Source organism: Lepisosteus oculatus, chromosome 23 (assembly GCF_040954835.1).
Source record: "Lepisosteus oculatus isolate fLepOcu1 chromosome 23, fLepOcu1.hap2, whole genome shotgun sequence".
Taxonomy (NCBI): Eukaryota; Metazoa; Chordata; class Actinopteri; order Semionotiformes; family Lepisosteidae; genus Lepisosteus; species Lepisosteus oculatus.
The window spans coordinates 10,425,491-10,569,669 of record NC_090718.1 but is presented as its reverse complement, the minus strand read 5'-3'; the positions used below and the strand labels follow the sequence as shown (position 1 = coordinate 10,569,669).

General features: G+C 37.6%; 4 protein-coding genes and 1 long non-coding RNA gene across 6 annotated transcripts; 4 read left to right on the top strand and 1 right to left on the bottom strand.

Annotated features, from left to right (window-relative positions):
• Nucleotides 1-28,358: 28,358 nt before the first annotated feature.
• Nucleotides 28,359-76,562, bottom strand: snx19b (sorting nexin 19b). Of its 2 annotated transcripts, XM_015337765.2 has the most exons (13): nucleotides 76,470-76,562; nucleotides 76,265-76,348; nucleotides 72,867-74,616; nucleotides 71,798-71,936; nucleotides 71,015-71,115; nucleotides 70,708-70,827; nucleotides 70,430-70,557; nucleotides 69,768-69,861; nucleotides 68,488-68,662; nucleotides 64,108-64,237; nucleotides 35,057-35,241; nucleotides 33,739-33,814; nucleotides 28,359-30,825 (listed from the first exon to the last, which is right to left on the bottom strand). In XM_015337765.2, the coding sequence occupies exons 3-13, from the start codon at nucleotides 74,592-74,594 to the stop codon at nucleotides 30,702-30,704; spliced, it is 3,000 nt and encodes a 999-aa protein (XP_015193251.2). In that variant the 5' UTR covers nucleotides 74,595-74,616; nucleotides 76,265-76,348; nucleotides 76,470-76,562; the 3' UTR covers nucleotides 28,359-30,701. The 2 variants fall into 2 exon arrangements, with proteins under 2 accessions (XP_015193251.2, XP_015193252.2); XM_015337766.2 differs by having other exon boundaries at nucleotides 75,961-76,538.
• A 7,620-nt stretch (nucleotides 76,563-84,182) lies between these two features.
• Nucleotides 84,183-86,548, top strand: LOC107075698 (uncharacterized). Its single transcript, XR_001477207.2, has 2 exons — nucleotides 84,183-84,509; nucleotides 85,917-86,548. It is a non-coding gene; the product is annotated as an uncharacterized lncRNA (long non-coding RNA).
• A 9,457-nt stretch (nucleotides 86,549-96,005) lies between these two features.
• Nucleotides 96,006-98,844, top strand: LOC107075663 (uncharacterized). Its single transcript, XM_015337635.1, has 6 exons — nucleotides 96,006-96,116; nucleotides 96,422-96,604; nucleotides 97,084-97,754; nucleotides 97,859-98,176; nucleotides 98,351-98,435; nucleotides 98,688-98,844. The coding sequence occupies exons 1-6, from the start codon at nucleotides 96,066-96,068 to the stop codon at nucleotides 98,814-98,816; spliced, it is 1,437 nt and encodes a 478-aa protein (XP_015193121.1). The 5' UTR covers nucleotides 96,006-96,065; the 3' UTR covers nucleotides 98,817-98,844.
• Nucleotides 98,845-100,064: 1,220 nt separating this feature from the next.
• Nucleotides 100,065-101,771, top strand: zgc:64002 (nicotinamide N-methyltransferase). The gene is made up of 3 exons (XM_006642282.3): nucleotides 100,065-100,367; nucleotides 100,541-100,748; nucleotides 101,089-101,771. The coding sequence occupies exons 1-3, from the start codon at nucleotides 100,190-100,192 to the stop codon at nucleotides 101,522-101,524; spliced, it is 822 nt and encodes a 273-aa protein (XP_006642345.2). The 5' UTR covers nucleotides 100,065-100,189; the 3' UTR covers nucleotides 101,525-101,771.
• A 6,459-nt stretch (nucleotides 101,772-108,230) lies between these two features.
• Nucleotides 108,231-131,310, top strand: ttc12 (tetratricopeptide repeat domain 12). Its single transcript, XM_006642283.3, has 21 exons — nucleotides 108,231-108,427; nucleotides 109,272-109,450; nucleotides 110,302-110,332; nucleotides 110,849-110,926; nucleotides 111,325-111,446; nucleotides 112,049-112,108; nucleotides 113,395-113,466; nucleotides 114,095-114,155; nucleotides 116,989-117,177; nucleotides 118,650-118,719; nucleotides 120,019-120,107; nucleotides 120,294-120,456; nucleotides 122,724-122,816; nucleotides 125,123-125,186; nucleotides 125,985-126,119; nucleotides 126,277-126,387; nucleotides 126,670-126,738; nucleotides 127,452-127,553; nucleotides 128,514-128,613; nucleotides 129,860-130,085; nucleotides 130,789-131,310. Exons 1-21 carry the CDS (start codon nucleotides 108,373-108,375, stop codon nucleotides 130,856-130,858), a joined length of 2,139 nt encoding a protein of 712 aa, XP_006642346.3. The 5' UTR covers nucleotides 108,231-108,372; the 3' UTR covers nucleotides 130,859-131,310.
• The last annotated feature ends 12,869 nt before the right edge of the window (nucleotides 131,311-144,179 follow it).

Sequence of the window (144,179 nt, the reverse complement as noted above, 5' to 3'; positions counted from 1 at the left end):
GGGGTGTAACAAGAAAGGAGAAAATGAGGGAATAAAAACAGTTTTTTTAACAGGAGCACATCTCTAAGTTCCGGTGCAGGAGAAAGGTTAAGAATTGTATTTAGCTTTTGGATTTATATTTATATTAAACACTTGCACACCACTGGTTAAACAAATCGGTGAAAACCACACACCTGTCAATGTTTTACATTACATTACAGTAGCACTGTAAAAAACCCTTTACAATTGTAACCAATTTAAATCCAATGTAAACACTCCATAAACAAGATTTCAAGGACGTGCACGTGATAGTTTCCTTTCCCATGATATCATGCTCCAATACTGGCTAAAGCACAGTTTCCCTCCAAGGGATCTTCAGAGATTTAAAGTTAGTTCTAGTCAATTTACCAAACACCTGTTGCACTGAAGACAGCTCTACTTTAAAATGTTTTGGTCACAATCCATGGCAGGAACAGTGATAAAAAAACAGAGGAAACCATCTGCCTGCATTTTGTGATGATACAACAGTGAAAACAAGTGTCTTGTAATATCATAAACAGCTGATAAAGTAATTGAAAGAGTACATTGAATTGGAATAATACAGTATGTCAAGCAAACATATAGGAGACAACTTGTGGAAAAAGTGCAATTTTAAAGAGCTCCATTGAGCAATGCCCATCGTTAGGTGGTGATGCTGTATTATCGGGCCAAAACTGGTGAATCGGAAATTCATAAAAGGAGTTTACTCTAAGATTGTTTGTCTGCTCATTTGCATGTCTTATGAACAGATAAGGTGATAGCTGGCATTTGTGATTTATTGACTGAAAAAGCAAATATTATTTAGACTGCGAAATGCATGCATAAATCTTCCCAATGTTACATTTGGAAGCAGAAGGAGAACTTCATGCACTTTAAGTTCCATTACACGAGAGCCATGGCAAGCAACAAGTTCAGATCCTATTTATTCAGGCATCCATCACATAACATGCCTGAACTAAAACACCAGGGGGTAATGACAACATCGTGGGGTAGATTGACATTATATCTGAAGTGATGGTGATGTGGTTGGTAACTCAGTTTATTTTGGAAACTGAGATGTGCACATTTCGAGTGGCAGCAGAGTTTATAAATTATCCATACATTCTAAAAGCTGACACAGAAGTAAGATCTAATTTGAGTAAGATATAATAAGTCCAAAATAATTTGAGGTGTTCTGAAGGAGAGGAAAATATGTAAGGATATCATTTTAAAAAATCATTAACTTAATAGATGTCTAGAATGACAGAGACCTAATCAAATCAGCCTACTGATAATGATGTCAGTCACCTCGATTTCTTTTTATTCTGAAATGGCATTTCAAAATAAGCAATGACAGGGCAGGGGTACAGTGAAAATCCCCCAAATCACAGAACTCTTTTCAATCCAGGTAAGGCCTTGCTTTAAGACTGCTTGGACCAAATCCCTTAAGTATTCCCCCCCCCAAAAAAAAAAAACAAAAACATCCCTTAAAAATTTATCTCAAAACTAATTCCCCCAATCTAGCAACAGGTTTAGGAGAATTCAATACCCTAGAAGATGGCTGACAGGAGAAAGAATGAATATTATGCATGTTCACAATTCAATTACACGGGAACACACCATGACAAAAAGCCACACAACTGAGAACACATATTTGGCAACATGGGTCTGTAATGCATCACAGATCCAGCATGAAGGCCCTGAGAAAAATAATATATTTTTTTTACAATGTCAAAAATTAAGCTTTCAAAAAATGTCTAAATGGATTTAGCTTAAAAGAAAGTAGAGTAAAAGTTCCATGACGTGCTCACAGATATACACAGCGCTCAAATCTATAGCACATGTCTGCAAAAACCTGTAAATAGCACACAAATACTGTATACTGCATGTCTGCAAATGAAATGACAGGTCATTGAACATGCTTGCAGCTCATCTCACTACCACTCATCTATTTCCCCAGACCGTTTTCCTGAAATATTGCAGCCGAATATTAAATGGAATTTCTACTTCTCGTGAATTGCCATCAAATACATTCACATACATGTACACACAAACACATAATGTAAACGAATAGTGAATTCTATTTAATTACAATGACATAAACACAAATTAACTGATAACTACTGCCAGAAACATCTACATTTCACTGCCACTCTCGTGGCTGCAGCTGAGGTTTTTGAAAAATGTATAAACTTCAGCTGTAGAAAGTAGTGATGAGTCCTCATGTAACTGTTGATTTGAAAACGCTAATATATCATTAAGTGCAGAGAAATACATGTCCGTAACATTGGTCTTAATACTATTTTATCATAAATACAAGTTTGGGGCGGGTGATACAGTGGCACAGTGGTTCTTAATGTTCAAAAGATTAAGGTTAAGCTTAGAATTATTTTTTTTGGTCACAAGAATATGAATTAACCTCCCCTCCTACAAAGCAGGAGAAAAGCACTATATCAGAGAAAAGCACTATATCAACAATACGACAGCTGCAATTCTAGATTTCCTTTTTACCAATTACTTTAATTTTTTTAAAGTGGAAAAGATTTTTACAGTTATTTTCCTGATTGAATGCTTGGTATTTAATTCACTATGTGAAAAACACTTAATATCCTCAATAATATACGACACTCTATGCTATATATTGTTACACTCATTAATAATTTATAGTTAAGTATAGATAGTATAGGGTGGCATAATTGCACAGTGGTTAGCATTGCTGCAGGGACTCCACCATCCAAAAACATATTGGTAGGTTGATTGGCTTCTGGATAAACTGTCTCTGATGTGTGTGTGTCTGTATCTCTGATGTGTGGCGTCCTGCCCAGAGTGTAACCTGCCTTGTACAGTATCTGTTCCTTGCTGAGAAAGGCTCCAGCTCCCCCCTGACCCAAACAGAAGCAGTTAGAAAATGGATATTTAAAATACCTCAGTTCTCTTATTCCACAGCACATTTTTTGTTTATTTGTGTGTCCCTGATAAGCGATTTGCACATTTTCCCACAAAAGGCGCAAACACTATCCCAGTGTTGTAATTTCATTGCCTCACTGTCCTAAAATGTGGAGCCAGGAGCCACTGTTCTTTGCTTGCAGGAGGTTGCTTCATCCCAGGCAGGAAAGACTGTGAAAGCTGAGGGCCAGCTGTCACCCTGGCTGCAGTACCACCAGTCAGGGAAAGAAGAGAGGAAACAGAGCTGGACTCCTACCTCCCCACTGTAAAGAGAAACACATCCCCTCTGACAGCTGGACTTCAAAACTATGTGCCAACAGAAAACCAGGAGGAGTAATCCAGGCAGCCACAGAGGCTCCACTGCCCAGAGAAGAAGCCGTGATATTGAACTGTATTTTTATTAGACACAAAGACAAAAGTGCAATGGAATGTTAATAAAAGTAAAAAATACTGTACAATAAAAAAATGCAACCTGAATAGGATAGTCAGAGAATGAATTATTGCAGATGGCTGGCTTCTGTAAGGTACTGAAATTGGCATATGTGCTGTATATCAAAAACAATTGGTTGATAAGGGAATAGGGCCACATGGCATGACAGCCAGATCTCATTTTCTTGTTTTTTCTCCCAAACACAAGAGATTTGTATACTGACCCTCAAAAATCTGCTCTCGTTGGTCAAATCCCTCAGGAATCACAAGGGTGCTACTGTCAGCCCAAGAATATTTCTTTTCCTCTGCCTCAATAAATCCGATCTACCAACTAAGAAAGCTAAGAGCGAGTGCCTTGTTTCATTAAAAAGGGGAACAAACAAGCCAAATTAAGGCAAGTAAAACCTGTTTTTTTTCCCCTTCATATCTTGTGGAAAAAACATGTTTCTCTAAACCCTCCAGCCCCGGCTCTGTAATTCAAGGAATAGATGATTCATGCAGTTGCTGTTCAGTTTGTTGTGTTTAGGAAACAGAACATTTGCTGACTGAGCATAAAAAGGCTGAGAAAAGCCTTGTTTGCTGCCTTCTGTCTAAATCACATATATTAGAGACAGAAGGAGGAGGGAAGAACTAGGGGAAACTCAAGACAAGCTTTTCATGGTCCCAGAGGTACTGTTACAAGGCCTTGAGACCTGATGGGACTGAAGCACAGAATGTCACAGAACTACATGTAATGTAAGTTACACTGTTCACATGCTCTTATGCTGTCACTGTTACAGTAACTTCTTACAATCAGATCATTTGATTACACCAAGGCACTCTGGCCTGATATTCACCCCTGAGAAAACAAACACAAAGAGAAAGGCATTTTAGTAGGTGGTACATGTTAAATCAGAATCCAATAAACACATATCAGTTTCTCCAGATACACGGTTTACCAGATTTCTTCATTTGCACTCCTGTATATGATGTGAATGTCTGAAATCACTCTTTGAGGAATGCTAGATAAAACAAAATTGATTCAAAAAACTTTGCCTGGCATCAAAAACCTCTTCCCAGAACTAAGTGCCAGAGGATTAAAGAGTTTCAGTGCAATCAAAACCAGGGGATATGAAAAGTTCCTCCAATTCCCAGTTATTTGTTTTTATTAATTTTAAAAAAATCGAACAGTGTAAACCATTAAAGTTTCATTCCATCGCAAAATTGCTGCTGCCAAAAAATCACGAATTTAACTTAACCTAAAATGGATTTTTATTTAATCCAGCACTCTCAAAGCAATGAGAATTTCAGTTTAATCACGCAACTGCAAGTCATCAGCACCAACAGGCTATTCTGCTCAAAGCCTCATTTCTTGTATTAGTAAGAGTAGGTCAATAGCCTAATATATACATATGGTGTGCAGATGATTCCTGTAATGGACAAAATTCAACAACTAATATTGCAATTAATTTTTTACATTAAGTATGATCTCAAAGTGCTCTCCATACAGACTTGCGACTTGCATGGAACTGAACTGAGTTTGATCACAGATACAAGTATTTTTAGGTCAAGTTCTTTCTTGAAGCCATATTAACACATATCAGAACATAATGTATTCAGAAGCAGCAACAGATGAAAATTAAGTCCTTTTTATCACTTGGCTTTGTTTCAATCTAGGGAACATATCAAAATATTGCTTGCATTTCTCTTCGCTGGCAGGTTATTTAGTAGATGCATCAGGAAAGCAGTTCCAGAATGAATATTTTGTAATCACATGATGATCTACATTTTAATATTAGTTCCGCTTAAAATAAATATCCCACAGTAATTTAGTCTGAGAAAATGGGTAATGTATTAAGTGCCTAACTTAAAGCAAAATCAAATTAAATCTATTTTGGCTCCCTTAATTATTAATACATTTCTGTTGACTCTGCAGTGTAATAAGGCACTCTTTCCAAAGCTTCACCAGTTCTATGGATGTCATTACACCACATCTGCTCCAAATGCAATGTAATGACCACTGGATGTTGATGGCGAGATGTCAAAGCAATCTGAAGAGGGTATCTAAAAAACATGAGCATGACAGCAACTGCTCACAAATTCGCAAACATCACCTACCAAATCACCAGCAACATTTGCCTCTTTCCAGACACAGAATTTTAAAGCCAATCACGCAGCTTCACTAGATTGAGTCTTTATCCAATTAGAGGGTAGAACAAACCCTGCAAAGGCAACATAGGTAGTGCTGCTGCTCCACCTCTAGAGTTTGATTTCCACCTTGAGTCTCTGTCCACCCTCACCGTGTTCATATGCATCTTCTCCTGGAACTGGACTCTGGTTTCCTCCCACCATTCAAAGACATGCTGGCAAGGTTTGACTTGTGACAACTGTTTGCTTGAATGACCCTGGAACATCCCAACCTCAGAATCTTTCTGAGATACGGACAGATGTTATTACAACATTGTTTTTTTTTCTAATTCCATCTGCTTTTACTAATTGTTTCCCTTTACTAATTGTACTAACTCCCTTTACTAATTGTTTATATCTCTTCGATCATCACTGAGCTTGTTAATTAAATAGGAATTAAAGGAAATACAGCACTTCTGTAATTTCCAATAAAAAAATTGTCCTACTGTTTCCTGATTCATGATTTAGCTCATTCTCACTGGCTGTCAGATTTTATTAGAAAATGTTGTCCCTTTGAAAACCTCCTCAGAATACAACAATGGACAAACCTGAAAACAATAAATCATTGAACATTTTCTATGACTCTGGAAAGCAGAACATGGTACAACAAGCACTCCTTTAATAAAGTTTAACTCATCACTGTATGATGCACTTGATGCATGAGGTACTTAAGTTCAATGGAAGTACAAATGACAGCTGTTTCACTGTTCTTAGTTTCTGAAGTTAAAATAATGAGGTGGCACAGAAAAACGAGAATAAAACTAGAGGGTTTGTTTCTTGTTACTATTGAAAATTATTAGCACAGAAGACAGTCAAATCTTTGAAGTGAATAAAGGATGAATGTTTGTTTCCAGAATGACAAAACAAACTTAATATTACGATACCCAAATACTAAAATTAAACTGAATACAATATCGACAACACCTCCTCAAACAATATGTTCTTTCTTCCCTTTTTTTTTTACTACAAAGCACGGAATTAACCTTTGCGTGTTCTTTTTCAGCTCACACACTGACATACTGTAGCTCCATGCCTTAAACTCTTCATATTATAAGATGGTGAACACAACGAGACTGTTTCAGTGGAAATGCTGTAGTGAGAATACCAGGTTTTTCTGCCATGTGGTGTTCAGTGCTGTGAACATATCCAATTATAATAACAGACCAAAGTTAAATTGTACTATATCACTGTTTGAGGGTTTTATCTTGAGGACTGGCTTTTCAGCATCAAAATGCTGTAGTGGCACGTTCAAGCACGGATTGGACTCCTATCCTCTTTTATCCTGACCTCTCTTATTCATTCCCTTCTTTATTAATGGAATTGCATAAGGAAAAAGGCTGCCACATCTCAGAAGGCCAGTGACAGATGCCAGGGCTGACCAAGTGCCTACGGTGTTGATGTTGAGATGCCTCCTCTGGAAATGATCCTAGCACAGTTCCACGCCTGAAACTGTCAACTTTGTCAGGAGCTGTGAAAGCCCTTTGGAAGACTCACAGTCGCCACAAACCCACTTTGCTTTCTACCCTGCAGAGGAGCTCCTTCAGCATTTCAAATGTAGCATTCTGAATAAAAAAGGCTGCATTTCCAAAATAAGTTATTTTCCATTATTATTATTATTATTTCCAATGTTTCTGTTATTTTGTCCATTTCCATATGTAAAAGCACTGGGTGATGTTTTGATGGAACAGATGAAATGTAATTTGCATTTGCATTGACAGAACAAGGTATTTGGTGAAGGTGATAATTAGTACCTCGCAGTTCATGTGCATTTTTGTAAGGTTTACACAAGCCCTCCCTCCCTACCAAAAACATAAGTAGATACGGTAGGCAGGTAATCGTTTTGGAAATAATTCTGCTTGACTTCTTTAACAAGTCATACGATAATACCATCTAAAGATTATAACGTATATAATTATGATTTAGTATTAATCCCCTAACCTCTTTGGCTTTGGAGTTCAAAACAATCCATTTTCAGTTTCATGTTGGTCTTTAAAACTTAAACTTAAACAAAAAATATAAACTCTTACATCAACAGAGTAATAACTAAAAACCTGTGTAGTTTTACACACACCATAGGCATCATATTCTAACCCAGAATGTCTTTTTAATGCCGTTATTAATGACACTTAATTTTCGTTTCATGTTCTTCAGCAGGAATATCTGCTTAAACAGATTCAAATGTTACTAATGCTATTAATACTTATACTGATAACTGTGTTACTTCTTCAGATACTTTGAAAACAAGTAATTAAAGACAGTTTAAACAAATCCATGAACTACTAACTAATCATTTTTTCCAAAACAGTCAAATGCTAAAATTTACAGACAGAAGTAAATACCAAACCCAATTCCAGTACCAAAAATAAAACATTTTCCAGTCATGGGACAAATCTGTATTTTGGCAATTTCTTCAGACATTTTGATGCACTCTTCTTAAAAGGGCTTTTCAGAGCCCATATTGTCCTGTGTAAAACATGTTTTTAGAACATAAGGGAATTTAGAAAAAGAAGCAAACTGCATGTATGTTATAACTTGATCAAACTGTTTGTATTATGTACAGCATTAGATGAATTACCAAACCTACAGTATTTATATATCTGAATGCCTGTGACATATTCAAATATATCACTATATCCTTGGTCTTGAGACATTTAGTAACATTTCCATTAGTAACAGTTAAATAAAGAGATTTTTTTTCAAACCATATGTGATTCACATGCAAATATCACTTTACAAATTATCACACAATTTTGCTGTTTTGAGTTAATACAGATGTGCAGGCAACTGCAACAGTATTAAAATACGTAACAAAACAGCAACACCTTGTCAGTCATCACTATAGTTCAGATGCTCTGAAATACCTTTTTTATCTAGATTCCTCTCTAATGATTTATCAATCGGCAAATGGGAATACACACTTCATAGGCAAAGACATATTATGATCTTCCTCTGGTTTTCCATTACTCTTCTTGCAGAAGGAAATTAAATTCTGACTTGTCCTGTGTAATTTATTACAAGGGTAAACACCTTTTGTCATCACAGTTTTATTTATTTAAACAGAAACTGAAGAGCTCATTGCAAGACAAGGCAGACAGAGAAGGTCACACCTGATATTTATTTGCTCGATATCTAAGGATCCAACGTACAAAGGGTGGTTTGTGCCAAATTGTAATTGACTGTATAGGACATAAACGCAAAAAGAACTTTCACCCACAGCGAGTGACAGAAAATTGGCTAACACACTTACCAAACCAACACCTTGTAGTAACTGTTGCTGTCAGATTTCTTAAGCTCTATAAAGACACAAAACTCTGCAGCAGAGATAATTGCAACATCTAAAATCTAATTCATGTGACAAGTTGTGTACAAGGCTGATTTCAAGATGAACTAAATAAACGGGCCAAATGGTAGCAGATCCATTTTTTTGTGGTTATTTCCTCTAAGATCCACCTATTAAACATGAAAGTGACATTGACCTATCAGTAGCAGTTTAGAAGACAGTTAAGTTCCATTCAATGGCTGTTCCCAGACATGAGTCATCACAGCAGAAGAGCAGGGAAGACAAACGGAAAATCCGTGACCACAAACCATAGAGGAAGCAACCAAGGAAAAATAAGACTGGGCATCAGACTGGGGAAATAACAAGTGCTGACATATTTCACCCACATTGACCATTGCCTTAATCCTGCTGCAAATCCAAATTCAATACAGCCTGGCCAGTTTCAATTATGAGGTGCTTTCCTTCTAACGAAAGAAATACTGTATTACACATGCAAAAACATCCTTTTTTTGGTACTCGATACAACAATGTGGTGTAAGAGGAGCCAATAATCCATCACAATACCCTCTTCAGAATGATTCAAGAGGTACAAAATGCCAGAGGCATGCTACAATACTGCCACATTACCTGAGACATCCTTATTCAAGATTGACAGCTAGAAAATGATAATTCAAATTCATTGCAGGCTCAAAGGCCAGGACATTTCATCCAGGTGGGGCTGCACATTTGTGGTGGTGAAGTCCCCGTTACCTGTAAAGCGATTTGAGTGGAGTGTCCAGAAAAGCCCTATATAAGTGTAAGGAATTATTATTATTATTTCATAGATGTACATGTTTTTTTCTTTTTTTTCCATTTTATTGAGCCCGGTACATAATCCCATTAAATAATCTCAGAGGAACATCTAAAGCTACTGGAAACTTCATTGTGAAACACAAAAGCTCACTTCATGAGACTTTAAAAAAAATTGTTGGCATCTTGATTTATTTAAGGACATCTCATGCACCGATTTGGATGGCCTCTGGTTTTTATCATTGAGTCCTAAAAAAGAAAAGAAAAATCAGACCTGCTTAGCTTCTTCGATGAGCCATAAATTAACCTCTGAAAGCGAGATGCAAGTTCTAAAAACAGAAAGTTCCAGGGCGTCGACAGTTGCCTGTAAACACAGGACAGTTATCAAGAAACCAGAATCCTTTGTCAAGACACCGTCTTGCACAAAAGTTTTCCCGCTTCATAACACACATTCATACAAATAAAAATGTTTGAGCAGAAACAGATCTGCCACAAAATGTAAGTGGCATGCCACTTAAATTTGTGTTTTTCAAGATATTGTATACTGGAAAGAAATCACATCATCAACCCAAGCCATAATGCATAATGTCATATAAAGGATTCCTTTATGAGGACTTTGTGTGTAGTATTTTTCTTCTTTTCTCTAGAGCTGGGAAGTTGTTCTTTTTTATCTTTAAACAGACCCATTATGCATCTGACTCACAGTGAGCTCTTTATGTGTTCACGCAAAGATCTCACAAGTTGACTTATGGAATGCCAGTGCTTCGTACAAGGCACACTGCTAGGACACAATCAAATGTCACAAATGACAGCAACAAATAAATGACCATAATTAAGAACACCCACACAGCGCTGTCCAGAAATATGAAATGCCTGGCTTGTTTGTCCTTTTCTGTAGGACACCCATTTGTATGCTTGGCGATGGTACTGCATCGCCTTGTGGAATGTCCCGAAATTAGAAATCCAATCTATCAGAATGTCTTGGCAGTGATGGCACGGTCACTGGTGTGAGCTTTGAAGCCGCCACACAAATCAACTGCCAAGCTATTGTAGAGCGAAACAAAAGGGCCAGATTGCTGGAATCATTCTTTGCTCATCCAGCAGGGCTGAACCCTTGCACATCCACCGATGCTACCGCAAGTTCATAATGCCAGAATGTGCAAATGGGGCGAATAGCATGAATATGATATATTAAGGACAAAGTATGAATGCTTCCCTGCAAAACCAAAAAAAGTAGTTGAATTAAATTAAGTGCTGCTCTCAAACATTCCCCTAAACTGATTTTCCCATGCCATCTTGAAATAAAAGGCCTTGATCGGAAACAAATGCAACAGTGAAATAGTTAGCTTAAAGCCTTGATCGGACACAAATGCAACAGTGAAACAGTTAGCTTTAAGCTTTCTTTATGTGTTGTTTTGTAAGAGAATTAAAAGGCAACCCACTGAAAGTCTTTCTGGTAAAGTGGTTATAGAAATCTTTGCTTCCATTAACACATTAAATGTGTCGCTATTGCACACTGTCCTCATTTGATTGTCTGGCAGTAACCATTTCTCTTCAACGTGTCTTTATTATAAAGATGTGTAGCACAATGTGGCTACCTGTGTACCCATCCACAAGGGAAAATACTGTACAATGGTATTTACTGTATAAAATGAATATCACAGCAACAATTACCAGTTAATGTTTTAGATTGAAACAAACTTGCTCAAGGTCAGTAAGGAGTCTTGGCCTAAAGGAAAAAAAAAAGGAACACATTTCAGATAAAGAATAAATGTCTTGTGAGTGTACCTTCTCTCGTATAATGGATTCTTTAATTTTTATAATATATAATATAATAATGTTTAATAAAATATCCAAATGTTTTATGCTCTCACTACCAAAACAGATCTGTCATCAAATAGTTTCAGAACTGCCTTAAAGATAGCAAAAGGCCTTGGACCAACAGAGGGAAAAGTGATTCACTTGATCAACCCGCTTCCTAAGGCTGAGCTCACATAAGGTGATATCCTGACATATAATTTGACTAAGAAATACAAGTCCAGAGAACCCCACCAAAAGCACACTATAACTCCATTGTTGGGCGGAGCGGTGGCACTATGGCTAAAGATACTGTGGCCTGAAGGTTGCTGGCAGGCAGCAGGCAGAGGAATCCTACTCCGTTGGGCCCCTGAGCAAGGCCTTTAACCCCAACTGCTCCGGGGGTGCTGTACAATGGCTGATTCCTGCGCTCTGACCCCAAGCTTCTCTCCCTGTGTGTGTGTCTCATGGAGAGCAAGTTGGGGCATGTTAAAAGACAAATTCCTAATGCAAGAAATTATATATGGCTAATAAAGTGATCTTAATCTCTTATAATCCCTGTCATTAAAAAGATACCAGTCAGTTACCTGTAATGCTGGTTTGTTCCACTGACCTCTAGTGGTCAGTGGACACTCTTCCTGGTCCTTGCTTTCCCATGAGTTAACCATCAATGGAGAACTGCGAGACACTGGTGCATTTTAATTCAGTGGTTCTTCATTTGTTTGTGCCACTGTAAACACCAGTGATTTAAATCCAGCACTAGTATGGTAGTAATTTCAATAATATTAATGACTCTGGTATAATTAAATTTGCAATAAATAGCTAAATGGCAGCTGAACAACTACATCTGAGCTTACACTGCCACACTCTGGGACATTCTCAAACTTCTTCGCTTGGAAACAATATTGCAAAATAAGGTGAGAGCTCCCCCTGCAGATTTAACTACACTTAGAAAAGCCAGGATAACTGAAATCATCCCCGACAAAGAGCTTAAACTGGGGGGAGAGAATCTATTTCCAAACAAAGGAACCAAGTTAAGAGATTTTTTTAATATTTCTGCTTAAACGCTATTTTACATGAGGCAGATCATTAATGATTCAATAAAGATCACTGCTTCTTGATGGGCAGGAATTATCGGAACCATAAACAGTGATTCCCAAGTCACAAAGCATGGCTGGAAAATACCCACAATGGGAACACAGTGTTTGATACAGTTTGGCCACTACAGGATGATTCCACTGTTTTGTCGTGTACTTACAACAGAATACCATTAAACAAGAAAAGGAACACACTAGTAGGAATTAAACTACAGCATGAGAAGTGCCCCAAATTACCATATACTTCTTTTTTATAAGTGTGCACTTCATAATGCTATTGCACCAAATTGAGCCAATTAACCAGTTTTTCCTACAGAAAAAAAGACATTAAAGAATGTAAATTGCAAAGAAATCTACACTATGCCTACCTACTCCCCACAGTAGTAGGTCATCTATAGGTTTATATGAGACATCCCAGCAATATATTGCTTACTCAGGCTGTGATATCTCATATATACCTATAGAAGACCTACTGCTGAAGTCAGACAAGCACATTCACTGTAAATATGGATCAATGGATGCATTCTAGTTCGGATGCCATACCTTCAAATAATAATCACTGCTCCAGTCTCTTAAGATGTGACAAACCCAAATGACCCAGTCTCTTCAGATGTGACAAACCCAAATGACCCCTTAAACAGCAGGAAAACGCTTCATTTCAGCATACAATTCTCTGGTTTAGCAAAATATGAAGTCCATGTGCTATAAAAACATGGTCATCTCTACCACGGCCTTTACTATTACAGATAGTAAGGCACACATCCTGTATAGATTGATTGATAGGGGGAATGTTAAAAACAGATCATGACTTAGATTTGTTATTACTTGGTTTTGGAAAGCTTTAAAAGAGTTTATTCACATCTACTGGATGAAATAAATCACAGGAGCATGCCGAAAATGAATGAATGGCCAGCAAAAAAAGGTACAGTACAACCATCTGTTTACAGTTCTCCTTCATCATCTTAAATTGAAAAGAAATAAACTGTGAAGCTTTTCACAGCAGTCCCCTTAGATTTGTGCGCTGAGGGTTTGATTTCCAGCCAGAACATAGCTGGGCTGTAAATTTCCAAAGACAGACAATTCTATTGCTTGCCTGGAATATACAGTCTTTTTGCACAGGCATGTTTTACACCAAAATCAAATAATGTTGAAAAGCAAGCAAATGGTTCGTTGGTCATGTATCGCAGATGAAGGGATTTTGGAACTCGGAAGCAATGAGAGTTTTCTTTACAAATTATACTGCGCTGACGTCACCGTTTGCTAAAGAAATTAAGACGTATAGGCAGATCATATTACATTTACATGACTCAGTTCAACAGATGTTAAACAGTTGTCCACTTATGCAATAAAAGAAGAAGAGGAGGAGGACATGTTTGCACCAGGATGTTTGAATGATTCAAGTTTTTGGAAATTACTGCACGACCACTCCAAAATGTTCGGGTACCTAGGGTAAACCTCGAAAGTGTGCAAACCAGGAAAAGAGGAAGGAAAAAGAGGTGAAGCAAAAGGTTTAGATTTAGGGTTGAAGTTTATTGGCTTGTAAAGGAGTGTACATGCCAGTCATTAGAAAAAGCAAAGGGAAGAAGATAAAAAGAAGAGGAAAGCTTTCCATTTCTCTTGCATTTGGGTAGTTAAGTACATGAAACTGCTCTTTAATTGAACCGCATAATTGCTGTACAATAGCTGCACAGCCTAGAGAGCTGCCAATCACTGCACATTCCCAGCAATTTGTACTTGGGCCTGTTAGCACACCAAACACAGCTGTCTTGGCCACATTAAAGCACAGAGGGAGGGCCAGCAGAAGCCACATAGGGCACGGTTTCTACCGCAGCCCGGCTCGAGACTAATTACTACAGTCTGACCGCAGGCCAGGAACCAGGACATCCGCTAAACTGCACTGTAGCGATCGCTGAGCAGGTTCGGAATGCCTCAGGAAAGGGGTTGCAAACTCGACCTATATCACGCTGCATAGTGTGGCAGAGATGCTCCAAACATCCATGACAAGAATTTGAAATAAAACTTCAAAAAAAGGAAGGTTTTCTCACAGAAAGACAAGCAAATTACAAATGCATGGACATCGGCACAGTGGGTCTTTTTCAAATCATGGGTAGCTGGCACATGACCTCCTGCGTTTATTTTCACTGCTTATCTGATAGGAGAGTTCTTTACTCTCACAGTTACAAACTGTTGATACTTATTACATGTATATAATGTTAACGCATGATTGTATCCAATCTCTAAGAGATTTGCACAGCAGTGTTTGCTTCTGGGTGTCCCGGTGCTCTTCTGAAAATACATTTTAGGTACAATGCAAGGCAGAGATTTCTAATTATGAGAGAAGACTGAACTCTGTTTATCAGCTTAAACATCTGCCACCCACAGCAAAACCCACAGCAAATGAGCACGGTCAAAGAAAGAGTCTTTGAGCTCGGAATGTTTTCCTAAACTGATAAAGAAGCCAAAAAAGACCAATTCACAGCATAATAAAAAAAACTATGCGACACTTTGGAGCCAATTAAGAAATTAATTGAAACTTAAAAATACTATAATAGGCTGCTTTTTTACTGTACAGAAATAAAGAGAAGGTGGTTAGCCTTTTTGTGATCAAAAACAAACTTGAAAGAAATCTTGCCAGAGATGCTATAAAAAAAGAACAAAAAGATTTAAACTCGTCTATATAACATTTAAACCTATCGTAGCACATTAATAACCCAATTAATTAAATTTAACTTCAGTTAAAACATAGTACCCCATTTTCACATATATTTAGATGCCTTGGCTGTTTTTGAAAGATGACGTTTTGAAGATGGACAAAAACCTGGAAAAATAATAAGCGGACTGCAGCTATGCCAATGTAAGTTTTATTTTTTCCCCAAAAAAAGTCACCTTAATATATCCATGTCATAAACTTGAGAATAATGTAATACCAATGGTAATGTAAAGCTTGAAGCTGTATTTAATATTTCTGTAAATGGCAAATAAGCAACAGATCATTTCCCTTCCTCTCGGAATACAGCATTTGTATCTGACACGTGTATTACTGTCCTAAAATAAAAACGTGTTTCTCAAGTCTGCCAAAAAACCAAAGTGCGTCTAATGGCTTTAGAGGATCATAGTTTAACGAGTGGTTAACATTGATTGTATAACCGCAGTGGGAACATGTGTTTTCGATGTAAATGAAGACACGAAAGCTTAGGTTCACTGCAAACTGGAACAATACTTTATTACTCTCCTTATCAGTACAGACTCTTTCCTCGCTCATACTAGCTAACACAAATCAGGGAAATACCGTACTATAGAATGATAACTTGTCCAATATATACACATTAGACTTTGATTTATGGCACTACAATGGCATTTCAATCTTGCTCATAACATACAAAGTCAATTCTACAGTATAAAGTCAGAAATAGACTAAACTGTTGCCTACTAAACTTGCTTGATTTTATTAGTACAAAGAGAAAGGTATACAAAACCAAGAACAAATAGCCATATTACAGAAAAACACAAAGGTTTAATCTACTCAAATATAATCCATTACAAACAAACCTAAAACTACTTATCTGTTGGACACTCTATGTTCCTTACATTTTATCAACAGCACTAACAGAGAATAGACATCTATCAGGAGACTTTCATCGATCAGAACAGAGACTTCTGGACCATGTCCAGTCCAGTAGTCCCATGGATACTTTAATCAGAGATTTTGAAAGACACATTTGAGAGATTTTGTCCATTTTAGATATTGACAAAGGGTATTGTTGAAGCGGATTTCATTCTGAAGAGTACTCAGAAAAGCAAAGACAGAAGATAACTTGTACCTTGCCTCATGTTCTAAAACATACGGAAATATGAAAATACACAGATGCGCATATTGCTATAAAGTAATTTTTTGTCATCTCAATATTCCCTGAAGTATTCAGGGAATTCCCATAATTTATGAAAGCAAAGGGATGAAATTAGCACAGATGAGGTAAGAAACAAAGCTAGAGAGAAAATGGTTTACCAGACACAAAGAAGACTTGTCAGATATATCTGCATGCACATTACTGACAACTATCATTATAAAGAAATTATATGACATCACCTTATGCAATAGGTCAATGTAAATTTCATGGTAATTAAAATAGCTTCAGATCCATACAGATTATATTCATTGCTTGTCTAAACAATTATGTGCTGCTGAACAATTCCACTGAGTTGAATTAACGATAAAAAAAAGAATTGTTCATGAAAAACAGAGATGGCACTATTGGAGACCTAATAACTAACATTCTTTCAATGCTCTGAGAGATTTGTAAAGAGGGGCATTTTTATGAAGCTGCTGGCCGAAACTAACTGCAATGATTTTTATTATGGGAACTTCTTTTTCATCTTTATTTTGCTTTCTGGGCCATGCGGTTTAGCTGTTCTTCAAATTTCCCTTCTCTGGTCTTGACGTTGGTCAAACGGTTTAATATCACGCAGTTCCCAGGAAGCTGACGTTTCTCATCCTCACAGTGCCGAACTAGTCGCCGTGCGTTTTTTTTTTCCCCCACCCATTATTACACCTTCCACTCCATCTTTGAAGAGCGGGAATAAAGACCCCCCCCCCCCTTTAACCAGGAGTAACTCTGTCCTGAAGCCATTCCCCTCCCTCTCTCCGTCTCTCACCCTCTCCCAACTTCATCTGCCTCACTCTCCTTCCCTGTGGAGTTAAAAAGGCCTTTTCGCCCCAGCAACCAAAAGGTTCACGCTGGATATGTGCGCGCTAGATGGTCTTGGCTGCGAGCTGACGTCCTGGGGGGCTAGTTTTCAGTGACATTTTACCTCAGATTAGACATTCAGCTTCAGACAACATAGAGCGGAGACCTCCGCCGTTGCCAAGGTAACCCACTCTTCATAGTCTGCAAGCCTGAGGAGAAGGCTGCCATATCCATGAAACTGACTTTCACTGGGGCTTGAATCGCCACCCAGAGAACACTGACTTCTCTTTTCAGAACGAGGTTAATAATATTCTACATACTGTGTACGGGGGGGAAACCTTGAGGCGAAAGCAATGCTAATGCCCCCTTTCCTTCATTTGTTTGCTGCCTAATCCTAGTTATTTCATTCAACAAACCACAAATATCCTATTATGGGGTGGACATGGTCAGTACAAAAGACCTTAACGTTCTGTAGCAAAGAACAAAGAACAGCCCCTGTGCTGGAGATGGGGAGTCAGAAACAGAAGTATGAATGCAGCACAACAGACCTACAAGGTGAAACTTGTGGGTATGGTCCTGAAAGCAAATCCACCACAGCACTTTTGATGGGGCAGGCGAGTCACACAACTCAATGTGCCCGCAACAAAGGTGGAATAAAGGGTATAATTCACAGCTGCTGATGGCATAGCAATCGCTGCATAGAAGTGGTTAGTTTTCACTGCTCAGTCTCTAGACACATATTGTAGCCATCCATATGCAATAAAAGATTGTGAAAGACAGTTGGTTGTCTGTTTCACAGAAAACAGTTTTCATACGGAGAACAAAAGCAAAGACTGTCCCCTCAGCCGAGTTTCAGAGTCTTGAAAGCATGTGGTAGCAGTGTGGAGTAGTAGTCGGGGATCATGGACTCGTAACTAGAAAGCTGCACATTCAAAGCCCAAGAGGGGATACGGCTGTCAAACCCATGAACAAGGTATTTTATATACATAACGCATATAATGAGCTTGGAATTTTACTATGCCCAGTTCAGATGCCAGTATTTTTTTATTTCAGAATCACGCAGTGTTCTCAGTCTTATGCATGAATCCTGATTTGTTAACAACATTACCAGCTCCACATTTGTCGGAGCACTTTGCTGCTGATCGGCAGAGAGTGTCTGTAGAGTAGCATTCAGTAACACACACACACACACACACACACACACACACACACACACACACACACACACAGCTGTGTGACAACCCTTATGTGGTTAGATATCCAAGCAGACATCTCCTGGCAATCACTCACTTTTTCATTAACACTTTCACAGACCTCCCTCTACGAGATTAGATGTGCTGGTCCTTCTTAGAAAGTTTACCAGGCTAATCATACACAATGATTTGATACCAGAGACATAAAACTCCAAAATAAATTCTCTAATGTCTGGGATTATCCAACTTAATGAAACACTCCAATGGAATGTATACCGATATTCAAATTTTGTCCATAGAAAGGGACATTTAACGAGATTTTTTTATAACTACAGTATAATGCATCACATACAACTGTAATAAGTACTGTATGAGAAACCCACCTTATTTGAGGACCTCAACTTAGTGTTTATACCACATATTCGGGTATATGAGTATAATTAAAAACATGGAATAGCTTTTACTGATTTAAGCCTTTTTAAAGTATTCTATGTCCCACATTTAGTGTTCAATTCGATTTATGTACACAGAACATTACAATCAATGACACTCAAACTGCATTTGCCTGAAATATACATGCCAGAGCTATTTCTGAGCAATCTGTAGTTTAAAAAAGCAAACATTGAAACACTTTAATTGAATAAACTTCTCTCCATCCCAACCTAAAAATAATGTCTGCTCTGAAATGCATTCAAGACACAAACAGCAAGTTCAGGATACTATTGGCTCCATCCCAATGTTAATCTGTTCATTAAAAACCCAAGTTGTTTGGCTTCTTTAGAGCAGACAGGCCAGAGCCTAACTGCACCAGATCATAAGTACACAACAGAAATCTTGAAGTGCCTGCTATGTTTGAAGGAGACAAAGATTAATTCTGTACGTCTGGCCCGTTGTAAAAACCCTGCCAATGATAACACTGTCTGCTGAGCAAATAATTAATAATTACTTGTATTTCTATAGTGCTTTTCATCCCAAAGCACTTCACTAATAAGAGGGGGCCTACTTCATCCCCCACACACCTGGGACACACATGGCAGAGATCATGCGCTAACGGCACCTCTCTACACAGCATGTCAGGCAGAGAAGAGAGAGAAATTATTTCAACTCAATTAAAAGGGAAAATTCAGGATGGCCAGACTAAACAAGCCCAAAAAGGAATGTAGCCATGGGACAGCCTTCCTCTTAACAAACACTCCTACGATGTTGTGCCGATTCTTATTATTATAAAACAACAACACATCATGCTTTCAGCATAGTACCACTGGTGCCGTAGTACCCCTTGTTTGCAGTGTTAGAGAGGAACTGGCAAAAGGCCTCTTAACAAAATCAAAGTCCAAGTCTTTCTATTCCTAACTTGTCTGTGTGCACTCAGTTTGGACATTGACTGCTTACTTTCTATTCATAGTATTTACACCAGTCAGCAATGGCAATATATTTTTCTACAATTCATAGCCTGTCGCAGTAAAATGGCGGGTTAATAGGAACAGTGGAAAGCTCAATGACGCTGCTGGGGGACACCTGCCAAGAGTTAATGGTTCAGAAAACTGGCTTTGAAACAACGAGCTCAAAACAGCACAGTCGGGCTAATTTACTTTTTCTTCTACACCTCACACAGCCATTAAGTTACCATTTATTTAAATCAAAGCAGTAGGAGTCAAAGGGCACAAAAAAAAACAATGGAAACTACATGGAGATGTATTGACATGAAATCTGATACTTCATGGAAACACTGACCAAAAGCTCAGCATAAAAGTTGCTGTGAGACCGAGACATGCAGGAAGAACTATAATGCTGTATGTCTGAACGCTTCTAGAAATGTTTTAATCAAGGTAATGAATGGCAATGTCCAGGTATTAATAATCATGTGAAAGTCAATGGACTGGATTTCCCTTACCTACTACAAAGGAAGGCATAATAGTACATCATATTATGACTTCAATTATTGTCCACACATGAAGAGCCTCAATCTGCTACACACTGGGCCATCACACATGCAGAAGAATTATAATAGCTCCATAATTACAGGACTGTAGGTGCTCCAATTTGTTATGATGATTAGCCACCTAGTCTATTACAGGCATAAGAATGCATTTTGTATCAATGTGGAATTTTTCCTTCATATACCTTTTTTCATGCTCATTTTAATTGTATATTATGCAGAGCATAGATCTTGACAATTACTGGTGAATATATTTAGAATCACTTGGAACTCCTTTTCATGTTCTCGTAGCTATACAAATAACACAAAAGATTTGCAACTTTTTGTGAAACATTGTTTGGAATTCAGGCCAATGTTTGTGCAGATTTCTTTCTAGCTGTGCGTATTGAGTGCATCTTAAAGGCCTTAAATTATTTCTTGAAATTAGGCTGACAGTAACCTACTTCTCAGGCTTGTGGGTGCATACGTGTGCATCTGTGCATAAGCCCGAATTATGCTCCAAGCAGGCACTTGTTCGTTTAAAGGTCAAGCCAGCAAGTTAACAAACACCCAGAGTGGTGCTCTCGCTGCCGGCACCTCACAAAGTCACTGAGAAAGGCCAGTGTTAGACAGAACCGCATTAAGCTGCGGCTTAAAAGGATTAAGTTTTAGTTCTCACAAGAAAATAGAAGAAGGAAGGTAAAAGACAAAAAAGTTAAGAAAACACTAAACATCATCAAGAACTCCGGGTCTATTATGAAGACGGAGCGGCAAAGGCATGAGGTTCTGGAGATGGCCAGGCCTTTCAGTCCGGAGTACACTCTCCATCCACTTTTAAATCCTTATTCCTGGTGTAAGGAAAAGCCCATTGTTTTCCTTTTCTGAAAGCCTCCTGAATCTAGCCAGCCTGCTTCTCTCCCTGATAATTGGGAGGCTCTTCTTTCTGATTTATGGTCTCAACTCCATTGAGTTGAAAGTGTCTTCCCTTGAAAGCCTCATTGAGTATTTTCAAGCATCGCATGACATCATGATGGGAACCACACCGAGGCCCTGGGAAATTATGTATAATTGATGGAGATGAATCAGCAAGCAATACATAGCAGTGAAAAAGTAATGGGGTGCACAGAGCTTTCAGAAATAATGGGACTTACTAGGCCTGCTTCTACTAAACCTCCTAGTATTAGAACAGAGTTTGTAAACAAGTAGATACTAAGATTAAAAATATATGGTTCTATTCCTTCAATAAACTTCTTCACTGTCTAGATATTAGTATACTAGCGTAGCAATTTTTTTTTTCCTTCAGAAATGAGCTTTGTCTAAGACAAAACATTATTCTTTATTGAGTTCAATTTCAACACTTCAGGCTTGGTCTCTGTAAATACTGTCAATATCTTGCTAAAGTTTTTTTAAAGTTATATCGATTGCCATTTGTGTGCTCTGCGTTCAAAAAATGATTGATTCAGAATATGGCGTTTTAAGATTAGTGTTAAGACTATCATAATCAAGATGCAACAAGTTGTCTCAATAAGGGAATTCGTGTAACTCTCACAATAATTGGTGTTCACAACACTGCGTGTGAAAGTGGTACAACTTAGTCCCTATGAAGGCATGTTTATTAAGGAATTTGAAGTGAGAATCACTTGCAAGGCTGTAAAGCAGAAGTAACATCCTTTCACAAAAGTGATAAGGACAAGGGTTGTCTGTAGTATGTAGTCAAGCTACTAAACAGCTTGGAAGGAAAATCAAACAATGGTATAATCATCCTTAAAATACTGAAGTTGTCCCAGTGTGAGGCAATTGACTGCAAAATGCCCCAGTTTGAGACCCATTCCCACATTCCTGTGTTTATCAAAATAACTGATTTTAAAGTACACACCCTAACTTAAAACCACCCATGTGGGACCTGGGTTCTACCTTCTGCACTTAGATTTCATGTCAATTTCAAAATGGTTGTGGCAGGAAGTACAGTCTGAGCTGCTGTTTGTTTGCAATAATAACTTCCATATCAGGGTCACAGAGTTATATCCCTCAGCTTTTCAAAAAATAAAGCCACAGGTCTTTCTTAGGATTTGGTGGGAAAGCTTTGAAAAACAAATGTACAGCATCAGTATAATCACTGCAGACAAACCTGCAGACAATGTACTGGGTACGAGTTTATTAACATACAATAGACAACTCACACACAAAACATAGAAAGGTGTTTATTCTACTATAGTACAATCAGAAATTACTTTTCAGTCAAATTTACCAATTTCATATGTACCAAGTGAGATTGCAAATCTTACCGACGTGACTTTTGTGGATAGCTTTGGTGTTCTTTTATCGCCCTTACATTATTCTTCAAGCAAGCAGTCATTCAGCCAAATCCCCCCCCCCCCCCCCACCTTCTCTTTCGTCATACAAACACAAAGAGATTGGACCCAGATTTTGTCTGATGTTAATTATCAGAGGTCTTATAAAAGACATTTCCGTCATTTTGTTGATATTGGATGGGGCCTGTATTTTTTTGGCTCAGAGCTATATGTGGCACTTTTTTTAACAAATGATCCATATGTTACAGAACACTGAGTGTTTTAGATCACAGTTGCTTACCGTTGCTCACCTTACTGCAGAAAAATCTCAATTTTCAATCTCAAATCTCACTCTCAACAAAGGACAAAATAGAATTGAAAAAACAATACAGACTGATAAAAAGCATATGTAAACAATTAAGTGGAACTGCAAACAAAAATCAATCAATGATAATGAATTATAATACTTTTATTAAAATGATAAAAGCATCACAATTTCTTCCCGTAAAGATACTATAGTTAGATGGAAGGCAACCTTCTTCTGCTGATGGATATGTAAATCATGAGTAAAAACACTTGGGATTAAAGAACATCAAGATTCGGGAAAATCCTGATAATGGAAACTACGTCTAATGCCTAGGACACAAATCCAAATTTTGAACAAAGTGCTCGAAAATGAGCCAATTAAGATGTACTTGATTTAGTCCTTTGTCTAATCACATCTGTTTGGCGACTTCACAACAGAAACACGCTCGCTTGCACGGAGATGAGTCAAGGAGCTGCAGGAAGGAGTATTAAAAACTAATAAAACAAAGCCGGTGTTGCATTAATCATCACCCTCAGCGAGGTACTGCACCAAATCCACTCCCTAATAAAATCTAATACACACAAACAAATGCTTTTTCTTTTGGTAGGATGCAATGAGAAGCAAATATAGAACCTAAATTTAGTTCCGATTTCTATGCGTCTGTTGATATTTTATCACACATCTTGGCAAGAACCGAATAGAATGGATTTTTTTCACATCATTATAAATACATAATTATGTAATAAGTATTAATTTGTTGCTTCTTGCTTGTAATACACCTCCTTTGCACTTGAACTCAATATAAAAAAAATTAAGCTGTAAATCATCCTGGATATTGGTTAATGTAGAATCCTGGATATGTAGTCAATGGTAGAATCAGAAACTAAAGATAGAAAATTACACTACAGTATAAGACAAGTTTAGTGCAAAAAAGAACAGACATTTTCCTGGACAGACATGACTCCTGCAGACACAATAACAGAGTTAAGGATAATATAAAGTAGTAGCATCATCCACCCTCCAGGAGAGACACGGCAATGTTGTTCTGTTGGGCACCCACAGTGACCAGAGGAAAAAAAAATGAATATCCAAATGCCTCTGAACCCAACACTTTCATGTGGGAAGGCTGAAGCCGAAAAGCACACAAATGGCCAACTTCTCCTAATCCCAGTGTTATCAAGTGGCCAAAATAATCAAATCCCCTGATGTCAGTACCATTCAGATCAAATCAATGTGTTTGGCTGAAAAGACAGTAAAACAATTTTTCTTGTTTTTTTTTCCTACGGTACAGCCAGATTGAGGTGCTGCCCATTAATTGATCATTCCCATGCAAAAATAAAAACATCTTAAATAGGGTGTCAAGGTAGCTACAATTTTTTCTTTATTCCTAACCTTAACCAATGAACCAGGAGCAATAAAGCAAAATCTCAGCAGGAAACCATTCAAATGTATCAGAGTAAGTTGAGGACAACAATAACTTTATGAAGGAAATGTAAAATGTATCAGGCTGTTTTAACCTTATTAACTTTTTTTGCTTTGCAATAGACTCGTCTTTGCATTTTGTTAACACAATGCTTATATCAATGCAGGTTATGTTTTTACTTTTACATATTTTAAATAAATAAAAGGAATGTAACCTAAAATGACTTGGGGTAAAGATGTTTTATCAAAAACCGGTAGCTTAAAAACAAGGAAAGGGAGGATATGTGATACTATTTAATGTACTGTATCTACATGCTCCAACTATTTGATATGTGATACTATTTAATGTACTGTATCTAATAGTCCCCAACTTCTGTACCTTTTTTTTTTAAACTTTCCCAACATTACACAGGAGGAACACAATTGTATGATTAACACATAAAATAGAACTTTGACCCAAATTCCACAACCTGCACTACGAGCAAAGCAGGGATACAGTCATTAAGCTAGGCACACCCCTCAGTATTCTTTCCCAGGAGCTTAAATTAACTCTAAGCGAGCAATGTTCATATACAGCATTTTCATGACAAGCACAAGGCATTTATGATAGAAAATCCTGACAATCGGCCAAAGATCTGATGACATCGTCATCAGTGTGCAATTTCAAGTGTTAACATTAACCAAGATAAGTTAAAACAAGGTGCGACAAATCCAAACGTACTAGGGCAGCCTCCAGGTCTGCACACACTCGTCTCACAATGGCAACAAGAAGAGGAAAGTTTCATTTTTTACCTTTTTAGGCCAAAACCAGCAAACAAAAAGTCAGCACAAGGCAAACAGACCCTGTTTTTGAGCAAACATGAACTTAATTACATCCATGTGAATATGTGCATTCCTAAACCCTTTACCAGCTATCTAATAATTACTTAATTAATCCCCACTGTGGGTATTTAAAAGGAGTTTAGAGGCTATGTAGTAGCCTTTACTAGTAGGTAAGTGGTAATTACTACAACTTTACCACAATTGGCCAGCCACACAAGGTTATAGGGCATTTGACATGAAAGAGTCATATCATTTATATATTTGTAAATACTGAAGCTGATTGCACAGACAAAGCAATCTTGGCTAACAGCACCCAGTACAAAACACTGAGTGGTGTTCTTCTGCACTTTGTTTATCAAAGTCGCCCCATCATTTACAGCTGTGTTGTTTTTTTCCAAAGAGGCAGGAAATACAGGCCATTTTAAACTATTTAACTAAAGCACGAGACTTTATTGTGATGGTCTTAACTTGGAAGTACAGTAGTTATGAAATGTGAAAAAAATGAGGTGAGATTGGTTGCTATTAGTTGACAAGATGAATTCCTTATGTTAATATATGTCACTCTTGTTCTACTGGGCTGGCTCAGTTATGTAGATATGGAGAATGGTACACAAAAACGTACAGGAATTTCAAAAGAAAACATGCAAATCTAGGCCAGTTCTGAGTTTTATATAAACTTAAATAGATATTTAATACTTAAATAAATATTTATATAAAGCCTTAAATAAAAAATAAACTATTAAAATGAGAATGAAAATTTAACAATAACATTTAGAAAAATAGTACCCCCATGACATGAATCATGTTGTTTCTGAAAGTAGGCTATTACAATTCAAATTTCCTCCTTTCAGTGAACAGTTTGAAGATGTGTTTCCAAACCCCAAGGCACAGTTTCTATTGCCTGTCAATTCAGAAACACCAAAATGTTTTTAACAGCAATACAATTAAATGTCTAAAACATTCTCTATTACTCTGAAAAGTTTTTGCCAAGACCGTTATGTTCTTCATTGTGGTACTGTATGTAATAATTATAGTTTATAGCAAGTAAAGGTTTATCCCATGTTGAAAAGAGAAGAAAAGAAACAAAGTATTGGCAGACACACGGAGGAGTCTCCACACTGAAACACTGTGTTTTTCTTCTCTTTTCAGCATGGAATAAACCTTTACTTGTTCCTTTGCAGCCTACTTACACTGACGCAGCTCCCTACTTGAAATAATTACAATTAACAGCATTTGGATATAGTTATTCATCCTAAAGCATCCCAAAGCACTTTTACTATATGAAAGAAACCACTTTACCCACCACTGAAGTGCAGTCTTACCCACATACTTGGTAATTCCAGGGTATTCCAATCGCCTGCAGCCACACTACACAAAACTACTATGCAGTTTAAATTAAGGAGATTGTTCAAGGAGAGTGTAATTTAGCCAAGACACAGGGGATAACAGCCTTACCCTTGAAATGCCATGGGATTAATTAATCACAGTTGTGAGAAAAATGCTATTAATTTGTGTAAACCTGTCCAACAACCATGAAGAATTTAAGCATCACAAGAAAGGTTTTACAAAGGGCAAAATAAATATTACATTTCTGTACCATAAATCTCTTACATTACAAAATCCTTTCCAAATCAAACAGTAATAATAACAAGTTTAATTATTTTGCAATGCCTCACACATTGAAACACAGTACATATTCTAGGACATTGAGACAAAAAGAAGCCATTGCAAACTTACAAATCTTACCAGAATTGTGAAATGGTTAATAGCAGCTTACCAATGGTTACAATTTCAGCAACATTGCTTCCTGCAAATCCAGATTTTTTTTATACGTACATTTACTTTAAGTACTCTATGTTATGGAAAAAGGCCAATGCAGTCTGAAAACAGTTGTAGATGTTGCTATATGACTCACCTTTTCAGCATATTTTACATGGACAAATCTTTTAACTCTTAAAACATTCTGGCAAAACCCATATACTATAATAATTCTAAAGATGTCAAACAGAGCATAAACATATTTCGCTCTGCATTCACATATATACAACAGAAAATAATATATGGGTCAAAAGAAAAACAATAATAAGGGTTATACAGAGAGAACAAAGACAACTTGTAAAAACAGTATTTATCAGCTGGTGGAAAGGTTTTTTTTTTCTCTTTTGAGAACTACAGGAGTGTTAAGCAGATGTTTAGGAAAAAAGCCTTCAACTTGTCAAAAACATATTCACAGCATCTCAGATCACACCACTCTATCCAGAGGTGATGACAGTTTTATACTACTAATATTGCCGAAGCAGAAATAGCGCCAGTGGCTAATACCATATTGGAATATATCTAGGATGAAATTACCTTTGTCTTATACATAAAAAACATTTTTGTCAATGTCGTATGAAATGAAATCTCAAAAACCTACAGTTTGGTTAGGATGCAAATTTAGGTAGCGCATTAGCTTTTGCCCAAAATCAATATGTAACATTTTAACTTTGTGCAGTAGGGCAGTTTTTATTTACAGTTGAGGATTTTGAACAATCACTTTATTATCATTTTATTAGACCATGTGACATACACCTGTCTTATTAGGGCACCGTGTCTCTTCTGCATAAATGCTTACATTTCTTCCACTATTCATTAATCTGGGCAAGTTACCTGCTTCAAGGAGTATCACCTCATCATTTCATTGCTCTTGACTTAAGATGAACATGACATCACCTCAAATCTAAGCACTTATTTCACAAGACATTACCAATTCCAAGTAAACCTGATTGCAAAATTTCAGTTGCAATGTAACCAAGGTTTTGCTTTGTGAAAACTAAATGTAAATAAAAAGCAGTATGCACTTCCACTCATGCTTGAGGCTATAATGGTGTAGTCCGGGCTTCCTTCACTCTGTAATTATCACACCGTTGTTGTTGGACTGCTGCGGCACCTGTAAGGCAATGGCATGCAAGCTGCTTTTCCCCTTTAATCTTTAAAATGAGAAGCTTTGGGCCTAATGCAGCCAGAGTGTTTGGCTCCTCTAAAATTGAAAGATATTGTCAATTTAAAAAGGAAAGGCCCAATTATACAAAGGCAATGGAAAAACAGCTTCATACCTGTAACATACAGTAAAAGGTGACAGAGAAATGTAGATTGAGGTCACAGATAGCAAAAGCTGCTAATACTCTCCCTCACACACACACAGCCAGAACTTAATTCAACAAATGAAGAGTAGGTGCCTTTAACAGAATGTTCTTTATTGTTAGCAAACATTTTGACCACTGCAGGTCTTTATTCTATCTAGATCATGTTACTTCACAAGTCAATTTGGATGGAATGGATTGTTTCAGAGACTCCGAGCACAACCTAACCTGCACAATGAAACATGCATGCATTTTATTAATGTAATATTAAAGACACTTCATTGCGGGAGCAAAACTTCCAATTACAGAAGAGAAGAAACTTCACAAATGGAAAACACACAACGTTACAGAATGCACGATAATAAAGTGAAAGAATTTGAATGCGTACACAGCTAAGACTTAAAGTGACATACCCGAAGTACCTAAATTAACTGTACTGGAGATACACTTCAATTGCACCGGCTCACACTTTCTTAAAAGGGTTGGCTATGTTAATAATTATCAAGGGACAAAAAAGCAGGAGAAGGTCTGGTTCTGTATAAGTTAACTTTTTTAAGTCTAACAATGTTGTTATCCTGTCCATTATCCTGACTTATGCACTAATACCACTGCTACTGTAAGTACTACTACTACTACAAATGGCAGAAAAGTCATGGGCAGCGTTAACATTAAACACCATTCAAGCCTGGGAATGTAGTTACACCAACTAAATACAAGACCACAAAACCAGCAATCCAGAAGAAAAAAAATCAGATTCACATTTGATAACCACAATAGTCATATTCCTGTTCCTATGGAGATGCAGTAGAAGGTTTCACATTTTTTGTGACAAGGAATGGACAGAGGTCATATTGGAGTTTCAGTGTAATACATTGTATCTACAAATTAATATATATATTTATGTTGTAAACTCCCTTACAGTATCATTATTTTTAAATAAAAAACATTTATAAATCACGTACATATGTATAAAGAAACTAATAAATAAAAATGTACACAACATTACAATACACAAAACTCTTACTCCATCATATACATAATTCCATCAATCAATACTGTAGGAAATTAGAGGCTCACTATCCACTGTGTTTGTACTATTAAGATGTCTGGCCATTTTTAGATAAGGTAAATACACTGCTTATTGTAAGTATATTACTAGAATATTTGATCTTTTAGCTTTTCTTTTTTTCTTAGTCAATACAGTCTTTCAAAATGCATTTTGCCATTTGTTTTTCTTGCATTCTCTTCTCTTCACTCTTTGAGAGTGAATGTCCGATATATTTTGAAGAATTCTCTCTGATGACGGCAACAAATTCTTTATATGTCTGGAACGCAATGTATCACATATAACAGAACCAAGGATTCCAAAATGACATGTAGCAAAAGAAACATGCACTTATTACCACACTGATCAAGAACACAGATCATTTCCTCTACATTGCAAAAAGAAATCCCAAAAGCTCAAAGGACGTGTTTTTTCAGACAGAGAGACAAGATAGGAGAAATACAATATTGGCAGTCTACAAACACTGGACTGTACTTAAAATGCAGTCAAACAGTGGCAGTGAGATTATTAAAGTGCAGTATTTGTCTTTTCAGAAACATGGTGTACCATTTAAGCCACAGGTCCTCAAAACAATTAGCAAATATATAAATATATGAAATTCTGCACATTTGTTCTATTGCACATAGTGGCAAAACTTTGGTACAACTGGTAAAAGCTGAGCTCAATCTAAAACATGATCATGTTACACTGTCATAAACCGCAGCTTAAACTAGAAGGGTACGCTAAAGCAGCAAGATGCAAAGGCAAGAAAGCACAAAACATGCACACACATTGATAAGTGTGGCAAAGCAGTGACAGGAAAGCATGTTTACAAAAGCTGAAAAAAAGCAGATTCACAGATCAAGCATGGGGTGATGAACAGTGCAAAAACACACTGCAAACTTCCGTGAGACTTACAAACACCAGCTCTCTGTTAGTTCACAGCCAGGCCTTATCAGCATTGCAGACTTCAGTAAATTCTACTATTTCCACAAATGAGGAAATAAAAAAAACAGAAGGGATTATAATTGTGTCATATACATCTGAAAGTAGTTTGACTTAAGTTAGAGAGCAGGATAGGGGTGCTTTTCACAAAATCAGATCCGGTACATAGAGAACTTTAGAATCCAAGAGGTATTCAACAAAACACGAAACAGGTGGCTTTGTAATCAAAGCTCATAAGGACATGTGTATGTGTTGGAAACTGAACACACTAATCTAAATTCAATCCAGATCCAAATTACTTCAGACTGACAGCTCCAGAGGGGTCTTGTGCAACAACAATGAGACACCAGAACTTTAATCCAAACGCAGAAGGTGAAGGTGGGGACATGATTGTAAACACCACGCTGGTAAACACAGTTCCTGCATTGTTTTACTAGTGTTTGAATATTCTCACACTGCCGATTTGTCCATGTTCCTAGAAAGGTGGCTGAGGAGACATTTCTGAAAGTCCTGATCTGACGCCTCTGGAACCAGAAACTCCAGCAGGAGATCCCAGACACAGTAAACCAGATGCCTGCACAGAAATAGAAGATATGTCAATCAATACGCCCATGGCTAAGGACCATCGCACAAACACTTCCAACTTCAAAGGCACTTCTGTACACTGAAGGACAGCAATTGCTCAAGTTACACAATAAACCCATCTTCCCCAGAAGTTACAGGATCTATTAAAATTCACTTCTGGCAAACCTCTGAGTTCAAATGTGTTGACTGTGCTTGCCATTCTCTAATACTGCACGTACAAACACCAAGTTACTGCTTTAAAGCGCAATGTATAAAAAGGCAAAACCTCTATTTTTTATCGGAGCGGAGCGGTTGCACAGTGGCTAAGGATCTGCGCCTGTGGCTGGAAGGTTAGGGGTTCAAATCCCGCAGCCGGCAGAGGAATCCTACTCCGTTGGGCCCCTGAGCAAGGCCCTTAAGTCCAACTGCTCCAGGGGCGCTGTACGAGGGCTGACCCTGCGCTCTGACCCCAAACTTCTCTCCCTGTCTGTGTGTCTCATGGAGAGCAAGCTGGGGTATGAGAAAAGATGAATTCCTAATGCAAGAAATTGTATATGGCCAATAAAGTGATCTTATCTCATCTCTTATTATCTTATCTGTGTGTCAATACTTTAAAAAAGAAATGAGAATGTAATATGTTCCCAAAAATATTAAATAAACCAGAAATGCAATATGATAACATCTTTTCCTTAAATTATTCACTTTAAGCAAATGAGCTTGCCAATGTAGTCCAGAGCCAAATGTGGCAAATAGAAACAAACAAATAACAACAATAATTTATATTGTTTTTTTTCTTAGGGCAACAGCTGGAACAAACAGGATGTGACAAGGACTGATTTTCAAAGAACATACAAACCAAAGGCCACACAACGTGGTCAGACAAGAGATTCGATCTTTCATCAATCAGGAACCTCTGTGTGTGTGACACACGCAGCCCACACAGGCAGCATGCAAGGTCACTGTACCAAGAGCCTGGGATCCCACTGCGTGAGACTTAGGAAGCAACACCACCAACAAGATAAACGGACAGAACCTTTCCTATGTGCTTATATATGTCTTGATAATAGTCTCATTTTACAATCATTTGTCAAAGACTCAAGTGTGATTACATTATGATGTCAATGCTTTACCAGTTCAAGCACAAATATATTCAGCAATTCTGAACATTCCTCCTTCAGGTCAGACCTGATGTCCTTGTCTTTGTTTCAAAAAGAAACAACTGCCCCATATGGGGTTCTCAGTTTTGAAATGTTTTCCAAGGTAAGCAGTAAAGGCAATTTGTATGTAATGTTAAGATTGCTCTTGAATTGTAACATAATGTCAGGATTATATGAAATCAAGTGTATTCTTGCTTTCTGATAAGTAAAAATTAACACATGGGTATATTTTGAGCATAGTACGGAAACATCTGAGAACAGAACAATGTGCTGTGCACTTTCCTCATAGCACTTATGGTTATTTTCGTGAATTAACACTAATCACATTCCAGTTGAAACCTGTTCATAGAGGATCACTTTGGGTTCTCAGCATAAAAACCTTTTAGCTTTTAACAAAAGAAGAATGATGACCATAGATGTGAAATTCAACCCCTTTGGTGAATCACACATTTTAAATTGTTTCTCAGTTCCTGTTTGTCACAAATTATAAGTTTGTGTGAGATCTGCATAAACAATTTTATGTTTTTGATGCTTTAGACCTATGACAGAGTTAATTTGCCCAGGTGAAAACAACATGTAGAATTAAAATTGTCTAGCTATTTCAAACGTGCCCATTTTCCATCACCCAACAGAAACATGAACTATGAACAGGTCAAAGACAAGAATTCAATAGAACTAATCTCGGTAAGAGAATTCTCATAAGCAGACTGGTGTTTAACATACAGCTGGGTGACAAAAAATGGGAACATCTGGCTAATAAAGGACACTAATACTGAAAACAAAGGCTTCCACAGATGTGGGGTTCATGCGTTAATTAAGCAAACAACATCCCAGTATGCTTAGTGTATGGAGAACTGTATGGAGAGACTCCAGGGACTTTGAAAATGGGGTGATGGTTGAGTTGCGTTTGGCAGGAGTTTCAGTGATCAGGAAATGTTAGCTGGGTAGGTGAATCATCTTTCATCACAGTCTTGACAAACAGATGAGTACGTGTGTGGTACCTGCCTAAAGAACCTGACATCCTCGAGTGCGCTGATTGTTTCTGTGGGGCACATATTCCTAGTGTGGTTTAAGTGCGCTTATTTCCATAGAAAGCAAGGTCAGTGCTAATCACCGCTTCATGGTCCTGAGTGATTATCTTCACCCCACATTGCAGCATTTCTTTCCTGCTTTGAGTGGTGTCTCCAAGGATGACAATGGCAACATCCCCCAAGAATGTGTGGGAACCCCGTGGTTTGATGAGAGTGACAGTAATGTCATCCTTATGTCGTGGTCTTCCCAGTCACCAGGTCTGGAGGCAACCGAGCATTTATGGGATATTCTGGAACAACACCCGAGAAAGCTTCTCCCATCTCCATTAGCCTGAGTTTTTGGCTTTCCTCATGAAAAAAGTGTGCCATAACCCTCCTACAATGCCAGACACTGGTACACTATACAGTACGTCACAGTGCATACTGGCCATACTGGCCTTACGTGATGGCCCAACTCCCCATTAAATGACTTTAATTCCATCTTTTAGTCCACTACTTGCAAATCTTTGCTAGCAGCAGGGAATCATAGGCAGTGCAGCGAATATTATACTACCACCCATTAACTAACAATTAAATATTTTGCAACACCTTATTAATCACTTCATCAGTACAGCTGGAGTAAAAAAAACACAACAAAAATAAAATAATAAAAGGTTTTTTGGGCTTGGAATAGTCGTTGACTAAGTGGTGTAGTGTGGGTATGTGTGGCAGGCGTCTGGAAAATGTGTCTCCCACCTGTTAATGTAGGGATCCTGCAGCGACTCCAAAACCACTTTCCAGCTCAGTTTGTATTTCTCAGAACCCAGCATATCTGCAGACAAGACAGAGAGCAGCATGAGCAACTGGACACCTTATCCACTCTACGTGCCCTCATTAAATGTTGTAATTTTCCATTAGGGCCCCGGTTATGAACTCTACTTACAGTAGCTGCATTTAATTGTAACACAACAAAAATTTGCAGGATACCTTATTGCAAAGATTTACACCCACCCTACAAAGAAGAAAAGAAGAAACACAACATATCAGCTGTGGAGCCTGAGCCCCTAACACCTGAAGGCGGCTCAAGATCCGATACAAATTGTTGTGTTTTGTTCTTCTACTTCTCAGTAGATGTAACGTGACTTCTTCCTTTGCAGCCAACACGTCCTGATGGGGTCTCCTATCATACCATTTTGCAAGGGTGGAATAAACAATAAAAATGACTGCAAAACCTGCAGACTGACATAGTGATATCATATGGGATGTGTGTATCAGGGAGTCAGTTGCTCCAAGGTTCCTACAGCTGTGGTTGCTGAGCAACAGATATCTCTCAGCAACACGAGCTCCGCCCCCCCGACAAACACACCCCATATTATATCTCAATATTATGTCAAAATAAGCATTAAAGTAGACCTCCTAATGATCACCATGTAAGGAATTTCTTTAGTATTTTCCAGTGAGCATCATAAAATACTCAACACATCTTTGCAGACTTCATCAATATAATGTCCAGTGTACAAATCAACCGCATCTGTATATTCTACATTTGTTTTAAAAGAAAGAATGGAGGCAAAAGTTAACTCAAAACCTTTCTGTTTCCCTTTTGCGTCCACTTTGAATCTGATGCATTATTTAGGTGAACATTTCAGTCTGGACTCATTTCAGACCTCCCTCTGTTGTTTCTGAATCTATCAGAAGCTCCAATTTGACTGACCTATTGATCTCTTTACATGACAGTAATGCTATGCAATACACTGAATGGGCAAAGCAGTTTAAGATAGCCATGTGGGTGGCCATTGGAGATAAATGAACCTGGATGAACCAAATGACATCGAACACCTCACTTTCAACATATGCAACAAAGCAGTGGGAAATTCTAGCAGCTTTTAAACGGAAAAATGCTAGCCTGACATTTTTCTACATCTAGTCGAGAGATTCTACACAATTTAAGGAAAGACACAAAACAGTAGCCTAAGACAAATTCCACCGTAAGAATAAAACAAAAGATTGGCCTGACAAACCAAACTGAGCTTGAACAGGAAAATAAGCACACTCCCCAGATGAATGCACTCACCAGGCAGGAGACTCATGAGGCACTGAAGAGACTCCTTCTTCGCCTCCTCCTTCTGCTCTGCGGTGCGGACAGGTCTGGGCCTGACTGGCAGGCAGCCCCCAGGCCAGATAGCTTCCTGCAGAAGTCGGAGGTAGATCACCCAGTACTGGGTGCAGGTGAAGTTGGTGAAATGTACATCCAGCCACCTAAAGACCGCATCAAACAAACAGAAGATGAGAAAAATGAAAGGGCAAATTTATTTCCCCCAGAAATAAAAAAAAGTTTACTAATATTAATATCAAAAGTCATTCACACAATTGTTACACCTTAGCTGTTCCATAAATGCCAGTTAGAAAGAATGCACATCGACAATAAAGAACTGTGAGAATATGTTTATGTATTACACTTGTTTTATTACTGGTATTGATATTATTCCTTACATTACTTCACAGGGAAGATATGTAACAGTTTGCTTATAAAATGGTAAATTTGACTTCAGATTATAGACAGTTCGGAATACTTTTAAACCACTTTGAGGTGATTACCAAGAAGTTCTCTAAAAGTTAAAAGAAAAGGTACAGGCTTTCCTTTCAAGAAAATTGTGAAATGTTCCAAAGACATAATTTAAAATAAGGATTGGAGAAGTCAAAGTGAAATACTGCTTGTTTGCGCAGTACCTAACAACTTCAAAATTCAGAAAAAATGAATTATAAAGTGCACCTAGTGAAAACAAAGTGACACTGAACGTTGACATATAACGTTAAGTGGCACTAGAAATGCTCAGTTTCTGATCTGATACCTCACAACCTTGGGGAATGTCTGATTTGATCCCTGACAGTTTCCTAATTTAACAGAGGTTATGCATTGGAATCTGAAGGCTGTCAAAACGAGCGTCACAAAACAGCTCTGCAGGATATTCCTGCCGTTCCAGGGTACCCTGTCTGCTTTTAACATTTCAAGCTGTGCCAAGAACATTAAAGCCTCTAAATGGAAGAAAGCATGCACTTATCATCACATGTCAAAATCCATCCCAGAGATCCAAAAACATGTCTGAAAAATAATTTAGAACAGGGAAATAAACCATTGAAAATGTTAATTAAATGTTGATCTTGGATTATAATCTACTATACAGGCATTTGGTGAGCTATTTGTCAACTGTAGCATTACATCTTCAAAGATTTTTGGAAAGCATAAGCACACAGTTTCTTGTTCCTTACTTGCTGCTGCACTAAAGCCAATTCATAGCTATTGCAAATTCAAAAGTCCAATTTCTAACTTGAAATTCACAAATTCAAGTAGACAAGGCATTATTATTGGTTCCTGTTATTGCTTGCTTCAATGTCGAATTTAACCAAAAGCTGACTTTTAAAAAAAAATTATCCTCGCAAAAGTACATTCCTGTATAAATTCACACACAGATTGCGGTGACTATTTAAAGCATGATGGGAAAGCTTTGGAATTCTCCTGCTAGACCACTACTGGAACTGCACAGCTACATCAGGTTTCCAGTAAGTACGTGGGGAACTTTCACTGGGCTGCACTGTTCTGGATTACACTGAAACGGTTGTGACAGGAGAGTGTGAACTCCTGTGGATGTCACAAAGATATCAACAGGAGGTGTTAATGGTGCCCTCATATGCACTCAGTGTGTGTGTGTGCGTGCGTGCGTAACTGCACAGTATAGAGGCATTTAAGCACAGCCTGCATGTGAGATGGACAAGAGATGATCAACACCACTGACAACTGTGAATCTGCTGAATGCAACCGTCCTGTAAACTATATTAAGAGCAAATGTTTCAAATATGACCCACACAGAGCCTCTAAAATCCAATGTCACCATCATGACACAGATCTTTCTTTAGAACAGCAAAGATCTAGCTGGCTTGCAACTCTTTCTTTAGGACAGCGAATAATGGCTAATATACCGTAAAACAGAGTTGTAACATTAACATCATATTTTTGGATTAAGTGTTGCATATTCCATTTTTAAAACTGGCATTACCGTATTTAGAGCAATATCAGAATATAAATAAGCTGGTTAAAACAATGCTGTTCAGCAGCATTGCCACCTTGTACCCTTATTAGATCTTGGAAGCTAAAGAAGGCCAGGCCCTGTTCAATACTGAGAAGGGAGACTTCCAAGGAAAATCATGTTACAGGTGGCGCTGGTGGACCAGCAGGCGGCGCTCTTCCCTTCATACTTGTTTTAGGTCCCTTTTCAGGCCATCAAGGCTCATGGGGGAACTCCACTGAGGTGGAGGTGATGTGGTCAGCATCACACTCCGGCCGACCTATTACCCCTAGAAGGATTAACCCCCGGTACTCACTTGGAAAGCAGGCTGAGTGGACCTGGGAGCCGCCTGGAAGGAATTAAAGGAAGCTACATCGCTTGTCCCTACCCGGGATTGAACCCGGGATCTTTCAGTCAGGAGCTAGATGCCCCTGCCATCTGAGCTACCACAGCTCCCTTCCCTTCAGACTAGAATTTCTCAAAAAGATGTCCAAGTATAGTGACTGGAGACAGGGCACTGTAGATGTTACTGACGTCCTGACTGAAGATAAAACATTTCAAAGCTTTAGGGGTTTTATCTTTGAAGTTCGACCACGATTTCCACTCTGCAATCGAGTCCCCCGTTAATTCAGTGGTTGAAGAAATGTATCACTTCTATCGACCTGATCTACAGTGTTGAAGAGCTGCTGGTAAGCAATGGCTCCACCCAAGTGGATGGGTCCACCACCCATTTAAAGCTATTATTGTTAACTATTGGCAGTTTTTAATTATTTTAACTTTGAGGTAAAAAAATGCTAAATATTCAAGAAGTTATTACTTTATTAGTTATTAAAATTAAAGACTTAAGAAAGTAAAGTTCCTTCTCAAGCCTTGAGGCTCACCCAGTCAGAGCTTTCTTTGTTCCAAGATTCTGTGGTGCTAAGCAGACCAAACGTATGATTTGTGCAAAACCTTATTATGCCATAACAAGGATATACGTCATTCTGTTAGTCAGCTTTACTTAGGAGAGCAGTCACAAAGAATACACAATGTTCAACAAAGATAAAGTAGGATAACCGTACATTTTGAGATATTACAGGAAGCTTCATTAACAGTTTTTATCAGTCTTTGATTTCTTTTGAAATGAACAGCCCAGAGATGTTCTTCAAAGGAAAATAATCCACATTTGTAATGTAACCACATTATTATTAAGTAACCACATTATTATAAGTACATCCAATTTGCACAAAAAAATTGTAACTGGTGTTGTAATCTCAATCTCAGAGTTAAAAAAAGAGTAACTGGTGTTGTAATCTCAATCTCAGAGTTAAAAAAAGAGTATTTATATGCCAACTATATTTCTGTTAACTATTGACGTCTTTTGGTGTTAAATGTAGCTGCTTGAGGGTTTTTTCTCTATTATTTTTAACCAGTACTATATTTACATTATATATACTTGCATAAGCAAGATTACATAGGATTTTAGATTCCAAACATGTCATATTTGATAGAAGCTAGACAAAACCTAACAACATGAAAATAACATATTGCAGATGTCGCTACACAATCCCTAAATTCCACAAAAATGATTTAAGAGAAAACACGTATTCTTCAAACACATTTCCTGATTGTTCTGCCCATTTTGGATTATCTAATCAAATTAGATAGTTCGCTTGTTTTGTCTTCTTGTTCAATGAGATCAACTTTGAGGTTAGTGCATGTGGTGTAATGTCTGCCATGTAACTTTTGTTTTTTCTTAAAATCTTTCATAAAACCATTTTCCAAAAAACAAAAGACAAAGCCAGTCATTGGCATTCCCTTGTCTGTATTTACCAACAGTCTGGAAGTGAAAAATGAGCGCATAATTACAATAGGAAAGGAATCTCCTCTGCAGAGTTTGCATGTTTTTAGAGAAATTGCTAAATAAAAGTAAACTTACAGTACATTAACAAAGTAATAGAAAAGGATTTACATGATACAACTTGTGCTTTGTATAGTATATACCATATTATTTAATATGTTAACAAACTGTTTTTTTACATTAATAAGGTGGGGTATAGGTACCCTCTACATTTTACAATAAATCTATCAGTAGTCAGGAGATTAAAACAATAATCACATGGTCTTAGATCTCAAAAGTACCTACACAAAGTACTGATGGTTTTACATTGTGTGGTTAACAGGCTACAAATATCAGAAAAAACAATTTGGAATCTTGATCCGTAAGAAATACACCTGTTTTGATGGTTATTCCTACCTACGCAACAGAAATGAGCTATGACCCATTCAAGCTTTGTTGGTCTTTTTTTGGAATTGAGAGTTTTTTTTAGCCACTGCTCAGAACTGTTAAACCACTCAGAGTATGTACTGTGATGTGTGCCCATTCATCACTGTGTTTGAGCAGGAGAGAACTGTTTAAATCACTATAATGCAATACTGCTCACACATGGGACACAAATCGGGTCCCCTCATGCCCACCCCCCAAACGTCTAATACATAAGATATTCTGAGCATTTTGTCTGATTTTACATCCTTGTGTCATGTGTTCTATGTCTACAGAGAAGTAGTGCTTCTCTTAGTGAACTTCTAAGTGCAACTTGCTACACTGCATAGGTTAAGAGCTATGGGCTGGACCGGAAACAATTTGTCATCCTTAGTCCAACCTATAGCAATCCCTTGCAACAGCAACTATCTTTTCTTTATTACATATAAAAGGGTTCAGATCAACACAGAATAATTTAGGGTTCAAATCATAGGTTTATTCCAGGCTGAAAAGCAAAGAAAGAAAACACGTTTTGGCTATGGAGCCTTCTTCGGGTGTCAGGATTTTACATCTTCCACAGCTGAAACGTTGCTGTCTTCTCTTTTCAGCATGGAATAAACCTATGACTTGCTCCTTTGCAGCCTACGCATGCTGACACAGCTCCCCACCTGAACTACGTCAACAAAATTTAGGGTTCTTTTCAGATATGAGCAGTGCATTCAGTTTCAGGGGTTTGAAAATAAACATGGATATCTCTTACTAGTAAATCATCTTCAAAAACCTTACAATACAGTTCTTTTTCACTTTCTACACTGGGGTGTAATGGGCAAAATTCTGATATTTGTATGACGATGTGTTGTGATCTTTGTAATATGATTACTGGCTGTTTTCCTTCGCATATAAGAGTATGAAAAATATTCACACTATTTTCTGAATGCCATTGCTAATACCTAGACATAGTTTTCTATGGAGCATATGGTTTCTATGCACTAACCATAGCAGAATCAAGGTGTAACTGTAACTACGTGCAAGTTTTATTATTTTCTTTATTTTTACTGATGCAAATATACATTATAGGTCTTTACACATTGTATCAGATATTGAAAATATCAACATTTTAACAGAAAGATGTATTTTTAATACGAAATTCCAGACTGTTTTGCTATAAAAGCAGGTAGCAAAATCCTCCAGAATATAAATTGTTAGGATACTAACCACAATCATTAATAATGATACAAATTCTGTGTATTGTTGTATCTATTGTTTTAGTGTAACACCATAATACATGGGTCAGCCTTAATAACTGCCATCATGATCATTTCATTTTTAATTTGGTAACTTATATTTGATTTCACATGCATTCTGTTTTCCACTTGGAAAAGAATGAACAGGACCTTTAAAGGGCTCACGAGGGAAAACAGGAACTGTGCCAAAAACACAAGAGAGAAATTTTTAAAAATCTGTGTAGCTTTATGTCTACCTCTGTACTTCTAGGACTCCACAACTGAAGAAGCAGACTACACACAGAGGCTCTAGAAAAGGAAACAGCACTATATAGGAACAGGAAACAAAGTTTAAAAACTGTAGCATAGTTTAAAAATATGTTGACAAGAAATGTCTGATTTTCAGAACTGGAATTTATCTCATTACTACATTTTTGCACCTTGGCCATTTCAAAAAACCTGGATGGCTTTCCTGAAAGCATAAACTGCTTGAAAAGCTTACCTTTTGTAATTCTATTCATTCTTACAGAATTATTTCTTGTTATTCTGTTTATTGAATCCACATGTTCCCTTTGAGTTGCTTGATATCAGCTGCCAGGTTACCATGTGTTTGAATAATCTGTGCATAAACTGTGAGGTTTAAGGATGTCCAGTTCTAGACATTCCCAGTTACATTTGCTTGGTCCATTCCAAGAACCCTACTGTCCAGTTCCAACTTCTATCCCGTAATCATGCCAACTCAAGGGGTTAAAAACCAAAATGAAAAAAGAGGCCTCTCCATACTCACAACATGTGACCAATATTGTGCAACAAAGAGCAAACTTTATGGAAAAAAAATTGAGAGTAATTGCAGATCTCCGAGAGACATGAATGTTTTAAATGCTTGGCAGTAAAACACTTCAGTTTACCGTCAGCCGGTAAGGATCAAAACCCGGTACCACAATTAACAGATACAAAGCAGCACTGTCATACACATGAGAAGTTACTGTGATGTGAATCTGCAATTCTCCATTAATGCCTGCTGCCAGGCAAAAACCGACTCATGGGCGGAGCGGTGGCTCTGTGGCTAAGGATCTACGCCTGTGGCTGGAAATTTGCTGGTTCAAATCCCGCAGCCAGCAGAGGAATCCTACTCCGTTGGGCCCCAGAGCAAGGCCCTTAACCCCAACTGCTCCGGGGGTGCTGTAAAATGGCTGACCCTGCGCTCTGACCCCAAGCTTCTCTCTCCCTGTCTGTGTGTCTGTGTCTCATGGAGAGCAAGCTGGGGTATGCACAAAGACAAATTCCTAATGCAAAAAATTATATAGGGCTAATAAAGTGATGTTATGTTATGTTATATTGCCTGAACTTACATTTAGGATCCCTAAATGTGCCACTGTGTAGCCTTTTCATCATTTATGAGATACAACAAACATTTCAGAACTTCAAATCCAAAGGGAGAAATAATAAATGAGAACAATGAACTAGCACCAAGCAACTGTATTCATCATGCTATGTTTTACTTACAGTATCTAAGTAAATCAACTTCAACAACTTGCTTAAAAATGTTCCACACACCTCAGACCCTCTGGAGTAATAAAGTGCCTCCTTTCTAGTGTCTTAAGGAGACTCACATTCTGCTTTTTCTCACAACAATTCAAATTCTACTTTTTCCAGTCCTAGTTTCTGCATTGGTCTTAAAGAAGCATTGGATTATGATTAATAAAGGAAAGTACGTGCCAGAGAGTTCTTTTCTTGTGTTTGTTTCAAATGTCATACTTCTTGGTTCTAAATAGGATGTAACAGTCAAAATTCTTTCACACCAGGTTCTGAATTATTTACAGTATTATTACATATGTTTAAATATATGTAAATACATAGATGATGGGTGCTTGTTTGTCACATTTTATTTACAAGAATAAAGTAAAGGTACCTTAAATTTTATATTCTCCAGATCAAAAGCCTCTGGAAATAGTGTTCTTGACTGTCTTTTTTATATTTTTAGACCTTTATACAAATATGATACGGTATATTGTAATAGTTCTACTTTAAATAGATGAAGACGTTTTTGCTGGTTCAAACCATTTAAATTATCTATTTAAGTAAAAAACTAAGTTTAATAATTGTATAACATCAAATATGGGCATTTAATACGCATATTGCTCAAGACTAGTGGTGCAATATTAAAATGTTTTTACTCTAACGATTTCACCTTCATCAAACGTAGCATAAAGTTTAATAAATTCTAACACAACCCAAGTAAACACAGCTACAGAGTACAGCTAATGCACGATGATGGAAAAACAACATGTAAATCAACAGTCGTACATTTTATTCCTCTGCTGGCGTTGACACAAATTATAAAGCTTAGCACATGCAGACTGGCATGAATTCTGACAGGGATACAGTGCATTTACAGGGAATACAGTTTTCAATATTTTAAGGATGGAAATAAAAGGTGTTACTATGTGTTATTTAAAGCCAGCAAAGCTTAAACAGCCATTTTCAGCTGTGAAAAGAAGCTATGATTTTTCTGACTTCAAAAAATATAAACATGATAACTATATTCCATTTGGATTAAATCCTAATTGGCATCTGAAATTTACTTGGAAAATATTATGTTGCCAAAAGAATGAAGTAGGAGAGGCAGGAGGGACCCTACACAACTTCAGACACGAAGAGGCTGCCAAAGAATTCTCTCTCGAATACTGCAGAGAAAACACATTTCTAGGTATGAGAGCGACAGATAATAACATTACAAATCATCAGTAAAGAAAACCTACTTAGGTCCCACTGCCAGTTTATTTGTTCCTTTCATTTTAATCTTGTTTAGCAGTCAGGACCTGGATAGTCCGAAAAAAATAAATTCTTCCAATGAGAAAATACACAGCATCAATCAAAGCTATTTTAAGCCATTCTAATTGTTAATATTACTAATTGTTAAAAAATACTTTTTTTATGATGATCAGATTTTACATGAAATATATCCTCACAATAAAGATTTCCACTCCTACATTATTTTAAATATCAAAATACTTTTATGAGTGACTTATTGTGAGACTAAGAAACAACATATTTTATACCATCATCTCAAACCACTTACAAATGTACATGTGAGGGGAATAATGATGTCCACATAAGAGAAAATCAAGCTGAAGGTGCTTTGGTAGCTCAGATAATCAGTAATCAACATGTACATACTGTAGGTCTTGACAGTTCATGTTTTACCAATCTTTACTGGTTATGACTGAAGCATTATCACTGAGCCAACAAGGACTTAGAACTTATAAGCTTTTTCTTGAAAACAAGCTGACTACTTCCTTTACATGGTTGTTGATGAAAATGCAAGTCAAAGGAAAGAAATATTTTTTAGACAAAAGATTTAAACATAAGATATTTTCAAATATTCAAGTAAGAAGAGCTTAAAATCTGTAGAGAAAATAAAAAAACCCTTACCAAGGGCAACCAAACCTTCTTAAAATTTAATTACACATACAATGTTTCAAAACATAAAGCAGGCAAACCCAAAGAAAATGAAAAATATATGAACACTTCTATTCTATTTCACTATATGATGTTTTCAACATGCCTCTTCAAGAATATGGCACTCAAAATAAATTTGGAGATCTAAAATTCTGGAATAATCGGAATGGATGTCCTATGTATAATCTATAAGGATCTATAAAATGCTTTTACGAACATGGACGTTTTCCAATGTGATATAGTCAACAAGCCATCATACTGCCAGTGCAACATTCACCTAAAGTTCAGGTATGCAACTGAAAGTAAGTTATGTGGGAAATGTAGCAAACACTACTTTGCATGAACTGGTATATGACATCTTCAAAATGTTGACCAAAGGTGTATCTGTAACTAACATTTTAGTTAAAATGTGCTGTTCTAAAGGTATTCAGAGAATTACACATGCTTACAATAAATCAAATGAGCTTTTTCTTTACATGTTTTCTTCTAGCAACATGTCTAATGATCCAAAAGGCTTTTAAGAATCCTGCAGACAAACAGATGAGGCAAGCAATCAAGGAGGACACTAGGAAGAAAAACTAAAATAGGTCTAATAATATTCCTCTTAGAAGGATGGGTGCCTCCTTCAATAACTCAAACCGTATCCCCAAACTGTCTCCAGATGCCTTTGCAGCCAGTGGCTGATTAATTTAATCCATATAATTAATTGTAATGGTTTTATGATACAAAACAGGAATGTGTGTGTGGGGGGGGGTTTCAGCTGGAAGTCATTTCTACTAAGGGGAATCATCCTGGCAGCATCACAAAGCTTTCTACAACAAGCATGCTATCCTCCAGTCCTATCTTTCACGCCAGCCAGTTTCTAATTACAGTGATCTTGTCCTGGACTCCGTTGGAACATTATTCATGGAGGAAAGTCATGAAGTGATTCTGCAATGACCTTTAAAACTCCCCCACGCCAGGCAAATGGCTATACTGACATACTAGAGTCCCATCCGGGAGTTTTTTCCTAAAGGTGGCTTCAGTGGTATGGCTTCCTGGCTTCTTCCAGACTCCCACAACCTTTTGGTTGGATTCAGCTTTTAAACGCCCACCCTCAGTCTCAATTTTGCCACATCAGACTCTGGTTTAGTATTTCACTGTTGCTTCTAAAAACATCCCCCAAATTGACTTTGTCGAGGTCTTTTTGTATTTTTAAGACTTGGTCTTCCAGTCTCACAGTTTTCTCTGTTCAGAACTGAGAAGAGAAGATGTATTGGGTTGCTCTTCTGTAGAATAACAGAGAATTATCATCACAGCAATACCTTTTTGAAACTGTGCAACAGAAATGGTGCTCAATATTTTAAATGAGAATGCATTGCACAATTTTAGCATTGCATCCCGATTTAAATTGTGGACCTTTAATTGTATATCCTAACACTCTGTTACAACCTGCACCCCTTGGGCTCTCAAAATATTTTATTGCTTATCATACATCTTAGGTCGGTTCTTTCTATATGTGTGGAACAGGTAAAGGTTTATTGCAAGCTGAAAGGAAAAGAAAAAGGTGTCAGACCTGAAGGATACACAGATGAAACATGTTGTCTTTTACCATAAAATGTCTAGGTGTGATGAAAGTAGCCACACTTGTCTGTGCTTAATTTGTGTTTTCAGTGATTGACCTAAAATACTCAGGCCTGTCTCAAACCTTTGACAGGGCATCACACAGACGCGTAACCCCCCAGAGAAGATGAACAAGTCAGCATAAACACAAATTATTTGTTATAAGTAACTATTTCAGTTCAGTGTTTCCCATCTTACATATACTGTTTGTTATACTAAAAGTCAATTTCCAAGTGCTGTTCCAGTCTTGGATTCTATCTAAATAAATCTCTCTGAATTTCCTTTGCAGTTTCCACAGTGTTGGCTGATCCCCCCTTTTCCAAAAACTAGTTTACGAGCTAATCCATAGTCTAGATCATTGATATAAATTTGAAAAAGTGAGGTCTTAATCCAGACCCCTGAGTTATATAATCCAAATATGAACATTAAAAAAATAATTTGGCACATCATTCATACTGAACTATTTAAGCTTTAAATTCCACATATAAAGAGTTTTTTTTATTCAAACCATAGCTCCCCTGGATACTTCTTTTGAAGAAATGCCTATAATTATTAAAAATCTCACAAAATAATATACTATATTTAAAATATTCCAATTTCTATTTGATATGATGTTTTCATTCCTACCTATGCAATAAACTAGAAACAGCTGGGAGAGATTCTCCAGTGCACTGGCTACCAAGTAAGCCAAGTAAGACACATGTGACATATGGCCAATTCTCATTTGTAAACTTTCTCTAAAGAGTTCCACAGATCTATGAACTGTACAAAATGTATGACTGGCATCAGTAGTCTGTCTCATATGCTTACACCCCTGGATGACATTAAGAAAAAAGAAATGCCACAAATGGAAAAAAAAGCCATATCGAGCTCATTTGGTTTAATTTGTCTTCACTTTTGGCAGTATTAGGAGCCCCCTCCGCAAAAATGAGTGCCCATTTAACCCACACACCTCCACCATGATGGGATGATTTAAAATAACTTTTCAAATCTATTAAGCATATCTCTAGGAGGTAAGCCAAATACCCGCTAAAAAGCCCACTCATACACAGGAGGAAAATCTCACACAGAAATCTAACCACAGCTGAACTCCAACAGTTCCAAGTCAGTGGAGCTATAAAGCAGTTGTTCGGTTAGCTGCATCACTAAAAGAACAGATGATGAACAGTGTAGGGAAGTGGACAGGATAGCACAAGGTGTTGCATGTGGTCTTCAAGCACTACTATAAATGTGCTTGCTGTCCAGCAAAATAATAAGCACCTCATCTGGACATCTGGCATCAAACATAGAGCGCATGGCTGAGGAATTAAGTGCTGTGCATGACAGGGCTAGCCAGTCTATCAGATTAAAACCTATGAAATAGCAAATACTCGCTGCAGAAAAGTATTAAGAAGAGGATGTGGGTTCAGACAAACTGCTGATCCGTGTGATGCATGTCTCTTAGCAAATGTGTTTTTAATGTCTTGAGTAGTGAATTTGCAATTACTTTCTTCTCAAAGCATGAAAAAAAACATGATAAAATTAATTTAATGGGAAGATTATTTAAAATATGTAGTTGAGAGCTCATAAAATGCTGCATGCTGCTTTGAAGGCGCCATGTATACTATGGATCTTCGACAATGAAAGTTGAAAAATTGAAGTGGTTTGAAAAAATTAAACTACATCTTCTGCAAAGCCTTAAAGAAATCACTCTCTCAACATTTGTATATATGGCTTATTCAGAGCTATACATTCATAGTGCATTAAAGATATATATATATTTTAAACACCAAATTGACAATGTTTTTAAATCTGGGTTAGTCCTAAAAGCAGCATTTTCCATCCAATGCGTTCTTTTAAGAATTTAAGAAATCCTACAACTTTTCGTTACTAAGAAAATAATTAAGTGAAATGTTTAGCCGACTACTGAAATTGGAACAAAAGCCAGTTTTTGTTTGGATTTTCAGAAGTCAAGCTTGCAACCCCCGGTTTAGAGCTATCCAATTACTAATTTCTTGGGAATTAATAAGATGGAGTTCTTAAACGAAGGTTTGAAAACAAAGAAAATGGGAAAAGGTAAGATGCACATGTGAGCTGTTCAAAACTCTGCAGTGGAGTTAGCCTGACAGTGCTCCAGGTCTCGAACGATCTTTATCTCCAGCTGTCATCATCGCAAATTAAAGATAAAAGCCCTTTATATTCAGACTCAAGCCGAAGAAAAACAAACACGAAACTGGTGACAAACCCAAACCGAAGAGCTTTTGAGGAGACTTCCTCTTGGTGCTCCTCTTTTCTGTCTGTGTGAAAATGTGAAAAGTCACTTTCACACTCATTGGAAGCCTCCTTTTCCTGGGTCTTTTCCCAACCTGATTTTGGCAAGTCATAATTAAACCTCAGTGAATGCCCAGTCAGAAATTAATATCCGATAGCAGGTGAATAATGGAGTGGTGGAGTTCTGACAATTAAACAGAAGCCTAAGGCACCAGGGGTCTATTGTTGCATGTGACTTTACCTCAGTGGGGCGCACAGCGCGAAGGCATTGGCGACACACTGGGCCGAGCGTTCAATTACAAAGAGTTTGTTGGGAAACATTATGAGTCTCCTCAGGTTCTGACCTCGCCTTGAGACGAGATTCATTCAATTTGCAAGACAAGAGACCGGGGAGCAGCCAAAGAGAGAGAAAAGAAAAAGGTTTTGAAAAAAAAACTTACGTGTGTGGCGGGTAAGCATTTGGGGGTAAGCACACAGATTAACGGAGCACACAGTAGGGAAAAATCAACAAGAATGATTAATTGGATTTTTCTAAAACAAAAGCAAATCTTTTTCCATTTTACTAAAGCCATTGAGAACCACTGTATTTACTTGTATGCACCAGCCGATCCAAAAATCAGCCAACATCTGGGTGAATTATGAAAATGGGTATATTTAGAACTGGTATATATACTTATTTTCTATGATCTATGATCTATACTACCTGTCTATGATCTATAAATTCCATTGACATTGATTTAAAAAATAAAATGGATTAAATTCTAAGACTAGGGTCCATTATAAGAGGTCTTTTAAGACATCAGACAACAGAAATATTAGCTCACATTACAGTCTTATTAACAATATTAACAGACAGTACAAAACAAATTACAATTTACAACAAATTTCAGCTCTTGTTGTGAGCATATTTAGGAAGAAATACACATTGCTCATTAATTCAGAATGAACAGTGGAAACTAAACAAAAGGGCACAAGAGGAAGCTGAGAACAGAAGGCACCTCTTTACTCAGTGGGTTGTGGGAGAATGGAACAAGCTACGCAGCCAAGACGATGAGGCCAATACCCTGGTTTCTTTCAAAATACTTAGATCAATTAACTACAAAGTACCAAACTGGCTAGGTGGGCCATAAGGACTCCTCTTGTTAGTCAGATTGTGCTGACAAAAACCTGTGCCAAGAAAAATAATTACAACTAGCAAAGAAAGGATAAATATTTTTACTGGAATTAATTGTTTCTACTGCCAGTGCTGCTACTGTACATGAGCAATCTTACTTCTACTATTATTTGTGCTGTAACCTACTACAACTATGATGAATAATATCAGCAATAAGTTCATGTAAGTTCAAATAAATCACATTAAAGTCAATAAAAAGTACACTTTAGGTAAAAAGTAACATATAAATGTGTATATATATATAGACGTGCTCTTTATTCCTAAATATGTTTCCAGCAAGCTGGTGTGAAAGCAATATTATTAGCTCTGCAAAGGGCAAGCTCGCCCTCTGGTGTCTGACATTGATCAACTTGTTGATATTGCTACTTATTCTTCATTTTCTTTTTCCTGCCATCCTCACTTTGGTGTTCCTCTGTTTTTTTATATAATGTAGTTACACCCTCTCAGGCCCAGGCTTGTATTTGTTTTTGTATTTAGCATGAACACATCAAGGTAAACGCGTAAATGACACGCATTCCCATCCAAACCCTTATCTATATTTACTTGAAGTTATAATTAAAACAACGCCAGACGGGACTGACTGCATTTACCGGAACAGTTTCGAGAAGGACGGGAAAGGTGAGGACCCTTCATGCTCTCACCGAAAAAAAACACCCGCCACTTGTACAGGGCGCTAATCCCCCTAATCCACTTCCACTGGCACGGGACAGGTTCCTGGTACTGCAAATGTGCCGCACTGCAAAAACGTACTTCCACTCAAAGATCCTTCCCCTCACATGAAACCTACTAAGATTACGGGATTGCACGTAGGAGAGGAAACAAACAGGTCTGGCAAAATGAACAGTCTTCATGTCAATCGTATCTTATTTTGAAGTGGCATTTGTAAATAAGTACCTATTTTGTTTAACAAAATCAGTGTTATTTGTCTGTTCTTTCCACAGACTACAAACTGTTCAGTTATAATCCCTGCCATAAATGTCAATATACTGGAATTTAAAATGTTGTCTGTTACAATCAGAGTTTGGAAATAATTATAATCTTATTTATTTATTTACTATTTATTTATCAAGTATGATATTGACACCAGTTTTGCAAGAATTTTAGATTTCTGTTCTTGCTGCATGCACCATGCAGGAGACATATCAGATGCACCCTAGAGATAAAACGCAATCTGTGTGTGCAGGTATATTTGATAATCCCCTGAAACCCCATGCTCATACCACGAGATCAATCTGCTCTTATCAATTTTCAAAACAAATGGGAATAATGCCTTCTGCTTTTAGAGAAGCTCAACACTACCTGCAGTAGGGGAACAAACGGCTTTCATTGAAAAGTCTAAGCTGAAATGCGTATGCCCTGTAAAGACAAAATTGATTACACTTAAATCATATTATTGATTAAATAAATGAAAAAAACAATCACATATATATATATAGAAATCCAATCTTTTTTTCTGAAATGAAACATTTTAGAACAAAAAATACAAGTAGTACCAGTTTATGAAATACATTCTTACTCAAATCTAACTTAGGAAAGATGTGTTTGCCTAGTATGGCAATGTTGCTTTTGACAAACTGCCCCCCATCCCACAAAGTAAACGCAAACAAACAGCAGCGTTTGCGAAGTAATGCCCAAGTTCACTCCTCAGTCTGGATATTTTCTTTCTCTGCAAAGTGCTGTATTTGCCACGGTGCGTTCCAGAGCTCCAGCGCCACACCAGGCCCCGCCGCCACCCCCTGACTCAGTGTGTGGTGGTTAAATTAGACGGTACCTTCAGGGACTGGAGCAGAACCCGCTTCTAAATAAAGAATGTGTATCCTGGCACAGGGACAGTACATTTCCTCCATGCTGGCTCTCTGAAGGGTGGGTTAGTCTACCTCAAACTCAGGCCAAAAGCTCTCTATGTTCATTTTTATTTATTTTACGAGAAATGAACCTGTTTCTTGCTGCTAGTGGCTATTAGCTAGGCTCTAAACTTTGTCACTCCGGGTATTAAATGAAGTGTTTATTTAAAACTCCTCAGAGGGTAGGATTCTGAGCACACTCTGCTGCTTAAAGCTGATGCCTGCTCTCCATTCTAGGTAGTGGAAACATATTGCTCTTACTTCACCAGGTAAGCTGTGCAGCTGGATCCTGAAAATATTTTATTGTAAGAATGGCCTATTGAAAAGACCAAGTAACTATTTTTTGGTTGCATTTTTCTTTTAAATAAAGACCTCTCTAAGGTGGGGTTAAATGAAACCCTGAGACTTTTTAGGAACCAGAAAATAGAAAGCATAGCTCAAATTGCAGTCTAACTGGCAGTCAGATTACTTTGGCAAGATGAAACAAGATGTAGTACCTTTTTTAATGTCCCTAAAGGCCACAGAATTCTCTTTACTCGAGGGTACAGTAACCCATACTGATTGGTGCAATTCACTTCAAGAGGTGCTAGAAACATGCACAAAATAGAACAATCTAATAAGATAGTAATGTGGTTCTTTTGTCCGTTCTTATAAATACATTAGAAATGTTGGCATACATAATTAATTACAGAAAAATGAAACGTCTAAAAATGCAGCCATCTATGTCACAGATGACAGTGACTTGCTGTTGCTTCTCTCGAACCACACACAATGGTGAGTCTGGGTGTGGAAAAAAGGAAAACTCTAAGCCAACAAGTGACAGTAGGTATCCTTAAGGGATGAGACAACAGCACAAGCAGGACTTTTCTTCAGCTTTTATTGCACTTGACAGAAAAATAGTGTGGGTGCCAGATCCAGCAAGAATGTTAACCGAAACTAGGAAAAAGGCATGCTTTTAAAGTAAGGGGTAGACCACAAGTCTAATGATGTTAAAAATACTTTCTCTCATCTGCCGATGGAGTTGTCCAAAGCTACTGAAATGTCCAGTCTAATAAAGCCTAGTGCAGATATCAATCAGGCTATATGACAGCTTTAAAGCTACCATTAAGCTGTCAACCTAAATGATAAATGACTTTGTAATTATCAAAATAACTGACATTGGTAGTACTACCGATATTTTTATACCCTCCCCCCACAACATCACCACCACACACACTTTTTTTTTTCTTTCCCCCTGCCTGACTTCTCCCAGATGCTCTGTGGCCATAAACCTCTTACCATAAACATACAATGACATCGCCACTCTAAGAGCATGAAATCAAGAATATAGTCAAAAACATCAAGAGAAGACAAGACAAGAATAATTATTTCCTATGTAATATATTTGGCAATCCACAAAATTAATTAAATACTTCAAAGGTTTCTTCATCATGGTACTGCAGGGAAGAGGCAACGTAACTTGACATCTCCAAGACTGCATTGAAATCTCACAACAGCTCTTGCAATTCAACCTTTGGATGTAAGATCACTTATTATATCACAGCTTTAAAAATGCATCTTTTACAAGTTTCTGGAAATATAAAATGCACAGACACAAAAAATATTCTGCACAGTCAGAAAAAGAGCACTGCGTTTCTAATAAATCTTTTGTTTCAATAGTGTGCATGTTGGATATTAAATTACCCTTTCTTTAAACCTGTCCATAAAAATAAGTATGCCAGAGTTTGGCATAAAGTTTAACAAAAACATTTTTTTTACTTGGCGAGTATAATATCTGACATAAATGTGTGAGCCTCAAAAAAACAGATGTCAAGCACATTTAATTCATTTAAAAAGAAAAAAAAACAAGTGTACTACCCAGAATGGCCCCAATCTCTTTTTTTTGCCCTCCCAGTATTTTTCTCATTAAAACATAGGTCATAAGAACAAGAAATGGATTAAATTCTTGGCGTGGCATCAAGAATCCTTTTACTAAGTACTGATAAGTCATTATATGCAGAAAACAATGTCTAGCTGGACTAAAACAGCTAGACATGATCCAACTGTTGACACTAAGCCTCACTACTTTTGTAGCAGAACGATACCATTTTCGGTCAAAGAGTTATCACCAGGCCACTCTTTGAACTAAAATTACCCTGTAACTTTATGGAAGCTAGCGGTCAGGGCAGAAATATGCCTACTGTTTGGGGGGGATGAGGCAATGTCAATTAAGCTCGGGATCCAGGTATAGGATGAAAAAGATATCTACCGTGTTAAAAGGGGTAGAGCTGGAGCATATTAACCAGTGACATCATCTCAGTTAACGTTTATGACAAGCGCATTTATCACATATCGTGCTAATATTACACACAGGATCGTGTTGCTGGTCATGCAGTTTTTGGGATCTAACAATATCCTCCTCGGACCTTGTGGTCCGACAGAAATGACCTGCATTTTACATCTCACGTCTTGTTTGCTTCCTGCAGCGCGGACAGACGGGGAAAAAAAAAGAGCCAGATTGTTATTTCAATGAAGGGGCCGTGGTCTGACTGCAAATGAACGAAGACCATCAGTCAGATTAAATTTCTAGTGGAAAATCTAATCGCTGCAGTTTATACATCCTTTGGCAAAACAGATAAAAAACATGTCATAAGACTCATGTGGGATGTGAGGTTTGCATCAGAACTGTGACACACACTCAGCTGGAATCTAACATATTAAGTCTGCATGAGCTTTTCACTGGTTTTAAACTAAAACCAGATACACACCACTGGCTGCACAACTATCTTCTTTAGTAACCAAAACCAAACATTGCCCTTGATGGCTGTGAAAATAGAAAGTCTAACCAACAGCACTAGTTAGCAGGACAGCTCTGCCAGTCTGTCATTCCCTTGTCACTGACAACCACTGATCTGGCTGGTATGTCAAGACTGTGTCTGGGAGACAGGACAGAAGTGTTGTTTTGACAGTAGTTGCAGGCCGCCAGCTTTACAGTCAACCGTCATGAAGTTATCCCATCAACACTTAACTCTCTTAACTCTGAAAATCTGGTATTCACCATTTACTTTATCAACTTCCTTAAGTCAAAGTACTCCTACTAAACAAAGATTTTGTTGTTTTTTTTAAGGGTCATAATGAACAATGTAAGTCGCAGTTCAACAGAGCCTTACATAAGGACTAAAGGCATACACCTGCGAAATAAAAATCATGTTTATGAAAAAGAGTTTTGCATTTATTCACAATTACGTACATGTTAGCCTGTGTATTTGGGGGTGAATTAAACAAAAATGCTCTTACAAAAGATCAGGAAGATTCTTAAAATTCTGTTCCAGGTTCTTTTCAAAAACCCTACCAATGAAATGCATTTCATAAAACATTTGGATAGAACAGGGGTTAAGAAGAATCAGGTACTAAATGATAAACTGAAAAACCTGAACACCAAAAAGCATATTAAAACATTGTGCATTTTCACTTGCCATGCAAGGGTCTGGTTATAATTAGTTTTGGGGTTGAGTAGGTGTAGATTAATCTCAGTTGTGAAAACATAGGAAAGGGCAACTCTTTGGTCTTGTAGATACAGAAATTCAAGACATAATGCAATAATATGAGTGTAAAGTATGGTTTCCCACTCTAGGTCTGCAAATACAGAAAACTGATTTCCCTTCAAGTCAGAAACATAAATGTAGCCTACACAATCTGATCAAACATTTTGAATATATTGTATGAATGCTAATTTCATCAGTTATTAAAGACAAAAGACTTTTTTTAATCTCATAAAATGAATTTAAGGAGACTGCAGAAAAAATTGTACTGATTCTGTCATTTTATTTTACAGTAAAGCTCTGTAGAGTGTTTCGTAGAATAGCTTATTTTAACAACACCACAACAGTCCATTTAAATTGATCAAAGATTGAAAAAGAGACCCAATTCCACCCTATAGCCTGTCAATAGGATAGGGTCAATACTTGTTAACAGGGTAATGTTTTCACCTTGCCTGGTGTGTGATTGCCAAAATTTCATATGTCTGAACCAGAACAGCTTAAAAAAACGTACACTAAACAAATAGCACAATAATTCACAACATCAGCTTTTAAAAGGGCCTTATGTATTTCCTATTAAAATAACCCAGTCATTGTTTGATTGATATTTTGGTAAGATGTCAAGGGCTCGACAAGAAATAATACCGTCAAGATATTTTTTTAAAAATATATTCCAACTCAAGATTCATTTAACTAGACAACAGATCGGAATTCTGAGATTTTTTCATATGTGAAGAACATATTTAAAGCTGGTTTCTCCTCTTCTATAAAAAGTCAAAAGAAGGAAAAAGGTTTTATTATTCCACTTGGACAGCTCAGGTATGTCTGTGAATGTGTTGATTCAGAGAGATACAAGGGGTTAAGATAAAACATTAAACACTTTAAAACATGTTTCCCTGCAAGAAATCTAGTCTCATAAGAAATTTCTCATTCAAGCCCATATTAAAACTTCCGCAAATAGACCAGACAGAATCCATTTTAACCGAGTCTAATCATCTGCTTTCACAATAGCAGAAACTCTGTCAGCCCAATGCAGAAATTAGCACTTGGGGACTTGGGAATAAAGAACAGGCTCATGTTGACAGCTTTAAAATCCAGATCTTTTGCTTACTTCATCAAGCTGTCATCAACCCGTGCAGTTCACCTCATTCTTTATAAAAGTATTAATACCCTCTTTAAAGAAATAAAAATAAATAATCTACCAACACAACAGGTGCAGTGCAGTAGCAAGAGGGACGCCAAACAGGCTTTAGAAACAAATTGCTGAACCAGTGCGGCTCAGACAGCGGGACTTTACTAGAGAGCACGTCTGTCAAACTAGATTTAGTTAACGTAACGTTGGCGACGCAATGAAACAGACAAAACTAAAGTTCCTGGAAATACAGGTGGATCGATATACTGAATCAAATGAATCTAAAGCTGTGAGAAAAAAAACATAAATTATAAAAGAAAACAAAAACGCCTATTTCTGTGCAGAACGCATAAAACGGTAGTGTAGTAGTGGTTGTAGGAGGCAACATTTCTGGAAAGACAATGTTATAGGTAATGACGAGGCGAAAATGAGAAAACCAGACAGGAGGATCACAATTCAAACAGATTAAATGATCAGCTGCTTCTCGGTTTTGTTGTTGTTGACGTGCTCAGCAGTCTAAACCTGCCTTTCTACAAACTGCACTTGCAAGGAAAGCATGATGAAAATTAAAAATGTAGCCGAAGGCACTCTGGGGAGCTCTCTCCTGCCACACATCTGAACTCACACTGACAGATCTGACATGTATATTTAGCTACAAGAGATCATCCACTTTCAAGCATTGTGAAGGTCAAATATTGCGTGCATTTACAAAACAAACAAAAATAAAGTCTACTTCATCAATATCAAGTTCAAGAAGCCACAGGCTGGGAGGCTGGGACACATACTGTACAGCAGGCACAATGGTACACACGTGGCAGAAGCAGTCCGACTGGATGGCATCTCTTCAGCACTTCATTCCTCAACATACAAATTGTTACAGGAAATGAGGAGTATTAAATGCATGTCATTGATTAAATAAAAACTAAAAATGTCTTTACAGACTCCTAAATCGAGAACATTACACATTTCACATATTTTACATATTTACACATACCTTGAAAATGAAACAAATGGTATGGTAAACATCTCATTCCTTTCAGCAGAAATTAAGAGAGAAACAAATGACTAATTGTTTATAATTTATCTCAGAAAAAACATTTTTCTCTACAAAGAGAAAAGGTTGAGGTCTAACTATCAGAGATCTCTAATTACATAATGGTTTGCTTATAATAGGACTAAATCACTAAATCATTCTTGGCTCTGAAACTGAAATGGTGCTTTTCTCACTCTATATTAGAATTATCAGTCACAATTTTAAATTTGTTCTATGTACAGAGTGCTTTGGTTAAATAAGACCGGACTTCTAAGTTAAAACGGGTAATATAGCCTGTGTTACATGCTGCATTAAAAAAAAATGCTGGAAAAACACATTTGGAGCCAGACCTATGTCTAGTAGAAGAGTGGTTATTTTTTCTTAAACTGTCCCTCTTTGCATGCAAAGGATCCAGTCAGTAACATTAAGCATCTCAAAAAGCCAAGCCAAAACCTTTGACCCTATTTATGAGCACCAACGTGAAGCCAAATACATAAGACAGATGCAAAAATGTTTCTTGGATGATGCCTTTTCCTTTTTCGACTCAAACAGCACTGATATGCTTGTCTTTCAAGCGATCTGCCTTTGGATCAGGTTTCCTCAGTTTAACTGCGCCCCTCAAAAACACCATATGTAAATACTCCACAGGCAGAGTATAAATAATATTATTTATTATAAATAGAATGGGGTGTAAATAATGAAATTGTTCACTTGAAGACACTTTATTTTTTAAAAAAGACAGGATGAGATCCTTGGCAAATAGCTACTAACTAGAAAATGGATTATATGGGTCAAAAGGCCTCCTCTCATTTGTAACTGGTCTTAATGTTCTTATTTTTTTAAATGTCTTCCACTGAAACAGTGAGGCTTCTTGGTTTTGCACTTTTGTGTCATGTAATGTGCAACACGAATATGAAGACTAACTTTATTCAGATTTTATCACATTATTAAAAAAAAACATTTGCTGATAGAAAACCTGAAAATCTCCCAGAACAAATTAACATAAAGGTCAAAAGGGCCTTTCTGTCTGCCCTCCTTGTTCCTGCTTTTCCCCCCCCAAATGAAAATACTGAGAAGAGCTGAATTCAAACTAAAATAGCATTAAAATAATTCAAATAATTAATTAAATCACATTTACTATGATTTTTTAAACATTTTCCGTGAAAATGCTGTTGTTTGAGACTTGATATTTTTTTATTAGTTGCACAAAATCAAAGCTAACATGCACCATGTGTGCTGGAGATGGTGACGATTAAAAGTGCCAACATCAAGTTTTCTGAAGGCGCCTCAAGACAATTCACTTTTTTTATTGTACTTATAGAAGGAGCACGTCTTTCTCCAATAAATAAAATTTTATGAACCGTTAGAAAAAGAAACATTAAAAAAGAGATATATAAAAAAGTTCCAGTATTTAGCGGCAAGAGATTTGAAAAACACGCAAACAGTCAGTTGTGTCCCAGACTTTGGATGTTCTGCCCACTACGATAATGCTCTACATTGTTACAGCTCCTGCCATACTAAATGTAAAAATGTGCCAGCTGGAAAGCATTCTTTTTCAAGCTCAGCTTTATGATGTTTAAAAGATTTTCCTCTACGCACTTGCGCATTCAGATGGAAAAGAAAGTGCTTGCTTCTTTTTTATTGTTAAATGCCACCTAAAATAGTTCATAAAAAAAAACTTAGTTACGCAAAACACCACCTACAACCACAAATTATGAGGGGGATTTTTAAAAGCACATACTAAAGTGTTCATTAACCAAATGACACCAAAGCAAGCAGAGCATTAAAAAACATGTTTTATTGTGAAAAATCTAATGACTTCCAAACAAGTCTAATACTATACAGCATGTAATGAGGCGAGAAACTCCGGTGCTGCATAAGAAACTAAACTAAAGAATGCTGATCAAACTAATTCTTTCTAGAAAATGGAACATTGAAACAAATACCTACTGACTTTTAACATAGTAGAACTACTATATCCTATAATGCATCACGATCCATTTCTTATTATTTTCCAGAATCAACAACCCTGAATCAAGAACACAAAGACCCAAGAACAAGTTCCTGGTGTGTTCAACGGTAAATGTGAGTTAACCACATATAACCCCAAATTTACTAACTCATGATACAGTAAGGACAGCCATCCTCCACCTCCAGTGATGCTATTTAAATATTGTTTGCTAAACTGTACATGTTTCATTCTCTGCTCTTTAACCTAGCAAGCACGAGTGAATTAACTCAAACTAACACACGGGATGTGAACAATTAGATCTACAGTTCCGTTAATGCAATTTCTCATGCTTTTGGTGAATTGCCACTTGTTAAGATGTATGGGTTTCCAGTAAAAGGAAGTCAACTGAAATGTGGCATTGCAGAACTCCCCCCAATTCCTCACATAAGCCTTACAGTTTGATTGACAGCACATTGTTAAAAAAAACTAATTTAGCTGCCAAATACCAACCAGACAAACACCGTCCATATTGTCTAGTGCAATCCTGTATACAGGACATAAAGAGAGGTACGTGTTCTCTACAAGGTTGTATGTAATGATATGAGACCAAGTGGGAGCAATCTGGAAAAAAAAATCAAACCTTACATGCATGTCTTTGGATGGCGGGAAGGAAACCTGAAAAAATCTACAAAGATTTATCTATCCTACATAGATAATCATAGAAAGGACATGCAGAGCTCACACAGACACAAAGATGTCATTAATATAATGAATATTATTAAAGATAACTAGAACTACCCAGCAAAGAAGTGTAACATTCTCAAATTTTACCAGACGTTTGTGGTTAAGTAATTGGATACTACTACTAAAATATTACTAGAAGGATGCAGTTTGGTTATGTTGAGACAAAGTTGTAGGTACATCACAAAAAGCATAAAGACGACGGAATGTTGCAAAACACCAAAGTGACAAGTGAACACTGCAGCTGCATTTATACTTATCCTTTTTATTTTGGGGAAAATTTTGTCAATAAATGTTTCAACAGCATCCTTGGATGTCTAAAATCTGCACAGCCACGTTGTTTCTGTACAACGTTGAATTTTATGAAGAAGTTGTCATAACCTAATTTAGCAGGCTTAGCTAGCAGGGTACTAATTAAGTTACTCTAAACATCTCTCAACAGGGTCTATACAGCTACAATCTACTATGCTTGTGGAAGAACAGACTTTGCAGAGCTTTCTTCTGGAATGTCCAAGTTCCGTCTGTGCTTTTCCTCATTCTTATCAAGAGCATTACAAAGTACGGCCAGCAGCCATATCACCCTGCAACTCACAACTGGCAACCCACTGAAGCTAAGCAGGTGTGAGCCTGGTCAGTACCTGGATGGGAGACCTCCTGGGAAAAACTAAGGTTGCTGCTGGAAGAGGTGTTAGTGGGGCCAGCAGGGGGCGCTCACCCTGTGGTCCATGTGGGTCCTAATGCCCCAGTATAGTGATGGGGACACTATACTGTAAACAGGCGCCGTCCTTCGGATGAGACGTAAAACCGAGGTCCTGACTCTCTGTGGTCATTAAAAATCCCAGGGCTCTTCTCGAAAAGAGTAGGGGTGTACCCCGGTGTCCTGGCCAAATTTCCAATTGGCCCTTACTAATCATGGCCTCCTAATAATCCCCCTCTATGAATTGGCTACATTACTCTGCTCTCCTCCCCACTGATAGCTGATGTGTGGTGAGCGTTCTGGCGCACTATGGCTGCCGTCGCATCATCCAGGTGGATGCTGCACATTGGTGGTGGTGGAGGGGAGTCCCCATTACCTGTAAAGCGCTTTGAGTGGAGTGTCCAGAAAAGCGCTATATAAGTGTAAGCAATTATTAATTATTATTATTAAAGTCCATGTAAAGATTCTCTTTAAATAATTATCCAAGCAGAAGAAAGATTGTTTTATTCTTCTGAAACCCATTCACAAATCAATGTGCTTTTCAATGTTAGACAAAGGACTACGAAAAAATCAGTACATTCTTAACAATGTACTAATGTGCTAACATCAGTATAACAAGTAATTAACAGCTTAGTTGTAATAAAAAGAAGACTCTTTAGAATTAAATACAGAAGCTGCAAGGTAAAGTAAAAGAAGCTCATTAAGAATCAATGTTTTACTATACCAATGTTAAACCATGTGTCACATTTCCCCTCCTTACAGTTTAGCAGATATTAGAATAATACTGAAGAAAGAAGAATTATCTGTTCTGGGGGAAAAAACAGTAATCTAGAAAGGGGAAAAATGCTATGAAAGGTAGTCCCATTTTTTCCTGGTATAGTTTTTTTTCCTTAAAAAAAACTGATAAATACACAGCACATCTTGAAGAAGTTATTTCTGATGTGAGCTTCCGTGTTGCAGAACAATTATAGAACTGACTGAATCAGTATTTTTTGTCATTTTATTTCAATTGTATATAGGTTTAATAGAAATCATTTGTCAGCTGGTGTTCATTAACACAGCAGGCTCATTATGCAAGAGACACTTTGTATTTAAAGCTATTACAGCATCAGAAACATTTTATTTGAAAAAAGTAGGTCAACTATTGCTTTCCACACTATACCCATAAAAGAATCAACTGCAATGTGCCTACCTTTTTCAAAGTGATAGAGCCAAAACTCTTGCAAAAGCCTCAAGGGCATTGCGTGACTATGGAAATGAGAACACAAATGCAACTAAGATACAAATATAATATATATATAAATACAACTCATTTAATACAAAAAGCTTCTCATATTATGTATAACATGACTATAAACAACAATTTGTAATACTCAAACTACTAATACTCAAGTCAGTTTTAGCATCCCTAAAATTTGTCATAAAGATATATAAAAAGTGAGCTAATCTATACTCACGTGCTTTGTTTTTTACATGTATTTTATGTTTTTTTTATTATCACATTCAGTAATTTCACAGCTAAAATTCTTTTTCATACACCACCATTATTATTACATTGAAAGTAAAAAAATTAAGTTTGTGGAAATATTTTTTTTCCTAAAATTTGAATGTTTTGCTCACATGTGTATTGTAAAGAATTAATGAAAAACATACATCAGTTAAAAATAAAGCACAACTTTTTCCACAGGACAGTTATAAATTAAATGACTGGCAATGCCAACAGTTTAGTCGGTATCAGGTCATATTCTAACCTAAAATGAATCACTGAAAAAAAAAACAATTATGAAAGACAAGTTTGTGGAATGGTGGAAAACAAATGCAATTTAGAAAAGCTTGGAAAAAAGCCTTCAGTCATTCCAAAAACTGCACATAAAGCAGGAGATTAAAAAAATATTTTTGCTAAACAGTTGTAATCTTGTGCTGCCAAATAAAAGATTGGAACTCAAAATCGTGAACACATCTGGCTTTGAGCCTCAAAAAAATAAAATCACATTTCACCTTCTGAAGCTCCTGACAGACTAGTAAAACTGTTAAAGGAACACAAAAGTTACTTTTTTTTACAGTTGTTCTCAGCTGAGACTGACGCTTTTTTTTTCAGTGTAGACATGCAAAGAGTAATGAGATTAGTAACTGGGGGATTCGAAAGGAATACTCCTCTCAACTCAAACTACAATATCGGTCTTACAAACAATACAATAACAGACCAGCTGTACAACCTAGGTACAATTATCACCAGATGTGCAAAACATACTTCACCCACATGCACATCTATGATTGACTGAATATAATTGTTATTGCAATTGCTTTTAAAGCACAAGCATGGCTGAACAGATTGCAGCAATCGGAACAGAAGAATGTTAACAATAATTGGGAAAATATTTTATGCATCCTGTTGTTCTCGACTAAAACACTCTACAACTCCCAATTGGAAAATGAAGCTTGCGAGAAATTTTCTTATTTGTTTCAAATTGAGGGAAAAAAAAACGTCTGGTGCCATAAAAAAATCTCAAAAATGGAAATGACACCTATGCCGACCGCCTGTTTCAGTCCCCATAAACAGATCATGTTATACCACTCAGATGAGGGCACTGAGAAAACCAGATTCTGCAGCTTACCCAGGCTGCTGAAATAAAGATGGCCCAACAGGTAAAAGGCAGGGCTTTTGCATTTTGATGCAATGATGATGGAAAGGTATTTAATGGCACATATGCAGAACACTGATACTGGACCTTCCCTTCTGAATCAAAAAACCTACATTTGCTTAATAACCAGGCACCTCTTTCCTCTAATCATCTGCAATACATTCAGCAATCCCAATCTTTCTGTAAGGAGTCAATATTTGTGCCAATTAGCACTCAAGGCAGTGTGAATCAAGCTAAACTTCTTTATGCAAAAAGGTAAAAGGTGAAAAAGAATATTACACTGCACAATAATTATTTTTAACTATAATCCTATTACATTTAACTTACGTCAAGCATTTAATTTTGGCTAACAGTTACATTTATTATCTGAAGGTAAACATTTGGAAGGCCTTAAAGTTTGTTTTCCTTTCATTGCTTTTTGGGCAGCATACAAATTTTAATTATGCTTTGTCCAAATCTGAATGCTTAAGTAGGAATTTGCCATGTAGCCTCTCCTGAAGGACTTCACTTAAGTAAGAATTGATTTATTTGATCTAAGAAATTATTAACTAACCCATGCTTCATGGATTAATTTAGATGAAGGGTTGTTACACGTTACCTGTGTAACACAACAAAGCACATACATTAAATACCGATGAGAGTCAGTACTAATTACATGTTAGTTAAATATGCAAAAAAATACTGGTCTAAGCTTACTTGGTAAAATTAGTGGACCACAGAACGTTCTGTGCCTGCTTATCCTTGCAAGCACACATTTATTTTGTGATCCTTTCAAAGCTCAGTTTTTGATGTTCCTCTTTCATTGTCACTCACCTTTAAACTCTAAACACTTTAAAGACACACAGTGTGGTGTATTTTTCAGCAATATTTACAACAAGGTGCATTGGAGACTCGTTTGTCAAGAAATTAATCACAGACCTAATAAACCCCACACACTGCTGCAATGGGAGTGTTACACAGCCAGACGATTGTGCCATAATACAAGGTTTGTTTTTTTCACCAGCAAAGACATTCTGATTTGTGTTACGATGCAAATTTCATTTGAGTTATTGCAACTACAATTAGGTTACATTAACCATGTAATCGTAATTTGTTTAAACAATTGGTCTTAACGCTTTGATGAGAATTTAAATCCTTAAATACTGCTCTTAACATCCCGATGATATTCATGCAGCCCACCTTCTCTTGGCTGAATTGGAACTGTCATTTTGATTTTGTAAAAGACGTGATAAACACTATTTTAACTGCAGTTACTTACCGCAAATATCTGCATACGTGCAAACTGTTTCAACTCGGAAGCTTTAACCCATGTACAGAACATAAAGGAGGAATCATCACTTCTTAACATGTTTTTTCAAGTAACTCAATTACCCATAATCAAAACAAAACAATGTGTGTTTTTGATTTCGTTACATTGTTTTCTGTCTGTTCAAATATATTTATTACTGTGTACAGAACGCTCTATAACACAATCTAAGGTTTGAGAATGAAATTCCTTATCGTTCAAACAGGTCCTCTGCTAAGAGTGGTATGAATGTTGAGACACCTACCTGTCGATTAGCGTCCCAAAAAACTGCCTGATTGTCTTCTGGATGTTGTCAGAACAAAGCCAGCTCCACTCGTCTTTCATAAGCAAGCAAACGATATTGAGGGCTACGTCTGCTAAGGCCATTTCATCAGCTGAAACAATGACACATGGAGGTCCTAGTTACTGATGAGTTCAAGAAAAGGTAAAACTCCAATTCACTGCCTACCTAACAGAGTAGCTGCTCTTTGTTGTCTTCAATATAGTAGATCCTCCAGGCACCACCAAAAGTGAATAATATTTCACATAGGCACCCTACCTTATCAAAATTAGTAAAGGCCAAAACAACAAATTTATTTTTGTTAACAGTTTTATTATTTTAATGTTAATGCTTTTTGTAAAACTACTTGCTTGAACAACCCTCTGTTAAACACTGCAATGACGTGCCACCAGTTTTTTCATGTAGGAGTAATTTTTATTAATGGGAAAGATCCCGGGCTGGGGTAGAACGGGCCACGAGATCTTCACCCACTGTACGAAACACTTCAAAAACACAATCAAAATTCTGGAGCACTCCCAGCTTTATTCCAAATAAAAGAACACAACAGCACTCAACCTGGAATTCCCCTAACTTGGCTCTAAACTTACCTCTCTGTGCCTTTTCTCCCTCATCTTTTACTCTCCACCTCTCTGGCTTTGTCACATCACACCCCTGTATACAATTCAAACCTGCACGAGACTCCCACATTCCAGGTAATCAACTAGTGATGTCTTCACACAGGTGTACTACGTACAAGTCTTTGAAGCCGTCTCTCAAGCAGCCTCTAGTGGTGACTCCATAATCACTACAACCTTTTCAAGGGGGCCCTGTTATATTATGTAGCCATCTAAATAGAAATCTCCATACTTGGCTTATAATGATAATGATAATGATAGTGATAATGATAATGATAATGATAACCTATGACTACAATTTCTGTATTGCAGATGTGTTCCTATGACTTATCCAGCTGTCGAAACTATTCACATTCTGGTATGCTATAGGCATCTGGTAAATTTCTTCTTGTGATGCTTAGCTTTCAAAATAACTAAAATACATTTTGAATCTACGTAGGTACTTCTATGAAGACTTCTGTTCACAGAAAAAAAAAACTTTTTTTAATTTTAACACAAAGATAAGATGCAAGGGCACCAGGGCATTAATTGCTTATTTTATTATTCTGAAAGTATTTTTAAAATCCAGCACATTGCAAGCATAACAGAGGAAAAAATCTATAAAATAAGCTTATTTTCGCAGACAAGACAGCTATGGAAAATGAGCCAGTGCTTCTGTAGAGTAGGAATGAAATAGGGCAAACTGTGCTCCTCGGCACAAATATCTGACAGTGGAGAATGAACAATGAAAGTTCTTAATCTGAAGATGATAAATCAGCTCTTATTCAGTTCATAAAGTGTCACATTTTATGAAATGGTCATAATTCAGTTGAACTGCGGTTCAGACTAACGCAAGTGGATCTGGGCCAATAAAAAACAACATTAAGGGTTAGGAATATTCTAAAAGCTAATTGTACATAAAAATTTTAAGTGAACATTGAGGGCACCTCAGGCCATGACAAGAGATCTCACGTACAAACAGCTCTGTGTCCAATAGCCATTATTCTTTGAATTTGTAATCTAATGCTGCCATCTTGTGTTAAAAGAATAATGATGCAGCTCTCTCATGTGGAAGATGGACATTCAGTCCAGAATTTTACAAGCTGAACTAGCTCATCTATCTTTTATATAACCTAAAGGGTACATACAGAAAATACAGACAGGACCCACTATTGATCATCCCCTGAATCCTTGCTGCTTTTCATTGGAGAATTAAACAAAAAAACAACAGATAATACAACAGTTTGCAATGCAATCATGATACTGATAAAGTGTAAAACGGTGTAAAAAATGTTTCCTTTAAGGTAAGGTTATTCCATGGCAAGCCACTTCTCACACCTTAAGAATAATATATAGAAAATGGCCCTTCATATCTGCGTGTGTAATATGCTCTTCTGTAACTGTGTTCCAGTGGCACTGTTAGTCTGGAACAGGTATGGTGACCACTGGCTCTTTCATTTCATGCCACTACAGGGCTTTGATCATTCCAATAAATTAATAACTGAATTGGGTGGTTAATTAGCCCATATCAGTAACACCAAGCCAAACCCCTGATCTAAAATGCAGCCTTTGTAGTTACAATTCAGCCATGATGTTGGTTTACAAAACCTGTACTGCACTTGAAGTGCCAGAGTGGTATTACTCCATGCTTGATAAACGTTGTACTAACCCTGGCAAAGAAAATGACAGGGAGGTATGACAAAACCTGAGGTCGCTCCCAACAAGATTCCGCAGTATTGAAGTCTCTAACTTTATCTTCCATAAACGTACAAGCTTCTGGATCAGTATCTTTTCTCTTAAGTCAGGGGTTGTTCAAATACACTACTGCAACCAATAAATAAAAGGGAGACTTCAAAAAGCATCCGTATTATGTAGATTCTAATAGCATTACATCTTCACAAAAACATATAATACTGCATTTTATTACAGCCCTTGTAAGTTGCCTAGAAAAATTCTAGTGACAATAACATAATAATGTGCATAAACACTTAAGATTAGGTGCATCATCGACTCAAATAAAAAAGAAAACATGTAAATACACATTACCCCATTTTAAGTCTGAAACCATGGAAATTGCACAAACCGCATTTCAAAGCTTTAAAGAACAATCCTGAATACTGAAGAATGTTTTGGCTTCACCAAAGGCCTTGAAAAAAATGGCCCTCTAATTGCCTTTGAAATGCAGTTTTTCACAACTTAAAAATGAAGGGAATGCAAGTGAGGAAACTAATTAACTTCAAGCGATGATTCAGGAGTAGGAGTTTCATGTCAAAGCGCAACGTAGGAGGAATCGACTGGTTTAGATCAAATATTCCCTTGTGTGATTCCTGAGAAAGAGGCACTCATTTTTACACTGGGAGGAAAGCCCTGGCTTTTTCTTGGGAGTAAGAATCCAGAGGATTGCTGCCAACCCTTACGTCAGAAATTCCAAGAGTTCAGTTAAGCGTTTCTCCTGGCCTTCGCTGTGGGGTTTTTTTTCTGTGAGGCTAAAACTAATGCCAATGGCATTTATCTTCTCCTAAGCAATTAACTGCATTTTCAAAAAATTGTTACACCGAATCATTCTTTTTGTCCTGATGACAACTATTTCAGAGTTGAATGCCAGCAATGCCTGTCCTGATCTAAAGCAGTACTTTTCATATCGTAAGTCACATGCTTCTATTATATTATCTTTTACTTCAGATGTGTTTTATAGAGGTGAAAAGCAATTAATTTGACAAATCTGCAAAACTGTAAAATGGAATGTGGTTTTCGTTAATTTGGTCTGATGCGCTTTGAGACAGGTTCATGCAAGTTTGCATCATGATCAGCAAATGTTCCATAAACTTGACTTTATTCAAACTGAGTTAAAAAACACAACTGTATGCTAAAAAACAACAGCCATGGAGTAAAAATGTCATGGATAACCAAAGGGCAAGTCTACAAAATAAAACAATAATCTTTTATGATGCAGTTAAAAATAAAAATAAAATGGCAATAATGACAGAAATAATATTTTAAAAAGAGTATAAACTGGTATAAAAGAAACTGTTATTTGTAGACTGAATATCCTATACATATACTGACCGAAAATGTAAGGGGATATCACAGCTGTGTACTGACTACTGAGAATTAGTGTTGAGAAAGTTCAACACCCAATGTCTGGTTTACAACAGTTCTACATGTACAGGCAAAACAAGTATTCCAAAAATTGTACTTGCTGGGAGTATGGTATCCAGGCATAAAAAAACGAATAAATAAATAATAATTGTAAATAATTTATGGAAAAAATGAAAAATGTTATTTTATATTGTGGGTCGTCTACACGTTGCATTCAGTAGTTCCAGTACACATTAGTTCACCTCCTATACAAATACTAGGTTCATCCCCTAAAAGCTATACTGGGCAGTGCGGTGGCTCTGTGGCTAAGGATCTGCGCCTGTGGCTGGAAGGTTGCCGGTTTGTATCCAGCGACCGTCAGAGGAATCCTACTCTGTTGGGCCCCTGAGCAAGGCCCTTAACCCCAACTGCTCCAGGGGTGCTGTATAAATGGCTGACCCTGCGCTCTGACACCAAGCTTCTTTCCCTGTCTGTGTGTCTTATGGAGAGCAAGTTGGGATATGTGAAAAGACAAATTCCTAATACAAGAAATTGTATATGGCCAATAAAGTGGTCTTATCTTATGTTATCTACTGAAGTGCTCTGTTACTGCAGCAAACATGAACCGAACAAAGATTTTACCAGGTTCACTGGAAGAGAACTTGAGTCTTACCAGAGCTCGGCTTGACTGCGCTGTGCAGATCCTCCTCCCAAGTTTCAGTGCTGCTGTCTTCCTCCTTATCTCTCTCTTCCTTCACATCATCTTCTTGTTCTGAGGGTTGGCTCAGGCCCCTCTCCTGCTCCTGAATGAAGTCTTCAAGGTCAGTCAAGGAGAAGCCATTGAACACCTGGACAGTACAAGACACCAGCTAACATGAGTTCCAACCTAATGAAATGCGGGTGCTCATCATGACGGGTCACGTCCCTTTGTTATGCAGCCGGTTTCCATGTCTGAGCCATGTCGGCCCAACAGGCCAGAGTTTAGTTTTCCTTGACATTCAGTAGAGAAGAGAGCATGTGATCCCCCTCCCCAGGCTGGTTAAAATGCTAGTCCGCTGCAGGAATTCTCCCCCCAGCAAAGCTGGTTCCCATTTATACAGCTGGGTGGACTGGTGAAACTACAGTACCTCACTCACGTCACAACTGCAGTTTCTGCACAGGGGACTTGAGCTCACAACCCACCTGTTATGATTCTAGACTTACCCACTACATTAACCTGCCCCCACTGTCCCTTAATAGTTTTGCCCTAGTGTAGAATTTTCTCTGTCTTTTCTATCTCCAAATAGATCCTCATTCAAATCCTCAAAACATGCTGAAGTGAACATATTTTCACACTTCTCAGACCTATGTTATTGATAACACGACTGGCATTATAGTTACTTTCTACAAAAAAAGAAGACACTTCTCTGAGTGAAACAAATCTTTAAACCAATCCTGTAAACAGCAAAGGCTGAGATTTCTGAGCAGATTAATTATTATGTTAAAGGAAAACTGAAATCGGTAATGGCAAGTGTTACAGCTGGGATATATTCCTTGATTTTCTTGATTCCTACACAGATTTCTGATTTATTACATGATCCTATACTAAGAGCAATAATTAGGGATATTACAGCAATGTTGAGTTAGATTCTTCTAACAAATGAGCAAATTTATGTTTAAGAAATAAAAATGGAGTCAATTTTACAAAGCCTGCATTTGCTAAGTGTATTTTGCTATTATAAAATGTAAAAAGCTTCTACAGTCCCTATGTCACCAAACTACAGATGCTAGTCAAAGAGTTGTTGGACTATGGAAAACAGTACCCAGCCATATTGAAATTGATACACAGGTTTCTTTCAAGGAATGGCTAAATGGCCCCTTGGAATCAATTAGCTGCTTGCCAACAAACTGAGCTGAAAAATAATTGAGACTTAAGTTCCTGTGAGAAGATGTATGAAATTGTGATTTACTTACTGTGCTCCTATCATCAAAGGAATACAGCACTTTAGGCTGCATATCAGACACACTGAGAACAGGGGCGATTTTACTGGAGAACCTCAGTCGAGACCTAGCATGAGAAACATTGACATAAACACTATACCTTTCCTGCAAATATTAAGAAAAAATAAGATCTGGGGTGAAAGAAAATAGAATTCAACACAAAGTCGGTATCGAAAAAGCCAAAAGACACTACTAGGCTTTAAACAAATGCAATGATGACTTAGCCGACTTTTCTATTAGTTACGGCCAACCATTTTCTAACTGCTTCATCCAATTCAGGGCTGCAAGGGAGCCAACAAAAATATTTTTAAAATATCTCTTTTTTTAATTAAAAAGATATATTATATCGACAAGTAATTTAGAACCTACAACTGAATGTAGTGATATAACAAGTGATATTAGACCTCATACAGCTCAACCTACACTCCAAACAGAGTACACACTGGAACAAGTGAAAGTCTGCATTCTGGCTCTACAAAGACCCGCCTTGCCATTACATTTCTTCTATGCATGCTATAGTGCACAGTTAAAGATTTCTATGTCCCACTGATAGCAAGTAGTCAAATATTATGCCGATTTGTGATCTCTGTGTAGTAAGCGATGGATATGACCATCCAACCTGCAGTCTGACGTACTTGGTTTTCTTACTGTCACTTTGGGCCTTCCCATCGGGCTCACTCTCGCCCATGTCCTCCGTTGGGCTCTGCGGCTCTGAGCGTGGAAAGGCAGTTTTTAGAGTGTCCACAATTGCATTCACCACAATCTGCAGAAAAGGGTAAATGCCTTGAGATCAGCGCTATGAACTGATAACGGGATGCTCAGTGGCATATTAATAACTACTGAGACATTCCTGGATCTGGAATTATGTGCAACTGCTTAGATTTTTTAATATGCTTTAAATTTTCAGTATTACCTTGTCTATCCTCGATACGATGAAAGGCTTTTTCACAAATGCTATTCTTGCATCTGTATTTAGGGCGAGAAACTCCTGCATCTCCTCACTGTTAGCTGCTTCAGGAATTGCACAAAGTTGCTGGAAAACAACATTTTCACTTTAGGCAACTTCACCTTTGCATTCCAACTTTGTGACTTTCTATAAAGAAAGGGCTATGCATTGAGTGCAAGACAGCATTTGCAGATGGCTTAGTAAATACAAACAAATGGTTCACTACACCTTATGAAGCTCAAAACATTCATACAAGAAAAATACAAATTCCTACCTTAAGGAAAGATTCCAGAAGGCTTTTTCTAGCTTCAACTTTGTCACTGTCCATGTTTCCAAAAGGAAGGTCTGGGAAAAGCTTCTTTGGTCCTTTGACATCTAAGCATTCAAGTAAGAAAAAAGGGAAAGACAAACTGAAATTCTCTTACGTTTTAGCTTTTGAGAAGGTGAAAAAAATATTACTCGTATTCTCTGAATTGGCAAGAAAGAAAGGAGATAAAAATTAAAATATGTATTCTCTTGGATATTTCTGAATCACGTGAGGGAAAAATTATATTTTTTTGCAAATGTGATGCCTTGCAATTGAGATCAAAACCACCACAAAGCAATATTTTCCAATAAAGTTATTAAAAGGGCATCTTTATTAAGCCAACATACAAACATCCACATTTTAACCAGTTCATCTAATTCAGGGGTGCGGGCGAGCCAGAGCCTATCCCAGTAAGCAATGGGTGCAAGACAGGATACACCCTGGGCAAGACACCAGTCCATCGCAGGGAATACTGAGACCCAAACACAGCCACACACACACCTCACAGTTGTGTTTTTTCTCAGAGCCAATTTTCCCAGAAGCCAATTAACCTACCAGTGTCTCTTTGGGGAAAATTGGCTCTGGGGAAAAAAGTCCACTTTGGATTGTGGGAGGAAAGCCATGAGAACATAGGTAGAACACACAACCGCCACACAGACAGCACTGCAGGCCCCAGCACTGTTGGCAGTAACCCAACACATTCAATATAATTCAGGCCTGTCCGCCCAAGGGGGACAAGCTGGGTCTTACTTTTGATGAGTTTTCGAAGCTCAGGTTTCTCCTCCAGCCGGGTCTGAAGGTTAAGGAACTCACTGTAGCGCCGGTTCACCATATGATAGGCCACTGGCTGAAGAGAGCCTGGGTTCTCCATGTCAACTGCAGTCTCATACTACAGCACATACACAAACAGCAGAGGTTTTAACACTCGCACTGGAGCAGCCCGCTACAACACAGTCCAAAGATGGAAGTGAATGTCTGTCATAGAAGGTCTGGAGTACTGCTCTGAAGAGCATTTATGACAAGTAAAGATGTAAACGATGTCTCTTTTACTTCTTGAGAAAAAGATAATCAATTATTTAACTGATGCCTAAATTGTTCAATAGTGTATCTACTGCATCCACTCATTTTGACAGACATTTCTATATACCTATCTCGTAGTCAAAGGAATTAATTAAAAAAGGACAGAAGATCTATTTTAGAACAGGGAATATTGTCATTCTCTCTATTAATTAATGAGTCTTGCCTTATGTTGTTTCTGTGCTTCTACAACCTTATTATGTCCAAACCTCCACAAAGTGTGTGAAGGCATCTTAGAACACATCAGTATAAGAAATGCTTTTTTATATTTTAAAGGAAGACTTTTGTAGCTCTGGAAGCTAAACGCAGATTAGTGATTTTTAGAATGTGCAGTGTGCCATTAGTTTTGGAGCACACAGTTATCATTCAATGTTGTAATAGCTTCTGAACAAAATGTTGCCACAGTTAACGTTTAATTTTGCACCAGAATCCCTCTTTGAAAGTGTATAAGAACGCAGTATAGTTTGCCAACAAGAGCAGGTTATTCAGCCCCTTTTACCCATTTGGTGATTCCCTAAAGTACTGTCAAATCTTTATATATCACCATATTTTACAGTGTTTTTAAATCAATTTTAATATGGGCATATGGGTACCATCTTTCACACGAAAAATTGAATTAATCTACTACTCTTTCTCTACCAATATTAGGGCACTGTTGTAAAGCATAGTATTCATCTTACTTTCAAAGAACACAACAGGAAGCAATACCTGTCACAAAACAAAAGAGAAGACAGCTGATTACCTTGACAGTGTACAGAGTGTAGGGGTGGGACCCTGTGCCTCTGTGCTCTTTGGCTGTTATGGTTCCTGTGATTCTCAAGTTCTGGATGATAACGGGACCATCTGGACTGCTAAGCGGCTCAAAGCTGAACGGAGCCAGGGAAACCACTCCCATCACAGGTGATGAGGTCTGCACAGGTACTGCCACTGAGAGCTCATGAGGGTTAGCGGCTCCTGCCAGCTCCGAGATCAAGGATTCTTTCTCCTGGCTAGAGCTCTGCTTGCCTGGCTCTTGGAAAATGACATTGCCAAGACCCACAAAGCTGGTTGGCCTTTCCTCTTTAGGTTCCACTATCGGGACCACGGGATCGATCACTGTTTTGAGGGTCAGACCATCTGGAACAAGCACTTTTTGGGAAGTGGCCTCTCCTAAACCCCTGTCACTTTGAAACTCTTCTTCAGGGTCCAACATGCTGCTAGTCTCTATGGGAGTAACACAGTCTCTGGGTCTATCAGACATTGTTTCATCAGCTCCAATCAGATCTAAAGACTCCACTGAGCTTTTTCGGAAATCAGACAGAGGAGACTCAAGGTCAGAGTCCTCACAGTAGAAAGGGTTGAAGGGTTCCGGGCTCAGGTAATCCATTTCAGTACATCCACCAGTCTTAATGGTGGAGAAGGGGTTAACAGTCCCATCATGCTTGGAGTCCTCTTCTTCAATGTCCTGGAAGCTGGAAAAGTCAGATTCCTCGATTATATGAAACGCATTGATCTCCGGCGTGGGAGCTTCGCTGATGCTGGGAGTTTCCAGCTGGACTTTCAGAGGTAAAGAACTTGGGATTTCCAGATCCCTTCGTTGCTCATCCGGCTGCTGCGGAGCTGGAGGAAGTATCGGCGAAGGAGCCAGCGGATCTCTCTCTTCCGGAGCTGGCGTGCCGGCCTTTGTGAAAATGTTCACGATCATGACATTCAGCCAGTCGGGATCCGACATCTTTGTGATGAGAGGGAGAAGAACGTTACAGGTTATTAGCTCCCCGACCACGTATCTTCCTGTTCTGGTTTCCAAATGGGGAGGTGGCACTAACACATGTAGGAGCAGGTCCACCATAGCCCTTGCGTAGTTTACCTCCACAGCAGAGCTTCTGAGAGCAGGGTGGGGATCGCTACCTTTACAATACAGCTTCCAGAGGCTCCCCTCCGGATACCGGTTATCACCCTCCAGCTGCTTCTCCGGCTCTCCAATGATCTCTTTTGCTCTAATGTAACTTTGCAAGTGGGAGTCACAAAGCTGCAAGGCTCTTTGTGCAAGAGCTTTTCTGTCCACCCTCCTGGCTCTCTTCTTCAGCTCCATGGCCATGGACAGCATAGCATTCTGCACTTCTATCTCAAACTCCGGCTCCCTGGACACAGTCCTGTACCAGGACGACACAAAGTCCCGGATGATCTTCCTGACTGTGTCGTGAATTTCTTTGTCCAGCAGCGCCTCAGCCTCCGGGGAGTGTGGCATCTTCTCCAGCGTGACAAACCGCTCCAAGTGGACGACGCTTTTCATGTGAAGGATAGCCTGAGACCCCAGCCAACCGCCCAGGACAACCAGAAGGCTGGTAAAAATGCACAGCAGCCACACATTCACCAGCAGGTGGAATAACAGCAGCCAAGCCAGCAGAACACCAAAGCCCAATAGTTTCTTCTGCCCCATCAGCTCCGAGGGCATCCAGGAACTGGGACAAAGAACCTCGGGCTGAGACATGTTTGTCCCGAAAGATTAGCACCTGCAAAAAATCAAATCAGGGAATCGGTCAATAAATGTGCATTCATTTTCAGTACTAGCCATTTTTAATACACTGACACTGAACCAACGGCTTACTTATAAGGTGCACAACTAGATCGTCTTACAAAATATTAACGAAGATTAAGGGAAGTTTGAAACAAAATGGTAAAGTACAAAAAACAATTCAACTTTGTAACAAGATTTAAAACAACAGCAAAAAAAACATGATACGTTTGCTAGAATCAAATACAAGGTTTACTGGTTTTAATTACGTGTCATTTTGTAAGTTTCACAAATCCTTCAAATGGAGGAAATGTACTGTCATTTGTTCTATGGGGAAGATTTAGTGTTTATAATGAAATTCCATAGTTATAATAATAATAATAATAATAATAATTGCTTACACTTATATAGCGCTTTTCTGGACACTCCACTCAAAGCGCTTTACAGGTAATGGGGACTCCCCTCCACCACCACCAATGTGCAGCATCCACCTGGATGATGCGACGGCAGCCATAGTGCGCCAGAACGCTCACCACACATCAGCTATCAGTGGGGAGGAGAGCAGAGTAATGTAGCCAATTCATAGAGGGGGATTATTAGGAGGCCATGATTAGTAAGGGCCAATTGGAAATTTGGCCAGGACACCGGGGTACACCCCTACTCTTTTCGAGAAGAGCCCTGGGATTTTTAATGACCACAGAGAGTCAGGACCTCGGTTTTACGTCTCATCCGAAGGACGGCGCCTGTTTACAGTATAGTGTCCCCATCACTATACTGGGGCATTAGGACCCACATGGACCACAGGGTGAGCGCCCCCTGCTGGCCCCACTAACACCTCTTCCAGCAGCAACCTTAGTTTTTCCCAGGAGGTCTCCCATCCAGGTACTGACCTTATAGTTGACCAATATGTGGTGTACAATATTTTACATTTCAAAAAGTGCATTTGCAGTGCTGCTTGTTTTAAAAGCAAATAAGTAAGAATTAACTGAAAACATTTGGGGTGTTTCAGCTATGTCTTGTCTTACACTACATAAGGTCTATAAATATTCTCAAAGACGATCATTTGGAATCCAAAAAACGCAGGCTAAGCAGCACTTGTTCAATGGTATTTAGAAAAGACTTGGAAAAAAATAATTTATAGCTTAACAAACAACATTAGACAGACTGACAACGATTCGATAGTGAATGTTTAAAACAGCCATGCCCATTTACCACAATACAATTACATCAGTTCAGTTATTCTTAAACGTAAAACAATTTTACTGTTTACATTTTATATTACCATCGATCTAAGTGACATAGAATCAAACGATGAGTAAAATTAATAAAATTCGTACTCCACCTTTTGAATAACAGCAATTGCAATACTGAAATGAAAAGGTCCCAGTTATAATGTTACAGGACTTGCAAAATAATCTTAGAGCAGACTTTACATTTCAGACTTTGAGACTTGAGTAACACAGTACAAGGCATTTGTGGGTGAGCATCTTCATTAATGTGCGTAAAAGGCATGCACGGGTATAAAAGAACTGCAAATTAAATCAGCACCAAAAAAACATAAACCTCCAACGCAGTTTATCTTCAACGCAGTTTAGCTCAAATGCACCAGACAATTCGCTTCAAAACCAAAACCAGGAGATACATACAGCAGTTTCAGTGGATGAAACAGGTCAAACCCACATAAATCAGATCAGACTACGCCATCTTGCTCGCCTGTTTGTTTACTTCCTCTGAAAGAGAGTGATGAGGAGAGAGGGGTTATCAAGGCTCTCGATTTCTAAGTATGCCCCCTGCTGGTGGGGATGTACTGCTGCACATGCAATTCTAAAACGCGCTTGCTCAGAAAATTACCAGCTCGTTGTCAATAGCAAGGAAGTTTGGGGCTCTCATGTTTGAAAGTTTTGTGTAAAGTGATGATTTAAAAGAACTTTCACAAATTAGAAAATACCGCTTTACAATAAGTATATATATGGTATATGAAATACCGCGGATGATCTTCATATGAAACAAAAGCATGTTAATGAATATTTGTAATATTATTACTTAGCCGGCAGGTGACGCTAAAAGACAAATTAAACGACGCAGTTACAGGTTATCGTGTTGGCATAGTTTTTCGTTACATCGTGGGTACAATGCGCTGTTTTTAAAAAGTATGGTATTTACACGCGTTTCACATACTTTTGAAAAAAAGCAGTTAAATGTCACATCAGGGAAAATTATGTTACAATTATGCAAATGCATCGTTATGGCATGTTTTAGTATATAATGTACTATTTTGGTCACCGAAATACAGATCAAATATTATTGTTTTGGGATCCATCCGGAGAAGAGCGACCAGATGCAGTCCCAAAACTCAACGTTTATTCACTCATAGACTCCTAGGCTAAAATAACTGACTTATTTTGGTCTTAAATAGAAACGACTGTCAGGTGAGATCAGATTCGTGTAAAAAAAGACATTGACAAAGCCGACTCTATGTTCTCCTTCAGAACTAGTGAAGCACAAAAATGAGGACACGTGTAGAATCAGGAGCCTTTAGTTCTAGTTAGTTGACTATAGAAAACATTATCAACTCCTAAAACCTAATGAGCCAAGCCCGAGCCCAGGGGGAAATGAAGCAAGGCCTTTTCGTATTGAGGAAAAAAAAGAATAGACCATAATTAACTCTGAAATAAATATAAAAACACGATTGTCCTTGTAACATAAGAGGTTACTGCAGGAACCTGCAAAGACACTACACTACAGCAGTGCGCTTAATACTCATTTTCTTCTTTCTTTGGTCGTGTACTTCCTCACAGGACAGGAATTCACGTATAAATGAATGTGCCGCCTTCATGTAATAGCTAGTGTGACATCCTGCACAGTCAATTCTTTGTCAGTACGATGAGGATTCGCTGTTATCCCGATAGAAGAAGTGGTGTATAGTGCCCAGTTGAAATCGCACGCCCTACTGGGAGCTCAGTGGTCAAAATCTCCCAATTCTCCTCATTCTCTACTCGGACTTTAATAGCATCTTCTGTCCCTGGTCCCTCCGGGTACAGTACGCATTGAAAAACGTCTGATTGTGTAAGTTAGAAATCCACCTATAGGCCAATTTTATGTAACTTCTGAGTGTAGGTATTAAATTACCGATGACATAACGACAATTTTAAATTTAAAGTTTTATTTTTGGCTAACGGAATTGGTTTTAGGTTTTGTTTTGTGTCGTCATCTTTCATTTCGTTTTTAGATTATTACAATGAGGTTTAAATTATTATGCTTCACTAAAACTCTTAATTATCTGCTATTAGTATTGGAATGTCGTTCGATGAATCTTGTATTTTAAAAAAAATGCTTTCACAAGCATGTGTAATCCTCCGTGAATGGATTTATTTTCAAATTCTCTTCTCGGACTTTTAAATGTCGTTATCTCTCTGGTCTCCTTCTGCCTTTTAATGAGACGGTCGTGTAAAAGAATTAACGGTGTCTGTGAGGTTAAGACTATGAAGCATGTTTTCAGATTAAGTCATGTCAAATAAAGGAGTTAATATTGTAACGCAACGGGGGCTCAGGCGGGCGCCCTTGCCGCATTAGGTCGGCCCCTGCACCGTCCGGGGCTCGAACCCGGGACTTCCGCGTCTCTCTGCAGCGACCTAGCCCCGTGAGCCAAAGAGAGATCTCTCTACAGCCCAGTAGCTGTGGTCCTGCTATCACAGGGAAGGGCGGTGACGTCACCCGCTCTGGTACGCCGGCTCTTACACACACTGCTTGTCGGCCGTAAGCGTTACAATATGTACAATATAGGATATGTCATGGGTATACACAGTCTATATGAGCCCAACAGGAATGCGTATATTGCTTCATGTACAGTACAACGTTATCGATTACACTGCATTTATTCATTTTATTCTGTAATAGCGCACACTGACGACTTGTTTTCTGCGTGGGGTGTCTGTAGTGGCTTGCTGTAGAGTATTAAAATGAAATAAATATCTACAACATCACCCTCAACAGTTTCCTTAGTGCGCCTTCCGCGGGTACTGAACTGAACAGAACAACTGTTAACTTACAGAGAGATGTTGAAAGACAAAGTGCAACTGGTAGCTTGTAGCGAGATGTTGAAAGAGAAAATTGGCCAGTTTGCCGGAACCTTAAATTTTATATTTTATCTTGCTCTCTAGCCTGCTTTCCTCTAATGCCTCCAGTTAGTTGTGCTAACACCGAGTGGTTTGTTTTTTTTTAACCTCAAATGGGACCCTAAACATTCTGGATCTGCCCGTTTCCTGTGTTTCTCACAGGACTTGATACTTGATACCCCGGGATGTGGAAGGAAAACACATGGAACCTGAACGGGTTAGTAATCAGGATTGCTCGCTTGAAAACAAAAATGAGGCCCAACATTTGCAATCACTTGGAAATGTCTGCCTCAATGCTGTTCTTAATATTTTCCCACGGCTCGGAAACGACAGGACAATGGCATGTATCGTTTTTTTATTATTATTAAAAAAACAGGCGTTGTATACCTTTCGGCTTTCTGCCATGTTTAAGATTGCGTGCCTGCTGATCTCTCTAAAGACCAGAAAGTCCCTCAAAGACCAATCATGATACTGCACCCCTGTTTAATGACCTTGCAGACCCATCTGGTTTAAATAAAGAGAGATTACACTGTGCAAACCCTGGAATCTTTCCATCACAACAAAGGCTGGGTATTTGTTTTAAATCTATATATTGCAGATGTTTTGCAATCAACAAAAAAAAAAGTTTTGCTTCAATGCCCAGTACACACCAATAGTTTAGGAATTTCATGTGTAAGAAAACATACTGTACATTGGTACATTAAACAGAAGTTCCACTAATAAATTGTTGAACCAGCTCTACCTGTTAGAACACACTGGATGTGTGGACAAATGTATCTGCTGGCATTATTATGGCCTTGTAATTCTTCTTTTTCTCCTGGTCCTCACATTGTACGTCGTTGGGGTTTTTTTTGTGCAAAAAGAAAGGAAAATCAATTTTGCATTAAAGCAAAATTGTAATGAATACTTAAAAAAGGTTCATCACTTAATAGAACAGGATTGTTTTTATGGAGGCAGTACCTTACAAAGGGAAAGCACGATGATGTCGTCGAATTCTTCCTTCGGATGAGATGTAAAACCGAGGTCCTGACTCTCTGTGGTCATTAAAAATCCCAGGGCATTTCTTGAAAAACCACTGGGGAGTTAGCCCAGTGTCCTGGCCAAATTTTCCCCTGGCCTTTACCAATCATGGCCTCCTAATAATCCCCATCTATGAGCTGGCTTCATCACTCTGTTCTCCTCCCCACTGAAAGCTGGTGTATGGGGAGCGTACTGGTCCACTATGGCTGCCCGCGCATCATCAAGGTGGGGCTGCACACTGGTGGTGGTGGAGGGGAGTCCCCATTACCTGTAAAGCGCTTTGAGTGAAGTGTCCAGAAATTTATATATTATATATAAGTATAATATACTTATATAAATATAATATATTAGTGTAAGGAATTATTATTATTGTTGTCGTCTGGGGCAAAAATAACTCAAATTGCAAAGATTTTTTAAATTAAAAAAAAGAAAAACAAAAGGTACTAAAATGAAATTCTCATTCAGTATAAGGGTTCTGGCAACACACAAATGCAGCTCCTTAAAAGTTCTGACAAAGTATTCCCCACACACAGCGTGGATGAACTCACCTTCCAGTTCGTTCAGTGACGCTAGTGTTAGATGGCTGCTATTCAGCCATTAGTCTGTTTCATTCAATTTCTTAGCTAAATTCAACCAGTCTGACTCTTGAAGAAAGATTTGCCTCTGATTTAAGGCTCTTAGCTCAGTTTAGTGTAGAGATTGCTTAACATGTAAGCAGACAGGGGTCGGGTAACATATGGTAATGGCATGGAGCCTTATTTTTTTATAAGTGGGGGGAAGGGTCTACTCACTTGTGATTTCTTGGGCTGAGGGTGGTCCGGATATTGTGGGGGATATCTTGACTTATTTCTGGACATCTAGCTGAAGTTCTGTCTTTTATTATATCATACATTTCTTCATATGAACCGTTACTGTACCTATCGATCGTTTTAGAATAGTCATGTTTCAAAAGTCATTTAGACAAAGTCTTTTTCAAAGAACATGCAAAATTACCAAGACAACACAATGGATACAAAAATACTAATTTTATACTCTTCTACCCTTTTTTCTGTTTGCAGATGTGCATCAAACACCCATATCACCTCTATTTTTTCGCCCATTAACTAAGAACTTATTTTGTAATAACCACGAAAATACTTCATACTTTAGACAGTTAAACCACAGTATGTGACTGCCACACAGGCGCCGGTCTGTGCTGGTTTATATCATTACGCAGCCCAAAGTCCTCCCTGAAAAATAGTGGACAAAGTGGATGTGATTAAAGACTGGCTGATGTATTCACATCACCTGGGAAGTACAATTAACCTATTCAACACGGCACCTCCCAGCAAAGCCAGACGGGACTAATTCCCCTCCGTTCGGCACAAACGGAAGGTACCCAGCTTGTCTTCCCGGCCAAAGCGCCAGTCATTTATATAGTGCTATTTACTGTACGTTATACGGGCTATATTGATTGTATTTACTTTTAACTTGAGTTTCATTTTAAAGTTTGTGTATCCACACAATTCGTGGCGCCAACCATAGTATTATTAAAGAACGGAAGTGCGGCAGAGCGTGCAAAAACGGTCCAATTTAGACAAATGAGTCGGATCTTTTCCCCTCTCGGAGGTGCCCTGTAGAGATGTGCGTGTGTGCGGGTTGAGAGGGAGGGTAGTGGGTGGGAGAAATTCTGTCCATTCACATGGTTACGACACGATAACTTTCTTAAAAAAAACGTTTTAATTAAAAACTCCTGTTCTTTTAATTGTATGGACCGGATTTTTATGTAACTTGCCCGTGTTGCTACAGATTAGCTACAGCTGTTATCGTTGCAGGAAAGCGTGTCAAATTAGTGTTGTATATTTTATGTATAGATGACTGCTTTGCCGTTCTTTATTACTGTTATTTATATTTCACAGCTCTTTCGTACACTGTTGAAAAGGTAAGCTAACAATTAAAGAAGTTGTTTTATTATGGAAAGGGTTAGGGAAAAGATACTCCGGTTACCCAAATTATGCAAACAGAACACACAATGTGTGAAAACACGATTTATATTTATCTTTTAAAAAAGTTTCTGCAAAGATTAACAGAAATTGACAGCAACACAGAGAAGCAAGACGCCTTCCGACACCATAACATCCCCTATCCTAACCCCCCCCCACCCCACTACATACAGCCTAACCCCACCTAGAAGCAACCGATATCCACGTACAGTAGGTGGAGAATTGTAAGCAGAAATTTAGCTGTTAAACGTTTACAACATCACGGTAGCATTTACGTTCCAGAGGCAATACTAATGAAATTTGGTAAGAAAGTCCAAAGTCACAAGTATTCGAAGGCGTTGGACAATGTGGCCGTCGACGTTTTCACTGAACATGCTTATAAGCGACAAAAGACAGAGCCACAACAATAATTATTAAAATAATTCCGCACACAAATCCAATTATGTTGAGAATCTTTGCCGTCCGCGATGCCTCCTGAGCTCTTGCGGTGTCTCCAGATGCATTGGCATTTTCCACCTGTAATAAAGCATACCATTTTAACGAGTTAAACCTACATAAATTAAAGCGATTGCTTTTTTGGGAAGGGGTAGGGGGCGAGTGGGGGGGGTTCACGAAACAATTTCTTCACTACAGAGTTTGCTTGTCTTTTGCTTCTCAGTATCATTTTCGCATCAACCTGAGTTTCTTCAAAATTCCGTATTCATTTTGTAAAAAGTCGATTCCGCAACACCCAATTGATAAAAACGAATGGCGATATACTGTACATCGAACAGAACTAGAAATGCAAGAAGAACTTTGATTTTGCTTGAAGATTTGAAGAAGGCTGTTGTAACTCTGGAATTCTGTAGGAAAACAGCTTTAGACAGTTTACCATTTTATTTTATCCGCGTTCTGAAAAAAAACAAAGCATATACTTCTTATAAAGGTGAATGTCTTTTCACCGAGAAACTTTCTAGGCTAAGACTGAAATATTTAGTTTAAGCAGTAACTTACCTTCCAAGAACAGATAACAGCAGCGATTCCAAGGGGCAAGCAACAACATATCAGGTTGAAAATGGACCACACCAAGTGGGAAGGGACGGTGGAATGACCCTGGGATCTCTGCATTTTTGGTGCGTGATCTACACTGCTTTCAGTCCAATGCTTCCTGCCGTTCGGAGCGAAAGTCTGAACTGATGTCAAATTCATTGGTTATAAAATGTGGCGCTTCAAGTGGTGCCCGCAGAGGAGGAGACAAGCCTCTCTTTTGGGTTTTTTTTTTCTGGGAGGGGTGAAAACATCTGTTGCGTTTTGGAAGTGTTCCTGATCTTCTGAAGAAGCGTAGGAGCGCTTGTCACTTGAATACCTAAACCCGCGTAATCGAACAAAAGAACAGTTTCGCGGATTCTCACAAACCTATCGCAAAACGCTAGTGCTGTTATTGAATGGGCATGGAACGCTTTGCTTATGTTCAGGAGATGATAAATGTAGTCATCATACTGTAAATTAGAATTCCCCTGTTAAACGGCTTTCTGACATCTTTGACAAGATGCGAGATCATAGCAAACGGGCACTGTGGAGTGTGGAACTAGGGGACTTGAGGGTGTTTGAAGTACTCAGGTTTCAGGCGAGATTTTTAGTCTGGCTCTTATTAAAGACCTCAAGGCCGTTGGAAAAGTAAAAAAAAAAAACTTTAGCTGCACTTGATGAGGATTTAAGTGATTAAAACAAAAAAGATTACACTAATCCCGATGCCCAGGACAGCATTCCCTTGTTCCCACGTCTCTTCAAAACGTCTTTGTTTAAAAACTTAAATATTTGCATCTGAATTGCACGCCAATATTTCAAACAGTTCAACAAGCTGATCACTCCCGATTGATGCAGTAAATCCAGGCTTTACAAACCTAAGTAAAAACAGACCTGGTGTTACTCGTGTAAAGAGAATGTTTGGAAATGCATCCTTCAAAAAAGAAAACATTGTGTCTGGTTATATCGATTGGATACTTAAAAGGTGTATAATCCCCACATATACTGTAACACCCTAAAATGTAAAACTCACCATAAACCCAAAGCTTCTACCCGCAAATGTGAAAACATCTGTCAAAAAATGCACACATCTCCCCCTCAGCACAAAAACATTTATAGTATATGATGAATCACAGCTAAAACATTTCTAATGCTGTTCTTCAGAATGAAAAGTGAAATGTAATCTAGTTTTATTCCATTTCCAACTTTTGATATCCAATTTAGAGTTTCAAGGCCTTTTTTTATTCTATAATTCTTTACTAGAGAATACTTTACACTATGACTGTATATACATACTGTATATGCACACATCTAGGGAGCAAAGAGAAAAGTATGTTCTACTCAGGCCAATTCTATCATTCCCTAATATCTAGAAGGTTATTCTAAATGTTAGAACCCAAACCCTTTCACCTTCTGCTTCATCTCACCCCAGTTGCCATAAATCTCAAAAGCTAGTCAGTTTTTTTTTTAAACGTTTTGCTGGCTGGGCCGAGATGGGCTGTCCAAATGCAGAGCGTGCCAATTAAAATGACTTTCCTGTTTCAGTGGCGACTTTTTTCTCCGCACCCACTGTAGAAGCAAAGCGACCGACAGACTCAAACGGCATCACCCCCACAACGCACCGGTGTTCTGTAGCAACACGGCATTCATTCATCATGGGTGAAGAAAAAACCACCGAAGTTTTTAAAACCTACCTGGCCTGGTCAATATTCAACACCCTGTGCTGCTGTTTCCCACTTGGATTTATTGCTGTAATCTGTTCCCTGCGGGTAAGTGTTTCCTATTGGGAAGCATCTGCGCTATTCTACTACACACACTTAAATGAGGAAACAGTGAATGTAGTTATCTGTCTGATACTTGTAGCACAAATTTGTGTTGTTTTGGACTTGTATAGCATAGTATTTTCTTGGAGCAATTTGGATCAAGTACCACGCTCAAGGGCAGTAGCATAGCTGGGGTTTGAACCCATCAACTCATAGTTTAGAGCCCAAAACTGTAACCACTCTTTTCCAAAAACTTATACCATATAGCGTAAAACCTGATCATTTTAGTCTTAATTGAAAACAGCTTTCATCTCAATCCTTTTAAATGTTTTGTTTTCTTCAAAAAACAATTTTGGGAGATTTTGGTTTTCAGTGAGAAACCCCCCCCCCGCAAATTCATTCACGTGTAGACGTTTTTATTTATTGGTTTGATAGGAATGCTGTGAAATTAAATACAGTATTGTATTCAAACTTGTACTCTGGGGTCTAGTCTTAACAGATGAAATATTAAGAACTGATAGATGAAGTAATATAGTACATTAATGTACAGTACACAGGGTTAGCATTAAAAATGTAAAGTCACTGGATGTTAGATTTTGAATATAAAAGAAATCGTATGGCCCCACCCAGGCAGATTTAAAACATTTGGGAGCGAAGAGTATTCTGAAAATTTCTGGCTGCCAGAATGTTTGTCCCAGTGGCTCATCTGGAGCCTCCTCACAACAGTGATTGTAGCATGATTTGTAGCTCATTTGTGATGCCTTTCAAATACCAGACAGAAGCTGGACAATGGAAGTTAGAGGCAGCTAATTCACATCTGCTTTCTTGCCAGCATATCATAGCAGAACAAGTACAAATAGTCCTGAGGGACATACAGTAGGTTACCCAATGCCACAGGACAGCTTCTGCTAGAGTAGACTTAGCACCTCACACGGATTGCTTTTCCAGGTGTTGAAGAAAGTATATTGATTAATTTCAGGAATTATATTCCTGAGGAAATTGAGTGATAGACAGGATGGATACATTGAATGCACTAAATGAAGTTAGTCACTCATGAGGTCCGTCAAAGGCATTTTGCACCTTACCAGAATTGACTGCCTTTTGTCCCACTTACAGATTAAAATTTGTCATTCTAATTTTGTGTTCAATTGTTTTTATAGAAATCAAACTTGGTTTTATACAACTGTGCAATGTGCTAACTCAACAGCTAATGACTCAAAAATAAGGGTGTGCAGCAATCTCAGCATATAACTTAATCACTAACAGGACAAAAAGGTCCGAATTGGTTGAGTTTATTTTCACTCATTCATGCACAAACCCTTGAATAACCCATCTTTTGTAAATATACTGTAGCTTGAATTCTTTGAGAAATGAACCTGCTCTTGGTTTAATAACCCATGTGGTTTACTCTAGGTTGAGAATGCCATCGCGGTTGGAGATACTACACGCGCAAGAGTGGCTTCTCGCCATGCCAAGATCTTGAACATCACTGGGATTATCATGGGAGCCATTTTACTCATCGCCATTATTGCTTTCTACGTGGTCATTTTTCAGCTTACTAAAACAGACTAAACACCGCGCAATGTCTTACCTTTCAGTAACAAAAAAGATTCCTATTTTTTATGCTTTTCTTCCTTATGTTATCTTCCATGCTTAAGACACATGCTTACAGACTACAATGCTTCCATAGTCTAAGCCACTGTAGATTTGTTTCATAGAATTTATTAGGAACTACAGTATACTGGTGGGAACTTAATACATGAAAAAGTAAGCAACTGGTAAAAACCATAGAGAAAAAGATATGTAACATTTATTTGGGTACCTTTGTTCATTACATTGCATTGCATTGTACCTGCTTAAGAGATAGACCAGGACATTAATTTAAACATGATTAACACTTTCAGTAAAATTCTGAAAATTAGACAGTAGATTGCTACTTCACTTACTTTTTTTTTATTTTTAGGCTGCAGAACCATTTCAAGGCTTTATAAAACTCTGTTGCAACCAAGTTTAATATATAAATGCATTAAAGAAATTAAATTATAGCCTATTGATGGTTTAAAATGATTAAAAAAACTTGACAAGATCAAAATTACAAGAGGAACTAAGAGCACAGACCAGAAGGAGGCAGCTATCAAAGATCATGGCAGAAAGCTGGTAAATCCAGATCGATCCAGATTCATTGCAAAACTTTCAACAAGGATTAAGCGTCTTGGCCTGTAGCTGGCGTAGTACCAAGATAATGCATCATTTTGGCATGTGTAGAAATAATTTTAAAAGGATAGACAAAAATGCAAAAAGCAAACTTTAAAACAGCTAACGGCAAGTCTGGCAAGACCGATATCCTGATGCGTTATAACGAAAGTTAAGTTTACGGGAAATCAAGAGATGTTTACACTTGACCCCAGCCTAACGGAAACGTAAGGAGTCTTTCTAGAAGTGATAGAGCTGGAGAAAAAGCGGTGACAATTACACCAGATATGCTTAATTTTTTCTACAGGGTCAGAATAGCAGTGCTCTATTGTATACATTCAGAAGGTTAAGAAAAACCCATCACTTCTATTAGAAAATAGAAGATAGCAATATACTGTATGACAATCCATTTATTGTTTAAATTTCTGAATACAAAAGCTCAATAAGGGTAACAAAAGCACAATCTCTCCTTATAAGTTCTATCCACTTTCATCATGGTTTTATCAAGTCAAAACTTGCTTTACCATGTAGAATCAATGTTTTGGATTTAAATGATGAAATATGATACCATTTAGGGCTTTTATCTAGCAGTAAAATAACTTGAGTAAAATGTATTCACTGAATCACAGTACATTATAGAGATGGTTAATTACTTAAGCAATATTAATGGGGTGTGCCGTAGTCAGTTATCTAGAGGCAAAGAAAATGGCATAAAGACACCTCTTAAATTCTCAAAGTAAAAAGGTCAATTTTAAAACCCCTCAGCAAGTGACAAATAATACAAAACATTTTCTATAATACTTTAATGTATAAAAAAAAGTATCAACCATCACAATGTAAATTAGTAAGCCAATTACTTCATTTGGCTTCCCATTACATCATGGAAGACATTTTGTATCTCTGCTTTTGTCATTAGCCTTTTTACAAAATCTCATTTTGATGAAGACAAAGTAGACTACATTCAACTTTAGCAGGATTCTTGCAACTTAAATCTTCCTTTATATCAAACAATTTAAATGGAATTCATGTTAAGTGTGATTCCTTAACCAAATTGAAACCTTTTTGGTTACCGTTGGGAAATGAAATTGACTGGTGAGCTGAAAAGAGAAGCCCAGGTAATGAAACTACCCAAACAGTTTCTGCTAATTTCATGGCTTTTATTTGTAGCTTATTTTATTTTAAACATCTTCCTTTCACACACCAATTTTGTACACCATGTTCAAAGCAAATCCACATCCGGATGCTTGACTTGTAGTGCAATGAACTTGTACTGCAGCTTCTCTCATTCCCAGCAGTGCTTTGAAAGCAGTCTCATTTTTGCCTTATCAGACTAGAAGCCACACACACACACTACAGCTCCATGCTCATTCCACAATTAGAGGCTTGTATATTGGTCTATGTCAAATGGCCTCCTTGGCTGTTTACACATCATTCAAGTGCTTATGAGCAGATGTAGCAGATCATGCAATAGGTTCTTGGTCATTAACTTCCACTTGTGGCAACCTCTTGGCCAACTCAGCCTTACAGGAACGTTCTCACAACTCTGGGTAGAATTCTGGTTATATTTTCATCTTTGATTTACAAGCTTAATAATCTGTCATGTTGGTAAAAATAAGTGGCTGGTGGCTCACTTTTATTCTGATTTCATTATACAGTATTGTGAAAATGGATTTGATCTCCAAATATTACACTTTATATTTGGTATAGTAATGTATGTTGTTCTAAACCATTCTTAGGATAAAGGATTTTCATATTTTTACCATACTTTCTTTGCCTGATAAACACCCAGCCCAATCATTAAACTAAGTAGAGCCTTCTTTCATAATATAAAGAAATTAAATGAGATAAAACATTTCCTCTTGTGGATTAAAGCCAATGGGTTTTATCATGAAAAGAAAATTTACTTCAACTGAATACCTTCATAGTTTACTTTAAATTTAGTCTTTGAATATAGCAAAAACTACAAAATGTACAATTGTCTCTTGTTTTCAACTTCTCTTATGTTCTTAATTATATATAAATATGCAGGCTATGTTTGTTAGGGATTGAACTCAGAAGTAGGCAGTTTGACCTCACAACTGTCACGCCACCATTCCTACCCATTAAGTCATACATGGGTCAGAGTTTTACATCAGTATGCTGAGCACAGCCTTCAAGTATGCAAGCCAGCTGTTTGCTTCAGGACAATATTCAATTGATGTGTGAAGAACAGAAACCTTATTTGTATTTTCAGAACACAGAAACTGACTATGACAGATTCCCTGCTTCTTGGAAAAGGGAGTGTTTTTCAAAAAACACAATATGAAATATTTACTTCAAAAATCCAACTTAACATCTCTAAAATCTAAAACCTTGACTTAAGTTACACATTCTGTGGGATGCTGGTCTAGGTTAAGAGAAAACAGCTGTTTTTTGTTAAAATTAAAGCCTATATTCATTTATATAATTTTAGCCAGCGCTGTGTAATTGTGTCCCACAGGGACACAATTACAGCAGAGAAACATGAATTCCAAATTCAAAACAGCACCGTTTATTTATTCCAATATGAACTACACTCAAGATTCTTCCATGAGAAGAAAGGCATTTGCACTGTTAAACAGCTACACAGCAAGAAAACATAAGCCATCCAGATCTTGAATAAAAGTAGTAAATGCTGTAAAGAAATTAAATTGGTCAATCAAATTAAAGACATGCATATCATTTGACAAGTATCGATTTGATTATGACCTTAATCAAGGGCATCTAATTGATAATGTATAAACTGTACAGTGCCTTGCAAAAGAATTCAGACCCTTGACCATTTAGCTAATTTTACAGAATTACAAATCCAATACTGAAATGTAGTCCTGTGATTTTATTTCTAAGCACTGAAACTCAAATTTTAATGTTACATTGCTGTATGTTAGGAAATATTAAGAATAAACTGCAATATGCTGCTTGCATCAATCCCTGTGTCACGGAAGCTTTAAGTTTCCACAGGTAACTGCCCTAACAAGGACAAATTTCTTAGACTTGGCCTCTACCTGTGAATCATTAAAATTTGCCACAGTTAAGGCACCGTTATTCAGGTTGTGAAACTGAAGGACAGCTGTGAAAATGAAGACTAAAGAGCATTCCAAAGCAGTTGGAGATAAAGTAAAAAAAATACTAAATATTAAAATACTAAATTAGGAATAGGGTACAAAATATCCCAGTGGGCACTCTTGGTTCAATCATCAGGAAGTGAAAGCTACATCAACCACCCAGACACCAGACAGGAAGGAACTGGATTCTAAAAAAATGGCCCTGCTGCACGTATTTGTGCATCTGCTTTGCAGTGGATTCCAGTACCCCACCTAGCCCCTGCCTGCTGCTGGGATAGGCTACTGCTGCCTTGAGACCCCAGACTGGAAGAAACCATTTGAAAACAGATGGGGTGGGGGAGAAGATTATGTTTCAGAAAAACAAGTTGATTTCAAAGAGGCGTTTCTGTGCAAAACTACTGGATTTTGTCAAGAAGCCGCAAAAACCAAGGGCATAATTCTTACAACATTGAGTATCTGGATTTCCAGAATGCCTTTGACAAGGCCACCCATGAGAAACTCATTATGAAACTTCAAGGACTTAAAGTTACACACTACGCAAAAGTATTCACAACTGGCTTCAGCGCAGGGTATCGAGTGTAATAAGAGGGGGAATGTTTGGCTGGAGTATAGGAGTCCAACAGGATTCAGTACCAAGGCCTCCACTCTTCCTCATGAAGAATCTCACAGAAGTGAGTAGCGCACCTTACAAATTAGAAAAACCGCAACAACCAGGTTATAATTAGGACAAAAGGATTCAGACGGAATACAGAAATTGGTAGATGGATAGCAAACTGCATTTAACATTGGAAAATGTGAAATTTTACTTATACAGTAGCCATCATAGAAGATGCTACAAAAACACAAAAGTAGGAAGAGAACTTTTGAGCTGTGGTAGATTCATCAGTCAGTATCCAGCCAACCCAAAACAAACCAGAATAGTTGGTTACACAAAATGTAGAATACAGGTCAAGATGGATAATGGCACACCTGTGGAATACAACTTGAACACTGCTAAAACATCTGAAGGCCTGCATAGTTTTGATGGCCAGTTTACAAAAGGGATAAGGAAGTCTGGGACAAAATCCAGAGGATTGCAAAAAGACATTGCAGAGCTTAAGATAACATACATATGAAGTAGCTTCATCTCTTCCATCTGGGATAAGGGGGATGAGCGGAAATTTAATTTTAAAGAAATGAATGCAGTTCCCAATATTACAGCAGGCCAAAAGGACAGTTTTGAACTTGTTAAAAACCCATTGTGCACAAATACTAGAAAAAGGCTTCAAGAAGTTATCGATGTATACACATAGGATTACCAGATCACTAGTCACTGGAAACACTTAAATCCTGATACTGCAATAAGAACACTTGGTCTTTAGAAAAATGAAAACTAATGACCCAATGGGCCATCTTATATTCTAAAGAAAATTACATTGGATTGCAGCACAAAAACCACAGAACTCAACTTAACTACATTACACATCAAATTCAGAATAATTGTAATGCAAAGCTTTTCACTGCAAATTGCGATGCACAGCAACTTCTAATGGAAACGCAGGAAATGGAAAAAGAGGAAAAGCGATTTCTGCTCCTCCAGAAGTGTGGGGTTTCCCACTCCGGCAAAACAATGTACTTTGAAAGCCCTATAAATGACCCACTTTGCAGTTAAAACAGATCACAATAAGATGTCTACATTTAGAATAAAAGCATCCTAAAAATAAAAATACTTATCTTGCTGCAAATGCTGCTCTCCTCTCAGAGAACTAATCTCAACTAGCTCTTGAGTTATATTTATAGCTGCTTAGGCTTTTAAGTAATTATATCTAATCAGCACACAGGACAAACTTTTCAATGACACCCTATCTATGAGACATACCTATTGAAAACTGATACCACAGAATGAAAGCATTTACTTTCTCAGTATTGGTTGACTGAAACTTGTACACAGCTTCAACTCGCAGAAACAGCACCTACAGTACAACCAGCTGTGTCCTCCAAGTCAACCAACAAAGACTTGGGGGGGGGGTTGGGACCTAAAAAGAGCTTTATACTCTGAAATTTTACACTGCCTAATAAAATACACAAGCTGTAAAAACAATTGAAGGGAAGCAGCAGTTAAAATTGAGTCTAGAGAGACCAGGCTTTCTTCAAGAGCAAAAAAAAAGTAAACAGACCTAAACTCCCTGCAGATGCAGTATTTCATTTGGGAGAACTGAATTTAATTTGGTTGCTTCCTTTTTGAATGAACTTAGAAATTCTAGTACACAATGTTCTAACGGGGCAGGAGGAGGGTTCATAGAACCAAAACAAATTCACACAAGGAAGCACCATCATTTGTATTGTGAAGACAAAAGTAAGACATGAAATAGGGGAAAATGTTTGATACCAGTTCAGTATTGCATTTTTTTAAACTGTGCAGAAGCAATTTGCAATAAATTTTAGTTGTACCACTAACAGAAGCAAACAGACAGTCTATTTTTCTCTTGCAGGCAACCAGTGTGCAGACTTGGATCAGTTATTTTGCTTACAACTCTGAAGCTCAAGGAATGTACCAAGGGGGCAAAGGCTCTTCAAAGAATGAGTGTAACATCCATCCATATTCTAATTGTTTTTCCCCCAATCACGAGTTGCTGGGGAGCCGGACCCTACTCTGACAAGTAGCAGGTGCAGGGATACCAGTCCATTACAAGGAATAATAGTAACTCATAACATTGTTCCACATGATCCATTCATCATATCCAAACTTTTACAACTGAACTTTAAAGGTTACAAAAAAGATGAACATTAGGGCACAATTTTAAATGAAAGATTTATTCATCAGGAAATTACTTTTAAGATTTCCCCCTCCCACACAGGTCAGCATTAAGGCAAGGTCTTTATGTCCCTTATGACAGGAAGAGGCACCGCTGTTAAAGTAGTGATATGCCAGAGGTTACCAATAATATTGTTTTACTAATTTTGTAAACATACTTAAATGTTATTTCTAATCAAACATTCTGTACTCGATGTCGTTAAATACTTCTGTATTGTTAAAATAGTTTAATATGGACAGGAAAGGTTCTTCTCCTGAGAGAAAGCATTACAGAGTTTTTACATTGTTAATTCCTTTTGCCAATTTGTGAACTTCTTTAATTCAACGGTGGATTTTAAAATAACTATAGAAATACTCAATGCATTGCCACGCTCGATCGCAATTTGTATTTATCAAGCACCGACTTTCTTCTTTCCCCCCAAGTACATTGCTTATAAAATTAAAAATCATTGCATTAACCTGCGCGTTTCTCGCATTACTCAATACGAAGAAATAATTTAAAGGATATTAACATTTGTGCTGTGGATTCAGTATGAAAACGCCATTAGAGCTCTTGAATTTGAGTAATTTAGGAAGTAAAAGACCGCTTTGTTCATTCATATTGGATTACAAAGAGTTTATTTCATGGCAGAATGAAGCAGCTCATGCATTTCGGTAAAACTATTGCAGACACCGATATTTATAGTACAATTTCCCCTCTCGTTAATTAGACAAGGCTCTTTTCAAACAGGCTGACAGTGAAAAGTTGCATTCAGATTGCCGACAGAAACGCAGCAAAAACTTTCCGCTCACTGAGCTGGCCTTTTTAACCAGCTTAAAATGCATCAATTACACAATCAGCTGTGCACATTTACTGTCACTTGTAAGGCACATTTCTTAAGGAAAAATTAAAAAGGATTCTTCACTTTCTTCTTCCACATGCAGAAAGTACCGTACGGAACGATTTGGATATAACACCTCAGCTTAATCACATTTTAAGTTTCCTTTACAGAAATTTATAGTAAGATTCTTCACGTCGAGTCAGAATTAAATATGCCTCAAATCGGTTAGCGTACCAGGGACATTTGCTCCCAAAACGTGGTTTTTCAAAGGAGCCTAGAGAGCAAACGATAACCCCAAAGTTATGATGCCTTCCCAATTTTAACAGAGCCCAAATGAAAGTGTTCATAGTTTCGCTTTTAACCCAATAATAAAAATGAAAATCTCACTCGGCCGAACCTCTGGGGTCAGTCCACGCAATGACCATCTTCCTTCTTACCGGCAGCCGGCACAGCTACTGTATGAGTGATCTTGGCACTCAGAACTACCGACTACTTTAACACTAACCCCGCACTAAGTATTAAAGACTTCCTCCCAGTAGTTCAAGCAAACGTAGCACCTCACTACCAGAAAGACATAGAAAGGCTGGTGCAAACAGAGCCTTCGCCCCCCAGTATGCCTTTTATACAGATTGGTGTCCACAGGTACAGCCAATTCCTTAATTTCATCGTGGGAATGCTGCCTTTGGAATGTCTCATCACCGCCCTCTAGCGGCTCCATTGACCATTGACAAAATTTGGCTGCTCTGTTAGTGCCCTATCGATTTCTGAAGGTCTTTGTCCTTTACGCTAAAGACACATGAAGGATTACTGCTATTCATATAACTGTTGTTCCAATTATAAGCTTTGATCAAAGCAAAACTTGTTTTAATTAACTGACGTAACTTAATATCTCCCAGCGTGTAATTAGTAGTACAGTAGTGTTGATTTCAATGATCTGAGATCATTGATCAGGCTTTTAGGTGGCATAATAACCTCCACAAGGCAGTAATGAAACCCATTGCGCTCAGAAATCAACTGCTGTATCTGTCATACTTGATTCAGCGAAGCGTGTTTCCGCACCTTTACTCATCATTGTAATTTATGCATCTCTGTAATTAGAAGAAAAAACAGTCTAGGGGAACTTTTTTGTTATAAGATCCCAATAACTCAGCATACTGATAACTTGGAAACACCGAGAAAAATAGTTCTCAACAATGTCCAGATTGTATTCCTGACATGGGAAAGGAAATATCTGCGGATTCCTGTTGGCAGACTGTAGTTCCATCTGAAACAACAAAGTACCATCCATGGGTATACATTAATTCAAGTATTGTTGGAGTACTTGTGTGGTACACAATTGTTTGTGGATTTTAATTAATTCCTCGTGTTATAAATCAACAAGGAAATCTCAATAACATCGAGTGAAATCGTCTCAGTAATGGAGCAGTAACTGAGCAAACAAGGTCCTACCTATACTGTATTTCACTTTTTATTAAGTTCAACAGTCAAAGGTTTAAACTATTCTGTGGTTACCTTTGTACATATTCAATTGTTTTCATTTTCTTCTCACACATTTCAAAAGGGGGTTGCACTCTTAAGTCTGCCTTGCTTATATAATTCTCGTATTCTGTCTCAAAAAATGACAGATTCTGTAGTCTGACGATATTGCTTAATAAGTGAAACCAAGCCAGTATTAAAACCGAAATTTGAACCAAAAAAAAGGAAATGAAAAATTAGCAGTCCAGACAAGTTTTCACTTTTTTTTTTAATTTTCACATTTCATAAAAGGAAAAACTCTTAGGTCCAGGGTCTCTTTTTGCTGCTCCATCTAGTGTCTGGTTTAAGTACGGAATCGGAGACACTAATTTTAAATCTGGCCGATACGGTGCTTTCAAATAAACTTTTATAATAATGAATTGATTGCATTTGTATAAACCTTATCATCTCAAACAATACGTACCAGATTCACGGCTAATTTTTATACTACTGAAGAATTGCATTAATCTACGTTACCGCATGCAGTGAAAAAGTGAGATTTATTTTCACCAGTTTAGTTAAGGGGGAACTGTAGGGAGGCCAGATTATGCGGGCAAAGAATGTAATATAGCCATGTACGCAGTTTCGAAAAATTGTCCCCCTTTACGAACAGCACAGAAACTATTCAGTCGTTTGCGCTTCTTTGGTTTGTTTTAGATAGAAAAGACTGATGATGTCACAGACTGCGTGACGTCATTCTCCGAAAAAGATTCCTTAATATCTCAGAATGAAAAGTTACTGAAGGGCTGGTTGGAACGGCGATAATCGCAATAAATGAATAATTCGCGGACATTCTGCTGTTTATGAGGGGGTACCTCCGCGCTACTATAAGAACTATGTGGCCACACACGCTAACAAAGATAATAATAAAGTTTAATGTATAATTCGTTGCGATATTTCTTTATAAAGGTGGACGTATTGAAACTGAACCTAAGTCCCGCGTCATCTGCCTGGCTTTCTTTAAACCTTGATATTAAAACACATTGAATATGTTATCTCATTATGAGCTATATGTTGCGTGAACACTCACGCAAAGTCAGATATTGTGGCGTCCTTGTCGACGATGCCTATGCGGTGCCTATATAAGCCGTGAAAGCCTGAGGGTGTGGGTATTCAGAGCTTTGGTGCGATACTATTTCGCATTTGGACTGAATACATGATGGACCCACACATTAACGATATACTGGACTATGTTAGGTACTACGAGGTACGTGCTTTTCTTTACTTTTTGATGCATAGCCTGTTGAGGACTACTACTGATATTTTGCAAAGTAGCCCGACTTTTTTTTTTACTGAATCTAATTAAGTTAATTTTTAAGCCATTTTTAATTGCTTTTTTCATCGCAAGTCTTTTCAGATGTTTTGAATAAGGGTGACAGCTTGCCAGGTGTTTGACAAATGACAAGCCGTGTATTGTGATCATTTTGCGTAGTTTTGTCACTAGCGTTTCAGTGTAGAAATGTGTCAGCTGCTGTATCTTCTTCCACCTTGCGACACTTCTTTCAAACGCAGCCGCTCACGGTGGAGAATCTCCGTCCTCCGGAGGAGCTGCTGTCCTCGGAGGAGGACGAGGACGACGATTTCTCCGTCGGAGAGGCCGAGCTTGTCTTGGAACAAGCGGACGTCTTCCTGAAGGATGCCAAGGCCTTCGTGGGTGAAGCGCGTTCCTTCATCGAGGAAGCCGACTCTATCTTGGTAAATGTGTACATTTCACTCTTGTCTATCGAAACTGGACTAACTAAGAGTTCAAAAGCGTCATAAATATAATGCAAAGAAATGGAAAGGGTTCATATTCCTCACATTTCTTGAAAATAATACACATCGACCATTTAACTTCTAGATTAAATTAAGTGCTTTCATACACCACATATTGCCTTCTGTTTCTTGGATTTATCGTCTGACAGAGTTTCTGGATTTCTGGATGAGCTCTTGCATGAGTTTCTGTAGTTATCTTTTTTTCTTTCTTTCAATAAAATAGACTGTTAATCACGACAAATACACAAGACTGTGTAACACAACACTGTATATCCTGAATACTGACAGTTAATCCTAACCTACTACAGTATGTCGTTGTCAATTGTTCCACAAGGAGTTACTTTGATTCATTCATCTGCTTTAGAATCTACATTTTACTTCAAAGGTAAGCATTTTCCATTGGTTTTGCTATCATATAGGATAAAAGGAATGCAACCAAAGGCAATGAAGTTAAGAGAAGCCTCCACAACAATGTGGCCAGGGACAACTTGGCTGGTGATGATTTCTCCAAAGAACTGGACCAGCTCGCGGATGAGTCAAAAGGGAAGGCCAGAGATAACTCAAAAGGGAAGGCCAAAGATAAGTCAAAAGGGATGGTCAGAGATAAGGCCATGGACAACTTAGTTGGAGATGATGTCTCCAAAGAGCTGGACCAGCTCTTGGATGAGCCAGAAGAGATGGTGAAAGATAAATCCAATGACAACATGGCTGATGACGATTTCCTCAAAGAACTGGACCAAATCTTGAATGAACCAGAAGAGATGGAGGATGACAAGGCCAAAGACTGTTTAGTTGTTGATGATTTCTCCAAAGAACTGGACCAGCTCTCGGGTGAGTCAAAAGAGATGGGCAGAGATGAGGCCAGGGACGACTTGGTTGGAGATGACTTCTCCAAAGAGCTGGACCAGCTCTTAGATGAGGCAGAAGAAATGTTGGGCATGACCCCTCAGAAGCCCAACCTCACAAATGTCAGTCTCCAGAACAGTGATTTGGAACCTAAGAGTCACAGCTCAGCAGTCTCCAAGACGAAGTCCTTGAGCCGTCCTGGTTTCCCAATAACTGAGAAAGTCCCCCTTCCTAGTGAAAAAAGGTAAAAATCACTTTCCAAGACATGTATAATTGACATTGGGTTTTCACAGAATACTGTCATTACAATACATTACAATAATCAGATTGTCCTTCTGCATCTCTTAGCTTCCGCAAAGAAATGGAAGACTGCGACAGCTTAATCAGGGAGCTGGACCAGATGCTCGATGAGCCCGAAACGCATCGCCCCGGGTCACGAGCCCGCACGCAGGCCGCGACTTCTCTTTCAGAAGATTGTGGCAGCAGCTACGGGGGGCCCCAGAAGCCGAGGTCATGCAGGAGGAAGGCTGAGATTCTTGGATCCCCCAAAGTCTCAGTCACCCCGAACTCAACAAAAGTGGATACAACTATAGAAGCAGAGACATTGACTGAGAAGAGCCATGAGGAAAATTTCACCATTCCTGCTGTGGCTGAAACAGATGTCAGGTATGTTCAGAGTGTACTGCAACACAGAGGTTTCTCACTATTTCACTGTGAATATGATTTCTGAATCATAGTGTGCACACTGTCAGAACCCTGTAGAGCCAGTCCCTTAGCGATCCGTGATCCCATGGTGTTTGGAGTGGCAGTAATTCTGATGCATCTTTAAATCACTTCCAGCCTCCAAGGAACCAGGAGTACTCATTGCTGGAATAGGTGGTGGGCGAGAGTCTGGAGGAAGGATCACAGATCTGTGGAGAGTGAGGTCAGATTACTAATTAGAAGTGCAACCCAGACATGCTCTCAGCAACGTCCGGTTTGTTTATCAGCGTTGCAGGGCTTGATGAAGTCAATTTGAAACCAAGCATTAACATTTCTACTGTGCCTCTCTGTAACATGCACAGCACAGTCTGGAGCTGTTGATGGAAGTGTGTCCTGTAATAAGCGATGTGGCTGCGCAGTGCAAAAACCTTTCAGGTCTCTGTTCTGGCACTCACAGTCACTCTCTTCTCCACAGATATCGGTCATCAGGAAGAGCAACACAGTGGTCTGCACCGACAGGACTACTGAAGCGCCGGGCTGCTGTTCCTTCTGCCTTCCTTTATTTCAAATATTCAAGGCAAACCGGAATTTCAGCAGGAGATGAAATAAAGATATATATTTTTTCCTTCTCAGTCTGCTTATTTATTGGATTGTTGTTAATAAAGATCAATAGGTGAATGCATCAGATGAGAACACCATCACAGTTACACTGGAGGGACACTAGTCCTTGTCTACAGACTGGCCATTTCATGCACCTGTGCGTGTAGTTTTCACTGTGTCCACCATGGAGGCTGAAGAAGTCCACATTATTCATCAGTGAGAAGGCCACAGAGTTCACTTTGTTCCTGATTTTGTGGATTGTCAGACAGTTTCCTCTGTGCAAGATGGAAAAGACCTCATTCCTTTAGCCTGTTAGCCGTTCCTTTCAGCACTAACATCTTCTATGGTTTGAATCCAGATCAGCAATAAGAGCCTAGTGGTATCCCAAACTGTAAAAATTGTCTAGATTGGGTCTTTTTACTGCTTTGAATATTTTTAAACGTAACACCCCTTGTTTAATTCTACACTTTAAACTATATTCTAACACTGTCTTTTTGGGGGGGCTTTCCCCACCTTAGGTAGAACATGAAAATTATGTTCTGACAGCCTGAACAGCCCTTCATGTTCATCTCATACAGTTTATCCATTACACTCTATCCAGAGACCTTTACTGTTGCTATTACACACACACAAAAAACAGTATTTAATGTTACCTCAATTGCAATATTCTCTTACTGTATATCTTTCTTTATCCTGTGTGGGCTACTTTTATGAACTCAGGAAGTACAACGTCAACTATTTGAAAGATAGTTAAGCTTTAAATATTAGGAAAGACATGGTTACACAGTAAAATATCCAGTTACAGTGAGGTATGATTATGTTAAAAAATTGTATCATATTTTTTTCAAGATTTAAAGTAGCTGTGTTAACACACCTACTCTCACCTTCTACAGCACACTGTCTGCTGCCAGTACATTTCCCCTGGTGCGGTTTCAAGGGACCAATTTAAAATCCAGTGTTCCTTTTACAGCTCCTCATACTAATTCATGTAATTCTTAATCCAATCTTCCCACACACACTTAAATTTTTCTACTTTTGATTTTCATTTTAAAAACTATTCAAACGATGTAACTTTTCAGCTCTGCTGTAGTTAGAAGACGAGCTTTGAAGTTACCCGACGTAACAAAGTGTGGATTTCCGCTCCTTCCAAATGCTTGCGACCGAACAAAAAAGTTCCACAGGACGGCTTTCTCAACTAAAGTAGGAACCATTACTTGTAAGCTTACGGTAATAGTTGCAAAACGTGTCTGTGTCATGAAACGTAAATGTTTGAAAGTCGCGCAATACAGCAGACATTCATGAGTTACCGATTCTGCCGAGGCGGAGGGGTCTGATCTGTTAGGTGCGGGCGTCTTTGCTTGTCCTGAACGATCCAACATGCAGGGAAGCTCCAAAAATGCACCTCTACAGTCTTTCACAGAAGGGGAATTTTACCAGGAAAACTTTGATTCCAGAGTGTATGTTAATTCCTACTATTCCAGACCAACTGGCCATTCAGACGAAAGCCAGCTGCTGCCGTTTGTACTTCGAAGCCTCAGTAAAACGTTTTCGTCAGGTAACTTTCATTTTCGTTTTCAGCCCTTCTTTGTGCTGTATATTCCTTGTAAATAACAGCTTTAATACTTGATACTACCATCACGTCATGAGGCTTGGAATGGTAACTTAGAAAATAGCATGACTAATAGCATAAATGTATGAAGCATGCCTTTTTTTCGTCTTTTTTGTTAGGCAGATACAAAGGACAGAGACTCTATGATGTTGGAAGCGGACCTTCTGTTCACACCTTGATTAGCGCCTGCGAGTATTTTGACGAAATCGTCGTCTCCGATTTTACCGACAGCAATCGACAGGAAATGAAAAAATGGTTGAAAAAAGAGAAGGGGTGTTTTGACTGGAGTTATGTAATACAATTCGTTTGCGAAATGGAAGGCAAAAGGTACAGTGTATGCTTCCTTGTATTGGTGTGAGTTGTTTCGTTGTAAAATTAAAAAAATCTGGGGGTACGCATAATCTACTCAAAACAGCCTACGTTCTTTTAATTTATCGCGATTTGTCTCATGTCGCAGCACAAGACACGCGACCTAGCGAAAGGGGAAGTTACATTTGTAGCACAAAATCAAAAACAAAGTATAGTTAAGTAAATATTTACATATGTACATGTACATGTTTTTTTCACAAGCAAAACGTATACCTATACTTTCTCTTAAAAAAAAAAGAACAACTACATTCAATTTACTGTCACTTTTACGGTGTTGTGCAATGTGATGGTCTAACAGAACTCCCGAAGAAGCGGAGGAGAATTTGAGAAGTCGAGTGACGCGAGTCCTGAAGTGTGACGTCAGGCTGGAGAACCCGTTTCAGCCCGTGGTCCTGGAACCCGCTGACTGCGTGCTGACCTCTCTGTGTCTTGAGGCAGCCTGCAAGGACCAGGATACCTACCGGCAGGCGCTGAAAAACGTCGCCTCGCTGCTCAGACCCGGGGGAGTGTTGGTTATGATTGGCGTTCTCAATGAAACCTTTTACGTTGTGGGGGAGCACAGGCTGTCGTGTCTGCCTCTTACCCAGTCCTTCGTAAAAAATGAAGTCGGCGCTCTGGGTTTCTCCATCAAGACGTTTGACACCATACCCGGGCCTGACAAGGAGGAAAATCAGGTTTCAGATTTCGAAGCTGTATTTTTCCTCACAGCTGAGAAAACCACCCAAAAAAGGTAGTGCTGCCTAGCCACGGGCCTTGTGTCCACCAAAAACAAAATACAGTGTAACCTTCAACTTGAGATGTTTTAAGTTGTATTTTAAGTATAGACTAGATTTTTATTTTACACAGATTCTTTGTTCGCCTAAATCTAACTACAGTAAAAAGTAAATGCTAAGTTCATTTGTAAACTTGTTCATCAAGGTTTGTTTGTCAAAGCTCCAATAAAATAGCTAATAACATGTTCTCTGCAGCATGCTGAAATTAGTTGGAGTTCTGCATCCTTTCATTAATGTTTATAGTTTAAGACATGACCTGTACAAAATGTCTTCTGAACACCCGTCCATATGTTTTGAACATCTCATTCTAATTGCCCTATCCAATACAAGCAACAGGCGCAAGGCAGGCTAATCCTTGTATGAGACTCCAGTCCTTCGGAGGCCACACACAGACACATACTGTACACACACTCACACCAGGGCCCACTTTCCCAGAAGCCAGTTTACCTACCAGCAGGACTGTGGGAGGAAACCAGTGCGCCCAGTGGAAAACCCTCAACAACACGTGGAAAATATTCCAACTACCTACAGATGGCACCCCAGGAACTGCACCCAGGACCAAAGCAGCAACCTTTGTGCCACTGTGCCACTGTTGTTAAGAACATTGAGTTGGTAAACTATGCATTATATCTTGTCTTCCTATTCTCCCAGCTAAACAGCAGCAAAGAGCAGCTGGCAGGTAATCACAGGAATTGTGAAGACATACAGTACAGTACCACATGGTAGATCAAGTACGTCAGTCATGATAGATCCCCCCAAAAATTGCTTCCATACAGTATATATCTACCATGACTCCTTGTAATTGGTGATAATACAATTTTTAGAGACAGTGTAATTTTAGATCAAAATCATAAAACAGAGTTGTGTTGTTGGTGTGCAGCACTCTTGTTTTTAGCTGCATTTCATTTTGTCAAGACACACAAGGTGGCAGTGTTTCTCTGCAATGCGTTTCAGCTGTGCGCCATGAAGAATCTCGAGTCTGGTAGCATTAAGACATCATAAGGGCACTTGCTGTTCCATGCAGACGTCTTTGTAGGAAAACAATCATTAATATTAAAATCATGAGTCACTGTTGAAAGAGCGTCTATGTACAAGAGAAAGAGTGGGACACATCTTCTGACTTTTAATAATATTGGTGCATAAATAATCCTACTGTAGTACACATTTATGTGTACGGTACAGTTTACCAGCAGCTCAATACACCTTCAAACTCACTGTGCTTTAACATGCAATAAAATATGCAGTATATACTCACATAGCCCCAATTAACTTAACAGACACATTACATTTTCCTGTATTTCATGCATTTCAATGACACAAAATGTAATGCTTGGAGAGTTTAAGACATTTGGAAAATGAAGACTTGCCATCTGTTACTTAAAACTATTATTATAGCACGCTCCTGAAATTAGAACAGCTTTTTGAAGATGCCCTCAGGTGCAAATTTGTTTTTTTTTTATTGGATTATTATAGTGTAATGTCACTTCCAGTAGTGCCAGACTGCTCAGACATACAGTACTGTACATTCGAATTAATGAGTTCCTTTAATGTATTTAATGAATAACAAAGGAAAGCCGGAGGAACATTATCCAATTTGTGGAACAAATGTACCTCATTCTCTCAAATATCTACAGTATGGAGGAAGAAATGAGCAGCAGGCACATTTCATTAGACAAGAGCATGAACATGTGAAGAGTAATACAGTCTGTTTTTTTCATTGCTAGTACAGTATTTGAGAAACAAAAATTCAATTTTGAATTGAACAATAAGGGAAAGGATCAGCTCTACCTCACAAAGTCTGATAGGCCACCTTTTGGTACATTTTGGGAACACCTGTTAAGTTATGGATGCATTTATCAAGTGTTTGATTCACTTATATGATCTGTTCAAATCTGAAGGGTTCTCAATTTTTCGTCTGAAAACACATATCACCTGCTTTCTGATCACAAAGCAATTGTTGACGCCTTTATAAATGTGTAATTTATTAATATCCTACAGTATGAAACCTGTCGGACTAGGGCTCTTAAAGACTACAGCTGAAGACCTCTGGTCTTCAGAACCGTATTAGAAGTAGCTACTGACAGACATCACTAGCTGTACCTCACAACCGGCATTAAGTCAGAGGACACGTGGGTTATAATGGACACTTAAATAAATATTTATCTTAGATTTAACAAATGTTAAGTGAAAGATCTAATTTAGCAGAGTGTGAGGAAGACACCTCTAAGGAAAGAAAGACTTTCTGTTGTTTGCATATTCAGTATTCATGACACTGCCAGAGCTTAATTGCTTTCTGGGTCACTTGGGTTCAAAAACGACAAACAGGCATCTTTAAGATTTCACTGTCTTGTTATCTTCCCTGTGCTCAATTATGTGCGTGGAGTCTAGAAGGATTACACACAGTTCATTTGTCAGTTTACTTGTCAAACATTTCGGAGTTCCATTTTGAAAGCGCAACAACATGCTCTCACCTTTTCTGAAGTTCTTACTTACAAAGACTGCGGTGCAGCACTATTTGTACATTCAGAACTAGTGGCTTTGCAGTGGGAAATATTGTACCTATTTTGTATTCCATTTGTGTTCAGTGTCTATTTTCTCTCATGTGGCAACTTTTGGAAAAGGACCTTTAATAGATTCTAATTCCCAGGTAAAAGACTAAAATGTTACTAATTATGTTGCCTGACAAGCTGCTTTTCATTTAACATCACAGCTGCTGAACCATCCCCCTTCTCAGTCTCTCCAGAACAGTTTTACAGGCAGCGCTGATCACTAATCCCAGAGCCTGTTTAATCATGATATACAGTATACAGGTTACTTTGTAAAACATCTGATGTGCCTGCTTTTTCTGTTACAAAGTTAAAGGTTCAACTTTCATTTCAAGATAAGAATGGTTACAAATTAATTTTGGCCCATGAAGTCGTTTGGTAGCTAGTAACTAATTAATCCAAACATGTCATTCAGTTGTTCCTTGAAAGAAGCCAATATTATGATTGGGTAAACGTATTCCATACTCTACACCCCTTAAATTAATCATATAATTTAAATTAAATATCTGATAGAAGTTGCTGAAAATTAGTCATTAGTCCCTAAACATATGCATTTTGCGAAAATTATTGTATTATGAGCCCATTGCAGGAATTCTCTTGTTGTTGCAAATCTTAGCTTAAAAGGTAGCAAACAGTTTTATTCAATAATGAAAACTTTGTACAAAGCAAGTGTGAGATCTTGTGGTATAATAACTTTCCTGAAACGTTGGATATAGTATTCTGTCACAAATTAACAAGTTGATCAGAGAAGTTAATTAGATCATGCAAGTTTTCACTTACAGAAAAGTACGGTATTTTTGATAACACTATCTGTAAAGAGTATTCATAAGGTAATAAATTGAATATTCATATATGTTGTGAACTGAGATATCATTTTTTTTACTCAATGGTTTGTATATTGTGAAGATGAAAACAAACACAAAAAGCAAAGGAAAAGAGAAATATGCATTGGAGAGCTGTAGAATGATAAATGAACCCTCTTACACACTGGCTAGGAACAAAAACTGAGATAAGAGTAAACTGAAGAGTGGATGATTTATTACCACAAAAGTACGACTCTGTCTAAACCCACTGTTCTTCCTGAGTACACCCTAGTAGTCCTTGTAGTGAAAATGATTACACTGTAAACAGATTCTGATTTCTGATTGATTATTCTTCCATTTTTAATAACAGTATTTTATGTTTCAGTTGTTGGAATAAAACGAGCAAAAGGAATGTTTGAAAAAAAAACAGAGTTCACATCTAGGAATTCTGCAAAGTAACAGACTCCCTGTTCGATAGTTTAAATTGATTTTTTGTGATCAAGCTGTTGGACATCCTGATCAATGTCAATTAAAATAGACAAATTACAAGCTTGGTTTCTTCTCGCTCAAACTATGCTATCAATGTCAAAGGTGTTCTAATAGTTCATCATGCTTTGAGTGAATTTTTGATTATCACAAAATACAGTATTGTAACTCCTGATGTGTATGAGGCTAATAAGACATTTAGTGTTTATACAAGTTAATTACAGTTGTCATTTGTTTAATCGAATTTTCTTAAGACAACACACATGCAGGCTTAATACAGTAGTCTGATTATTGTGTTGTGGGCAAAATTCACAAAGAATACTTTTAGGTCTTAATTATAATATGACAGAGGGTGTTGTCTTAAAACATTGCAATTATTTTCCTTGTGTACATGTGGAAATATCACATTGCATATACCAAGGCTTGAATTACATCTGAATCACAGATCTTAACCCATTTCAGTTGGTTTCAGTTTCACCACTAATAACTTCAGTTCTATCCACAATCTACAAGTAATTAATCCTAAGAAGATGTAAATAATACCCTTTTCAGAATATTCCTGCATTTTAGATTATTTAGAATATTCCTGTATTAGTTTTTCCCGCCACAGAGAAAAGGTTTCAGAGTATCATTTTTTTATTTGCTGACACCTCAGAAAGACATCACTCATTTGTCACCAGCGCCATCTCTGCATGATGGCATTTGGGTGCTCCATTCATTTATTGTGTCACGTGAAGTTTCACTGGTTCAAAATTTGAAAGTTTTTTTCCCCCAACGATGAATAAGCCACCTGCTGTTTGACTTTTACAATTGGGTACTGAGACAGAAAACATGGAATCCATTATATGTGCACAGAAATATCAGTCCTTGCCTATTCATTGCTCTTTAGAGTGGTTTCTTTTATCCTGGAAATTAAAAAAAAAGAGAAAGGGGTGATTTTGTTTATTCTTCAGTAAATTGAACATGCCCAGAAAAACTCTTGCAAATGCCAACAAAACATTCCTTCAGTCAATACTTATTCTGCTGTGTTTGCTGTGGGATTTGAAAAAAAAAACATCACAACATCCTGTGATAGTGCAGGTCTCTGTGTGACAATTCCGAAACTGGGAAGCACAAAAGAAAACAGGGATTTTTTTTTTTTATTGTGGATTCCTCATAATGGAGACTAAAATGCCCTTCAGTAGTTTCTGAAATAAATAAACAAACCTAGGAATATATGGCAAACAGGGTTTCTAGGCCTCTGTGGCTTGGAATAAAGAAACAGCTTCTTGCAAAAACACGACAGCAAGTACTTTTATGATCTATAATCAAGTGAGTTCAAGATATCAGGTGAAAATGAGGCCAGGGCTAATCATCATTCCTCAGATTTTAAACGAAAATGTATACTTTCTCTTGTCACATTTAATTGATCAGTAGTTTTTCAAAGCAAAACTTCTATGTTGATAGCATGATATGCTAACAAAATTCGGTTTACAAAAAAACCCCGTCTATTACTATTGTAACGCTTACGGCCGACAAGCACTGTGTGCAAGAGCCGGCGTACCAGAGCGGGTGACGTCACCGCCCTTCCCTGTGATAGCAGGACCACAGCTACTGGGCTGTAGAGAGATCTCTCTTTGGCTCACGGGGCTAGGTCGCTGCAGAGAGACGCGGAAGTCCCGGGTTCGAGCCCCGGACGGTGCAGGGGCCGACCTAATGCGGCAAGGGCGCCCGCCTGAGCCCCCGTTGCGTTACACTATATTAGAAATCCGTCTGCTACTATAGTAGAGTCTAACAACAGCAGCAGATGGCAGTATATCAACAGCGAAACCTGAGCAATCATTTTATCATTTACAACCTTGACGCATTTTGATATTCTACTTACGAGCACAGGTTTAATCTTAATTAAAAGTTTGTGTTCTACTTCCAAAGAAACAGTGACTTTTTTAAAACAGAAATTTCCACATGCATTGATCCATGTATTGACTCAGACTCACTGAAATAAAAACCCACATAGTGGTCGTATTATTACGCCGGGATATTTATGCGCGACTTGGTAGCAAGGCATAGAGTTTGCATCATACTGTATGTAGGTTGTATGAAGCACAATTTCTATTTGCTGGACAAGAACATGTATTTTTTTTTTTTAAAAATCAATGAACAGTTTTTACTTTATCGCAACAACATTTCATTCTTTCATTGTACAAGGCCAGAGATTCTCGGAACTGATGAGGAAAATAAGACAATCGATTTTTATCACAATAGCATGCATGATGGTTAGTGAATCTTTAAACATGTATACATTAATACACGTCCTTGGTAAAATCTATAAGATACGGTACATTTATATATCCAGCAGGCAGAAAAACAGAAAGTGAAATAGAAAGCATGAGAACATACATCCCATGACGGATGACGATAATGGCTTGCGTTTGATGATGTTTGTTTGTGAGCGCCTTAAACGTAAAAAAAAAATTAAAAAGTAAGAAAACAATTTGGTTGGTGAATATATCGGATATTGACAACAAGACAAATTAAATAAGCAGGGTAGACTGCATACTGCAACAATATTAAAAACAACAACAATACTAATAACAACAATTTAGATACAATAAGAATGCTGTTCATGGCATTAGAGCTATTTTGAAAAAACAAAATAAGTGCTACAGTAACAGAACAAAAAACAAAACAGGATGCATGATAACTCATATTTGCAAAACTTTCCAGTTTATTCAAAGCATTCATTATTCTTTGGCTGTTAGCGATATATTTCGCTCATCTTTATTGCGGGTGGGGGGAGGCGATATCGCCGTTGCTACGGTAACATATCCCAACAGAAAGTTCTGGCTTCAACGACGCTTGTGATTGGCTCCCTGCTACTGTATTTCCTGCTTTCCCCAATAACTGCAAACTGTGGAAATTGAACTGAGAAGTCCCTTTCCTTTTAACTCACATTTTTTAATTCAGTTTTGTAACTCTTAACCTGGTTCAAAACATGCTGAAGGAAGATGAAGATCTTGACAGGTTTCTTAAGCGCGTTGATGAGATAAGTATGTACCAAAGTCACACAACTGGCTAATGGAATTTTGTTTTAGGTTTTTTTTTTTGTGGGGTTTGCTTACCGTTTGTGCAATATGAGATATCTTGTTCTTGCTTATGATTTTTTTAATTAGATTTTTTTTGTTTTATCCTCTATCTTTTTATTTCTAGGATAACTAGCGTCCGTCAAGTATATGGGTGCAATTCTCAGATCAATCAGTTACTAACAACTCAACGGCTGCTAGCTTAGCCATCTCTTCCCAGTTGCAAACTCTATTATTTACCGTATAAATGTTTCTAGAAGTAATGATTGATTTGCATACATTTTGCAGATTTGCACCAGGTTTCTAAGTGCACTCTCTTACAGCATTCCACATCCTTTTTATTAAATGTAATCTCTTAATTATTCATTCAAACTGTTATTATTGCCTCCTATTTTATGAATTACCTTTGATGCACGTTTTCATCATAAAGAGTTTCACAATGAGTCCAGTGCTAAGAAAGCATTGAAAAAATACATCAGAATATTATACATATTATCAATGATAATAAGTGAAAATGTAGGCATTAATGTATTTTAATGTATTTTTTAATGTATTTTAAATACATTAAATATGTTAATGTATTTTAAATGAAGCTTTTTTAACAAATACATATTATATAATATAAAGAATAAATGTTTCTGCCATAATATGACATCAGGTTCAATAACCATAGCTTACAGTAAGATAATAAAATAATAATATACATGTAAAAGCTGGGCAAAGTATTCTGAGGTTCAGTACTGCTGGAGAGAGCATCACATTCCCCCGGTTTCCTTTTCTCCTCATGTCTCTGGCCCTTTTGCTCCACAAGGTGGGCTGGTTAAAGAGCTGAACTCGTCTGATCCTGTGAGCCAGGAGAAGGCTGTGGTGAAAGCAGATGAGCTCATATCTGCCTTCGAAGAGCAAGGCGGCGCCGAGGAGCCCTGTAAGACCAGAATCAATCGGACGGTGATTAACACACGCCCGCCACCGCGCCTGACATCTCCTCAAGTAAGGTCCCAGGAGTCTCTTCCCTACCGAGTCGTACATCTCTGTCCACAAAGAACGTAAGCGTTTTATATTTAACGTCGAGCGAACTCAACAGACCTTTCCTGCACAAGAAGGCAATATCAGCAAGAGCAGACGTGTAGTAGTGGAGTTTATTGCCAATGTAGACATACATTGGAATTCGTAGACAACAGGAACAATCAATTTGTTGTGGAACAATAAATATGTAGTAGTGAGACTAAACAAATAAAATAAAATAAACATAGCAGACCATGCAAAAAGTGCAGAGTGCAGATGTGTGTATAGGCACTGCAGTTAGCTGTTGAGGATGCCTGCTGCAGTGGGATAGAAGCTGGTCTTGAGCCTAGTGCTCCTTGCTTTAATGCTGCGGTATCGCTTGCCAGAGGGTAGAGGGTGAACAGTTTGTGGCCTAGGATGGTTGGGATCCTAAATGTCTAAAGCTAAGGAAGTCTTGTCATTTAATACTGCAGTGGCACTATTCTGCAGGGTGGGAGCTCATCTTTCATATTACAATGCTTCTAAATACAAAATGCATGGTACAGTATCAATGTAATAAAATGCATTTTCTAAAATTAAGCAATTAGGTTGTTTCACCATCTTCCAAAGCTTGTGTGTTTTTTCTTCCTTTGTGAAATGCCCATTGTTTTACATAGGTTAAGCATATAAGAAAGGTTATAAATGACAGCAGGCCACTCTAATATGGTTGCTAATAGCTAAGTTATTCAAGGAAACACATCCAGCCAGGATGTAAGTTTCCATGGCTGACAGGCTCGTAGGCGATATTAGTGCAGCACATTGACTTTGTTCTAATACTTTTTTCTTATATTTTTCAGGGTTTACCGAATGATTCCCAAATTAGCCAAGGTACACTCAAATGTGTTCATCATATTCGTATTAAAAATTGTTGAATATGAAGTTGACATTCAATTCACAGTCTATTATTTGTCATAGAGGTACACAAAACAGTCCTTTAAATATTGCTTAATGGTTCATGGATTTATTTCTCTCTTCTTAATCCGAGTTAATTTCCAGATAAAGTACTTACTTTTTTTATTTTTAGAACAATACATCTTAAAGCCTTACACGTTCTTGGTGTGCTCAGTATCATCAGTATGAGCAATGCCTGAACACAATGAGAATAAAAAAGTAATTTTGAACATTACACATCTGTGTTAATGACTTCATGTTCTCCACGAAACATTATCATTCACTGCATGTTGTGAGCACTTGGTGTCAAAATGGTTTAAAACTCATCAGCCTGGAATCTTAAATGGCAGTGCTACTGCTCATGGTCTCAGAGCAGTCATCCTGGACCTTTATATGATGATAAAAATATTCTGGTGCGTATATGTCTACCTTTTAATATCTCCTTTTTTCTAGAACATTTCTTGAAGATTTTAGAAAAAGATGCAGAAGACAGAAGGAAGAGGAGAAAGGAGAATGAAACTTTAGCAAACGGTGTGCATTTATTAGATAACACACATTCATTCGTACAGGAGACGAAAGTAACTGCAGTAGCACAAAATTCCAACCGTGAAATGTTCAAATCTGAACTTCTAAGGCAATAACTTTAAAACATTATGGCACATATTTCTGAGGATTCTCGGTTGTATTTGAATCCATTTTGTAAATGTATATAACAGCATAGTTGTGCTCTGCACTGAACTGAAGATGTGGCTTCAGAAACTATTGCCAGCTTTATGAGTTAGCTTTTGGCTTTATAACCACTTTAAGGAGGTTTGTAACTATAAATGGAAAAAATACACTGTACTGTAGTTTCTCTTTCAAGAAATGCCATTAACACATCGTCACTTTTTTTTACTGGGATTCATGATGTATTTTATATTGCTTTTCAGCACTAAAAGAAATGGGGAATGAAGCGTTTGCCCAGGGCAACTATGAGACTGCTGTCCAATGCTACAGTGAGGGGCTTGAAAAGCTACGTGACATGCATGTCCTCTACACCAACAGGGCACAGGTCTGAAATGGGACACTGAAAAACATCCCATAATCCACTTACATTCTTTCTCTCGCCCCTGTACACCAGCCGCAGGTAGTCAAAAAACCCCAGGGGGCTTCAGAAGCCAAATAGTAGAGAGACTGTTTATCTCTGTGTTCACCAGGACAGAAACAGGGTGAAGTTTTAAAACTGCCCTTAACTTGTAAGTCGTTATTTTGTAAATCAAGCATTACACGTTTGCAGAGATAAAAATTAGTGACTAATACCCCAGCTCAGTAAATGTGTAAGGTCTAGTGAACAGGTGATCAGTATTTCATGTTTACTTCATGATGACATTAAGACCTAAGTTCCATCTTTGCAAAACTAGAATGCTTAATTGGCAAAATAATGCCTTTCAATTAGAGGGCCATTTTATGTCCTGTCCCGGTAAGCATTGAGTTATGTGGTCACCATGCCCAATAAATTCGAGGAGTCTGTCCAGGAGTGTGATTAAACCAAAGGGAAAAGTGCTTATAAGAGTATCTTATTATGGTTCTTGCAGCAAAAAGTCTAAAATAATCATCCACATTGTCTGTATAATTATCACCATGTGTTTTTTTTTCTGTTTCTTTCTGTTGTAGGCCTATATTAAGCTGAAGAAATACAAGGAGGCTATCAGTGATTGTGACTGGGCCTTGAGGGTATGTTTGAAATATAACAGAGCTCTGGCTGTCCAGACCTTAAAGCTGCCTGTCATCTAAACAAATGTCATGTAAGAAATTCAGATCTGACACTGATGTACCAAAGGACTTTACATCTAGGTCTAGTGGGATGCTTAATTTCTCTTTGCCCTTTGCATGTATGTTTGTTTTGCACTGATTCAGAACTCTGGTAGAAATGAGGAATTTGCTTCTGCGATGAAATAACACAACACGCTCTAAACATGACTGTGAAAGCTGTGAAAATGATTTGATTATTATTACAATCATTTTGAGTGGTTCAGTGGTGCAGTGGTTACCGTTGCTACCTCCCTGCGCTGGGGCTCTGGGTTCAACTCTGGACCTGGGTTTATATCTGTGTGGAGTTTGCATGTTCTCCTCAGATCTGTGTGGGTTTCCTCCAGATACTTCAGTTTCTTCCTACCGTTCAAAGACTTACTGGTAGCTTAATTGGCTTCTGGTTAAATTGGCTTTGGTGTGATGTGTGTGTGTCTGTGTGTCTGTCCTCCGATGGACTGGTGTTCCTTTCAGGGTGTGCCCTGCCTTGTGCTCATTGCTTGCTATAATTAGCTCCAGCTCCCCACAACCCTGAACTGCAAAATGTGGTTAGAAAATTGATAGTTGGAAGTACAATTTTTTTTAAAAGCCCTGCTATGTACAATCTTTGAAAAGGTTAAGAAGTCATGAAAAACTCCCTATTTCCAAGCAAGTTTCAATCAGTGCTTTTAAAATTCACAAATATCCCAAAACCTTTTTTATTTTTCACGCAGCTATTAATATTAGTAGCAGTGGTATTACAGTTTACCTTCAATACAAACTGCAAAGTGGTCAAATTAATCATTAGGGCTCTAAGAAGTAACAGAAAGTTTATTTTCATGCGCTAAGCAAAAGCCCGATCACATTTTAAAGAAAGTTATGAAAAAGTCAAAAGGGTGTTTTTCAGGTGAGATGACATTGCAGCATTCAACACAGATGCAGTGTCAAATATAGACGTGCAAATTTAACACATCTTTTCAATAGTTTTTTTTTCTGTTCATCCTGTTGATCATTTGGTTAGGATCTTTTAGAATACAGGATGAATCAGCTTTACACTACAGAATTGAGTTCTTCATGAGGAGCCTGTTTTTCACTTGATATGTGCTGAAGACTTTCCTGTTTCAGTGGCATGCATTATTGCCATAAATAAAATGCTGGCTTCACAAAAATGGTTAATGTCGGTTTTCTCTGTCCTTTTTCCTTATTGTTTTATTCTTTGTGATCTCCTGCAGTGCAGTGCTAATTGTATAAAAGCCTACGTTCATATGGGAAAAGCTAACCTGGCCCTAAACAATTATGAAGAGGTAAGAATGTTATAATTTCATTTCAATCCAAAATTGAAATCAAGTCCATGCTTTTGGTTAGTGGCATATTCTATTCATTATTATGTTGGGGAATTGAAATGTTGAACTTCCCCAGAATTGGATTTAATTTAATAATGGATCATGGTTGGCTTTCGTGCATGATGGAATTGAATTCTGGGGGAAATGTAGGAAGGTCAGATGGTACGAACCCAAACTGGAATTCTATCTAGAATACTAAGGATAAAGCCCATACTGGGAAAATGGGATCTTAAATGACCAGGTGATTGAGACCTTGGCACTGCTAATGAATAATATCTGTATGCAAATATCGTAACAAGTGTCCATCAAAAATACATATAGTACTTTTACCCTATTTTCAGTATCTTTGGTTTTAAAGAGTTCTCAGTAAAGTTTTGTTAGTGACTGAATCATTATTTTCATGGGAATGCTAACAGCTGTTGCACAGTACAGCTTCCTAAAGTGAAATATTTCTGTGTGACGCTTCAGTGAATTGTGAACCTCCAGTGACCACGTCTGACACCTTTCTAAGTAACACAAATAAGAATTCTTTGCTGTTTTGCTTTTTTCGATGTTGCAAAAAGATCTCATTTTCATATGCCATTTTTAGGCTCGAAAAAGTTATAAGAAGATACTGGACATTGAGCCTAAAAGAGCTAACTTAGTTAAGGGTAAGTTTTGCATTTGTAAGATTTTAAGTCTTGTGTGTTCAGTCAACAGAGACACGTTTCACTCCTGAATAGTCAAGTTCAAGTTCAAGCACACAACCACTTTGTTTTATTCTCACAGCATATATAGTTTTGCCCATGTTGCAGTATCTGTTCGTACACATCTGTGTTTATATTTAGTGCTGCCAGCATACCAAGGGTATGAATCTCATGCTAAAGAGAAATCAGTTAAACTAGAGCTCATTCTGTATTCTTTCACCCATAAAACATACTGAAATCTTGGGCTGTGGTCGTTTTGGAAAGCTAAAAAGGTATGCAACATCTTTCTTTCGAACTTCCACAATCAAATATTATATTGTAATGATTTTTTGTCATTTCTTTTACAAAGCCAAGGCTACTTTTTAAAATAAAGGCAATTTCTTCTTTAAAAAGGCTTCACTTTTTAAAGGGAATAAGGGATTTGTTCATTCTCTGTGCAAAACACTGTGTGTATTCATGGAGGATTACATTTCCGTGTATAGAGCTCAAAGGATTTAGAAATCCAAGTGTAAGTTTGCCAATGTTTACTTCAGCAGCTTGTTATTCAGAGCTAAAAAACTAATTCAATCCTAAAACAATTTTTGGCATCATTTAATTCTGTGTGCTTGTTTTTATGGGTAGGTACTCTCTGGGGTTGAAAACCTAGCGACTGAAACTTCATCAAATGTCCTACAGATCAAGTTATGATACAGAAAATGTATTCGCTTTCATTCCTATATATAGCAAAACAAGGTATCTGCTCTGCATTTATTAACATACATCTTAAAAGGTTAGGCAGACAAAAGCACATATTTTGACAGCTCTATTTTACTAATTTAAAAACTGCAGGTGGTACTCTGTATGACTCAAAAAAATATACCATACCCCCCAGCAACAAAACAACTTACTGCAAAGACTAGATTTTTCCAAAGAAACTTATTCTAACAAACACCATTTGTAGAATGTGTTAGAATTTGTCGAATTTGTTGTAAATGCTGCTTAATTCTATTATATATTACAGTACATTTCTGTTTATTTCGGAAGTATTTTGTTGTGCCAGAGTTAATATACAGTAGTTTTTTCCAAATGTATTCATATACCTGATGAGATAGGTCAAATAACAGAAAGATTTACAGGTTGGAAATGTCTCTTTAATTTAAAAAAAAATGTACAGTGTCTATATTTTAGTAAATATAGTAGCCATATTCGCAATGCAAAGAACACAGGCAGAAAACATGAGGGTCACATTTATTGACTTTTTTGGAGGAGTAGTTTGTTCCGGAAAGTGTTTTGAAAGAGACTGTTTTCTTGCTGGTAAATAGCTTAGGTGTCTGGCCACCGATAGAGGACATGAGGAAGACTAGTTGGAGCTCAAGGAGTTTAAATTGTAACTTTTACATTGTTTCCCTGCAATGTGAAATAAAAGAGCACTGTTTTTTTTTACATTACGGCTGTTTTTGTATCTGTTTTTACTGAGATTTGCCTATTTTAAAGATTCTGTTATAGCACCCTGATTCTAGGTATGTCACAGAAAATCTGTGTTTTTAAAGTCATTAGGTTATGTTTATTTCTGGGTGGGATACATTCGGAAGGCATTTGTTAATATCTACTGTACATCAGATGATAATATATGAATCTGTAAAAGAGCAGTAATAGAGTAAAAGAGCAGGATGGTAAAACATTCAAAACTCCACCATTGGAAAGGAGTCTACTTGTGGGCAAGAGTAACTGTGAATGTTCTGTGATTGGTACTCTCTCTTTAGTTTTTTGTATAGACAAGATATCTGCATAGAAAAAAAAGATGAATGAAAATATTGTGAGCACAGAGTACTTTCCCTGAGCATTTTACATGGCCTTGGACTGAGTTTTACGACTCCAAAGTCATGGAGCGGGGCAACATTAAAATCTACAAGGCTACACGAAAAGCTTTTAATGCCCTTGTGCGCAGAGTTAATTTTGGCAACAAAAAAATATTTACATTCTTTGTGCTTCACTGAAGAGTGAAATTAAACTGCTGAAAGATGCAGGACTGGAAGTCTGAAAATCACGTTTGTGTTCAAACAAGGTCCGTTTAGCACAATCAAGTGATTTGGGTGGTATCTTTATGTGTGTACGCGTGCACAGCAATTTGCCAGTATCTTTGCGGCTTCAACAAATCTGAAAAAACACCCAGGGTGCACCACATGAAGAGCAATATGTACAAGTATAACTGCACACAGATAATCAAAAGACTCCTGCTATTTTTCCTACATTCATTTTAAGGCACATCAGGGGGCATCAGGCATTAGAAGCTCTGATCCTAATATTTCAGTGAAGAAGCTATTACCGAGGAGTGAGGAAGCCCAAAAGCACTGTGCTGCTCAGCTGAGAACTAAAGAGGGTAGCAAGGGGAGGGAAATCTTTGTTTCCAGCTGCTTGTGGTGCATATGTTAAAGAATCATGGAACCTAAAGGTTTTTATATTTTCTGTAGTTATTTTTTTAAAATTCATTTTTATTAAAATAAGGCGCCTAAAAGACTATAAGGTAAAGAGGAACTGGAAGATGAAATGGTGTGGTCCGTGGTGTCATTTTATTTATTGTATTTTTAATTCTCAATTAAACCTGTTGTGTTAATTGTGCCAACAGAAGACAATACATTCTCGCAGCAGCTATTCTGTTGGGATCCAAGACTGTGTTTTACAATTAATCTTTAGACCCAGTAGAAACTATGGGAGTTTTGTTTCTGCTTCAATTAAATGCATTTTTTAGATGATTCTGGCCAGTTGACAGTTTTTACTGCTCTTCTGCTATTTGGTTTGTCTCTCCCCCTTTTTGTAGAGTATTTGAATGAAGTGGATTTAGAAGAAAAGAAGGAATCCCAGGAAAAGGAAGCACAGGAAGAGTTTGAACAAGGAAAAGAAAATGCAATGTCGGTGCTCGAGCTCCTTCAGAAGCTAGAAAAGCCTGATCAGATCAGTCTGTACTATGCTGGTGGCATACGCCTTTTATCAGAAACAATTCGACATTGTAAGTACAGCCATTCTCTTAATTTCATCTTTTTTTTCCAGCAGACCATTGAAGGCAAAGTGTCGTATTCTTTTAATGAAGCTTAATGGTAAACAATAAGCTTGACATGGCCATGTTTTATAGAAGGATCTTGTGATAAACACTTATTCCCACTTATTGATATTTGCTAGTGTAGTGTGAAGTCTCAATTGGTAGACATTGGTGGAAAAGTCTTAGTAATACTCAGAAGACTTAAAGTGTAAAGATTACATTTTTAGTTTCAGGCTTTCTATTAGAGGCACAACCCATTGTGCCTAAGATCCAAACAACTTGGCGAAAAAGAGTTTCAACCATTTGACTTATATTGGGTTTTCAAGTTCACTGGTCGTACAGTTTTGTGCTTTATATTGCTTTGTAAGCACACACCATAGCAACAAACAGTTTTGATAAACCGGCAGCACTGTTTGGGTCAGGTTTTATTTTTTCCGACTGCAGAGAGGTCTGCAGAAACAACAACAACAGAAAAAAAAATAACTGCGGACAAAGCAGTTCCTTTTTTATGTCCAATGTTTGTTTCACACATTGAGTTTGACCCAGAGTGAGGGTCCTTGGGATTTCTCTGCTTTCACTGGAGACCACGTCAATTGTCAGATCCCATCAAGCAGCAGGCTGCCCAGATCTGAGGGAAGTTCATCCTTTGGCCAGACTGGGGTAAAGTCAGTCAGAGTCAGAGTCCCGTGACAGCAAAAGCAGTCTGGAGAGAAGAGCAGCCATTAAAAGAAACTCAGTGGCATATTTGTTTTCCTCTTTCCCATCGTTCCCTTATTATTAGTATTTCCAGCACCTGTTGCAAAAATATTCATTGAAGACACCATGCAGGAAACCTAAATAAGATTCAATATTCAGCCCCCAACTTAAAGCACAGCAGTAGATGAATGGGAATGATCCTTTTGAGGAAATCTAGTGTGTGCACAAAATAAAAGGTGTCTAGAATAGCATTTGCACCCCTGTATAAGGTGGTATTTTGTATTCTTTTAATACAAAAGGCCATTGTGTGTCCTTTTTGGAAAAAAATGCAGAAAGCTCTAGTTATGCCTTTTTTAAATCATTGACAAATAATACTGATTGCTCTGGTAACAACACTGTGCATGTGCTGTGTGCATAACTGTCAATGTTTTTTTGATTCCTCAGAGGAGAATCAGATAGTTTATGCAAAAGGTTCTCAGGCTTAATCTAATTAAAAAGACCACTGATTGCTGTCTAAAAAAAAAACCAAGAAAAGCTACTTTATTCAGTATTTAAATTAGGAAAACCATCTATACTGTATATTGTTTACAGATACACTTCATTAATTTTATCTGTCGTGGTCTCTTTTGACCTTGACATTAGGTATTCAAGTTCTAAAACTCACCAGGTATCTTCTGTAATGACACACCTGCCAAATGCTTGCAAAGCTGTATCACTGGGTTGACGTTATCTTGTATTTATCACAGGCACGGAGCAGACTCTTTTCCGAATAAACAATGGGTTCAGTATCATCAACGGCAATAACATTGTAAGAAGGTAAGGAGACTTGTAAGCAGAGCATGACAATCCTCTAAAAACACAACTCTGTCAGTACCAGCTAAGACAGCGGAGAGGACAAAACAAAACTATCACTGCCAAAACACCTGGTGTTCTTCAAAGTCTCTTTGTGCAGGACTGCTGCCTTGCGCTCAGCAAAAAAGGAGTTACTTGTTTCATTTTTCAAAAACACACCTCTGAAAATAAGCTCCTGTGTAAGTCAGCTTTACTTTGCTAAACACTGTTCTTTTTGTTCTTTTTGGCTGAGTTGGAGCACCATAAACACAAAGATTATTTTTATTTGTGGATTGTTAAATAGTAGATGCAATTACATCTCACCTGCTGAGGATAACCTGACATTCTATTCTCATTCATTGACATCATTCTTTACTACAGAGTTTTTAATATTTACACAAACTGCAACTCAATTTGGAGCATCAAGCTGAAGCATTTTATTTCAAAGACAAACCAGAACAAGTAGACAGTAGTCAGCAACCCTAGCCTTTTCCCAATTACAAAGTGTTGTAAACTTTTAATTGTTTCCTTATATTAAATTTGTGTGATAATAATTTTAGTGGATTATTATCACAATATGCTGGTATGTATTTACAGCAGTCGAGTTCAAATGACTAATTAAAAGTTTTTATTTGAAAAATGTAATTGGTATGATGTAGGAGGTTACTCTATAATGTCTTCTAAAGTAAACATTAGACAAAATGGCAGAAATGTTTTTGACAGTGTCTCTCAGTGGATGCTACTTTGTGAATATGGTTTCCATTCAAATTCCGATTTAATATGAGCTTGAAAAATGACCTAATAGACCCAGAGACTTTTCCTGGAAAAGGTAAATTGTCCTTAAAAATGTCACAGTTGTTTAGATAAATCTTAAATGGCCTCAGTACAGCATGCCCCTGTGTTTTCTTGTTTTGTAATCACTGTAAATGTTATAGTTCTGAAAGTGTCAGTAATCCAAAGAGTATACTATCTGAATGAGTATATGGTATAAAAAAATACATAAAATATGTAAATATAAAATCATGGAGGAAAGGAGTTATCCATTTTACATTTGTTAATTATGTCATCACCGGTATGTGCCATCCTAGAAATAATCATTTAGTGGAACTTTTAAAAAGATTTGTTCAGTGTAATTTTTTAAAATTTCATTTCATTAAAACTTATTCTTTGAAAATAATGGCCGTCTAAAAACTGAAGTCTCAGCTAGGCTTTGCATTCTGGCTCATTGCTTCCACGATTAACTTAACACAAATAAATGGACATTTGCATCTGGGTTATTTTCAGGAGCCTTGCGATGCAATCTGCAGAGCCACATTGTGATGAATTGTGCACGTCTGTCCTCGAGCTCTGGAAGGCCGTTTGCAAAGGAAATGGTATGCAGACTAGTTTCCAATTCAGTACTTCTCAGTCTGTCTCTTTTTTTATGAAAAATGTTTGAAATATAATCTAATAAGGAGGTTACACACAATGTTGATGTTTTATGCATTTTGGGAGTCAGATGTGTACCGTTTCTAAGAGAATGGGATATCAGAAGTCTATCTTGTTAATATCATTTGCAGAAGAAAACCAGCAGCTCTTGATACACTATTCTGGCAAGCACCTGGTCAGCTTGTTACCATCACGAACCTGTAGAATACAGACAGAGTGCATGAATTTGCTTGGCCTTTATACACAGACCCAATATGGAAGGAGATTGGTTCTTCAAAATCTTGACCTGTACGAGTAAGTTTTGCAATTTTCATCACTCTGACATATTCCTTTTACTTTGCTACAGGAGTTTCATTCAGTTCTAAAGAACACTTCTGTACTGGATAATGTGATTGTAAAAATTAAATTGGCTTTTGTATACCACTAATGGTACTAGTAATCGGTAGGGATCGGCAATTTCTCTTTCTATGAAAAGTCAGATCCCCGAGAATGGGTTTGAAACAGCTTTAAAATTATGAAGAGCTCGTAATTTTCCTATTGCCTTCTGCAATAAGTCCAATACTGTAAAGAACAGAAATACACTAAAACTGATCTATAACCCCTTTTAACTGTAAGATTCTAAAGGATATCAATATGGATTTAGAAAAGTTTTGATGCTTAAGTAACTAGAGTAATTGGCAGCAAATGTAATGGATACATACAGATACAATGTACTTAGATTTGAGAAAGTCTTAATAACGTTTTTTAAAAAATCAAGATTTGCAGGGTGTAGACATTAATTTTATTATAAGTACTTGGATTTAAATTTGATTAATGGAAAGGAAAAAATACAGCTAATGGGTGAATTCTCAAAACAGGATAATCTGATTAGTAAAGTACTACTGTACATACAGTAGATCTGCAAAGGAACAAGTAATAGGTTTATTCCATGCTGAAAAAAAGAAGAAAGAGAACACAACGTTTCGGCCGTGGAGCCTTCTTCAGGTGTCAAGTAGATCTGTATCACAGATGGATGGAAAAAGACTGTATTAACACTACCGTATTGGTAGCAATGGTCTGTGAACTAGTGAAAAAAAAAAGAATTAGTAAGCAATTGAGAACCTGCAAAAGAAATTCAAAAAGACTTAGGACTGGGCAAATCTCTGACATATGGCATTTAATGTTGATATGTGTAGAGTATTGTGCACAGGTAGTAAAAACGCCCATTATAAAAATAAGATTGGATTGTTGTGCTTGATGAGTCTACTATTGAAAAAAACTGGTAATCAACTGTACATTCTTTGGAGAAGCATGAAATGGTATTTTGTTTAAAACAAGAGATGTTACATTAAAACTGTCCAATGCACTAGTTATATGTGTATCCAGTTTAGTCACCATATTCCAAAAAATATAGTTCACAAATAAATCAGTCTATAGAAGAGCAATCAAGTACATTTGCATATTCAGAAGAATGGCCCATCTTTGAGAACCGAACAGAGAAGGCTGTGGAGAGACCCACTTGAAGCATACTGTACCAAATCGACAGCGAAACATGAAAAAGAACACAGTTAGAAACTATAAGGAACGACATCCGAAACTGAGAACAGGAGGCACTTTTTTGCTGGAAGAGTTTCACATGAAGGGAACAAGCTCATTTGGCCATGCTGTTGAAGTACATACAGTGGCTTTCAAGAGCGATCGGAGCAGATGCTCAGATCAAAAAGCTATAAGTAACCAAATGAGCTATAGGGGCCATTCAGCCTCCTTGAAGAAGCACTTGAAAGAGTTTCTCACTGTGAAACGCATGATAAAAATGGTTCATGGGAATTTTAGCAAATGGCTGGTGCAATAGTGCAAGAATGCGGGTGGTCTTTAAAATGATCAAAGCCCGTCTTTGATGCACTGATATTTTTTAAGTTTTGATTATGAATATTTGCAAGACATATGTGTACAGCTTGGCTTTCTTGTGAGGCTTCTTTTCCCCTTGCTTAGATGTAACTATTTTTTTTTGCACAGTGCTTATCTCTATATTTCAGGATTGATAAGAAGACCAAGATTTATGCTCAGTGTACTACTGGTCTGTTACCAGTCACTGACACAGCTTGGAGGCCAAAGGGGAAACTATTTACTGGCTCAGGATTTTAAGTAACAGACATGATAAAAAATGAATCAAATGAGGAGTTTGCTTCGTGTGCATAAAAAAACTGAGTTATTAAGATGCTTCCAGAGAAATGCTTTTTTCATTTTTGATGTAGGTTAATATAAGTCTTTTAACCCTCCTGTAAACTTTTAAGTAATGAGAATGATGGAGTGAAATTATGATTTAATGCAGTTGCTAGAAAGTGCAGGAATGTTCACAGTTCAATGAACATGTTATGAATGATGCAAATGCATCATTTCTTATTCATGTTTTTTTTTAATTCAGCCATATTCGCATATGACACAAAGTTCATTGACTTTGACAAGGTCCTTCAGATTTCACATTGCTGCTAACTGGAAACACTCTGTAATCTCATTTTACAGCTTTGGGTAGCTTGTGTTATTTTTCTTTAAAATATCTGCTCAATTCTTATCATTTTTAGGTTGGTGGAAAACCTGTTGGGGTTTATACGTGATAAAGATACCACTGCAATATGTGCCATGACTATTTTGGGCCACTTGGCAGCTGAAAATAAGTAAGTACTTTAGTACATTTGCCAAAATGTGCAAGCTGGCCATATCTACAAGAGCCTTGCACTGCATTACCAACACAGTCTTGTTTCAATTCCAGCACTTTAAAGCATAACAATATTTTTGCTTGTACTGTATGTGCTGAGTGACCAAACACAAGAGAAAAAACACATTCATCTCAGAGTCAGATTGCAATTTGCCACTATCAACATGAAGTTTCACAAACCTAAAAATTAATTCTGTCAGACAAGAAATATGGGAGACGCTCTGTTGTTCCAGATCGGAATGCCAGCTAAATAAGATACTTCTAACAGATGTATCAACTCTGTATCTTACGTTAAGAAGTAAATACAAATATTTCATATAGACAAGATGTGGAATTGAACATGAGCAATATGTAGGGAATGTCAGCATTACAAGGTGTGTAGCTTAATATCATCCTTTTATTTAGTCACTGGTGTAATACACCCACTTTTTCATATTTAAGTGTTTTCTTTCCACATTAAATTCAAGTCCTGTATGAGTTTGCTGAAGCAATAAGTTACTAACCAAAAAAAAAGCCTTAATCAAGTTGTTCTGTCCCATGAATTAGAAATTAATGGTGTTTTGAACTAAAGTTTGAGTGGGATGACAGCAACAAAGTTCTCTTTCACCACTGTTACTCTCACACTTAATCCTCCTTGACATCACTTCCTAAAAAGTTATAAATATCACAGTAAAGACACGCTCTTCCTTGCATTTGTCTGTCTGAGAAATGAATTTGTCATAAAAAAAATATTCTTAAATTACAGGAGGTAGGCGTTCAGGGAAACACGAGTATATGAATTGAGAATTGATTAATAAAAAGGAAAAAGAGTGTGCTCTTAAGAGCTCAGAGCTCTAACTGGGGTGATGTAATTAATGGAGTACCACAGGTATCTGTAGGTCCATTGCTCTTTGAAATTTATGTCAAAGATCTAGATTATGCAGCTGGGGTTAAGGGCCTCGCTCAGGAGCCCAACAGAGTAGGAATCCTCTACCAGCCGCGGGATTTGAGCAGGTAGCCTTCCAGCCACAGGCGCAGATCCTTAGCCACAGAGCCACCGCTCCGCCCACTTTAATCCTCTTTTCAGATTCCTCTCTAGAATTGAGGAACTCTATATCAATACATATCATCATCGCTGCACTTCGTGTGATTTGTGTGAAAAATCAGTCCTCACTCACATTATAAATAAAGGTTACTTGAAATCTCCACATATGAAGACCCAGTTCACAATCTGTGCTGCTCATATTTCTAGTTACTCAAACCAAGTCGCCAACTCATTGTATTATTTACTGTATTACACTGTATTGTATTTTTCTTAAATCTTAATTCTTAGTTTTGATTTGTGTTCCCACTGGGTTCTTTTGGGAGTTTTAACTTCCTCATCCTAGGGCTAGGTTGTTAACTCTGTCAGGTGGGTTAAACCAAAACTTGTCTCATGTCTAATTTCTCAATAAACATTCCTAAACCTTTCTTATTGGGTTTTATTATTCTTTGTTAAAAGAAACTGCTGTAACTCTAAAACAGCACAGTTAACTCCACTGTAGCAAGAACAAGCCACAACAATTTTATATTGTTTTTAGTATTTGCTGCAGATAACAGTTCCTCATTCTGTCTCAGTTCAGAAGTCCACATTGTCCACTAGGAGTCAAACAACTAATTAGGCTTGGCTATAGATTAATTGCCAGTTCTATTATTTTAATTCTCTTGAGGATATGAAAAAAAGCTGTCCTTTACTTGAATTTGTTATAATTATGCTGGTTAATTAGAAGTTAATATATTAGATTTGTCATACTTTCACCTTCTAATCATTTTCATTACAATTACATACAGTAAACACTGGGTCTGTCGATGTATTATAAGAATGTACAGTGCCCCAAAGATTTAAAGTGGTAATCCAGTAAAGTGCATGTAAAAAGTATTTAGATATGACAAATTTATTGGAAAACGTGTAATATAAAATTGATTTGCTTTGAGATGACTGATGAGGAGTTGCTGGTAGGGATTAATATTATTATATGACAGACAAAGCCATCATTGTTAGTTTTATCCTGCTAATGAATGCATTAAGTGTAACAGAGTTCAATCACACAGATATTCCTCTGCATTGTTCTTCTGGGAATAGCACAATAAACCAGTTTGGCTGTAGTGTACTTATATAAATCTTTATGGTGCACTTTTGCTTATAATATGATACTGTTCTAATTTTATTAATGCATTTCAATTGATTTGATTAAAACTGAATGTATATGCAAATATGTTTTCTCCTGTGTTATTCTCTCCTGTAAGATTTAGAGTTCTTTTCAGAGAAAACTTCACTACAATGTTCGTGCCTCCATTTGCAGACTTGCTGGTAAGATTTTTTGTGTCAGACTCAAATAAACAGAGGGTGTTTAATATTATGACCTTCAAGTCAAGTCAAGTTTATTGTCATTATACTCATATACAGGTATATGGTATAATGAAATGCTATTTAGCTAGCCATCAGACAATAAGTAGTACAAAAAAACAATACAATTATATAATAAAAGAAAGACAGAGACAACAGGCAGTGTGCAAAACAACAACAGGCAATGTGCAAAACAACATCAGATGTGCAAAAACATACATCAACAGAATGAAATAAAGGATAGAAAATTATGGGGAGTGAGGTTTTTGACATGTGAGGTAGAGGTAGATTTCAATGTGTGTTTGAGGTTTTGGTAAGAAAGAAGGCACTGTGAGGTTCAGGTCGTAGGTGAGAGAGACTGGGAGTTTAATAGTTTGATAGTGCGGGGGTAAAAACTGTCTCTGAGTCTGGTAGTCTGGGCCCGAATGCTCCGATGGTAGAGGGTCATACAGTCTGTACCTGGGGTGTGTGGGGTCTTTGATGATGCTTTCCTCAAGACCTTGCTCGGTTAAGTGGACATTGTTCTGTTCCCTTTTTATATTTAAGTTTATTAGTATCTTAATTGCAATTTCACGTTTTAATTTTTTAAATTAATACTCCTGTAATGCGATTGAAAACTTGCTTTTAATTAGAAATGTGATTACTTACACTGAATGTACAGAAACAAATCTTGTTCCCAATTAAATCATATTGTATTTGAACAAACTGTCCTGACCCAGAGACCTACAGTACGTTATGCTTTCTGCTCTTTTCTGCCTGCAGCAAAATATCTCCTCAGTGGACGAGACGATGATTCCACTGTGCATTTCAATGATGAACAGTATGACAGAAGATAATGTCATTCGAGGAAAGATAGCCAGCTGCCAGGAATTCTGGGATGTCTGTCTCATCACCATGGTAAAAAGTCCACTAAAAATACACAATGGGAGTGTGTCTGGAATGCTGGTTCTCCTGTGTGGTTTGCTTAACAGAAACAATGTTACATGACAGTACATCACATGTAAAGCCTCCTGTGTAAAACCATCATCATAAATATGTTTTTTTTTTCCTTCAGGATGATTGTGCACTCTGTTCCCCTGACAAATCCTCTAAGCACTGCGATCTGTTATTTGCATTGCTGGGGTTTATGATGAACCTCTCCATGGAAATCACTCTGGCAGTTGAAGTAAGATAATGTCCCGCATTGTCTGGTTTGCTACCTTGTATTTGACTCACTGAATTGTGTGATACAGATCGGTCCTTAAGCTAGTTATATTCCATTTTTGCTCACTTAATAAGCCGAGGTTAAGAGTGACATCCTAGATCCTCCTCAAGTTGGCTTTCTCCATTTACAAAATTTTCTTGTAATATCAAAGGTGTCTTTTGAAGGTGGGTTTCAATAATGCTATCTTATTTTCCCCACTGTTCAATTCCTTTCAATTTAAAAAATGTCAATTTTAAATTTCAGGAAAAAGCGGTTCACATCACTGCCAGATGTTTAACACAGCTATGCGGTTCAGATGGGGGGATTATCACAGTGAGTAGAATAAAATGTTGACAGAAATGGTTTATCTGTTACAGTAGGTATTATTAGGTAAAACTGGTCAAACCTTGGGTTTTGTTTCCAAAAACTAGCAGCAGGTGTTCTCTTCTTTGTACGTGTCCACTTCACTGCCACAAGTGCTCCTGCAACATTCCAAGATCCGAAATGAAATGTATTTTATTGCCAAGTCTGAATACACAAAGATTAAATGAACTCCATCCATCCATCTATTTTCTAACCTCTTCATCTGATTGAGGGTTGTGGGGGAGTCCATCCCTGAAAAGACACACACTCCCAGCAGGACTAAACTAACACCCTTGAGGGAATTCAGTTAATCTTTAATTCCACCATTCTGTTTGAACTTTCTGTCTATATATTACCGTGATGAGTTTTACAAATGGAGGCAAAGTTTAATTTACCGTACATCTGTTTGTTCAAAATAAAGTCATTTTTGTTCACTGAAACAGAGACAATATTCACCGTACCATACTCCAAGAAACAAACGCAATCAGTATTTTTCACTGTCAATGTTTTGCTGAAACTTGTGAGAGCAATACATCATGGTTTTTACACCAAACAGCCGACGTGCGGGTGCTGTTTTTATTTTCTGTCACTGTTTCAATGTCTGTCCTGGAACGACTTGATTTGTTTGGTGTCTGTCTACATTTCATATTTTCACACTTCAGTTTCCTATTTTCGTCTAATAGAGAACAATGGGCCTTCTGAGTCACATTCTCCCACACTCCCCTGCTGCTGCAGAAGAGGCTGTTCAGAAAGGAATTGTGAAGAAAATATTCAGACTTGTTAAGGTACTATCGATAAGGTCTCGGATAAAATAATTTATAAAGATGTTTTTCTGTGTTTTTTGCTTATTCTCCATATAAGAATACGTTTAACTGTTTGAAGAGGGAGTAGTTCCCAACCCTGGTCCTGGAGGCATGTTAGTTTTCAATCCAGCTCATCTCTAAACCTCCAGCACTAACTGCTGACTTAAACAACTGTTTGGACTTTTATTTAACTTGTCTGTTTGGTCAGTCCTGAGTGTGAAAAATACTGTTTGCAACTTCAGCAACTTTGTTCTCAACATTCTCGCCATTATTTCTGACAAAACAACACTTTATTATGATGAACAGACACGGGTGGCAATGGCGATGTGTCAGAGGCTCTTACAACAAATGTTTTTTTCTTCCCTATGAAGAAATCCATTCTGTACCCCTGAATGAGGGCAGTTCTGAAAAACTGGTACAAGGTAGATACCAATTACAAACTCCATTTCACTTTTTAAGAGAAGGGAAATGTACAAATATGACCCAAATATAAAACTGAAGTGGTCCTCATGGACCATCTGGGAACCACTGAAATAGTGTGGCACAGATTTTCTTATTTACAAATTCATTAGAAATATAAGAACAGCATCAGGTTTGAAAGGTAAGGCACCTATACACGCTAATATGTTCACCAGTTTCTTGGTGATTTTCTTATTTACAAATTCATTAGAAATATAAGAACAGCATCAGGTTTGAAAGGTAAGGCACCTATACACGCTAATATGTTCACCAGTATCTTATTTATCTGAGGATCTAGCTGATTTTATATTGACATTTATATAGTTACTTGTCTATATATATAACACTATAGAACACTTCTAAATTCAGGTTAGAATACTGTGTCAGTTTCACCTCACATTGCTGAAGCTTTCTCGCATTTTTGTTAACCTCAAATGTTCTTATTTTTGTATCCACCTGTTTCTTTGTATAATTTTATTTCAGGCTGGAGGGAAGATTACTACTCATTTTTCAGTCAGGACACTCTCAGCCTGTACCAAAGTCAGTCAACAAGCTCGGGAGGAGATAGTGAGAGTTGATAAGAGTAAGCTGGGAGTTTGCACCTCTTTCTTTGACTGTTGTTCAAAATGGCTTTTCATTGACATTGGAGACTTGATGGATGATTCCTGGCAGTGTCTCCAAATAAAGAGACTGTTTATTGAATCACTTCACTTAATACAGAATTTGTAATGGAAAAAAAAAAATGTTTAGTTTGTTTTACTACCATTGTATTTCATAGTCATTATAAAATCAATTTGGAAAATTTTATAAATTGCTAGTTACTGTACACCAGCCGTATTAATTCAAAGCAAAAAAAAATCGAACATTGGAAATTTAATGCATTGAGCTTGTTATTGCATGTTGTTGCATGGATCAAAGAATCCATGCAAAAATTAAACATTTCCTAAAAATTCCCCAAAATAATTCTGTATCATGCACGGTACTGAAGAACTGAAGTTACACCATTTTTATGGTGATATTCTCATTTTCTTTTTTGGCGGGGGAATATGGACACTTGCAGGTAGATTGTATGGACTGAAGTCTGTATCACCACAAAGTCCTTTTGTATGTACAGTATATCAGCATATAGCATGTGTATGTGGTGAGATCAACAACTCCTGCATCAGAGTCAAAATTAGTTTCTCAGCCACCTTCCAGGTCCAAACTATAAAGTGCCTCCTTAGACAGTGATGGGTTTCGCTATTTTAAAAATACAGAATTTAAGGCTGTCAAATTCAGTTGATTTGCATGAATGTGCAATAAATGTATTTGACAGTGGTCTTTACTTTCAAAGTGAATGCTTCATGTATTCAACTTGTATTTTAAAGAGTTACTGTAGATACCCTGATTGTGAAGTCACACAGTCTTCTTCCCCTTAGAGCTTGAAATCTGTTTTTGAAAGAAAAAGCAATTTTACCCTAATCTTATTTTACTTGCAACCATTAACAACATTGGTGGAATATGTTGCCAGCGGACTTTATAGTTGCATTTCCAAAAGGGATTTGGTAGCATGTTTGTTCTACACCAGATTTGGCAAGAGTCTCTTTTGTAGTTCCAAGTCTTTGATTCTATGTACACTATGATCATATTACCCCAGATTCTCATACATCTCTCTTATTTCAAGAATCCAAAGCCAAATCAGATACTACAGCTTCTGGTCCACTGTAAATATGCTGCCTCAGATAATGCACAACCAGTCCTCTATTGAAATCAGTTTCTTGCTTTGCTTCACAGTAACATTGCAAGTGTCCACTCCTTCTCAGTGATTTGCTTTATCTCTCGTTCTGCAGAATTCTCCTCCTTGATGAAACTCCTGAGTATGGATGAGGAGCTGGTTGTTGGAAATGCGGCACTGTGCTTGGGTCACTGCCTGGAGGTCCCAGGAGCTGCTTCCTCTCTCCTGGGCTCCAACATAGTGAAAATTCTACTGAAGCACGCTGGAGGGGATGCCAGCAAAACAGCAGTTCAACAGAACTGTGCCGTAGCTCTAGGCAAGCTCTGCACAGCAGAACCAAGGCATGTTTAAACTATTTAATCTTTAACATTGTTGTCTTTCAGTCCTAAAATTTAGGATTGCATATTGTGACAGTCCTCTGGGTGTGCCGTAAGAGGATCTTTAAAGTAGGTGGGTCTAGGACTCACCCAAATGCAGAACCTTGAAGTTAAAAACATATAGTCCTCTTTGTTTTACAGTGCAGGAAAACAAACTTACTACTAAGCTCCTTTTTGAGCTTCTGACGGATGTCCTCAGTTCCTAACTATTGTAGCTGAAAAGCTAACCTGCTTACCGGCTTCAAAGCACGACACTTTTCAACTCAGTCTCCCCTGTGACTTCTTAAAAACTTTCAAACTCAGGTTTTCAGAAACTCAACGTTCCTCGGGTCCACAGTTCAGTGGTCAGTTCTTCTCCCTCTGGTGAATAGAGCACACAGAGAATCTGCCTTCTGTACAACAGATATTACTAACTGACCAAAAAATCCTCTGTTTCCTGCTATTTAAACACTCACCTGTGTCATCTCACAACTGGTCATGTGACCAAAGGTTTCTGGGGAATGTGGTCCAGAACAGGCTACCATCTTGTTTTAAATTGGTATACCCATTCAAATATGGATTCTCTCTTGATAGTTTTTAAATAAAAACTCAAAATCACAGACAGCTCTCTTTTTGAAGAGAAACAAACTCTGCATATTTATTTTGTCTTTATTATTTTATTTTACAGGCACATGGTCCAACTCAGAGAACTTCATGGCTTGGAAATCCTCAATTCCTGTATGAAGTTTGTCACATGAGGATGTGATTTCTGTTACGGTTCCATAAATGTTTCAGTATTTTCAATTTTTAAAATGTCATTACCTTCTTCATCTGAATACTGTAATATCTGCTGCTTCATTTTCCAGGCGTTTTTCAGTGTTCAGTACTCAGCTTTGTTATTTTTATAATGTATAGGTCTTTTAAAGTTCATCGTGTTATAATGTGTTTGCCCTGTTATTTGGTTGGGTAATTGGCGATCATTCGCCCTGTGAAACAAGTTGTGCCTTTATGCACTGATTTGTATTTTTGTTATTTGTGTACTTTGGAAACAGGTCTGTTTTGTGCCTATGGCTATGAGAACTTTGTTTAATAAATATTAAAAGATGAATAAATGAATGAAAAAGCATAAAGAATGTGAACTTCAATTAAATTCTTTAAGATTGTTCTTCCAAGGTGCATTTTTAACTATTAAACCAAACTTTCAATAGAATTCCATTTGTTTTGTATGACTACTGCTATAAGTGCTCTATCAACTTTAGACATTTATTTTCCCCATTGTTTTTGAGTTCTGATATCTTATGGAGAAACATTTACAGTGCCATTAGAAAAATGAAATGCAGGCAGCAAACACCATTTTCTGATTAATTTAGAAAAACTGAATTAATTTTGAAATTCCAAATACTACTGTCCTGCTTTGCAATACTACAATAGTTGTTATAGTTACTGTAAGTATAGATAATTCAACATGTCAAATGTTTGAAAACCTAATTGTATTTCTTCCCAATCATAGCAGTCTGATGTAAAAAGACCTTATTACTAGATGTATGATACAAGGCTGTATTTTGGGTCTTCATTTGGGTTTATACCTGGATAAGAATTAGTTCTTTGTACTAACACAGACTCCAGTTCTGATGGCTAACATCTCTAAGATTTCTTATGTTTTAAAAATATCTACATTGGTGACCTTCAATATACTGTATACATAAGCATGTATCTTCAAAACATTTTACAAAAGTTAAGACAACTGTAAAAATGCAAACAAAGTGAGGCTAATGCTTAAACAGGTATTTGCTTGTAAATGTTTTATACTTTAACATGTAACTTTATACATGTAGCTTATCCACTTCTGATGTATAAAAATTGGAGTAATAGTGTCACAAGCAAGAGTCCTTGTATGTACTGCTGAGAAATTTAAATTTGTTTTATAATACTTTTCAGGAACTGGGCTGTTCAACATGCACATTAATAACCCTTCAGAAAGGATGTATGTACTGTAAGAAACCCACTGTAATATGTTGAATAGGGAGTTCAGTTTTCCCAATGAAGTGAATTTTGACAAGAAAATCTTCATTGCAGTATCTTATCTCTCTCTTCATTGCACAATCGTATGGAATTAAGTCTTAATCTCTGCATTGATTCAGGTAATGCTGAATATTGCCATAAATAACATAACTTTTTGGAGGACAAACTACATGTGTAGATTTATTTTAAAAAATGAACATACTGAAGTAGTGGGTAGCACTGTGGTGTAGTGGTCAGCATTTCTGCCTTGCAGTATTGGGGCAGTGGGTTCAATTCTAGATGTGGGGTGCTATCTGTGTGGAGTTTGTTTGTTCTCCCTGTGTTCACATGCATGGTCTTAGGAAGCTTGGTCATGTAAAAAAGGGAGAAATGGAAGCGATTCAGTATTTTTCCTCTGGCATGGTATTAAGATATTTTCTAATTTGCTGCTTGTCCTGTTCATATAAGGTTAAGGAAATGTAGATGTGAAATATGAAACGAAACATTGTTTATAATGTTTATTATTCTTTCCAGGATAAAAATAGCATCAAATTGATAACAACATGTTTTTTAAAAGAGATGTTTCTGGCCTGTCCTTTTTCACTGGCAGAGATGCAATATTATGTAGGATCAAATATGCATTAGGACATCTTATACAGAGTTTGTGCCATTGGTCTGGTTCTGCCTATTAGGGTATGTGTCTTTGAAACTCAGGAAAGAGGACTGGCATGGAAAAGGAGAAAATTTAATGGGGTTTACATCCACATTTATATCAATTGCATTATTCTCACTGACAGGCTTGCTTTACCCCATTAGTTTGTAAATGCATTTCTTTCATACCGAGAAAAGCGAAAATTAATTTTAAAAGGGTTATCAAAGCAATTCTGCCTTACTGACACTAACAAGGGAGTGACATTTTGTCTTCACGCTTAATCAGTGTGTACTAAATTTACAGATTCAGAAAATTACAACATCACAAGATTTTTTCTGTGCCCAGGGAATTTCCAACCGTTTGCTCATTAAGACCTATGTTGTCATTTCTACCAGCATCCAATCTTGGTTCCCCAGATATAAAAATGTGCTATTAAGAAAGCCAATTCAATCAATCACAGTGACAATTAAACCATACCGAGCAACTTATATGTTGAAATTAACTCCTCTCAAACCCATCATAGACTAGTGTCATGTTCGCTGAAGTGTCATTTAAGACATGCTGACAAACATACTGAACTATGAAATTGTCCTTTTTGCTTTTGACCAAGATTTTAAATTTAGCTCGTATCGTATCTCCTAGAAATGCAAATAGACTCTGCAGTAAGCTTACTGGGCTCCTGGGATCTTTTGACAAACAGCCTTGAAACTGGCTGAATCTCTAGAATAGTACCCCAGAGCAATGTAATTGAACTGAGTTGTCAGCAAATGCCCGAATTCTTTTTCACATAGGTGCTTAATGTCAGGTTTTACAATTGGAATACGGTGGGAGGTTACTGATGGCGAGATAAATGCACACTTGCTTTTTAGAGTTTAGTATTGAAAAAACTGTGTTCTGATTGATTTTACCATCCTACAAAATGAATGCATGAAATAAGAGAAAGAATATAATCTTTAGTTATGACCCAGCATTGCTGAATAGAACATTCAACCCTTTTTTTCCTTTGGCATCTAGGAGTCCCAGCTCAATCTCATTTTATTGTAGGAGAAATCCAATCTGTGTATAAAACAGGCTTCACGTAGATAAATCCTTCATTGTGAAGAGACTCTCTATACATAACTCATCAAGCCTTGCTCTCAAATGCTCAGATCACCCCATGTTGTACAGGATTTCAGAATTTGATGCTTTGATGCTTAGAAATGAAATATCCCTTGTACTTAATATTTTTTGTGGTTCGAATAACAGGTAAGAACTTTTTAAAATCTTTTAAATCTCAAATCTAAGTATGAATTAAAAGCAAGCATGGACATGTTCATAGTATGTAAATGTTTAGGTTCCTAGAGCCTATGTAAAATATCAGATGTGAATAGAATATGCAATGTGAGATTTAAAGTTTGTTCTGTTGAAATATAAAGCTATAAAGCTATAAAGCTCATTCAGCTTGCACTGTTTACATATGTTTCAATTCTGACCCTGGGTACCAACACGCATGCTGTTTTTTGTTCTCATTACATTATTAAACCCTCAATTGACCAAATAATACGATTAATTTTTCAATTACTAAGCATGTGAGAGACAACTTTTCAAGTTTTAACAAGTTTAACAAGTAACTGAATGTCTACATCTTCTGAGCAGAATTTTTTTTTGTAAATTAATAAACGTGTTAACTCAGCTACTGACTCAATTAGGTAAATAACTAGGCTGGAATAAAACACAGCAGGTGTGTGAATCCCTGGGGTGGAAACTTCAAGAGCAATAAATGCACCCTGGGTCAGCATAAAGTACCCCCTCAGAAAGCAGTTTAAGACAGTCCAGAGGCTGATTGTTTTGAAAAAGAATAATATTGTATTATTATTATATTTTCAGATAGATTTCAGAATGCAGTGGGAATAATACACAGCTTGTATTTATTACCGTGTTGTTCCTAAATGTTTTTTAAAAGTTTCTTTAAAAAAAAAACACTGGAAAAAAAGCTAACCACACTGCTTGTGCTTAAACAAAAAGGTAGTAGCTAGTTCTAGAGATGGGACTCAGGACATGCATTGGGAAATAAAGGCAATAAAGGCAGGGGCAGGTAAAGAAAGCCTGCATTGATCCCAAGCTCAGCAGCAGACAGCTTGTCTGCAATGCCTAAGTGGTTACCTGAAATGCTGAGTGTAATGAGCATGCCTAGCTTATAAGCACAGACTGGAACAGGGAAACTGACCTCTCCTGAGAGTCAGTTTAGTCCTTTGAAAGGGAGTTGAGAGCTCTGTGGTGGACAGGGATGTCTGAATCAGTGGGGAAGCTAGAAAAGTCCTCAGGGCACTGAGGTGGTTTATCTGAAGGACAAAGTGGGGCTGTGCTCAGTGGAAGTAAAGTTTCTCTATTATCTATAGTGGTAGTAAATAACAGTAGCAGCAGATGCACAGTCTTTGTAAACTGTTGTTGAATGACAATGGGAAAGAGGATATGAGGACACTAACTATAAATCGCTCTGGGGTTTATGTGCAAAGAATCCCAGAACCCCACTGTGATATTGGAGGATCTAATTCAATAAATGACAATGAAACAGAGTGACAGGTACCAGCAACACCAAGCAACAATTTTAATTTTCTATAACAGTCTGTAGTCTTTAAATTCAGTTCATCAAGATTTACATTTCTGAGTAGAAATGCGCTTAAATAAATAATTGCAATCACTAAAGAAAAATGGAGCATAATAGCAACATTACTTTTTCCCTCTGATTCACCTACTCATTTGACTCTTCACTACTTCATTGAGGTGTACTCTTTATCCTGATGCCACAATGCCTTTGTTGCCTTCAAGATTCAAAACCACATACTAACACGTCTAGAAAAGTGTTACCTCTGAATACAGATGCTTTTCATGAACAACAAAGGAAACATGAACAGTAACAGGTCACCAGAGACAAATCAGTATTGAGATTCTGAAATTATAGTGTTTATCTTTGAAGCAATTTATTGAAGATCAATGAATTTAACAAATCAAAAGAAAGTCCCTAGTATGCTTGCAACAGAAAAAGAAGGACAAAATTTTCAACTACTCAGACAGATTGTTGAACTTCAACTTCTTCATCATATGAATGAAAAGGTTTCTCACCAATGCAGACAAATTGCTCTGAAGCAGACAAACGGCAGACAAGCTGTTCAGATCATTACTCAGAGTGTGTCTGCTGTAAATCATTTTTTAAACTTTTATTTTGATTTCTTCTAGTTATGGCTGAGTATGATGGTGTGTGGAAGCAGCTGAGCCCGTCTACAGAAGCGATTCACTCCAGGTTGATGAAGGCAGCAGAGGAGCAAAATGAGACACATCACGACAACACACCGACAGCAGAGCTATTGCTGCACAATCAGACGTCTGATCACAAGGCTATGGCTGCAACTCCGTCTTTGGGGATAGATGCGTTTCGTACCCGTGATGAAAGCACCGCCCACAACAAGGCGAAAGTCACGATTGCGGTCACCGAAACAGCAATTACTTCAGAAGTGGGAAACCTTCTTGCGAAACGTAAGCCACATTTATTCAATCATGCTGAAGCCCATATATCAGCCATGAAGACAGCCAAACAGCCCTCTCTGCCTCAGATCTCCAATTATGAAGAACCAGTTCTCTCACCCGAAGTAGATGTATTTGAACTGAGGATAAATGGGACGGCTACACAAATCAAACATATAGACCTGTCAAGAAGGGATGAAAAAGAATCTTCACTGCCAGCAGCACTGTTAAGTAGTGGTCTGGGAACCACAGGATTCGCTGCTGCTTCTCCTGCTTCATCTACCAATGTTGAACAAGACGTTTCTCGAACAGCATCCCCCCACCCTTCTATTAAGAATAATTCTAAAGGGCCCATAACAGCTGAGGAGCAAGCAAGCACAACAACATCAGATTATTTTTTCCTGAAATCACCTGAAACTGTAAACCCACCGAATGGGTCAGCAGAGAATCTTACGGAGAAAGAGGAGGTCTCACAGGTCAGGGGAAGTACTGAGGATTTACGCGTTTTAGCATCTTTATATAAGGTAGTAGGCCCAGGCAGTTCCGAAAATGGAAAACAACTCATGCTCACTGTAAGTCCAATAACTTCTATTATGAGCACCACTGTATCTCACAAAGCTAGAATATCCTACACAAGCTCTTTCAAAAGTATGAAAGAAATTACCAATAGAAGAAACACACATTCCTCTCCTTCTGTTTTCAAGGATTTTACAGATTCATCTTCGTTTACTGGTGGCACAAAAACACTAGATATTTCACTGAATGAAAGCAAAACTAAAACCACTAAGATGCTGGAAAAAGTGACAAGCACAATTCGCGAAATGTTCTTTGCAACCGAAAGCAGCTCAGTTTCACTGTCCACTTCAAAATCTAGTCTGGGTCCAAAGCCTGAGGTATCTGGAGGGAATGAGGAAGAAACACAGCCAAGTGCAATATTCACAGGTAATACTACAGCTGTGTCAATGACACAACGTTCTACTATAGAGATGTTACTGCAAAAAACACATGACACTTTTAAGATAAAAAAAGTAACTGAAGTTGAAGATGAAGTATTACAATTACAGACTCTGAATAGTTTGTTAAGTAACATCAGTACAATAAACTCTAAATCTGATTTTCCTTTTAAACAAAGCAATTCTTTGAATCAAACTCTGCCACAGACTTCGAGGAACACTGTCATCCTGACCAGCCATGCTGGAGCACACACTACAGCCCCTTCACTTAGGCAAGGAGTAGCGACAAGCTTTTTCGAAAACAATGAACATTTTCCTGGTACAAAAGATGAGCAAAAAGCATTCTTTTCACAAGCACCATTTCTTCAAACTTTGACAGAAGGTGCCAGCGTGACCAATTCTCTGTTGGGAAAGAGAACAGAAGGAGTACATGAAAATTTTCAAGAACCCCCAGCTCGTTTAACAACAGCACCTATGACCATCATTCGCCATCTGACTGCTACAACCTTACAGGGATTACAACATCACCTGCTGGGAACAAGCTCCACCAACGACAATACCACATCTGGTCTTCCTGTAAAATTTCACACAAAATCCCCCGGAACAACTAATTCAAACAGCGTCGGTTCAGATGGTCATAATTTAAGTTCTGTGGGTTTAGACTCCAAGGATCTGATGTCAAAGGCCAGTGACAACAAGGAAGACAACAGGAAAACATCAAAGTGCTACAAATGTCTCACTAAGACTATTATGTACCCAAGGTTAACACATCACCCTTTAGTGGCAGATGCAAAAATGAGGTCAACACCCTACATTCAGAGTACTTCTGAAAGCATTCCTCATGCATCCAAACAGAACCCCAAAACATATTCAACACTAACAACACTGTTCTTTCAATCACTGCCTGACAAATCCAAATCTGGGATTTCATTTTCAATAACAAAAAATGGATTCTTAGACATTAATCCCCACACCCTCAAAAACATATTTAATATCGGCATTGGAGAAAGTACTGAAAAGAATGATGCATCTTTAGAAATATTTTCATCACCAACACCAAAATTAAATCCAAATATGTTCACTCACTTTGAAAATAACAAGGCAGTGCTGCCAACTAACAGTGTCTTTTCAGAGATTAATAGTAATGTATTACAAAAACAATATGATGGCATAACACCGGATAAAAATTTCTCCTTAGTATATGTAACAGGACATGATTTTCCTGTGACTCAAGCATCAGCTGAATCAAGAATTTCCCATGATCCTCCAAAGCTTGAATTTAAAGACCAACAGAAACTGCTTGTTACACCGGGCAGTGCATTTGCTGCATTATCAGATATTAATGAACCTCTCAATTACCCTGAAAAAGCAGTGACTACCTTCATTTCGGAGATGATTGACGGTAATGAAAATAAGACTATAATGTCCAACGCGCATGACTTTGCTTTAAACAATTACATTTTTTCCCATGGACAAATTTCTCTGTTTTCTCCTGATACAATAAAAGAACCACCCAAAGAAATCCCAGAAATGAAGGATATTTCAGTTAAAACGACGCATTCGCCTGACACCAGTCATTCAGCTGGTACCCAAGCTATGACCAGAACTTCAAAGGAAGAAAAACATGTTTCTGTCACTTACAGCATGCTCCATGGCAGAATATCAGACCCACAAACAAACTTATTTTCTACCCATGTCTTAGACAATGTACTCCTTCCTGACGCGATAGCAGCTACAGGTGTTCCAACACGAAGTGCACCATACGTTGATGTTGTCACCAACCATAGCATGATGTTACAAACCTTGAACAGCCAAGATTTAGACCTTCCACACAGAGGCACCAATTTGGACAATCTTAAACAAAATTATAGTAACAAGGACAAAATACAAACAAGCAATGACCCATTCACAATACCTTCCTTAAGACAGGAAAAGGCGGTAACTAAAAATAAACCAGGTGGAAAGTTCACCTTCCATGATATACAAGGAATTGTTTCCACTAGCCCGGTACCAAATAATTTGGGAAAGACTGGAACTTTATTACCTTTCCATTCTAGTGTGAGACTTGAGCCATCTGGAACCTTGGCAAACTCTGCACAACCTGTAATAAGTCATGAAATTAAGTCCCACTTGTCCTTTCATGATTTTCTTGTATTAACTACTGTCCCCGCCCGTTCTGATTTGAACCTGAAGGATGAAGCGAAAAATCAGAATTCTCCAAAAGGGTTTGCAACCACTAAACACAGAACTGTTTTAAATGAATTACAACAGGCAACTTCTCCTCGGCTCCCGACTACAACTAAAAAGTTGTCCAAACTCAGTGAACTGTCGTTCTTTACCAATTTTGTTCATCCTGATAACAAAAGTGAACATATACTTCCTACACCACGATCTCCCCTTAACCAATCTGTAGAAATAATGAATAAAAAAAAAACAGTTTATGATTTAACTACAATGCCAGCAACATTGTCCCTTGTTTTCTACACTATGAAAGTTCAGCCTGCTTTGGATATAACAATATCCCCTTTGCCAGTAGGTAATATAAACTTAATCAAAGTTAATTCCAATGTTGGAACAAGTACAATGGAGCATCATAACTCTGAAAGTCGTAGTTCAAGTGCTCCATTGAATGCATCTTTTGAGGAATTTATTAAGGCATTTTCTGGAGCTCTGCAGTCCAGTTTAGTACCCAAAGTCTCTAATCTTCAGCTGAATACAAATGTGCCGGCAAAAGAACATTTTTCAGGATCTACTTCTGATCACATCACATTACCAAACTTAAGAGAAGACAGATCTGTAACTTCTGCCTATCTAGATTTCAGAGCAGAACAAACTGCAGCTGAGACAGGCCTGATGCATAGAGAAACACAGCAGAATTTCACTTTGGAATCAACTGAATTCCATGCCATTGAAAACCTAACCTCAATGAAGAATTCAACAGCAGATCCAAGACTGCACTTTCCAAAACCACTGAAGAGCAGAAACAGATCTGAACCAGACTTCAGAAAGGAAAGAACACGCCAAATATTACCCAATATTTTTCTCAGTGGGTAAGTCAGTTATAATATTATTTATTTAAATAGCAGGTACTCTTAGTGAGGAGAAGTTACTGTTTAACTAAATCAAATGATTGTGAAAGCTGCCCATGGTATGATTTCTGCCCAGTGCTCTTAGTGTCTAAATGAAGACACTCAAAGATGTGCACAGAAATGTCAGGAATAATTATGACTCAATGTAAATAAAGCAAAACGATATGCGGAACAAATTAGTAAGTTTATGGGTCTTGTATTTTCCCAACAGAAATTAATAAATGAATTAAAGGTTAATCATACAGTGATTTAGTATATCAGTTAACAATTGAGCAGGTTTTTCTTTAGGATCACTATCAAATATATTATATTAGTATAGTATCAACTTATATTATTTTATAAATCAAGGAAATAAGTTAAAATAAACACGGTGCAGTCTTGCAGTTATGTGTGATAGGGAGCTGCGTGGACAAAGGATTAGGGACTGCTGGCCCAGAATTGGAAGGTTGTGGATCCAGAGCCCAGGCGGAACACTGCTGTTGTACCCCTGAGCAGGGCATTTCATCCCAATTGCTCCAGTCGATGCCCTGCTGTCTAAATGGACATTCATCTCATAGCAAAAGTGAATTTGGTCTCAATTGGCATACCAAGTTACATAACTGAATAATAACCCGAAACGTCTTTAATCATTAAATTAATATATATTAGAAAACTCACTTTAAGCAGGAATCAATAATATAGTAGGGTGGGTTGAATTTTTAAGGCAGCCATATTTGTAAAAAGTTTATTCAGATATAGCAAAAAAAGTATAACTTTTTGTAAGACAGACACTGCTACACTAAAGTACTCATTAATTAACTAGTTATGGCCTATTTTAACCATGCTGTTGAAAATGTTACTTTTATCAGTTTGGCAGTTCTTTCTGATGACATATGCGGCACTGGAAATTATACAGCCCAGATGAACCTTAATTTGGAGAGGGAGCTGACGCCAGGAGACTCCATTCCAGCTCACGGAAATCTTCATGTCGTTATTAACATTAAAACCAACAACAGCCTCATTAATTTGGAAATTGAGTCCTGCTGTCTTTCACCTTTTGCTCAGCCAGATGATTTCAACACCACCTGCTGTGTGTTTTCAAGGTAAACAGTCAAAACACAGTTCTTCAGGCAGTAATAAGCAAAGTCTTGCAACATTATTGCAGAACAGCAGGACTGCCGTGTCAGGGCTCAGCATAGCACTTTGAAAAGGGACACTTTCGGCATCTTAAGAAGATACTGCTAATTGAGATTAATTGAAGTTGAGTGATGCTTTTGACATTTGTTAAATAATTAACTATGGACTGACACTTAGGTACTTCGGTACTATGTGTCATCATGATTTTTATAGTCCTGTGATATTTAATTTCAATATTTAAGATTTCATAGTAGGTATTCTGATATTTTTTAAACACAGGGCAAATTGTGCTAGCTTCTAAGCTAAGGATACACTAGTGCATTAGTAGTGCAAGATTACTGAGACACCCTTGTTTTTCAAACCCCATTTCAGTTAAACAGTGAAATTTGTGTTATATACTGTACTAGTTTGCGGACCTTATTTACAGTAGCTATTAATTTGCTTGCTCTAAGAGTAATTTAAGGACATCAAAGAAATAGATTTGAATTGGAAAGTACAACAATATCACAGCAACAAGAGAATGACTAAGTGTTCAATTACAGTATTTCAATAACTGCTGGATTTGTCTAATTTTTTTAATTTCAAAAGCTACAGAAAAAATATTTCTTAGGGAGTTATAACATCTGGCATTTACAACAAGTCACCTCTTTAGCTTCAGGCATTAAGCTTCCAGCTACCAATCTTATCTCAATGAAACAGAATTGCAGAGATGGATGGTGAACTGAAAACCCCTTTGACACTTAGACTCAAGATAACGTAAACTATTTTCTATTCAGTAACTGGCCAGTGCACATAATCTCTTTTAAAAATTGTGTAACCACTGCCTCTGTCATAATGGAGAAGTTGTGCTTTCAGTGAAAAGCATCGTTAACACAGGTAAATACTGATTGGTTTTCCTCATGATGAGATTTTAAACCAAGTCCACAGGTATTGTAAATTGCTTGGGGAAAGTCACAGAAAAATTAAATTGCTGTTCAGGGATGCTCACATGTTCTTTTTTCAGATTAATTTAGATTTTTTTCTCTTCAATATTAATGTAAGCAGCCGATCTTGTGAATGCAATTTGAATTTATTTACATTACTAAAATGCGTTGTTTGTGTTTTGGGAAGATACATTCCCAGCTTCTCTCTAGACAAACAGCAGTTATCTGAAACCCCAAGCAAATTAATATTGAAAGTTCCCCAAAGAATTTTATCAATATCCCATGTTAATGCAATAATTCGAGATTACGACAAAAATGTAATAGCATCCAGAACTCTATCTTCTTCGGTAATGCTATTGTTGAAACTAACGTTTCACTGTATAGAAAATCATCACAGATATTATTTTTATTCTTCCCGGAAAAAAGGAAAATAAAAGAAAATATTTTGGGTCTTCTCTCACACATTTCGTCTTTCAATAAACATTTTAAGGGCGTACATTTGAAACCTTAAAGGAATAAATGTGAAGCAACATAATTGACTAACAAAGCAAAACAAAACCTGTATCTTCAAAACGAAGGTAAAGACGTTTACTTCACTTCTCAATTCATGTTATCATGCTGCGTGGCATAATTCCTGCATATCAGATCTCACAGAAGAAAGCTCATTAGACTGCAGTAGTGAAGGGATCAAAATAATTGAAACTTAAATTTCACACGAGAGACATTTCCAAGATAAAACTGTCACAAGGTTTTCCAGTAGCTGGGAGTTTCTCTTTTCCCTTTGGGTCCACTTGTCTTTGGATTTATCTGAAAATACCTGGGAGAAGTCAGATTAGAGTGTGCATTCAATGGTTTGCAGGTCATTGTCCATGGGCTTTAGAAAAGATGTTCAGGAGAGAAGAAACAACTCATGGCACATATGTGTAATCATGGCCCTGTATGACATATTGGTCACTACATCATTCCATCATTCCTAGTTTTGCTGGTTTCTTCTACCACAGCTGCCCTTGAGCTTCCATTTTGGTATTCCAGCTGTACATCCACACTACTCAGGCAAAAAGTTAATGCAGAACTGCAATTACATTACCACTCAGGAAAAAACAGGGTTGTGGGTTGTTGTCCGTGTTTCCTGAAAGGTCTTTTAGTAAACCACAGTGCAATGGGGTAGTGGATATTAATGAAGCATAATGCAATAGAGTTCTGGAAACACTAAAATGGTTCAATGATGTGTGTGAAGAGGATTTAACATTATAAGGATGTCAGGTTCTTGTACACTCTGTTTATTGCCATCATTCTCTCACCTTTTGCTGCCACATCTTTGCTTTCCTGTAAACGGCAGCATTGCAGGGGTGATGAACAGATAAGCGGAATTTAGAGAGTAAAACAGATTTGTAAACAAAATGCTCTTTCCATTTTTTTGGGGTTGTCCAGGTTACCTTTGGGATCAAGAGATATTCGCTTGCATCCAAGACAGTTGTCAAAAAGAGCAAGCTTCACCATCAGTCTTTTTCAGATGATCAATTACTCGACGGCTTATTTGCACTGCGATCTCAGTATCTGCCTGAAGAATCACACACATTGCGAGCAGGTATGTTGCAGTGAAAGCAGAGCCATGACCTGCACGGAGAAGTCTCTTAAGTGGAACTTCTATGGCCACTCATTCTGTACAAAGGTTCACATAACTTACTTTCACTTTCATATTGCTAAGTGTACTGCAATACCTTCAGCTGTAACACCTCAGTCTGTCTAGTTTTCAAGCAATAAGCGTAAATCCTCAGTGTTAGCAGAAAACCTGACTCAATAGTATTAAATAAATGTACTAGGCTCCCAGTATAATTTATGAT

Coding starts and splice junctions, on each gene's coding strand:
- zgc:64002 (XM_006642282.3), top strand. CDS start 100,190: ATGCAGGGAAGCTCCAAAAATGCACCTCTACAGTCTTTCACAGAAGGG. Junction 100,368..100,540: donor CAGTAAAACGTTTTCGTCAG/GTAACTTTCATT, acceptor CTTTTTTGTTAG/GCAGATACAAAGGACAGAGA. Junction 100,749..101,088: donor TGCGAAATGGAAGGCAAAAG/GTACAGTGTATG, acceptor ATGGTCTAACAG/AACTCCCGAAGAAGCGGAGG.
- ttc12 (XM_006642283.3), top strand. CDS start 108,373: ATGCTGAAGGAAGATGAAGATCTTGACAGGTTTCTTAAGCGCGTTGAT. Junction 109,451..110,301: donor CGCGCCTGACATCTCCTCAA/GTAAGGTCCCAG, acceptor TATATTTTTCAG/GGTTTACCGAATGATTCCCA. Junction 120,457..122,723: donor CAAAATCTTGACCTGTACGA/GTAAGTTTTGCA, acceptor TATCATTTTTAG/GTTGGTGGAAAACCTGTTGG.
- LOC107075663 (XM_015337635.1), top strand. CDS start 96,066: ATGATGGACCCACACATTAACGATATACTGGACTATGTTAGGTACTAC. Junction 96,117..96,421: donor ACTATGTTAGGTACTACGAG/GTACGTGCTTTT, acceptor TTTCAAACGCAG/CCGCTCACGGTGGAGAATCT. Junction 98,177..98,350: donor GTGGCTGAAACAGATGTCAG/GTATGTTCAGAG, acceptor AATCACTTCCAG/CCTCCAAGGAACCAGGAGTA.
- snx19b (XM_015337765.2), bottom strand. CDS start 74,594: ATGTCTCAGCCCGAGGTTCTTTGTCCCAGTTCCTGGATGCCCTCGGAG. Junction 68,663..69,767: donor CCTTTGATGATAGGAGCACA/GTAAGTAAATCA, acceptor TGTACTGTCCAG/GTGTTCAATGGCTTCTCCTT. Junction 64,238..68,487: donor CGCAGTCAAGCCGAGCTCTG/GTAAGACTCAAG, acceptor TCATTGTTTCAG/CTGATGAAATGGCCTTAGCA.